Source organism: Stegostoma tigrinum, chromosome 12 (genome assembly GCF_030684315.1).
Source record: "Stegostoma tigrinum isolate sSteTig4 chromosome 12, sSteTig4.hap1, whole genome shotgun sequence".
Taxonomy (NCBI): Eukaryota; Metazoa; Chordata; class Chondrichthyes; order Orectolobiformes; family Stegostomatidae; genus Stegostoma; species Stegostoma tigrinum.
In genome coordinates, this window is record NC_081365.1 from 951,939 (window position 1) to 1,096,117 (window position 144,179).

Here is a 144,179-nt window from a genome sequence, read left to right on the forward strand (position 1 = left end):
AAATTTACGAATCACAGATTACACCTCAGCTCGTGTATTACGTTCATTTACACCACACTTCAGCAAAGGTGTAAAAGCCTCCAAAAGGGAACAGAGTTCTGACTCATCCAGTATTCCTGTCAACTGGGATCATAAGAAGGTGGACAATCCATTCCCTCCAGGAATAACCAGAAGATTTCAAATCATTGCAAAAAGATCTAGAGAGGAGAAAGAACGTTCCTCTCAGAGAGTTGTCAGATTTGGAGCACTAGACCTGAAAAGAGTCACAGAATTATAGAATCGCTACAGTGTGGAAACAGGTCCTTTGGCCCAATAAGTCCACACCTAACCTCAGAGCATCTCACCTAGACCCATCCCCCTATAAACCCACTTAATCTACACATCCCTGAACACTATGGGCAGTTTAGAATGGCCAATCCACCTAACTTGCACATCTCTGGACTGTGGGAGGAAACCGGAGCACCTGGAGGAAGCAGACACAGGGAGAATGTGCAAACTCCACACAGACCGAGGGTCGAATTGAACCTGGGGTCCCTGGCCCTGAGAGGCAGCAGTGCTAGCCGCTGAGCCACCGTGCTGCATGCTGGTAGAAACTGATCTCAAATTCCATAAGGCAGTTGGAGAGCTTTTAGAGGATGATGAACTAACATGGCTAGGGGCAAAGAGCTCTTTCAAAGAACCAGTACTGTCCCAAAGGCAAAATGGCCACATTACGTGCTAATGTAATACTTTCTTCACCTTTCAAATGAACATATGAAGAATAAACAAACCCAGTCCATGGAGAATGGTACTAGCCACTGCCTGACAGTAACTCAATGTGGTGATGTTACTGCAGTGTTCATCCAGAGGCCCAAACAAAACAAATGGTCTACCTTATGTGAAGGGAATCTTCTGCCCTTACCTGGTCTGGCCTAGAAGTGACTCCAAACTCACAGCAAAGTGTTTGATTCTGAAGTGTCCCTTAAGTAGCCCAGCAAGCCATTTAGCTGTATTAAACTGTGGGGAAGTTGAAGGTGAAAGTTTAAGGAAGATGTGAGAAGCCAAGCTTTTTGTTGATGCCCCACATCCCACAAAAAAAGTCTCCATTTGTAAAATTGAAAGTAGATCAACATCCAAAGTATAATCTGTATTTCCAGGCCGCTAATCAGTAACAATTAACCTGAACCAATAGCTCCATGTCACTAACCTGTAACTAATAAGCCCCGGACCTGTAACCAGGCAAACGGTCTGGATTTCACATAGGTGTCCGTACAAAAAAATACTCATACATCTATGTGTCTCTTATTTTTAACTCTTGAAGTAGGCAATGCTGTTAATATTCTGCATGGTGTGTTGGCAGAGAAGGCAAAGCAAGTTTATTTTTGGTCTTTATTTATAATACCAAATGTTTTCTTGTTGGGTCTCTCAAGTGCCCAGTATGAGGCTACAATTCCTAGTTATGGACAACATTCACATTCCTTACCCTTAACTTTCTTCTTCTTTTGTGGAGCTGTAGCCTTGGTAGTGAGAGTCACTGCTTGAAACCCCGACCTCACCATCAATACCTGAAATTCCAAAATCATCAAATATTCTATTGATAAGACAATATACAATAAATCGAGGCATGTTTTAACTCTTCACTTTACAGACATGAGGACGAAGGCATGAATGCCAAATTTCAATCATAAAATTTACACGACATGGAAAAGAAACTGTTGACTGGATGTAAGTTGACTCTGGTGAAAGGTTTGCCACAGAGAAGTGAATGGCAAATGTTCGGTCCTGTTCTCTGCAAGCAAAACGAAAATGTTCAAACATTGCACCAATTTTAAATTCCCTGAGAGTGTGGAAATCTATAGTATTACATTGGCTGAGATGTTGCAATGGAGAAGGGAATCAGAATTGATTTGACCACAAATAGTCATTTTTCTCCTGAAAGTTGCTGCAACTGCTTTAATTTGCTATTCTTACATTTAATTTTGATGGGTCCAACGAAAAAAGCTGTGAAAATGCAACTCTCTGTTCAACTTCTGCACTACAAATTGAATGTTTGAAAACTTGGACATCTACATTTACATAGCACTTTTCAGGACCAGTGGACTTTTCAAACGGTCTTACAGCCAATTAAGGACATTCTGAATTGCTATCTCTGTTGTAATGTGGAATTGTCAGGGTGTCCAACTCTGATGAGGCTGGCTTTTGTGGGACGTGACCGTGATCGGCAACACCAGCAACTATGACTGCAGGGTGAGCTGGGGAGAGCGGGTTTGCTGGTGATGAGGGAGGTGAGGCGGGTGGGGGCTCTGGTGAGGGGGGTGGCTCTCACAGTGAACAACATTCCCAGTCTCCGTTTCCCAACGGCTGAGCTGAAAGAATAAAACAATCCACACCTTAAGGAGAACCGCCAGAGAATGAGGCAATCCCCGCGAAAGTCAGGCAGTTGGCCATTCTGAGAGCACAGCAAGATCCCACTAACTTCACATGACGTACTCCCTTCAGCGGAGACTGGGGACAGGCGACAAAAACCAGGAACGGCCCCATCCCCTGGAGTCACCCTCGGCGGGGGGCTCACACCGGGCCCGCCCCGGGTATTAACTGTAAACACAGGGCCGTGCCCGGTAAATGTGGGTCTGAGAGAAGCCCGCGGCCTGTCCCGCGCGCGCGCGCACACACACACACACAGGCCGCGACATGCCCCTGACACAGCCAGAGGACAGGCCAAGGCTTCAGGCTCTGTACCTGCCGCAAACCGCCGAGCCTGCATCCCCACAGCGCCGCCGCCATCTTCACATTCAGCACTGACCGAGCCTCGCCGGAAATGACCCGGACCCGACCACCGGGGACGCCGGAAATGACCCGGACCCGAATCCCGGGTACGCCGGAAGCTGGCTGGAAGTGAATAGGTGAAGATGGCGTTGGGTCGTTGCGGTTCCCTCGTGTTTCTCGGCGGCGGCGGCGGCGGCTCATCGCCTCCCCGCATCGCGGGCGTCACGCTCGGGGAGAGCGGGTAAGGAGCCGGGGCCGTGCGCTCCCACCCCTGTCAGCTGTTGTTACCGTCGGCGCTCTGTCACCTCCCGTGTTCACTGGTGTATTTATTTTTTATACTCTTCCCCCTCCCCCTCTCCCACAGGAAACCCTTTGTGTATGACATCCCCCCACAAACAGGAAGGTAAGCTCTGTCAATACAGTATCTAACTCTGCCCCCCACAAACAGGAAGGTAAGCTCTGTCAATACAGTATCTAACTCTGCCCCCCACAAACAGGAAGGTAAGCTCTGTGAATACAGTATCTGACATCCCCCCACAAACAGGAAGGTAAGCTCTGTCAATACAGTGTCTGACTCTGCCCCCCACAAACAGGAAGGTAAGCTCTGTGAATACAGTGTCTGACTGCCCCCCACAAACAGGAAGGTAAGCTCTGTGAATACAGTATCTAACTCTGCCCCCCACAAACAGGAAGGTAAGCTCTGTGAATACAGTATCTAACTCTGCCCCCCACAAACAGGAAGGTAAGCTCTGTGAATACAGTATCTAACTCTGCCCCCCACAAACAGGAAGGTAAGCTCTGTGAATACAGTATCTGACATCCCCCCACAAACAGGAAGGTAAGCTCTGTGAATACAGTGTCTGACTGCCCCCCACAAACAGGAAGGTAAGCTCTGTGAATACAGTATCTAACGCTGCCCCCCACAAACAGGAAGGTAAGCTCTGTGAATACAGTATCTAACTCTGCCCCTCACAAACAGGAAGGTAAGCTCTGTCAATACAGTGTCTGACTGCCCCCCACAAACAGGAAGGTAAGCTCTGTGAATACAGTATCTAACTCTGCCCCCCACAAACAGGTAGGTAAGCTCTGTGAATACAGTATCTATCTGCCCCCCACAAACAGGAAGGTAAGCTCTGTGAATACAGTGTCTGACTGCCCCCCACAAACAGGAAGGTAAGCTCTGTGAATACAGTATCTGACATCCCCCCACAAACAGAAAGGTAAGCTCTGTGAATACAGTATCTGACATCCCCCCACAAACAGGAAGGTAAGCTCTGTGAATACAGTGTCTGACTGCCCCCCACAAACAGGAAGGTAAGCTCTGTGAATACAGTATCTAACTCTGCCCCCCACAAACAGGAAGGTAAGCTCTGCGAATACAGTATCTGACATCCCCCCACAAACAGGAAGGTAAGCTCTGTGAATACAGTGTCTGACTGCCCCCCACAAACAGGAAGGTAAGCTCTGTGAATACAGTATCTAACGCTGCCCCCCACAAACAGGAAGGTAAGCTCTGTGAATACAGTATCTAACTCTGCCCCTCACAAACAGGAAGGTAAGCTCTGTCAATACAGTGTCTGACTGCCCCCCACAAACAGGAAGGTAAGCTCTGTGAATACAGTATCTAACTCTGCCCCCCACAAACAGGAAGGTAAGCTCTGTGAATACAGTATCTGACTGCCCCCCACAAACAGGAAGGTAAGCTCTGTGAATACAGTGTCTGACATCCCCCCACAAACAGGAAGGTAAGCTCTGTGAGTACAGTATCTAACTCTGCCCCCCACAAACAGGAAGGTAAGCTCTGTGAATACAGTATCTAACTCTGCCCCCCACAAACAGGAAGGTAAGCTCTGTGAATACAGTATCTAACTCTGCCCCCCACAAACAGGAAGGTAAGCTCTGTGAATACAGTATCTGACTGCCCCCCACAAACAGGAAGGTAAGCTCTGTGAATACAGTATCTAACTCTGCCCCCCACAAACAGGAAGGTAAGCTCTGTGAATACAGTATCTAACTCTGCCCCCCACAAACAGGAAGGTAAGCTCTGTGAATACAGTATCTGACATCCCCCCACAAACAGGAAGGTAAGCTCTGTGAATACAGTATCTAACTCTGCCCCCCACAAACAGGAAGGTAAGCTCTGTGAATACAGTGTCTGACATCCCCCCACAAACAGGAAGGTAAGCTCTGTGAATACAGTATCTAACTCTGCCCCCCACAAACAGGAAGGTAAGCTCTGTGAATACAGTATCTGACATCCTCCCACAAACAGGAAGGTAAGCTCTGTGAATACAGTATCTATCTGCCCCCCACAAACAGGAAGGTAAGCTCTGTGAATACAGTACCTATCTGCCCCCCACAAACAGGAAGGTAAGCTCTGTCAATACAGTATCTGACTGCCCCTCACAAACAGGAAGGTAAGTTCTGTGAATACAGTATCTGACTGCCCCTCACAAACAGGAAGGTAATTTCTGTGAATACTGTATCTGACTGCCCCCCACAAACAGGAAGGTAAGCTCTGTGAATACAGTATCTGACATCCCCTCACAAACAGGAAGGTAAGCTCTGTGAATACAGTGTCTTTGGAGTGTGGGATAAAACCGGACCATGAGAAGGAAACCGATGCCGACACGAGGATAATGTGCAAACTCCACACAGACAGTCCTGAGGGTAGAATCGAACCTGGGTCTCTGGCGCTGTGAGGCAGCAGTGCGAACCGCTGATCCACAGTGCCTCCATCACAGCCTGTGCCAGAAACTTGCCTTCTCCTGGAGTTTACGAGATCACAAACTGTGGAGCTGGATGAACAGAGCAGGCCAAGCAACATCTTAGTAGCGCAAAAGCTGATGTTTTGGGTTGAGACCCTTCACCAGAAAAGGGGGATGGGGAGCGGGTTCTGAAATGAATAGGGAGAGAGGGGGAGGCGGACCGAAGATGGGTAGAGGAGAAGATAGTTAGGGAGGGGATAGGTCACTTTGGGCTGTCACATCAATGAGTACCACTCACGTTTGAACATCGAGCAGTTTTTCTGCCAACTCTGGTCCGTCCTTCCCGGACTGACCTATCTCCTCCCTACCTCCCCACCTATACTCTCCTCTCCACCTATCTTCTCTATCCATCTTCGGCCTGCCTCTCTCTCCCTATTTATTTCAGAACCCTCTCCCCATTCCCCTCTCTTCTGGTTGCAGCAGCAGCGCGAGCGGGAGCTTGGAGCAGGGGCCTCTCGGGAAGCCGGTGAGTCACGGTTATTGAATCTTTAAAAAGCTTACCTCGTGAATAGGCGGAGGTACGCTGAGCAGGAGCGGACACAGGACTGGTGAGTGAGTGAGGTAATATATTTGTGGTTGCGTTACCCGAAACACTACCCTGGTAGTATCTCCCACCCATCCTCCTCCTCTAACCAAAAAAAAAGTTCTGTGTGCCTGATTGGTAAGTTAACAAGTTTATTTTTTATTCTTTTTTTTTAAGTCATGGGAAGGGAGGTCAGGGCAGTTGAATGTTCCTCCTGCAGAATGTGGGAGGTAAGGGTCACCACTAGTGTCCCTGCTGACTACATCTGCGGGAAGTGCACCCAACTCCAGCTCCTTGAAAACCGCATTAGGGAACTGGAGCTGGATGAACTTCGGATCATTCGGGAGGCAGAGGGGGTTATTGAGAGGAGTTACAGGGAGGTAGTCACTCCTCAAGTACAGGAAAAAGGCAGATGGGTTACGATCAGGGGACAGAAAGGGAACCGGCAGGCAGTGCAGGGATCCCCTGTGGCCATTCCCCTTAACAATAAGTATACCGTTTTGGATACTGTTGGGGGGGACAACTTACCAGGGGAAAGCAGTGGGGCACAGGTCTCTGGAACAGAGTCTGCCCCTACTGCTCAGAAGGGAAGGGGGAAGAGGAGCAGAGCATTAGTCATCGGGGACTCCATAGTTAGGGGGACAGATAGGAGGTTCTGTGGGGACGAGAGAGACTCACAGTTGGTGTGTTGCCTCCCAGGTGCCAGGGTGCGTGATGTCTCTGATCGTGTATTTGGGATCCTTAAGTGGGAGGGGGAGCAGCCCCAAGTCGTGGTCCACATTGGCACCAAAGACACAGGTAGGAAGAGAGATGGGAATTTAAGGCAGAAATTCAGGGAGCTAGGATGGAAGCTGAGAGCTAGGACGAACAGAGTTGTTGTCTCTGGTTTGTTGCCCGTGCCACGTGCTAGTGAGGCGAGGAATAGGGAGACAGAGGAGTTGAACACATGGCTACAAGGATGGTGCAGGAGGGAGGGTTTTGGATTCTTGGATAATTGGGGCTCTTTCTGGGGTAGGTGGGACCTCCACAAGCAAGATGGTCTTCACCTGAACCAGAGGGGTACCGATATCCTGGGGGGGAGATTTGATAAGGCTGTTCGGGTGGGTTTAAACTAATTCAGCAGGGGGATGGGCACCAAAATTATAGTTCGACTATAAAAAAGGTTCAGAGTAGGGTGGTCCAAAATGAAGTTTCAGGGAAGCAAGATGTGTCTGCTTCAATGCCAGGAGCGTCCGAAATTAGGTGGGTGAACTTGCAGCATGGGTTAGAACCTGGGACTTCGATGTTGTGGCCATTTCGGAGACGTGGATAGAGCAGGGACAGGAATGGTTGTTGCAGGTTCCGGGATTTAGATGTTTCAGTAAGAACAGAGAAGATGGTAAAAGGGGCGGAGGTGTGGCATTATTGGTCAAGGACAGAATTACAGTTGCAGAAAGGATGTTTGGGGACTCATCAATTGAGGTAGTTTGGGCTGAGGTTAGAAACAGGAAAGGAGAGGCCACCCTGTTGGGAGTTTTCTATAGGCCTCTGAATAGCTCCAGAGATGTAGAGGAAAGGATAGCAAAGATGATTCTCGATAGGAGTGAGAGAGACAGGGTAGTTATCATGGGGGACTTCAACTTTCCAAATATTGACTGGGAACACAATAGTTCGAGTACTATAGATGGGTCAGTTTTTGTCCAGTGTGTGCAGGAGGGCTTCCTGACACAGTATATGGATGGGCCAACAAGGGCCGAAGCCACATTAGATTTGGTACTGGGCAATGAGCCCGGTCAGGTGTTAGATTTGGAAGTAGGTGAGCACTTTGGTGATAGCGATCACAATTCTGTTATGTTTACTTTAGTGATGGAAAGGGATAGGTGTATACCACTGGGCAAGAGTTATAGCTGGGGGAAAGGCAATTATGATGAGATGAGGCAAGATTTAGGGAGCATAGGATGGGGAAGGAAACTGCAGGGGATGGGCACTTTAGAAATGTGGAGCTTATTCAAGGAAAAGCTCCTGTGTGTCCTAGATAAGTATGTACCTATCATGCAGGGAGGAAGCTGTAGAGTGCAGGAGCTGTGGTTTATCAAGGAGGTGGAATCTCTGGTCAAGAGGAAGAAGGCGGCTTAGGTTAGGATGAGATGTGAAGGCTCAGTTAGGGCACTTGAAGGCTACGAGGTAGCCAGGAAAGACCTAAAGAGAGAGCTCAGAAAAGCCAGGAGGAGACATGAGAAGTTGTTGGCGGATAGGATCAGGGTAAACCCTAAGGATTTCTATGGGTATTTAAGGAATATAAGAATGACGAAAGTAAGATTAGGCCCAATCAAGGATAGTAGTGTGAAGTTGTGTGTGGAGTCAGAGGAGATAAGGGAAGCGCTAAATGAATATTTTTCAACAGTATTCACTCTAGAAAACGACAATGTTGTCGAGGAGATTACTGAGATACAGGCTACTAGACTAAGTGGGATTGAGGTTCACAAGGAAGAGGTATTAGAAATCCTTCAGAGGGTGAAGATAGATAAGTCCCCTGGGCCGGATGAGATCTATCCTCGGATCCTCTGGGAAGCCAGGGAGGAGATTGCCGAGCCTTTGGCATTGATCTTTAACTCGTCATTGTCTGCAGGAATAGTGCCAGATGACTGGACGATAGCAAATGTGGTTCCCCTGTTCAAGAAGGGGAGTAGAGACAACCCCGGTAATTATAGACCAGTGAACCTTACCTCAGTTGTTGGTAAAGTGTTGGAAAAGGTTATAAGGGATAGGATTTATAATCATCAAGAAAAGAATAAATTGATTAGGGATAGTCAGCACGGTTTTGTGAAAGGAAGGTCGTGCCTCACAAACCTTACAGAGTTCTTTGAGAAGGTGACCAAACAGGTGGATGAGAGTAAACCGGTTGATGTGGTGTATATGGATTTCAGCAAGGCGTTCGATAAGGTTCCCCACAATAGGCTATTGTACAAAATGCGGAGGAATGGAATTGTGGGAGATATAGCAGTTTGGATCAGAAATTGGCTTGCTGAAAGAAGACAGAGGACGGTAGTTGATGGGAAATGTTCATCCTGGAGACCAGTTACTAGTGGTGTACCACAAGGGTCGGTGTTGGGTCCACTGCTGTTTGTCATTTTTATAAATGACATGGATGAGGGCGTAGAAGGATGGGTTAGTAAATTTGTAGATGACACTAAGGTCGGTGGAGTTGTGGAGAGTGACGAAGGATGCTGTAAGTTGCAGAGAGACGTAGATAAGCTGCAGAGCTGGGCTGAGAGGTGGCAAATGGAGTTTAATGCAGACAAGTGTGAGGTGATGCACTTTGGTAGGAGTAACCGGAAGGCAAAGTACAGGGCTAATGGTAAGATTCTTAGTGTAGATGAGCAGAGAGATCTCGGTGTCCATGTACACAGATTCTTGAAAGTTGTCACCCAGGTTGACAGGGCTGTTAAGAAGGTATACAGTGTTTTAGCTTTTATTAATAGAGGGATCGCGTTCATGAACCAAGAGGTTATGTTTCATCTGTACAAAACTCTGGTGCGGCCGCACTTGGAGTATTGTGTACAGTTCTGGTCACTGCATTATGAGAAGGATGTGGAAGCTTTGGAAAGGGTGCAGAGGAGATTTACTAGGATGTTGCCTGGTATGGAGGGAAGGTCTTACGAGGAAAGGCTGAGGGACTTGAGGCTGTTTTCATTAGAGAGAAGAAGGTTGAGAGGTGACTTAATTGAAACATATAAAATAACCAGAGGGTTAGATGGGGTGGATAGGGAGAGCCTTTTTCCTAGGACGGTGACGGCGAGCACGAGGGGGCATAGCTTTAAATTGTGGGGTGAAAGATATAGGACAGATGTCAGAGGTAGTTTCTTTACTCAGAGTAGTAAGGGAATGGAACGCTTTGCTTGCAACGGTAGTAGATTCGCCAACTTTAGGTACATTTAAGTCATCATTGGACAAGCATATGGACGTACATGGAATAGTGTAGGTTAGATGGGCTTCAGATCGGTATGACAGGTCGGCACAACATCGAGGGTCGAAGGCCCTGTACTGTGCTGTAATGTTCTATGATGAAGGGTCTAGGCCCGAAACGTCAGTTTTTGTTCTCCTAAAATGCTGCTTGGCCTGCTGTGTTAATCCAGGAACAAAATAAATCAGAAACAAAAACAGAAATTACTGGAAAAGCTTAGCTGGTCTGGCAGCATCTGTGGAGAGAAAATCTGAGTTAATGTTTGGAATCAAATGACCCTTCCCTCAGACCAGAGAGAAGAACGGTTGGATAGAGAAAGGCGTTGATAATGGTTGGCCTAAGAGAATGAATGCCTCCTAATGGGGACTTTTGGTGGCTCACAGTGGGTTATGTATAATAGACCAGCGAATCCGAGCGTGGCTGAGAGTCATCACAGTGGAATTCTGGGAACTGTCGCCACAGTTATCTCAACTGGATAGGAAATTTCTGCAGGACACCCTCCCTGAGATAGTAAAGAAGGGCAGCAAATCAGAAAGTAGCTGAGAGTCAATACAGTGGAATCCTGGGAGACATTGCCACAGTAATGTCGACTGTACAGCAGGTCAGAAAGAACCTGGTGTCAAGGTGTGATTAAACTTGAAACACTACATTGGTGTTTCCTATTGTCTCCTCTTCTGTGACCAAAAAAATGTCTGAGAACTGGCATGGTAAAGGCGAACGAGGGAGCAGCCATTAAGAGAGAGGTCTCGTGTTAAATTGGAAACGCTGAGGCCTTTGCTTGAGAGGTTTTGAGCAGAGGTGCAGGTAAGGGTTCTTTAGCTCTACTTTTTTTCTGTCTAGGCCAAAGCAGTAGGCATGGCCATTTGGGCAGTGACATGCTCCTCTTGCGGGATGTGGGAGATCAGGGAGATTTCAGTTTCCCTCGTGGCATCACCTGTGAGATGTGCACCCAACTGCATCGCCTGACAGACCGTGGTGGGGAGCTGGAACTGGATGCGCTCTGGATCATCCAGGATACAGAACTTCTGAATTGCTGTAGTGAAGTGAGTTCCAAGTGAGAGGAGGAAAGTTTAAGGGAGATATGTGTGGAAAGTTCTTTACACAGAGGTTGGAGGGTGCCTGGAACGCGTTGCCAGCAGAGGTGTTAGACGCAGACACGTTAGCGTCTTTTAAGATATATTTGGACAGGTACATGGATGGGCAGGGAGCAAATGGACACAGACCGTTAGAAAATAGATGACAGGCTAGACAAAGGATCTCAATCGGCACAGATTTGGGGGGCCGAAGGGCCTGTTCCTGTGCTGTAATTTTCTTTTTTCTTTGAAGTAGTCACCCCTAAGGTGCAGGTAGCTGGGTGACCACCAGGAGTGGTTGTTGGGGAGGGGGAGAGGCAGATGGTGCAGGGTTCACCTGCGGCCATTCCCCTTGAAAACAGATATATTGCTTTGGACACTGGGTGGGGTGACCTTTTGAAGGTCTAGCAACAGCAGTTGAGTCTCTGACATTGTGACCAGCTGAGGGGGAAAGAGAGCAGTCAAACAGAGCGATACTGATGTGAGGGGTCAGATGGGAGATTGCTTGGAGAAGAGGCACTAGAATGGTGTCGGGGTCAAGGATGTCTGTGAGCAGTTGAAGACTGAAGGGGAAGGGTGAGCAGCCAGAAGTCATTGCGCACATTGGTACAAAAGACATTGGTAAACAAAGGGATGAAATCCTGTGAAATGAGTATCAGGAGTTAGGCCAGAAGTTAAAAAGCAGGACCTTGAGGATAGTGATCTCTGATTACTCCCAGTGCCACGCGCCAGTGAGAATAGAAGTACAAACATAGGCCAGAAGAATGTGCAGCTGAGGAGCTGGTGTAGGGGGCAGAGTTTCCAGTTTTTGAATCTCTTTTGGGGTAGAGGTGATCTGTACAAAAGGGACAGGTTACACCTGAACTGGAGGGTGTCCAATATCCTTATGGGGAGATTTTCTAGTGTTACCTGGGAGGGTTTAAACTAGTTTGGCAGGGTGTGTGTTTACTATTCCATATTGCCAGCGGCACAATAAAGGGAGAAAAAGGCTTCAGCTGTAAAGTGCCTTTATTTCAATGCACGAGGCTTGACTGGTTATGTAGACGAGCTCAGAGCGTGGATTGGCTCTCGGGGCTAAGATATTACAGCCATCACAGAAACATGGCTGAGAAGGGGAAAACTAGCAGCTCAATGTCCCAGGATACAGAAGCTACAGAGTGACAGATGTACAAGTGAGTGAGGAAGGGGGGTTGCCCTTTTGATAAGGGGGCACATAACACCAGTGCTTAGGGAGGATATTCTTCACGGGTCATCAAATGGTGCCATATGGTTAGAACCTAGTAACAAGAAGGGGACGGTCACTCTGCTGTGACTGTATTGTAGACTCCCACATTGCCACCAGGTACTAGAGGAGCAGATGTGTATAGAGATAGAAATAATAGAATAGTATTAGCTGGAGACTTTAATCTCCCCCGTTTTGATGGGGATATCCAGATTGTGAAAAACCCACACGGGGTGGAAGTTGTCAAAGGTGTCCAAGAAAACGTCCTAAATCAATATATAGATGGCCCTACTCAGGAGGGTGCAACACTGGGCTTTCCCTTAGGAAATGAGGTCGGGCAAGTGGCTGAAGTGTCAGACACTTTGGGAAAGCACTTTGGGTCCAGTGACTATACCTCTTTATGGAAAACGATAGGACAGGTGTACAGGTTAAGGTGCTGACCTGGAACAGGGCCAATTTTGGGGCCATTAGGCAGGATCTAACCGAGGTCAATTGGGTGAGTCTGTTTGAAGGAAACAGAATGACTGGCAAATGGGAGCCTTTTTAAAAAGTGTGATATCAAGAGTCCAGGGACTGTATGTCCCACTGAGTGTGAAGGGAAAAGCTGGTAGGTTTAGGGATCCCTGGCTGATGAGGGATACTGAAGCTGTGGCCAGGAAGAAGAAGAAACCATAATTTCAGTTTAAACTATCGGGCTCAAGTGAATCCCGAGATGACTATAAAAAGTATAGGAGCACACTTAAGAAGGAAGTCAGAAAAGCAATAAGAAGATATGAGATGGATCTGGCACATAAGGTTAAAGATAATCCCATGAGGTTCTATAGCTATATTAAGAGTAAGGGGGTGCCTTGGGAGAGGCAAGCTCCCTTTAAAGATCAGCATGGCTGTTTGTTTGTGTAGCCACAGGAGATGGAGATTTTTAATGAATATTTCTCCTCTTTTTACTGAGGAGAGAATCAATGATGCTATGGAAATAAAGGAAACAAGTGTGGATGTTTTGGGCCACATACATATTACCAGACAGGAAGTGTTTGCAGCCTTAAAGTGCATTAAGGTGGATAAATCCCCTGAGCCGGATCAAGTCCATCCTCAGATGTTGTAGGAGGCGAGGGAAGAAATTGCAGAGGCTCTTGCAGAGATTTTTACTTAATGTTTGGCCACTGGGGAAGTTCCAGAAAACCGTACGGTGATTGATAAAGGTAGTAAAGACAAGCCAGTGAGCCTGACATCAGTGGTAGGTAAATTATTGGAGAGGATACTGAGGGACTGGATCAACCAACATTTGGTCAACCACAGTCAAGGTCTGATTGGGGATAGTCAGCGTGGTTTTGTGTGCAAGAAGTCTTGTCTGCCACATCTTTTAGAGTGTTTTGAAGAGGTAACAAAGAGGATGGATAAGGGTAGGGCAGTGGATGTTGTCTATGTGGACTTCCGTAAGGCCTTTGACAAGGTCCCGCATGGCAGGCTAGATTGCAGAGGGTGAAGATTTTCTCGGACTGGAGGCCTGTGACTAGTGGTGTGCTACAGGGGTCAGCCTGAGACCTTTGTTATTCGCTATGTACATTAAATGGTCTAGATGTGAATGTACAGGGTATGATTAGTAAGTTCACGGATGATACAAAATTAGGAGGTATTGTTGATAGCAAAGAAGGTTATCACAAATTACAGAGAGACATCTTGATCAGTTGGGGAAGTGGGCTGAGGATTGGCAAATGCAATTCAATACAGATAAGTGTGAGGTGTTGCAGTTTGGAAAGTCAAACCAAGGTAGGACTGAAACAATAAGTGATAAGGTCCTGAGGAGTGCTGTGGAGCAGAGGGACCTAGCATTACAAGTACATAGTTTGTTGTCAGGGGCATCACAGGCAGACAGGGTGGTGAAGAAGGCATTCGGTTTGCTTGCTTTCATCGATCAAGGCACTGAGTATAGGAGTTGTGATGTTATGTCACAGTTTTATAAGTCATTGGTAAGGCCACACTTGGAGTATTGTGTACAGTTTTGGTCACCCTGTTATAGGAAGGACACGGTTAAACTGGAAAGTGTGCAAAGAAGATTTATGGAGATGTTTCCAGGACTAGTAGGCCTGAGTTGTAGGGAGTGGTTGGCCAGGATAGGACTTTATTCCTTGGAACATAGCAGAATGAAGGGTGATCTTACTAATGTGTATAAATTCATGAAGGGCATATATAGGATGAATGCATACAGTCTTCTTTTTTTCCCAGGGATGGGCAACTGAAAAATAGAGAACATAGATTTAAGGTGAGAGGGGAAAGATTTGAAAAAGACCTGAGGGGCAACTTCTTTCCACAGAGAGTTGTGCGGGGTGAGGTGATGGCCTCGTGGTATTATCACTAGACTGTTAATGCAGAGACCCCGATAACATTTTGGGGACCTGCGTTTGAATCTTGCCACGGCAGGTGGTGGAATTTGAATTCAACAAATATCTGGAATTAATAATCTAATGATGACTGTGAATTTATTGTCAGTTGTCAAGAAAAACCCACCTGGTTCACTAATGTCCTTTAGGGGAGGAAATTGCCATCCTTACCTGGTCTGGCCTATGTGTGATTCCAGACCCACAGCAATGTGGTTGACTCTGAACAATTAGGGATGGGCAATAAATGCTGCCCAGCCAGAGACATCCTCATCTCATGAATGAATCAAAAAGAAAAAATATGGAATGGGCTGCAAGAGAAAGTGGTTGAGGTGGGTCCAATAGCAACATTTGAAAAGCATTTGGATACATATGTGGATGAGAAGGGTTTAGAAGGATATGGACCAAATGCAGGCAATTGGAACTAGCTCAGTGGGCAGCATGGACCAGTTTGGGCTGAAGGGCCTGTTTCCATGCTGTCTTACTCTATGACTGTATGTGATAACAAGGCTTGCGGTTGGGGTAAGAACAAGCCCTAAAATTGTTGAATCGATATTGAATCCAGAAGGCTGTAGAATCCCCAAGCGGAAAATAAGGTATTGGTTGGGAGGGTGCTTCTGGGAATGATGGCACAGTGGACCATGGTTTCTCAGGGAATAGTCCTTGCAGAAGGCTGACAAGAGTGGAGGGGAATATGTGTGAGGTGCCGGAAATGGCAGCTAATGGCCCTCTGGATGTGGACACTGGTGGGATGGCAGGTGAGGGCAAAATAACAAGGTGATAATTGTTAATACAGTGATGGAGCGAGGGTTGGGGTGGATAGGAAATGTTTGGAGGTACTCTTGCTCTGCTGATTGTTCACAGCCTTGCAGCATGAGCTGATGAGAGCTTGTTTATTTCAGTCAGGCTGGACCATCTGATGATGAGGAGAGGAATGGTCTTGTGGCTTTTGCCTTTTCCCCCTCTGGGACCTACGTTGCTGTAACTATGGATAATAAGCAGTTACTGCTGTTCCGTACCAGACCATGGGAGTGCGTCAGTGTCCGGTAAGTGACTGCTCCCCCACAATAGAGAGGGCTCCTGCTTGCTGTCTCTATTATTCCCATCCTCTATCCTTCATGGGCCAGTTCACTTTCCTGTGACTCTATCTCTTTCCCCCTGCTGCCTGTCTGTTTCTCTGTCCCTTGCACTGTTTCCATCTCTTTCGCATGCTCTTGGATTTTCTCCCTAGAGAAGCTGGTGTTTAGATGTGCCAATGTGGTATCAAGGCAAACAAGGCTATAGCCCAGTGCTGGAGAATGGGATTAGTTAGGTGCTTATTTTTGACTGACACAGACTCAATGGACTAAAAGGCCTTTTTCTGGAAACCTCTCTGACTCTTGGTCTCTTGTTGCTACAGCACAGCGCTACGTCGATCCACTTCAGTGACCATCACAGGAGCAGAGGACCGCATCCTGCTGGCTGATAAATCTGGTGACGTGTACAGTTTCTCCATCAGTCAGCCTGATAGTCCAGGGCACCTCCAACTTGGGCACCTTTCCATGCTGCTGGCCGTGGTAAGGATGGGGAGGAGGAGAACGGTGCATTCCCACTGGTATTACTGTTTAGGAAAATGGGTGAATCTGCTCACACATTAGCAGCTGATGCAGTGAGTTACAGAATTCGTGCCTAAGGTGACCATTCAGCCCGTCATATCAGCACTGCCTCTTTGAATGGCACTATGCATGAGGCTCCTTCTCCCACCTTCCCACACATTCATCCCTTTCAAATAACCGTTGCATTCCTTTTTGAAAGCCTCGATTGTACTTGTTTCCATCACACTGTCAGGCAGTGAAATTTAGACCCAAACAACTCAGTATGTGAAGAAGTTGTTCCTTGTATCATTTTGCTGCTCTTACTAATTAGTTTTAATCTGTTCACCTGTATTCCTCATCCTTTTGCAAATGGATGTCCCATCTATCCTACTCAGACCCCTCATGGTTTGGCAGTAAGTTAATGGATTGGGTTAGTAAATCCAGACTCTGTCACAAGAACCCTCTAAGAAAGGGTCTGGCAGCACTATCTTATTGGACCCAACCATCAGCAGAGCTGTTGCCGAACCACTCTTGATGATGTACTTTGAAATTCCCCCACCCAAGAGTACATTTTGTGCCCTGGCCACCGTCAACGCTTTGTCCAAACGTTCTTCAGCATAGAAGAACAGAGTCACCAGCCAAGGGAGGACGGGATATGGTAATCAGCAGGAGGTTTCCTTGCCCATGTTTAACCTGAAATCATGAAACTTCGTGGGGTTTGGAGTCAATGATGAAGACTCCCAGAACAACTACTTCCTGACTGTATACCACAGTGTCACCACCAGCTGTGCTGGGTCAGTTCTGCTGCTGGCCCAGGACATGTCTAGGGATGGTGATGGTGGTGTCTGGGACATTGTAACGTATGAACCCGTGAATATGACTGTGTCAGGCTGTTGCTTAACTAAACTGTGAGACAACTGTCCCAATTTTGGCACTAGGCCCCTGATATTAGTGAGGAGGACTTTGCAGGGTTGTAAACTAATGCCATGTCTTTCACCCAGTTTCATTCCCCTTTAGCTGTTTGATACAACTGAGTAACTTGCTAGCCCTTTAGAACGTAGAACAGTGAAGCACAAGAACTGGCCCATCAGCCCATGGTGTTGTGCCAAATATGACACCAAGTGAAACTAAGATAATAAAATGTGAGGCTGGATGAACACAGCAGGCCAAGCAGCATCTCAGGAGCACAAAAGCTGACGTTTCGGGCCTAGACCCTTTTTCAGAGAGGGGGATGGGGTGAGGGTTCTGGAATAAATAGGGAGAGAGGGGGAGGCGGACTGAAGATGGAGAGAAAAGAAGATAGGTGGAGAGGAGAGTATAGGTGGGCAAGTAGGGAGGGGATAGGTCAAGGAGGTGGGATGAGGTTAGTAGGTAGGAGATGGGGGTGCGGCTTGGGGTGGGAGGAAGGGATGGGTGAGAGGAAGAACAGGTTAGGGAGGCAGAGACAGGCTGGGCTGGTTTTGGGATGCAGTGGGTGGAGGGGAAGAGCTGGGCTGGTTGTGTGGTGCAGTGGGGGGAGGGGACGAACTGGGCTGGTTTAGGGATGCGGTAGGGGAAGGGGAGATTTTGAAGCTGGTGAAGTCCACATTGATACCATTAGGCTGCAGGGTTCCCAAGCGGAATATGAGTTGCTGTTCCTGCAACCTTCGGGTGGCATCATTGTGGCACTGCAGGAGGCCCATGATGGACATGTCATCTAAAGAATGGGAGGGGGAGTGGAAATGGTTTGCGACTGGGAGGTGCAGTTGCTTGTTGCAAACCGAGCGGAGGTGTTCTGCAAAGCGGTCCCCAAGCCTCCGCTTGGTTTCCCCAATGTACAGGAAGCCACACCGGGTACAGTGGATGCAGTATACCACATTGGCAGATGTGCAGGTGAACCTCTGCTTAATGTGGAATGTCATCTTGGGGCCTGGGATAGGGGTGAGGGAGGAGGTGTGGGGGCAAGTGTAGCATTTCCTGCCGTTGCAGGGGAAGGTGCCGGGTGTGGTGGGGTTGGAGGGCAGTGTGGAGCGAACAAGGGAGTCACGGAGAGAGTGGTCTCTCCGGAAAGCAGACAGGGGTGGGGATGGAAAAATGTCTTGGGTGGTGGGGTCTGATTGTAGATGGCGGAAGTGTCGGAGGATGATGCGTTGTATCCGGAGGTTGGTGGGGTGGTGTGTGAGAACAAGGGGGATCCTTTTTGGGCGGTTGTGGCAGGGGCGGGGTGTGAGGGATGTGTTGCGGGAAATGCGGGAGACGCGGTCAAGGGCGTTCTCGATCACTGTGGGGTGAAAGTTGCAGTCCCTGAAGTACTTGGACATCTGGGATGTGCGGGAGTGGAATGTCTTATCGTGGGAGCAGATGCGGCGGAGGCAGAGGAATTGGGAATAGGGGATGGAATTTTTGCAGGAGGGTGGGTGGGAGGAGGTGTATTCTAGGTAGCTGTGGGAGTCGGTGGGCTTGAAATGGACATCAGTTACAAGCTGGTTGCCTGAGATGGAGACTGAGAGATCCAGGAAGGTGAGGCTTGTGCTGGAGATGGCCCAGGTGAACTGAAGGTTGGGGTGGAAGGTGTTGATGAAGTGGATGAACTGTTTGAGCTCCTCTGGGGAGCAAGAGGCGGCGCCGATACAGTCATCAATGTACCGGAGGAAGAGGTGGGGTTTGGGGCCTGTGTAGGTGCGGAAGAGGGACTGTTCCACGTAACCTACAAAGAGGCAGGCATAGCTGGGGCCCATGCGGGTGCCCATGGCCGCCGCCTTAGTCTGTAGGAAGTGGGAGGAGTCGAAAGAGAAGTTGTTGAGGGTGAGGACGAATTCGGCTAGGCAGATGAGGGGGACTGGTCGGGCCTGCGTGACAGGAAGAAGCGGAGGGCCTTGAGGCCATCTCCATGCGGAATGCAGGTGTATAGGGATTGGACGTCCATGGTGAAGATGAGGTGTTGGGGGCCAGGGAATTGGAAGTCCTGGAGGAGTTGGAGGGCGTGGGTGGTGTCACGGACGTACGTAGGGAGTTCCTGGACCAGAGGGGAGAAAATGGAGTCCAGATAGGTGGAGATGAGTTCGGTGGGGCAGGAGCAGGCTGAGACGATGGGTCGACCAGGGCAGGCAGGTTTGTGGATTTTGGGAAGGAGATAGAAACGGGCCGTGCAGGGTTGGGGAACAATGAGGTTGGAGGCTGTGGGTGGGAGGTCCCCTGAGGTGATGAGATCATAAATGGTGTTGGAGATGATGGTTTGGTGCTCGGGTGTGTGGTCATGATCGAGGGGGCGGTAGGAGGTGGTGTCGGAGAGTTGGCGTCTGGCCTCGGCGATGTAGAGGTCAGTGCGCCATACTACCACTGCGCCACCCTTGTCTGCGGGTTTGATGGTGAGGTTGGGGTTGGAGCGGAGGGCAGCCCGTTCTGCAGGGGAGAGGTTGGAGTGGGTGAGAGGGGTGGAGAGGTTGAGGCAATTAATGTCTCGACGGCAGTTGGAGATGAAGAGGTCGAGGGAGGGTAGGAGGCCTGGGGGTGGTGTCCAGGAGGAGGACTTGTGTTGGAAGCGGGTGAAGGGGTCAGTGGAGGGAGGGTTAGGCTCCCGGTTGAAGAAGTAGGCATGGAGGCGAAGGCGGCGGAAAAACTGCTCTGTCCAATCGTGACTGGTATTCGTTGATGTGTGGTTGTAGGGGGACAAAGGTGAGCCCCTTACTAAGGACTGACCATTCGTCCTCAGTTAGTGGGAGGTCTGGGGGGTATGGTGAACATGCGGCAGGGTTCAGTGTGGCTGTCTCCTCTGGGGTTGCTGGCTGTGGAGGTTATGTGGAACAGTCCCTCTTCCGCACCTACACAGGCCCCAAACCCCACCTCTTGCTCCGGTACATTGATGACTGTATCGGCGCCACCTCTTGCTCCCCAGAGGAGCTCAAACAGTTCATCCACTTCATCAACACCTTCCACCCCAACCTTCAGTTCACCTGGGCCATCTCCAGCACATCCCTCACCTTCCTGGATCTCTCAGTCTCCATCTCAGGCAACCAGCTTGTAACTGATGTCCATTTCAAGCCCACCGTCTCCCACAGCTACCTAGAATACACCTCCTCCCACCCACCCTCCTGCAAAAATTCCATCCCCTATTCCCAATTCCTCTGCCTCCGCCGCATCTGCTCCCACGATAAGACATTCCACTCCCGCACATCCCAGATGTCCAAGCTCTTCAAGGACCGCAACTTTCCCCCCACAGTGATCGAGAACGCCCTTGACCGCGTCTCCCGCATTTCCCGCAACACATCCCTCACACCCCGCCCCCGCCACAACCGCCCCAAGAGGATCCACCTCGTTCTCACACACCACCCCACCAACTTCCAGATACAACGCATCATCCTCCGACACTTCCGCCATCTACAATCAGACCCCACCACCCAAGACATTTTTCCATCCCCACCCCTGTCTGCTTTCCGGAGAGACCACACTCTCCGTGACTCCCTTGTTCGCTCCACACTGCCCTCCAACCCCACCACACCCGGCACCTTCCCCTGCAACCGCAGGAAGTGCTACACTTGCCCCCACACCTCCTCCCTCACCCCTACCCCAGGCCCCAAGATGATATTCCACATTAAGCAGAGGTTCACCTGCACATCTGCCAATGTGGTATACTGCATCCACTGTACCCGGTGTGGCTTCCTGTACATTGGGGAAACCAAGCGGAGGCTTGGGGACCGCTTTGCAGAACACCTCCGCTCGGTTTGCAACAAACAACTGCACCTCCCAGTCGCAAACCATTTCCACTCCCCCTCCCATTCTTTAGATGACATGTCCATCATGGGCCTCCTGCAGTGCCACAATGATGCCACCCAAAGGTTGCAGGAACAGCAACTCATATTCCGCTTGGGAACCCTGCAGCCTAATGGTATCAATGTGGACTTCACCAGCTTCAAAATCTTCCCTTCCCCCACCGCATCCCTAAACCAGCCCAGTTCGTCCCCTCCCCCCCCACTGCACCACACAACCAGCCCAACTCTTCCCCTCCACCCACTGCATCCCAAAACCAGTCCAACCTGTCTCTGCCTCCCTAACCTGTTCTTCCTCTCACCCATCCCTTCCTCGCACCCCAAGCCGTACCCCCATCTCCTACCTACCAACCTCATCCCACCTCCTTGACCTGTCCGTCTTCCCTGGACTGACCTATCCCCTCCCTACCTCCCCACCTATACTCTCTCCACCTATCTTCTTTTCTCTCCGTCTTCGGTCCGCCTCCCCCTCTCTCCCTATTTATTCCAGAACCCTCACCCCATCCCCCTCTCTGTTGAAGGGTCTAGGCCCGAAACGTCAGCTTTTGTGCTCCTGAGATGCTGCTGGGCCTGTTGTGTTCTTCCAGCCTCACATTTTATTATCTTGGATTCTCCAGCATCTGCAGTTCCTATTATCTCTGATACCAAGTGAAACTAATCCCTTCTGCCTGCCCTGGGTCCATAACTCACATTCTTTGCTTATTCATGTGATTTTCTAACAGTCCCTTAAACTCCCCTCTTGTATCTGCCTCCACCACCAGCAGCATGTTCCACATTGTTTTTAAAAAAAACTTTCACCCTCGCCCCCTAGTGTTAGACATTTCAACCCAGTGAAAAGATTCTGACCGTCTACCCTATCTGCATTTTTCAGACGGCATCATAGAGTATCCTGCATTGCTTTTATTGAATTCAAATTCTACCATCTGCCATGGTGGGATTCAAACCCAGAGAATTACCGGGGTCTCTGGGTTTCTAGTCCAGCAACATTAGCACAAGACCATTTCCTTCCCCTGCCTACAACACACAGAATGCAGCTATTCAACAAGGTGGCTCACACTGGGGAGCAGTTTTTAAAAAAATCACACCTTCAAGAGTGGCTTGAGCTGAAGCATGGTCAGACAGTGAACTTTGTACTTGCGCTCAGCCAGAGCACGTGTACTAAAGCAAGATACGATAAACCTCTACCCAAAGGCTAAGGATTGAGCATTCTTGTTGTCTTGGCACAGGCCTGAATGTAATCCTGATGCAGTCTTGCTGCTGGCTTGTTAAATGAGTGCATGTGGGATGACAGCTTTCTGGAAAGGATGTTTGCCTTACAATAAAGGTTTGAACTGAAATGGCAGCGAAGGAAAAGCAAGGAATCCAGAAAGTTGTGATGGGGGTAATGGGAAAGGGTGCTGCTTTCAGTAATTGTTGTGTTTCCTTCATCAGGCAGTGAGTCCAGACGATCGATATGTGATTACAGCTGATCGGGATGAGAAGATTCGAGTTAGTTTACTGGAGCAGCCACATATCATTGAGGCATTCTGTCTGGGCCATCGCGAGTATGTTCACTATCACTGTGTGAGTGTGTTCGCTGTCAGTGTGGGGGATGTCGCTAGTGTGTCCACTGTCACTTGGGGCAGGTCCTCAGATATTCTGGAGCTGGCACCCAGAGAGTGTGGAACATTCAGATAATGTCCCAAGCAGACAGAGACATCTCCAAGTTTCAGATTAGTTTAGTAATGGCCCCATTTCTCCGGTTCACCCATGTGACAGGGGTTAATTTATTGCCTGTCCCTAGTTGCACTGAAGAAGATGGTGATGAATTATAGTTGGAGAGATCTACAGCCCACAGATAAAGGCCCTTTGGCCTATCAAGTCTGCATTGGTCACCTAACTGTCTAATCCCATTTCCCAGCATTTGCCCCATAACTTTGTATGCCTTGGCTTTGTAAGTGTAAATTTCTTAAAACTGATGAAGGTTTCTGCCTCTAACACCTATTACAGATAGAGTTCCAGATTGCCACCACCTTCTGGGTGAAAACATTAGTCTTCACATCTCTTCTTAAACTTTCTGCCCTTTAACTTAAAGCTTAAACCTTAACTCAGTGATCCCTCCATCAAGGGGACTAATTCCTTTCAGTACGCCCTCATAATTTTATACATCCCAGCCTTGTTCCCCTCAGTCTCCTCTATTTGTCATGCCAGCCCAGGCCTGATCCCGGTAAATTTCCCTTGTACCCTCTCCGGTGTAATCACATCCCCGTAGTGCGGATGCTGTTCATCAGGTGTTCCGTTGCCTTGTTTGCCCTGGCGAAGTGCCCACGCTTATCAGGATCGAATTCCATTAGCCACAGGTCAGCCCCTGACCAGCCTGTCTCTATCCTCCTATAATCTAAGGCCATCCTCCTCACTACTTACCCACCCCACCAACTTTCACCTCATCATGAATTTGATAATTCTCCTTGTAAGCTGTGGTCCAAGTGCTGTAAGTGATGGAGGATAAGACTGGGGAGTTTATACTGGGAAACACAGAAATGGCAGAGTCACTAAATCATTATTTTGCCTGAGTTTTCACAATGGAGGGTACTAGCACCATCCCATTGGTAACAGGTAATGCAGAGCTTCTAGAAAGGGAAGAACTTGGAACAATTATCACCACTAAGTAAAAGGGACAGAGCAAACTGTTGGTGTTGAAGGCTGAAACATGCCCAGGGTCTGTTGACCTAACTCTTAGAGTCTTAAAAGAAGCAGCAACAGATATAAAGGATCCGCAAGTTATAATATTACAAAATTTCTTGGATGGTGGAAAAGTTCCAGTGGATTGGAAAAATGCTAATGTAGCAGCTTTATTCAAAAAGGGAGGCAAGGAATAAGGCAGGAAACTATAGAGCAGTCCGTTTAACGTGGTCATTGGGAAGTTGTTAGAATCCATTATGTGAACAGTCAGAATATAACCCATCAGAAGTTTTGTGCAGGTTAAATCATATTTGACCAATTTGCTGGAGTTCTACGAATGTATAACAAGCAATACTGATAGTTAGAATCCTGTGAATATTGTATATCTGGATTTCCAGATGGCATTTGATAAGGTGCTGCACAAATGGTTAATACCCAGTGTAAGATCACATGGAGTTGGGGGTAATTTATTGGTTTGGATAGATGATTGGCTAAAGGGCAGAAAGTAGGGATTCAGGATATGTGGGTCTTTTCTGGTTGACAATATGTAAATAGTGGGGTGCTAAATAGTAGCTGCTACTCGTTGTTCTTATGTAGACTCTCAGTGCTGTTAGGGAGGCTTTTGACCCAAAGATACTAAATGAATGATGAGGTTGTTCCAAACAGAAACGCAGTCTTATCGCAGGCAAGTGGGGAGTATTCCATCGCATTCCTGACTTGTACCTTGTCGATGGTGTACAGGCTCTGAGGAGTCAGGAGGTGAGTTACTAGCCTTAGTATTCCCAGCTTCCGACCTGCTCTTGTAGCCACTGTGTGTATGTAATGAGTCCTGCTCAGTTTTGGATAAACAAGGTTGTGATCTGGATTTCCCTGAAGGGCCTCCACAGTGAACACTATGTTGGATTGAAACTACAGTGAGCATTTGAGGTCTCCAGTATTGGAAGCTGCGCACAGAAGGGTGTGGGATGGATGCAGATTGTGAGAGCCAACAGTGATTGGCATCTGCAGAAGGTTTAAGTGAAATTGCAGCGTGATATTTGTAAGGGAATATTATGACAGATTATTCATATTGGTTTTATTTGCACTAACATGTTTGTGCTCACATAATTTAACAATAAAATTAATGCAGCCAGTGTTTTTCTCTCTCTCTTTATGTCTTTCTCTACCCTTCTCTTCCCCCTCCCCTACCCTCCACAGGTTTGTTAGTCAGCTTTCCATTCCTCCGAATCATCCACAGCTTCTGGTGTCTGGCTCTGGGGTAGGTAACATTTACATTTCTGTAGAACACAGTCCTAACTCTCAGTGTCACTGCTCCATACTGCAGTAGCAGCGTCAGTCAGCATCTCTGCAGTGGGATGTGCTCCCAGAACCCTCTGACAGAGGCAGCCATGCATTAGTCCTGAGTCAAGGATATCATCTCCATTTATATTGTGAAAGATTTGTTCTTTGATGTAAAGGGAATGTAACTGTATGGATTTTTACCATGGCAGGCTAATCAGAAGCGAATCAGTAGATCTGCTTTGTCCTCCAAGTGGCTACGAATTGAACACAAAAGCACTTGTATTTAAGCTACTGATCACAAATTACAGTATGGGCTGAGGAGATGACAATGTATGGTGCAGAACTGTGTGGGGAAATAGGAATAAAGAAGTGAGAGCTAGTTTTATAAAAATAGGGCAATGGCTGGTATCTACTGGAGTAACTTGGGGACTCAGATAATGTTCTCAGGTCAAGGGTCATCAAGCCGGTGGTGAAACTTACATTTTACAAAAGTTGAGCTAAAAGTTTGATGATAAAATCATTAAAAAAATCTGGTTAACTTATGTACTTAAGGGTGGCAGATTTTCATCCCTTATGTGGTATGGCCCACATGTGCTTGAAGATTCTCAGCAGTGGGGGCGACTTGACTGCCCTCTCAAGTGGCCAAGTAAATCACTCAGTCGTAACTAACCACAAAAGAAATCTCAAGGGACTGAAACTGGGCCGACTTTATGGCACCAACCTTGGCATTGGAAACAACTACACCCTGCAAAGCCTTCCCTACTAACAATTAGGGGCTGGTGACAACATTGGGAGAGCTTTCTCACAGACTAATCAAGCAAGAGCCTGACATTCTGTAAATGATGACTACCAGGCTAGTTAGTGAATCAGTAACTAGAACACAAATTGAGGATTCTCAGTGATTAGTGAATCACTAACTAGGGAACTGTTTTCATACAGGATGAATGCATTACAGACATCCCCCTTCATTTAAAGAGGGTTGGTGTATGGGAAGGCACTGAGTGGCTCCTGCTACTGTTTGTTCTTTTGTTTTTGGGGGCTAAGTAATGGACTAATGGTATTATCACTAGGATATTAGAGCGTCAAGTAATGTTCTGGGAAACATTGATTTGAATCCTACCATGGCAGATAAAATTTGCAATTAAGTGTCTGAGGATGAGTATGAAAATATTGTTGTTTGTGAGAAAGACCCATCTGGTTGACCAGTATCCTTCTGAGAAGGAAATCTGCTCTGGCCTCCATGTCACTCCAGACCCACATCAGTGTGGTTTACTCTTAACTGCTCTCTGGTCACTCAGGGATGGGCAAGAAATGCTGGCCTCGGCAGACATGCCCACACCTGTGAATTAATACACAAAAGCAGATTCTACTCTCTATGTGGCAGGAGCTGTGGATATTGAGATTCACGTGGATGCTGTACTAAAGTTTCTGTGACCTCTGATCACCAGGATGGGACTATCCGACTGTGGGAGTATGAAAATGGAACTGAGCTGCACTGTCTTGATTTGTGTGAGCTACACCCTTCTGGGTGTGAGAAGGTAAGTTCAGTCTTTCTTCCCCCACTTTCCCAGGCCATCTGTATTAGTCCTCCTCCCCCACCAAACAGGTAACTGTCTCACCTGAATATTACTGCCAGGTATAATCACAGGTCAGTGAACCAGTAACTAGGGCACAGATTGAACAGAAATTTCCTGCAGTGAGACATTAGTAAGACTGAAGCCATTGGTTTTTGGTCTCTGCTTTAAACTGCGTTCCCTTGCTCCTGGGACAGGAGAATGTGCTTCTGATGAAACCCATCTTCCCTAATCTCTCCATTTCTTGTAAATGTTTCATTTCAGTTACAGAAATGGAAATTCTTCCCTGTTTTTACTGCAATCCAGGTTGGAAGAGACTTCCACCTGGCCTCTTCAATGAAATCAGAATCATCCATTATTCTAAAACAATTCTCATTTCTGAAAGCAAATGGTAAATTTAGTGAGCAGCTGAGTTGTAATCCAGAATTAGAACTACATCCCTTTTTAAATCCAAAGGAAATATTCATGCAACCCCCAAAACACAGCTCTGACCCTGGAAAGGTGATATTTAAAAAGAGCAAGAGAAAACCTTACTCTTATTGGCCATTGGTCTGTTTTTAAAAAGAAAAAGCTAGAATTTGTTGAATGCTCAAAGTTCATCAAGTTTCTTGTTGATGAAATTGAATCGCTGACAGCTGTAGTCCAATGGAAGATCTACCAATTAAAACAAATTACTGGTGAAACTCAGCAGATCTGGCAGCATCTGTGTAAGGAGAAACTGAGTTAATATGTCTTAGTTAACTGAGTTAACCGAGACCAGTGACCCTTTGTCAGATCTTCCAGCTGAGGCTGCAGTCCCGTTGCTTATCAGGCTGGCTCCAAGACTTCAGACAGTGATTGTGGTTTAGTTTCTCAGGGTTTACATGGTCATTTAAGTACTGAGAAGTGAAAACTTTCAGGTTTCCAATTACTTGAATCAAGAGAAGAGGGAGACCTGCAGCTTTGAGGATTTTCCTTCCTTCTACGTTTTGAAACTGAAACCAAAGAGGGAACCAGAAGGGATTAGACCATAAATCATTGGCCGTTCAGCCCATTGAGTCTGATCTACCATTCAATGCAATCTCGCTGATCTGATAATCCTCAGCACTATTTTCTTGCCTTTTTTAATTCATTCACGGGATGAGGGTGTCACTGGCCAGGGGACATTTATTGTCTATCCCTAATTGCCCAGAGGGCAGTACACAGTCAACCATATTGCCGTGGGCCTGGAGTTGCATGTAGGCCAGACCAGGTAAGGATGGCAGTTTCCTTCCCTCAAGGACATTAGTGAACCAGATTTTTTTTTTCCCTTGGCAATTGAGCATGAATTCACAGTCATCATTTGACTCTCAATTCCAGATTTTGTTGAATTCAAATTCCACCATCTGACATGGTGGGATTTGAACTCTGGTACCCAGATTATCACCTGGGTCTCTGGATTAACAGTGCAATGATAATACCACTAGGCCATTGTCTCCCATAATTCTTGATTACTAGGTAATCATCAACACAGGGCTCTATAGTCAGTTCCAAATGTTCAGTACTTTAGGGAATTAAACTCAATCCATTACCTCTCTAAAAGCTTTGCTTAGCTGTTTGCGCAGAATCATCACTTTCTGCAAACAGTAAAGTGGTTCACAGGTTAGCTCATTCCTTGGACAAGAAACCTTGTTTAATCCAGAAAGAGTCCAAACTGTTTAATATCTTCCAGTTCTCCACGTAGTCCATAAATAGAGATGTATTCCCAACACTGCTGTGTCCACACATCTCCATAAGTAGAAAAAGTAACCCTTTCTGGATGTTTAGTCAGCCCTGCCATTCAGTGAGATCATTGCTGATATGGTGATCCTCGCCCCACTTTCTTGTCTTTTCCCCATAGCCCTGATTGCCTCAGTGATTAAAAATCAGTCTCTCTCAGGCTCAGTTATACTACATACCCCAGTCTTGATAGCCCTCTGTGGTAAAGAATTCCACAGATTTACGATCCTCTGAGAGGGGAAATTCTCTTTATCTCAGTCTTAAATATACAACCTTTTTATTGTGCAGTCGGGCCATCTGCTCCTATACTATCCCACAAAGGGAAGCAGTAAGGTCGTTTCTCATTCTTCTAAATTCCATTCAACCTCACCACATAAATCAGTCCCTCCTCCTGGTTTCAGCCTAGTGAGCCTTCTCTGGTCTGCCTCCAATGACAGTATATCTTTCCTAAGATAAGTGCCCAAAACTGTTCACAGTATTCCAGCTGTAGTCTGATTAGTGCCTTTAATGGTTTCAGCAAAACTTCCTACTTTTACACTTCATTCCCTTTCAAACAAAAGCCAACATTCCATTTGTCTTCCCTATTACCTGCAGCACATGGATGCTGGTTTATAATGATTCATGAATAACGATTCCCAAATATCTCTGTTCTGCAGTTTTCTGCAGTCTTTCTCTTTAAATAATGTTCAGCTCTTCTGTTTCCCCTGCCAAATTCTATAACCTCACATTTTCCCACATTGTATACCACTTGCCATGTTTTTGCCCACTGACTTAATCTGTTGCGATCCCACTGCCGACTCTTCGTGTCATGCACACCACTTGCCTTCCCAGCTGATTTTGTCATCTGCAAAATTGGCTGCGGCACATTCACTTCCCTCATCCAAGTCATTAATAAATATTATAAATGATTGTGCATTCCCTGGAAACTGGCTGTATTAGTCTTTGGTGTCCTGTTTGTTTCACAGCATTGCTATGAGGGTATATTTCAGCTCTAATATTGACTGACTCAGCTCTTTGGTTGAAAGCTTCACGCATGCTTCTGTTAACTTGTGATGTGACATTTCCACTGTACCCCTGTGTACTTACCTAAAATTGACCCTGTGTAAACTTGGCATCATCCAAAACTCTGCTGCCCTGTGGCTAAACTCTCACCCTGTTTTACCCTGTTTCTAAATCTCCCTTTGGCCTCACTGTTTCCTGTATCTAATCTCCCCCAACTGTACAATTACTGCAGTCCTCCAATTCTGGCCTCTTCCAATGTCCCTGGTTTCACTTGCATCACTGTGGTGGCTGTGCCTTCTGTTGTTGAATAGTTAGGCTCCTCCTGAAATGTCTCCACCTCTCCACCTGACTCTCTTCCTTAATGTCACTGCCTCATGCCTGCTTCTTTGACTAAGCCTTTGGTCATCTGACTGTAGATCTCTCAATGCTCAGAGCCTTGCTTTGATTTAGGACATTCCTGTGAAGCACGTTGGTCAGTTTGTGTTAAAGATGCTATATAAGTTATTGCTGTAAATGGGTGAGGTGACTGCTGCTGACTGTGTTGCTGAACTGTGGTAACCCCAGCACTGGCCCTTTTCTTGCAGAAAAGATGTGCTGTGGTACGTCTCGTTCACTGCAGAGGGATGGATTTCTTTGCAGTTCTGTGTGACAGGTAAGAGTGCCGAATCCTCTGTCGATAGCCTGTCCCCACCCACACCTATGAGACCATGTTGAATGAAACTAAAATGCCCAGGGTTCGAAGCAGCTGCAGCACAGTCCTTGTGCTGCCTTTTCTGAGCTTTGAGTATAGTTGCTCAGGGGACAATCTGACAGTCTTTAAATTGGCACCAGCCGACACAGGACCTGCCTTTTCACTTCGGACATGGGATGGTTTAGTGTGGAAATTGGAGACCTCAGTGCATAATAGTGTCATCAGTCTAATTTACTGTGCATCTAACCCCATACTATTCCTGCTCTGTGAATGTTTAATCGGGATGGTGTAGAAGAAGCTTTACTCTGTACATAACTCTGTACTACCCCTGTCATGGGAGTGTTTGATGGGGACAATGTAGAGGGAGCTTTATGATTCAGTACTCTGTGCTGTTGCCTTGCGTGTGTCTCCTGTATTGAATTACCTGGTTGATCAGTCTCTCCTTAGTGTATGTTCTGGAGTTGGATTTGAAAGCTGAGAGACTCATTCACCAGCAGACGATCACGGCGAAGCAGCGAGCCTGGGATGTGACGTTCGATGACTGTGGTGGGCTCTGGCTGTTGGATGGTGACGTAGCTGTTCTATACCAATTACATGAAGGGCTGTGGCGGGTAAGTGTTTGGGAACTAGGACTGCTGGCCAGTAATGGTCAACAGTAGGTGGGAGCAGTGAAAATGGGACAGTACAGGTTCTCCTCAAATTCATGGGAAATATGATCTTGGTAACAAGTTCCATATATTCAGGAATTCCTATCTGGCAATTGGGGTTTAAAGCTGGAGGCACTCAGAACCCATTGTATTCAGTGGCTGCTGAGACTAGGGAGTTTGTGAAACCTCTTCAGCTCGACTCTCTTGTGATCGCTAATCCCAAACTGACATTGTGAATTCCGTGAAAAATGACTCTGTGTTAATCTCTTTGATAGGAAATTCCAGATCATCCAGATCAAATGAGGATCAAAGAGGTTATCCGTTCCAACTGGCCAGTATTTGGGGGTAAGTAGTTCTAACTCTGAAAGTCCAGTGTCCGATTGTCATGTCCTTAATATTAAATTAGTGTACTTTTTTGGTGAAGGCTGCGAGGTTTGCAGGCTGTAGTTCCTGTTTTCTCGCTCCCTTTTTTCTTACAAAAATGTTTACGACTTTGTAACCTCCACGTACTGTTCTAGAATCTGTTGAATTTTGTAATGTTAACTTTCTACAGCCACCGTCTCTCCCAGCTCTAGCATGGACATCTTGGGGATCGGGTGTTTGTCAATTTGCAGTAATGTTAACTTCTCCGGTACTTTTCTTCAGCTATACCAATTTCTTTCCATTTCTTATTTTCACTTGGCTGTCAATTATTTCTGGGAGGTTGTTTGTAACTTGTTCCCTGAAGACACATTAAAGTATTTGTTCAGTTTTTTTTAGCATTTCCTTACTCGTTATTATAAATTCTCCTGCAATAGCTTGCAAGAACTGTGACAAACTGGCAGAAAGCTAGCCACCAGGATACATGAACATCAACTCGCCACAAAACGACATGACCCACTATCACTCGTATCCTTACGTACAGATAAGGAAGGACACCACTTTGATTGGGACAACACATCCATCCTAGGTCAAGCCAAACAGAGACATGCATGAGAATTCCTAGAAGCATGGCATTCCAACCGGAATTCCATCAGCAAACACATTGATTTGGAGCCCATCTACCATCCTCAGAGAAAAAGAACAGGAAATGACATCACCAACCCAAGGAAACCTAAACACTTAAATAGAAAGCGGGACATAACACCAGCGCTTCGACAGAGGCTCACTGATGATGTTACCTAGAATGGTGACGAAACGTCTGAAAACTAACCTTCCAGCTCAGCGAGCAAACTCACATCCAGAACCTCAACCTGAGCTACAAATCTTCTCAAAACTCGCTATAAATTCCCCTGTCTTGCCCATATGGGCCCATGTTTTTATTTTTCCTTTCACGTCCTTGTAGAAGCGTTTACAGTCTGTTTCTTTGTTTCTTGTCAATTTAGAGTTATATCTTCTCCATTTCTTTATCAGTTTCTTGGTTCTCTTTTGTTGAATTCTGGTATGCACCCAATCTTCAAGCCTGCTGTTTTTTTGGTAACTTTATAAGCTTCCTCCTTTGATAAAATGTAATCTTTAACTTCTCTTGTGAGCTACAGTTGGATCACTTTTCCTGCTGGGTTTTGTGCCTTACGGGAATGTAAATTTATTATGAACCGCATATTAATACTTACATAAATCACCCTGAACCTCTGAATTAGATTCCAGTCTGCAACTCACTCCCAGATATATTGTTCTACACGTAAATTCCACAAAAACCTTCGATTAGATTCTAGCCTTTATCTGTTCTTTCTCTTCTTTCTGACAGGCTCGGGGTCTGCTATTAGCTACAGTAATTTGTACAAAATGAGCATTGATAACATGGCTGAATATCAGTTGAAGAAAGAGCAGAGAATTGATCAAAGACAGAATAAAAGGACATCGGAACTCGTGGCTGAGAGCAGAGACAGCAAAAAACCAAGAATGGGAGGAGTTATGATGTGATGCTGTGTAAATGCTGTACATTGTGACTCCGGACTGCACCATTTGGTTTGGTGGCTGTGGTGCTTCCTGTCAGCACAAGGTGGGAAGGTCAAATGTGGAATGCTGCAGCAGCCCATCAAAAGGGATTCAGGAGGAAGTCAGAGGAGCTGAGGGAAGTGAAAGACTGAGCATTCTGTTGAAAATCCATTCATAAACTCAGCAGATCTTGGCATGGTTCCTGTTCTTTACCAGTTGTGTCCGATCATCTTGACTGCAGAATTTGAAACCAGCAGATGGCATTGAGCCCTAAGCCTATTGCATCGTTCAGTGAGATGATGGTTTGTGTACCTGATGTGTTTCCTCCAGAGCCATATGTACCCTTGGCTTGTAAAAGTCTCAGGTTTCGAGTTCTTCGTTAAGCAAGTGGCTACTGTTAACTGGGACAGCTCTTGGCCACTCGGGTGGGTTTAGCAATGTGAAGTCATGGTCTTGAATTTAGATCAGTCTTTCAATACCTGATCCACAGAGATTTGCTAATGATTGCAACCTGGTTAATTGTATCACTTCCAGACAACCTCAATTCCATTACAGTAACATTCAACCATTCTGGTGTTGAACATTTTTGAAAATAAATCAGTACTGATATGGTGTCTGAGAGTTTCTGCAAGACTTCTTACAACATGGACACAAATATTATGAGTAAAAGTTTTAGGTTCACGGGTGACTTCCTGCTTGCAGCATTCGCTAATGGAGTCATGATTTCACAGGTGAGAAAGGCAGAACTTCAGAAACAGACAGAGTGGACCGGGAATTGAATGTTGTCAAGGAGGAGGAGAATGATCTCTGTTATTTATTAAGGTACATCTGACATTGAAAAAACATGCTACATGCATTGCCCAATCACCCATAGGATGTGGGTGTCAGAGGCAAGACCAGTGTTTGTTCTGAGGTTGACAGCCAGCTACCTTACCCTACAGAACACAACATTTCCATCAGAACAGTCTAGTAGACCCCTAGGCCATTTCAGAGGGCAGTGAAGAATAACAACGTTGCTGAGAGTCTGGAGTCATGTGTAGGCCAGACTAGGTAAGGATGATAGCTTCACTTCCTTTAAAGGGCCCAACTGAGCCAGGTTGGTTTTTCTAACTGTCTTTTCACTTTATGATCCTTATTACCATGGCTAGATTTTTTTATTTTACATTTATTACATTTAAATTGCATGGGCTGCTGTGGTTGGATTTGTGCTGATGACTGCATCATTGAGCACAGCCTCCTGATGGTAGTTTTAAGTCCGATTACATCAATGAGATTCTGCAGTTTCATACTGGTCACTGGTTGTGAAGGGGGTGGGGACTGCAGCAGCAGATATCAGCTGTGATATAATAACCAGCCTGAACCTATCCACAGAGGTATTGCAGAGACCCACTTCAGGACAAATTAGGGCAGGTGACCAAAACATGTCAATTTTAAGTAGAGTCTCAAGGGAACTGAAGGTGATGGTGGAGGAGTTAAAACTGAGACCAGAATTAGAGGAGCAAAGAGATTGATTATTATCTGAGAATGTCAAAGCATTAGGAGGAGGACAGACCATCAATCAGAATTAAATATCATAATTAACTGCTAGGATTTTCTTTAGTCACTAGGGAGACCACACTAAAGGAGTAATGTCACTGTGTTAGTACTGTAATTGTTTTTCATTCATTCACTCGGGTATCACTAGGTGATGATCATTTAATTCCAGTCCCTGAGGACATGGGTGTCATGGCCGGCCAGCAATTATAACCATGTTCCTAGATGCTCTTGAGAATGTGGGGGTGAGCTACCTTCTTGAAATGCTGGAGAGAATGTGCTGTGGGTTGACACAATGCCCTTCGGGTGGGGGGTAGAAATTCCTGAATTTTGACCAAGCGACAGTGAAGAGACAGTGATATATTTCCAAGTCAGGGTAGTGAGTGGCTTGAAATTGCAGGAGGTGGTATTCCTATGTTCCTGCTGCCCTTGTCCTTGTAGATGGAAGTAGTCATGAGTTTGCAAGGTGCTGCCTAAGAAGCTTTGGTGAATTTCTGCAGTGCATCTTGGGAGTCCTTGTACAAGAATCATAAAGAGTTGGTTTGCAGGTGTAGCAGGTAATTAGAAGGTAAATTGTCCTTCATTGCTAGAAGGACAGAGTTTAAAAATAGGTTATGCTAAAACATAAAGGTGGATAAATTCCTGGAGCCTGATCAGGTGTACCTTATAACTTTGTGGGAAGTGATTGCTGGCCCCTTTGCTGAGATATTTCTATCATCGATAGCCACAGTGAGGTGTCAGGAGACTGGAGGGTGGCTAATATTGTGTCACAATTCAATTAAGTTAGTAAGGAAAAGCCAGGGAACAATAGACCGGTGAGCCTGACATCAGTGGTGGCAAGTTGTTGGAGGGGATCCCAAGGGACATATTTACACGTATTTGGAAAGGCAAGGACTGATTAGGGGCAATCAACATAGCTTTCTGCATGGGAAATTGTGTCTCACAAACTTAAGTCTTTTGAAAAAGTAACAAAGAGGATTGATGAAGACAGAATGGTGGATGTGAGCTAGTTGGACTTCAGTAAAGCCTTCCAACAAGGTTCTGCATGGTAGACTGGTTAGCAAGGTTAGATCACATGGAACACAAGAAGAACTAGCTATGTGGATACAGAACTAACTCAAACGTACAAGACAGAGGGATGTGGTAAAGGGTTTATTTTCAGACTGAAGGCCTGTGGCCAGTGGTGTGCCACAAGGATTGGTGTTGAATCACTTTTTTTGTCATTTATATACATTGTCCCATTGGGAACACCCGGCATGGGTTCAAGAAGGGTAGGTCATGTTTACCTAATTTGGTGGAATTCTTTGAGGACATTACTTGCATGGTGGACAATGGGGAACCTGTGGATGTGGTGTATCTGGATATCCAGAAGGCTACTGTAAAAGATATAGTTGCATGGCATTACATGAAATGTATTGGCATGGATAAACGATTGGTTAAGCAGTAGAAAGCAAAGAGAAGGGGTAAATGGGTGTTTTTCTGGTTGGCAATCAGTGGCTAGTGGTGTGCCTCAGGGATCAGAGTTGGGACCGTAATTGTTTACAATGTACATAGATGATTTAGAGTTGGGGATGAAGTGTGATGTGTCAAAATTTGCAGATGACACTCAGGTGAGTTGTAGAGCAAAGTGTGCAGAAGACACTGAAAGTCTGCAGAGGGATATAGATAGTTGAAGTGAGTGGGCAAAGGTCTGGCAGATGGAGTGCAATGTTGATAAGTGCGAGGTCATCCATTTTGTTAGGAATAACTACAAAATGGACCATGTTTTAAATGGTAAAAAATTGCAGCACACCGCTGTGCAAAGGGACTTGCATGTCCTCGTGCATGAATCACTGAGTGTGGGATTGCAGGTGCAGCAGGTGATTATAAAGACAAATGGAATTTTGTCAGCCATTGCTCGAGGGATGGAGTTTAAAAACAGGGAGTCTATGCTGCAGCTGTATAGGATCCTGGTGAGGCCACACCTGGGGTACTGTGTGCAGTTTTGGTCTCCTTACTTGAGAAGAGATATACTAGCACTGGAGAGGGTGCGGAGGAGATTCACTCAGTTGATTCCAGAGTTGGAACGGTTGGATTATGAGGAGAGACTGAGTAGACTGGGATTATACTCATTGGAATTCAGAAGAATGAGGGGAGATCTTATAGAAGCATAAAAGATGATAAAGGGGAGAGATAAGGTGGAGGCAGGGAGGTTGTTTCCGTGAGCAGGTGAAACTAGGACTAGACGGCATCACCTCAAAATAAAGGGAAGCAGATGTAGGACTGAAGTCAGGAGGAACTTCTTCACCCAAAGGGTTGTGAATGTGTGGAATTTCCTGCTCAGTGAAGTGGTTGAAGCTACTTTGCTGAATGTTTTTAAGGCAAGGCTAGATAAACTTTTTGAATAGTAAAGGAATTAAGGGTTATGGTGAGTGGGTGGGTAAGTGGAGCTGAGTCTCAAAAAGATAAGCCATGATCTTATTAAATGGCAGCGCAGGCTCGAGGGGCCGGGTGGCCTACTCCTGCTCCTAGTTCTTATGTTCTTATATAAATGATTTGGATGTGAACATAGGAGCTATGTTTAGTAAGTTTGCAGATGACACCAAAATTGGGGGTGTAGTGGACAGTGAGGAGGATCAGATGCTGGAGAATCTGAGATAACAAGACGTAGAGCTGGATGAACACAGCAGGCCAAGCAGCATCAGAGGAGCGGGAAAGCTGACATTTTGGGCCTAGACCCTTCTTCAGAAATTGGGGAGGGGAAGGGGGTTCTGAAATAAATAGGGAGGGAGCAGGAGGCAGATAGAAGATGGATAGAGGAGAAGATAGGTGGAGAGGAGACAGACAGGTCATTGAGGCCGGGATGGAGCCAGTAAAAGTGAGCGTAGATGGGAAGTTAGGAAGGTGATAGATCAGTCTAGGGAGGATGGGCAGGTCAAGGGGCGGGATGAGGTTAGTAGGTAGGAGATGGGGGTGGGGACGAGCTGGGCTGGTTTTGGGATACGGTAGGGGGAGGGGAGATTTTGAAGCTTGTGAAGTTTAGAAGATTACCTCAGTACAACGGGATATTGATCAGAAGGGACAATGGGGTGAGGAGTGGCAGATGGAGTTTAATTTAGATAAATGTGAACATAGAACATTACAGCACAGTACAGGCCCTTCGGCCCTCGATGTTGTGCCGACCTGTCATACCGATCTGAAGTCCATCTAACCTACAGTATTCCATATACGTCCATATGCTCATCCAATGACGACATAAAAGTACTTAAAGTTGGTGAATCTACAACCGTTGCAGGCAAAGCGTTCCATTCCCTTACTACTCTGAGTAAAGAAACTACCTCTGACATCTGTCCTATATCTTTCACTCCTCAATTTAAAGCTATGTCCCCTCGTGCTTGCCATCACCATCCTAGGAAAAAGGCTCTCCCTATCCAACCCTCTGATTATTTTACATATTTCAATTAAGTCACCTCTCAACCTTCTTCTCTCTAATGAAAACAGCCTCAAGTCTCTCAGCCTTTCCTCTTCAGACCTTCCCTCCATACCAGGCAACATCCTAGTAAATCTCCTCTGCACCCTTTCCAAAGCTTCCACATCCTTCTTATAATGCGGTGACCAGAACTGTACACAATACTCCAAGTGCGGCCGCACCAGAATTTTGTACAGCTTCACCATAACCTCTTGGTTCCGGAACTCGAACCCTCTATTAATAAAAGCTGAAACACTGTATGCCTTCTTAACAGCTCTGTCAACCTGGTTGGCAACTTTCAAGGACTTGTGTACATGGACACTGAGATCTCTCTCTCTGCTCATCTACACTGCTAAGAATCTTACCATTAGCCCTGTACTTTACCTTCCGGTTACACCTACAAAAGTGCATCAAAGCGAGATGCTACATTTTGGAAAGGTAAATCAGGGCAGGACTTAATGGTATGGTCCTGGGGAGCGTTGCCAAACAAAGAGGTCTTAGATTGCAGGTTCACAGTTACTTGAAAGTGGAGTCGCACTTGGACAGGATATTTGGAATAAGTAGATGTTTGTGAATGTAGTGTCAATCAAGTGGCTGCTTTGTTGTGAATGGTATCAAGCTTCTTGAGTGTTGTTGGATCTGCATCCATCCAGGCCAAGTGTTCGATCACAATCCTGACTTGTGCCTTGTAGATGATGGACAGATTACATGAGTTACTTGCTGCAGTATTCCTAGCCTCTAACCTGCTCTTGTAGCCATTGCATCTGTGTGGTGAGTCCAGTTGAGTTTCTGCTTAATGGAAATCTCCAGGATGCTGATAGTGGGGGATTCAGTGATGGTAACACCATTGAATGTTGAGAGGTAGTTATTAGACTCTTACTGGAGATGGTCATTGTGTGGTGCAAATTTTCTTGCCACTTGTCAGCCCAAGCCTAGATATTGTTGCGTTCAATATCTGGTGAGTGGTGAAGATCCACAGGCATCGGCGAACACCCTAATCTCTGACCTTATTATTGAGGAAAGGTCATTGGTGAAGCACTTGAAGATTGTTGGAGCTGAGATGACTGACCTCGACAACCACAACCATCTTCCCGTGTGTCAGGTACAACTCTAACCACCCGAGAGCTCCCCCCCGCCCAGTACTCACTGATTCCTGTTTTACTCTGCCTCCTTGATGTCTAAAGCTGTCACTCTCACCTCACCTCTGCAAATCTCCTGTTTTGTCCATGTTTGAACCAGTGTTCATCCAGCTCCACACCTTGTTATCTCGGATTCTCCAGCATCTACAGTTCCCATGATCTATGGAAACTGTTGCTTTGTCTGTTCTGATAAACCATTCAAATCTTTCTGAAACAAACTTCAGTCACATTGATTTTCAGTAAGTAACATTTTAATATGTAAAAGTGTACAAAACAAATGTCATGACAACAATAGAATTCACCAGCTGATTTTTTTTAAAAAAAGAATCAGTAAAAATTTCACAAAGTCTGGTCCCAGCTTTTTCCAGGCCTGGGCTGGGGAGGACACCTTCAGGGAGCTGCTTGGTGGGATTTCTCAGGCAACAGGCGATTTAAAAAGTAGAATGGCAAATTGATCGCTCACACCCAGCACCCTGTACGTCACCCACCATCTCCATTCCTTTCCCCTAGCCCAGATACCTGAAGGAAATCATTTGCTTTTAGTAATCACCTGTGTAAAAGGGACTGAGCAAATATTTCCTTGAGACCATGTCATTTTGAACCAGTACATTGGAACACAGTATCAGAGAAATGGGAATAGACGAGTCAGCCCCTTGAGCTTGTTCCCATCATTTAGTAAGATCATGGCCCAGGGATGGCCTGTCTCCACATACCTGCCTTGAGCTCATTTCCCTGAATTCTTTCCTTAAGAAAAATATCAGAAGTACATTAGTAATGTTTAATATCAAAATGTAAAATCTCATTCTCACAACATCAGTTTTTGAACAGTTGGACTGTAAAATTGATGATATAAACGGCAATAGCTATCAGCGAGAGAATGTTTATTACCCCTGCCCCCAACACCAAAAAACACAATATTTGGGTTTTGAAAATCAATTATTTACTTCAATTACTGTCCAGGAAAGTTGTGTTGTGATCATTGTAACCATGAAAATTAAAAGGAAAAAGTGAGAAATGTGTAAAAAAAAACATCCTCAAAATAAATTGATAGCAAACTCCTCATTTCAAGAATTTCAACCAAAGAAATAAAATAAAATATCACCAACTGGGACTGTTTGATCTTTATTACAACCAGCTCTTTAACACATAGTGTCAAGGCCCAGTAAAAACTCAAGGCACGACCACCTCATCAGAAGCCAATTTTAAAAAAACACAAGTTAAAACACCTCAGATATTAAACAGACACTAGGAACTTCAAAAATGAAAAGTTCCGCCTGAACAAATATTTTTAAAAACCCGCCAATTTCAGTGAATGAATGAGACTTGGCCTCCTTTCAGGTTCTGTACCAAACATGACTAGAAAAGCTTCCAGAGTCTGTAAACTGTGTCCAGTATTAAACATCAAACAGGAACATGATTTCCGAAAGCTGTGGCTGTGGGACTGTCACTGTCAGTGGGTCGCAGGAGATTGCTCTTGTTCAGAGCTACAGCTCTCACTGCTGGGAGTTCCCAATTCCCTGGTGTGGACGAGGTGATTACTGCCAATGTCCCAGGTTGAGACAGAAACCATATCTCCATAGAATCCTTTAGGAGGATTATATTCTATAAATTAATGACAAGTTCGTCATCCAGAAACATTGAACTCTACAAAATATCAACAAAGAGAAACACAGCCCTACAGAACACATTCAGAGATGGAGAAGCACCCCCCCGCGCCGCATTGAGTCAGACACCAAGACACTCCAGGAACAGAGCTACCCAGCAACTGACCCACTCGTCCAGAGACCAAGGCTCCCACAATCAAACTCCTAACTCCGTTTCCTGCCAACTGTTTGTCCACTCAGTGCTGAGGATGGTGACCCTGATATCAATTATCCTCTAGCAATCTGACCAGACTTCGCCAGAACCTCTCAGCCACTAATGCCACCACACCACCCTGGCACCGTGCCCCCCCCCCAAAAAAAATCCTCCTGAACACATACACAACCACCAGGCCCAGACCCCCAGCCCTGCCAGAGAACCCCAGAAGAGCCCTGTCCCATCAAACCGTAGAGGTACAATAATTCAATCCATCAAAACTATCCCTACAGAGATTCCAGGAATGATCTGCTCACCTCAAGCACGCACCAGGACAGTTTCACTTCTTTTTGCCACCGATGGATAAAGATTCATTTTTGTTTTTGTGAATCTGAAAATGTAAACATTCCGAAATTGTAAAATCCCACGTAACTGAGCTGATCTGAGGCAGCTTATTGGCTGACTCACCACCAGACCCTGTCACAGAAATCAACCAGTTTAACAGGAAAGTGAGACATGGCAGTGACATTAAACGACACAAAATAGGAACAGGAATAGACCATTCAAACTGCTCCACCATTTAACAGTGATAATGGGAACTGCAGATGCTGGAGAGTCCAAGATAACAAAGTGTGGAGCTGGATGAACACAGCAGGACAAGCAGCATCTCAGGAGCACAAAAGCTGATGTTTCAGGCCTAGACCCTTCATCAGAGAGGGGAATGGGGAGAGGGAACTGGAATAAATAGGGAGAGGGGGGAGGTGGACCGAAGATGGAGAGAAAACAAGATAGGTAGAGAGGACAGTATAGGTGAGGAGGTAGGGAGGGGATAGGTCAGTCCAATGAAGATGGACAGGTCAAGGAGGTGGGATGAGGTAGTAGGTAGGAAATGAAGTGCGACTTGGGGTGGGAGGAAGGGATGGGTGAGAAAAAGAACAGGTTAGGGAAGCAGAGACAGGCTGGGCTGGTTTTGGGATGCATTGGGTGGAGGGGAAGAACTGGGCTGGTTATGGGATGCAGTGGGGGGAGGAAGATCACCACCCCTCTCACCCACTCCAACCTCTCCCCCGCAGAACAGGCAGCCCTCCGCTCCCTCCACTCCAACCCCAACCTCACCATCAAACCTGCAGACAAGGGAGGCGCAGTGGTAGTATGGCACACTGACCTCTACATCGCCAAGGCCAAACGCCAACTCTCCAACACCACCTCCAACCTACCGCCTCCTCGATCATGACCCCACACCCGAGCACCAAACCATCATCTCCAACACCATCCATGACCTCATCACCTCAGGGGACCTCCCACCCACAGCCTCCAACCTCATTGTTCCCCAACCCAGCACGGCCCGTTTCTATCTCCTTCCCAAAATCCACAAACCTGCCTGCCCTGGTCGACCCATTGTCTCAGCCTGTTCCTGCCCCACCGAACTCATCTCCACCTATCTGGACTCCATTTTATCCTCTTTGGTCCAGGAACTCCCCACCTACGTCCATGACACCACCCACGCCCTCCACCTCCTCCAGGACTTCCAATTCCCTGGCCCCCAACACCTCATTTTCACCATGGACGTCCAGTCCCTATACACCTGTATTCCTCATGCAGATGGCCTTGAGGCCCTCCACTTCTTCCTGTCTCACAGGCCTGACCAATCCCCCTCCGACACCTTCATCCACCTAGCTGAACTCGTCCTCACCCTCAACAACTTCTATTTCGATTCATCCCACTTCCTACACACAAAGGGGGTGGCCATGGGTACCCGCATGGGTCCAAGCTATGCCTGCTTCTTTGTAGGTTACTTGGAACAGTCCCTCTTCCGCACCTATACAGGCCCCAAACCCCACCTCTTCCTCCGTTACATTGATGACTATTGGCGCTGCCTCCTGCTCCCCAGAGGAGCTCGAACAGTTCATCCACTTCACCTACACCTTCCACCCCAATCTCAAGTTCACCTGGGCCATCTCCAACACATCCCTCACCTTCCTGGATCTCTCTGTCTCCATCTCAGGCAACCAGCTAGAAACTGATGTCCATTTCAAGCCCACCGACTCCCACAGCTACCTAGAATACACCTCCTCCCACCCACCCTCCTGCAAAAATTCTATCCCCTATTCCCAATTCCTCTGCCTCCACTGCATCTGCTCCCAGGATGAGGCATTCCACTCCCGCACATCCCAGATGTCCACGTTCTTCATGGACCGCAACTTGCCCCCGCAGTGGTTGAGAATGCCCTTGACCGCGTCTCCCGCATTTCCCGCAACACATCCCTCACACCCCGCCCCTGCCACAACCACCCCAAGACGATCCACCTCGTTCTCACACACCACCCCACCAACCTCCAGATACAACGCATCATTCTCCGACACTTCCACTACCTACAATCCGGCCCCACCACCAAAGACATTTTTCCACCCCCACCCCTGTCTGCCTTCCGGAGAGACCACTCTCTCCGTGACTCCCTTGTCTGCTCCACACTCCCCTCCAACCCCACCACACCCGGCACCTTTCCCTGCAACCGCAGGAAGTGCTGCACTTGCCCCCACACCTCCTCCCTCACCCCTATCCCAGGCCCCAAGATGACATTCCATATCAAGCAGATGTTCACCTGTACATCTCCCAATGTGGTATATTGTATCCATTGCACCTGGTGTGGCTTCCTCTACATTGGGGAAACCAAGCAGAGGCTTGGGGACCGCTTTGCAGAACACCTCCACTCGGTTCGCAACAAACAACTGCACCTCCCAGTTGCGAACCATTTCAACTCCCCCTCCCAATCCTCAGACGACATGTCCATTATGGGTTCAGAGATAATGGGAACTGCAGATGCTGGAGATTCCAAGATAATAAAATGTGAGGCTGGATGAACACAGCAGGCCAAGCAGCATCTCAGGAGCACAAAAGCTGACGTTTTGGGCCTAGACCCTTCATCTGATGAAGGGTCTAGGCCCGAAACGTCAGCTTTTGTGCTCCTGAGATGCTGCTTGGCCTGCTGTGTTCATCCAGCCTCACATTTTATTATTATGTCCATTATGGGCCTCCTGCAGTGCCACAATGATGCCACCCGAAGGTTGCAGGAACAGCAACTCATTCCGCTTGGGAACCCTGCAGCCTAATGGTATCAATGTGGACTTCACCAGCTTCGAAATCTCCCCCTCCCCCACTGCATCTCAAAATTCAGCCCAGTTCTTCCCCTCCCCCCACTGCATCACAAAACCAGCCCAGCCTATCTCTGCCTCCCTAACCTGTTCTTCGTCTCACCCATCCCTTCCTCCCACCTCAAGCCGCACCTCCATTTCCTACCTACTACCTCATCCCACCTCCTTGACCTGTCCGTTTCCCCTGGACTGACCTATCCCCTCCCTAGCTCCTCACCTATACTGTCCACTCTATCTATCTTGTTTTCTCTCCATCTTCAGTCCACCTCCCCCTCTCTCCCTATTTATTCCAGTTTCCTCTCCCCATCCCCCTCTTTGATGCAGGGTCTAGGCCTGAAACGTCAGCTTTTGTGCTCCTGAGATGCTGCTTGGCCTGCTGTGTTCGTCCAGCTCCGCACTTTGTTATCCACCATTTAACAGAATTGTGGCTAAACCAACAATTCTCCTCTTTCCTGCCCTTTCCCTGTAACCCTGGATTCTTCTGCTGGCTGAATGTGTCTGTTCATCCATAAATCTATCTATCTCAGCCTTAAATATACACAAAGACTCTGCTCCCATAGCTCTTAGTGACAAGGAGTTCCAAAGACTCTTAACCCTCTGAGAAAGGAAATTCCCCCTCATCTCAGTCTTAAATTGGTTCCCTCCTATTACAAGATTATGCCCTCTGACCCTAGACTCTCCCGTGAGGGGAAACACCCTCTCAACATTTACCCTGTCAATCCCCTCAAGAATCCTATATGTTTCAGTGAGATCACCTCTCATTCTTCTAAACTCCAGTGGGGAGTATCCAAATCTGTTTAGTCTTTGCTCATAAGGCAATCCCCTCCCATTCCAGGGACCATCCTGGTGAACTTTCTCTGAACTGCCTCCATCAAAATGATTTATTTCCTTTAATGAGAGTACCAAAACTGTTCACAGTACTCCACAGTACTGTGGTCTCACCAGCACCTTGGGCAGTTGCAATAAGACCTCCCTATCCTTATACTCCAACCTCCTTGAAATAAAGGCCAACATTCCATTTCCCTTCCTGATTACCTGCTATTCCTGTGTGTTAGCTTTCTGTGTTTCGTGTACACATTCCCCCAAGTCCTTTTGTGTTACAGCTTTCTGCATTTTATTTCTATTTAAATAATATTCTGTTCTTTTGTTTTCCCCTTCAAAATGAACAACTACACATTTTCCCACATTATGCTCCATTTTCAACATTTTGCCGACTTACTTACCCTATTACTATCTCTCTGTGAACTGTTTGCATCCCTCTCTCACCCTGCCTTTCCACATATTTTTGTCAACTGTAAATTTGGCTACAATACATTCACTTTATCCCTCCAAGTCATTAATACATATTGTGAACAGTTACAGTCCCGACACCAATTCCTGTGGAATCCCACTGGTCGTGGGTCACCGACCTGAAAAAGAGCCCCTTACTCCCATTCGCTGTTTCCTGTCCATGAGCCAGTTCTCTATCCATCACAATATACTACCTCCAACACCACAAGGCTATTATTTCATGACTTTTTTTCCCTATTCATTTGTACGATGTGGGCATTGCTGGCTGGCCAACATTTCTTGCTCATCCCTAGTTGCCCTTGAGAAGGTGGTGGTGAGCTGCCTTCTTGAACCACTGCAGTCCACCTGCTGTGGGTTGACCCACAATGCCATTGGGAAGGGAATTCTAGGATTTTGACCCACTGACAGTGTAGGAACAGTGACATATTTCCAAGTCAGCATGGTGAGTGGCTTGGAGGTGGTGTTCCCATGTATCTGATGCCCTTGTCTTTCTACATGGAAGTGGTCATGGATTTGGAAGGTGCTGTCTGAGGATCTTTGGTGAATATCTGTGAGGTATCGTGTCAAATACCTTCTGGAAGTCCAAATATAACACTTCTACTGGTTCCCCTCTATCCACTCTGGTGGACACTTCCTTAAAAAACTTTAATAAATCAGTCAGACATGATTTCACTTTCATGAAACCATGCTGACTGTGTTTGATTAGATTTCCAAATGTTCCGCGATTACTTCCTTATAATTGATAACATTACAGTGAGACAGAGTGATGGGGAAAGGAAAGTGAATGGGGTGGGGAGGGGGCAACTGTGAGAACAGATTCATGTTACCTCATTTGTAGCATCATCAATTTGCTTTAGCTCCTCGTAACGGTCCCGTGATTCTCTCAGTGGCTGAACCAATGGTTCCTCAATCTGAGGGAACAGCTGAATTGTAAGACAGCAACTTGTCAATATTTATTAAACAACAGACTGAAACAAGTTCCCAGCATTTCATTGATTAAAGCAGAGAAAAGGGAACAGGAGGAGGCCATTCAGCCCCTCGAGCCAACTCCACCGTTCAATGAGATCATGGCAGTTCATCCACTCAGTCCCCAGTTCCCACTCTCTTCCGCCCCCCCCCCCCCCCAATACCCTTCGATCCCTTTAGCCCCAGGAACTGTATCTCATCCTTAATAAAAACATTCAATACTTTGGCCTGAACCCCTTTCTGTACTATTGAATTCCACAAACTCCCCACCCTCTGGGTGAGGATATTTCTCCTTGTTTACTTTATCTCTAAACTGGGACATCTGGTCTGGTCTCCTCACTGCTCCTCGGGCCGTAGCCTCACTCCCCTCAATGGCCTGTCCTTCAGCCCCCACTCCCTCACTCTCTCCATGACACCTCCCCTCCCTCTCCCTCTCCCCCATGACCCCCTCACACTGTCCCAGTGACAGCCCTCTGCTTTGTGATCCCCACCCCCACCACTTACTCCCCTCACCTCATACTCCCTCACTTCCCCCACTGACCACACCCCTTCCCCCCCAGAGAACCATCACTGCCCTGTCAGGAGGAAGGGTAGCAGTGGGGGGAGGGTGTCTGAGGGAAGGATGTTGGTGGGGGAAGAGTGTCTGGAAGGGAGGTGGGTCTCAGTGGGGGTGTCTGAGGGAAAGGTATCGGTGGGGGAGGGAGATGGGTCTCAGTGGGAGAGGGTGTCTGAGGGAAGGGTGTTGTGGTGCACTGGTGTTGTGGAGTGTGTATGAGGGCCACGGTGTTATGGGAAAGGGTGGGGGATGATTTTGGGGAGAAACTCCATTTCTTACCTTGGCCACCAGCTCGAACATGGGGATGAGAACAAACTTGATGAAGCCAATCTGGGCGGTGACCTTCGTCACTTTGTCCCGGTCCATGAAGGGGGCAGTGGGCAACCCCTCGGCTTTCTCCCGGTCACTCTGCAATAACCAATCAGAACAGAGAGGGAAGGCAGGAAGCAAACGGGGTCCATTGGGGTCACAGGCAGGAGGAGACGGGGGTGTTAGAGGGTAAAGTCATTGTGGGGTGTCACAGAGAGTAAATGTGGGACTTCACAGGGGTCAGGGTAGAGGGGTTGTGCAGTCAGTACCTGCATGAAATATTCCTGCAGCAAACAGTCCACCCAAGGCTCTGCCACCTCCATTGGCCTCACTTCGTTTGAGATGTCGCAGCATTTAATCAGAACCATCTTCAGCTGCACATTGACAGAAAACAGAAATTACTCCAGGCCCAAGGCCCCTCCCCACAGAGCAGGTTGTAGGTCACTACCCTGAGGAATTCCTGCAGAGATGTCCTGGAGCTGAAATGACTGACACCCCAACAATGACAACCATCTATCTTCCTTTGTCTCAAGTGTGATTCTGACTAGCTTTCCCCCAGTTGAAGCTTTGTTATGTATGAACACCTGACCGACAGCTGAGAGTCGTGAATTCAGCCTCTCGATTGTTCAGTGACTTGGAAGAGACCTGATAACTTGCAGTTCTCTTTGAGGAAGTAGCATGGGCTATGAATAAAGGGGGGCTGGTCAATGTACTGTATTTAGATTTCCAGGAGGCATTCGGCAAGGTGCCACACCAAGGGTTATAGTACTAAATAAAAGATCATGGTGTAGGGAGTGATATATTGGTATCCTGTACAGGAAGGTCCTACCTTCTCCCCAGTTATCCTCTTGTTTTTAATGTATGTTTAGAATGCCTTGGAATTCACTCAAGCATAAAGGATGGAACTTGCATTTGGAGGCAGAGAATGTGGGGAGATCCTAAATGAATATTTTGCACAGGTGTTCACCCAGGAGAAGGATATAGAGGATTGTGAGATTTGTGCAGAGTATGCTAATTTGCCAGGGCGTTTGAGAACAAGAAAGATATGGTGTTGGGTCTCTTGAAGAACATTAAGGTGGATAAGCCTTCAGGGTCCAATGATATCTACCCCAGGTTATTCAGAGGGGCAAGAGAGGAGATTGCTGGGGTCCTGCGCAAGATTTTTGTATCCTCATGAGCCACTGGAGAGGTCCCAGGGAATTGATGAGTAGCTAATGTTATCTGTTCAAGAAGGGAAGTAGGGATAATCTAGGAAACAGTAGGTGAATGGTTCGGAAGCTAGGAGAGAATTTTTAGGGATAGAACTTACATGTATTTGGAAAAGCATGACCTAATTAGGGACAGTCAGCATGGCTTTGTGCAGGGCAAGTCATGTCTTACTAACATGACTGAATTTTTTTGAGGAGGTAACAAGGATGATTGATGAGGGTAGACCAGTGGATGTTGTCTACATGGATTTTAATAAGGCTTTCGACAAGGTCCCTCATGTTAGGATCATCCAGAAGATTAAAATGCATGGGATACACAGTGATGACTGTGTGGATTCAGAATTGGTTTGCCACAGAAGGAAGGGGGGAGTGGTGGAAGGGTGTTTTTCAGGTTGGAAATCTATGACCCGTGGTGTTCCACAGGGATCCAACTGCTGTTTGTGATATCTACAAATGACTTTGATGAAAATGTAAAATGTGGATGCCATAAATCTGAACTAAAAACAGAAGTTGCCTGAAAAGCTCAACAGGTTTGGCAGCATGTGTAAAGAAAAATCAGTTAACATTTCTGTTGCTCTGAATTAATGGTAGCTCGGAAATTGTTGGTTTATATGCTGAAGATAGGGTTGGGGGGGAGGGGGATAAGGACAAAATAATGTATGGGTATAGAGCCCAAACAGAGAAAAGTTGGGTGGACAAACTGAAAATGTAGATGGGTGGGTTAGTAAGTTTACAGATGATACAAAGATTGGTGGATTTGTGGATAGTGTTGTCAAAGGATACGATGGGTTATAGATCAATTGTAGATATCAGCAGAGAGATGGCAGATGGATTAAGTCTGAGGTGCTGCACTTTGGGAAGTCAAATGTTAAGGAAAAGTATATAGTTAATGGCAGGACGCTAAACAACACTGATGTGCAGAGGGATCTTGGGGATACAGTCCATAGCTCCCTGAAAGTGGCCACACAAGTAGGTAGGCTGGTAAAGAAGGTGTATGGCATGCTTCCCTTTATTTGTCAGGGAATTGAGTACAAGATTCAGGATGTCTTGTTGCAGTTTTATAAGACTTTGCTTAGGCCGCAATTAGAGAATGACATTCAATATTGATTACCACATTTACAGCAAGGATATGGAGGCTTTGGAGAGGGTGCAGAAGAGTTTTATCAGGATGCTCCCTGGATTGGGGGCATGAATATAAGGAGAGGCTAGGAAAACTAGGTTTGTTTTCTCTGGAGCAGCACTGGCCGTGAGGAAACTTGATAGAAGCCTACAGAATTACGAGATAGGGTTTATGGTCGGAATCCTGTTCCCAGAGTTAAAATGTCTAAAACTAGGGGATATGCATTTAAGGTGAGAGGGGAAAGTTCAAAGGAGATGTGAGGGACACGTTTTTCACACAATGTGATAGGAGCATGAAATGCACTGCCAGGTGTAGTGATGGAAGCAGAAACAAAAGGGGTGTTTAAGAGATTTTTAGATGAGCTCATGAATATGCAAGGAATGGAGATACACGGACCAAGGGCAGGCGGAAAAGATGAGTTTAATTTGGCATCATGTTCAGCACAACATTGTGGGCCGAAGGACCTGTTCCTGCATTGTACTGTTCTATGTAGGACAGGATGTGTCTGAACTAAAAGTACAAAACTATGGGAACACTGATTTTGATATTATCGGGCATAGAACATTGAGCATAGAACAAAACAGCGCAGAACAGGCCCTTCGGCCCTCGATGTTGCGCTGACCTGTGAACTAATCTCAGCCACTCCCCGTACACTAACCCATCATTATCCACATGCTTATCCAAGGACTGTTTAAATGCCCCAATGTGGCTGAGTTAACGACATTGGCAGGCAGGGCGCTCCATGCCCTTATCACTCTCTGAGTAAAGAACCTCCCTCTGACATCTGTCTTAAATCTATCACCCTTCAATTTGTAGCTATGCCCCCTTGTACAAGCTGAAGTCATCATCCTCGGAAAAAGACTCCCACTGTCCACCCTATCTAATCCTCTGATCATCTTGTTTGTCTCTATTAAATCCCCTCATAGCCTCCTTCTCTCCAATGAGAACAGACCCAAGTCCCTCAGCCTTTCTTCATACGGCCTGCGCTCCAGACAGGCAACATCCTGGTAAATCTCCTCTGCACCTTTTCCAATGCTTCCACATCCTTCCTGTAATGGGGCGACCAGAACTACACGCAATATTCCAAATGAGGCCGCACTAGCGTTTTGTACAGTTGCAGCATGACATCACGGCTCCGGAACTCAATTCCTCTACCAATAAAACCTAAAACACCGTAAGCCTTCTTGACAACACTATCAACCTGGGTGGCAACTTTCAGGGATCTATGTACATAGACACCAAGATCCCTCTGCACATCCACACTACCAAGAATCTTTCCATTCTGCCTTCCTATTATTCCTCCCAAAGTGAATCACCTCACATTTATAATGATTTGATCAGAGTAGACCAGGAGCAGACACTTTGAGGCTATTCTCTGTCTGGACTGTGGAATAATTGGTGGGACAAATTCAAGTTGGTAATAGGGAGAGTTCAGGGCCAACACGTCTCAGTAACGATAAAAGGTGGGAACCACAAAACCTGTGATCCCTGGATATCATGGGATAGGCTGGATTGGATAAAGACAAAGGGGGACCCTTATAGCAGATACCGCCAGCTCAAGACAGCAGAAACCCTAGAGGAATACAGAAAGTGCAAGAAAACTTTATAAAGACAATTAGGAGAGCAAAAAGGAGGCATGAAAGAATAATGGCAGAAAAAATAAAAGGAAAACCTTAAGTTACTCCATGTATGTTAAGGATGAAAGGATAACTAGGGAAAGAGAAGGAGCATTAAGGACTATACTGGTAATTGTGTGTGGAGCCAGAGCACATAGGTGGGGCTGTAAATGAATATTTTGTGTCAGTATTCACAGAAAGAGGCACGATGTGGTTATAGGAATCAGGCCAAAAGACTGTGATATACTTTAACACATAAATTAGGTTGAGTAGCCTGGCAGGGTTAATAGTTGAAATATCTATGATCACCCAGCAAAATATCCAGTGTCTCCAACCGTTTCTTGATATCACGTGGAGTGAATCAAATTGGCTGAAGTCTGGTATCTGTGACGCTGGGGACCACTGGAGGAAACCAAGATGGATCATCCACTCAGCACTTCTGGCTGAAGATTGCAGCGAATGCTTCAGCCTTATCTTTTGCACTGATGTGCTGGGCCCTTCCATCACCGAGGATGGAGAACAGTAATCATAGAATCCCTACAGTGTCCCTTCGACCCAATGAGTCCACACTGATCCATCCCCCATAACCCACTTAATCTACACATCCCTACAGGCAATTTAGCATGGCCAATCCACTGAGCCTGCACATCTTTGGACTGTGGGAGGAAACCACAGCACCCGGAGGAAATCCCTGCAGACACGGGCAGAATGTGCAAACTCCACACAGACAGTCGCCCAAGGGTGCATTCGAACACGGCTCCCTGGTGCAGTGCAGCAGCGCTAACCACTGAGCCACCGTGCCATCCATATCTGTGGAGCCTCCTTCTCCAGTGAGTTGTTTAATTGTCCACCACCATTCACCACTGGGTCTGGCAGGACTGCAGAGCATATTTTTAGGTGTGCCTGGTGCTGCTCCTGGCATGTCCTCCTGCATTCTCCATTGAACCAGGATTGATCCCCTGGCTGAAACAAAAACAAAGTTGCTGGAAAAGCTCAGCAGGTCTGGCAGCATCTGTGAAGGAAAAAAGCAAAGTTAGCATCTTGGGTCTGGTGACCCTTCCTCAGTACGGTCCCCCTGGCTTGATGGTAATGGTTGAGTGGGGGATGTGCTGGGCCATGAGGTTACAGATTGTGTTGGAGTACAATCCTGCTGCTGTTGATGGCCCACAGCCCAGTCTTGAGTTGGTAAATCTGTGTGAAGTCTGTCCCATTGAGCACGATGATAGTGTCACACAACACGATGGAGGTTATTCTCAATGTGAAGGTGGGACTTTGTTTCCACAAGGACTGTGTGATGGTCACTCTTACCGATACTGTCATGGACAGATACAACTGCAGCTGGCAGATTAGTAAAGATGAAGTAAGGTACCTCTTGTTGGTTCCCTCACTACCTGCCGCAGACCCAGTGTAGCAGCGATGTCCTTTAGGACCCAACCAGCTCAATCAGTAGTACTGCTGCCGAGCCAGTCTTGGTGGTGGACATTGAAATCCCCCACCCAGAGTACGTTTTGTGCCCGTGCCATCCTCAGTGCTTCCTCTAAGTGTTGTTCAACATGTAGGAGGACTGATTCATCAGCTGAGGGAGGACGGTATATGGTAATCAGCAGGTGGTTTCCTTGCCCATCTTTAACCTGAAGCCATGAGACTTCGTGAGGTCCGGAGTCAATGTTGTGGACCCCTACAGCAACTCCCTCCCGACTGTGTACCACGGTGCCACCCCCTCTGCTGGGTCTGTCCTACCGGTGGGACAGGACATATCCAGGGACAGTGACGGTGGGGTCCAGGACAGTGTCTGTAGGGTATGATTCTGTGAGTACGACTGTGTCAGGCCGTTGCTTGACTAGTCTAAGAGACAGCTCTCCCAGGGTTGGCTCTAACTCCCGATGTTAGTGAGGAGGACTGTGCAGGGTCGACATGGGCTGTTTCTGCCATTGTCTTTTCTGGTGCATGGGTCAATACTCTCCTGACTTGCGAGGCTATTTCAGAGGGTGGTTGAGGGTCAACCATGTTGCTCTGTGTCTGGAACCAGATGTAGGCCAGACCAGGTGAGGGTAGCAGATTTCATTCCCTGAGTAACATCAGCAAGCATCTATAAATTTGGAGATAGTACATTCGGTTCCCTCATTAAGTCATTAACATAGACAGTATAGTGGATAATTGGGTTTCAAGCACTGATCTCTCTGGTACCGCACACAGAAAAAGACCCATTTATTCTTGTTCTCTGTTTCCTATCTGCCAGCCAGTTCTCTCTCCATGTTGTAACACAATCCCCATTACCAAACACTTTGTTTCTACAAGCTAATGTCTTGTGTGGGACCGTTTTGAAAACCTTCTAAAAATCCAAGGAAATCACACCCGTTGAGTTTCCCCTTATCAACTCTACTGGCCCCATCCTTGACAGATTCCAGTTGATATGTAAAACATGATTTTCCTTTATATGAATTTTTGCTAACACTGCCCAATCACTGTCCACAGTTTTCCAAGTGGACATGTAGATGCTGATAATTGACAGCTGTTGTGGTTACAACTTATTCATTTTAGTAAACAGTAATTCTTGTCCAGTCCAGGAAAATTGTCAGTAATTACTATTCATTTGGTGTAAGCAGACAGTTAAATCAGGGACTTGGTGATTCAATAAAGCCATTGGCCGCACGGTGGCTCAGTGGTTAGCACTGCAGCCTCACAGCGCCAGAGACCCGGGTTCGATTCCAGCCTCGGGTGACTGTGTGGACTTTGCACATTCTCCCTGTGTCTGCATGGGTTTCCTTCAGGTGCTCCGGTTTCCTCCCACAGTCCAAAGATGTGCAGGCTAGGTGGATCGGCCATGCTAAATTGCCCATGGTGTTCAGCGATAAATAGATTAGTTGGGTGGGATGCTCTGTGGGTTGGTGTGGACTTGTTAGGCCGAAGGGCCTGTTCCCACACTGTAGGGATTCTATGCTTCTATGTTTTGTGTTGACTGTGGGGGTAGTGCAGCTTGAGAATCACCCGCTTTCCTCAGTGAGTCACAATTCCAGCTGCCCCAGAAACTTAAAGCCCTCTGTCCTGCATCACTTATCCATCATCACTCACTCAATCGTCCTGTTTCGATTCTCACTAGCAGATAGCTCACACAGCAATCTTGAGATGACTTCAAGGTCATGCTTTCAGTTTCATGTCGTGCTCCCTCGAGGCTACTTGCTGGATCTCATTCTCTCTTTCTACCTGTCACTGGTACCATGGCGACCATGACCACTGTTAACCTCCCACCTCCCTGGTGTCCTACAGCTGCTCTGTGACCCTGGCACCAGGGTGATGACACACTATCCTGGAGTCAGGTGAAAGGTCTCAAAGATCTGTGAGCAGTCCTGATCCAGCACCACTGCCTGCCCTCTTACCCTTAAAGGAACTGATCAGCATTCAGGGACATATCATTCAGCCAATTCAGGACCGGTCATAACCTGGTAATAAACCAGAGGTGAGGATACCTGTGATCATGTGCAGGAGCTAGGGGCTAGTGAGGGTGACTCAGGCCTGGGGTCATGTGAGTTCAACACACAGGAGCCAAGACCAAAGAGGAACTTCAGACTAACATCACAACACTCAGTGTTCAACCAGTGTATGGACTGGCTGTAAACCTCATTTCCAATCCATCATTGGTTTAAATTTTCAACTAAAGTTAAAATACAGCCAGGAATCTTAGAACTGCTTTCTGTCACTCTCTTGGTTCAGTTTATTACTTACACAGGTCACATCTTCCTCATTCGAGAAGTCAAAGTTGTCAATTTTCTGTTTGAAACTGTCAAGGATCTCACCGTGCCGAGCCATGTCAGTTGCCAGAATCAGATTGATGATCCCCTGGAATCAGCATCAGACAGGCAGAGGGGACAGGCGGGTGTGGAAGGGAGGAGCGGGGTGGTGGAGAAGGTGGGTGAGAGCGACAGGCAGAGATTGGGGGGGAGAGACAGGTGGATACAGACACAGTCAAGTGGACATAGACAAACAGGCAGGCAGATAGGAACATACACAGACACACAGAGAGATAGCTGACCTTCAGACATAAAGACACATCCCTGAAACAAAGTATCCTTCCTGCCCCCAATCGAGCCAACTCCTTTCTGGAAATGGACCAGCGGAAACACCAACCCTGTCAATACCATCACCCCAAACCCGTTAAAACACCATCACTCTGATTGCATAAACATTATACAGGTTGGGTGGATAGGCCATGGGAAAATCCCCATGGATGTGTAAATGAGGTGGCTTAGCCATGGGAAATGCAGAGTTACAGGGATAGGGTGTGTTGGTGTGGATTTGTTGAGCTGAATGGCCTGTTTGTATACTATAGGGATTCTACGTTTCAGTGGAGTGTTGAGGAAATGAGCTTGATTTGGAGGATTAAAGTTTAGAATTAGGTTTGGCAGAGACACAAAATAGAAAAGGAAATGAACACCCCTGCCCAACAGTAGCCAGAAATGTACTGCAATCAACATGAGGGAATTTAATCTTGTCATATCAATTGGACCAACCAAATTAGCCTGGAAGATAAGCTCATTGAGTATATTTATAACAGTGTCTAGTCCGGAACCAACAAGGGACCAGGCTATTTTCAAGTTGGTAAAGGGCAACAAGACAAGATAAATTAAAGAGCTTATAGCAAAGGATCTTCTGGGAAAGAATGATAATAAAAAGTTCCCCTCCAAGCCACTCACCATTCTGACTTGGAAATATATTGCTATTCCAGGATTCTGACCCAGCAACAGTGAAGGAATTTCTCTCCCCCCACCGCCAAGGGCATTGTGGGTCTATCTACAGCACATGGACTACAGTGGTTCAATCAGGCAGCTCACTCCCACCTTCTCGGCCCAGCCAGCTACACTCACATCTCATAAATTAGTTTTATTCAAAATGTGGAATTTCACTTTTTAATTTCAAAGTAGGAAATGTGGGACAAATGTAGGACAATCAATGGAGTTTGTTTGCAGATCACTCATGATCCCATTGAATGGTGAGCTAGCAGAAAGGGGCTGAACGGTCTCGTGTCGAAAGTTTTTTCTAATATACAGTTAACTGTACAGGAGCAGGAAGCTCTTTCTCTCCTGACCCATGTTGCTCACCTGACGGGCCTGCTTGAAGACTTCAGGGTCCATGTTGTTGAATATGTTACTCTCAGGCTGAGAGGAGATTTGGAATGCGATGGCACAGTGATGATTCTCAAGGGGTGAGATGTCATTGTAACGGACTGCCAGTTCTGTGCGAGCATTGATTTGGTAACTGGATGCAGAGAGAAGCGGGTCAGGCGGTTTTAGTGATACCAGTGACTGAGTATCCAGACCCCTCATAACCAGCTGCTTCAGAGGCTTCTACTGGTCACCCATAGGCCATTCAGCCTCTCCAACCTGTTCTGCTATCCATCAGGTCATGGCTGATTTGCATCCAACTCAATCTACACTTGATTCCAGAACCTCCTTAAACAAACATCCATCAATCATAAGACCAGAAGCTATGGGAACAGAATTAAGCCATTCAGCCCATCGAATTTGCTCCACCATTTGATCATGGCTGATATGTTTCTCAGCCCCATTCTCCTGCCTTCTCCCTATAACCCTTGATCTCTTTACCGAACAAGCACATATTTATTTTGCACCGAAATATACTCAATGAGTTTGCCTCCACAGTTGTCTGAGACAATTAGTTATACAGATTCACCAACCTCTGGCTGAAGAAATTCCTCATCATCTAAGGATCTAAATGGTTAGCCTTTCACTCTGAGGTTGTGCCCTCTGGTCCTAGTCTCTAGTCTCTCCTACTAGTGGAAACATCTTTCCCATTTCCAATCTAGCCAGGCCTGCCAGTATTCTGTAAGTTTCAATCAGGTTCCCCCCTCATCCTTCTCAACTCCATCAAGTACAGACCCAGAGTCCCCAGAATAAATTCAAAGTCTGCAAGAAACAGTTATATTTTGAGAAGTAAGAACTGCTGATTATGGAGTTAAAGTCAACACAGGGTGGAGCTGGAGGAACACAGCAGGCCAGGCAGCATCAGAGAAGCAGGAAAATCAATGTTTCGGGTTGGGACACTTTAAGGACACAATATCCCCCCGTCTCCGTTGAACCAAAATTCCCTCAACTGCATCTCTTGTGTTTCCTGTACTGTTGCCCTCAAACCTCCTCTCCTCAACAAAAATGAAGACAGAGTCTCCCTGGTCCTCACATACCACCCCAACAACCTCCGTATCCAGCGTATCATTCTCTGCCATTTCTGCTACCTACAATCCGACCCCCAATACCAAAAATAGATATTTCCCTCCCCACCCCTATCTGCCTTCCGTGGGGACTGCTCACTCTGCGACTCCCTCATCTGCTCCTGACTTCCCACCAATGCCACCACTCCTGGCACGTATCACTGCAACCACAGGAAGTACTACACCTGCCCCTACACGTACCCCCTCACCCCATCCAATGCACAAATCTAACTTTTCATATCGGACAGAGGCTCATGTGCATCCTCTAACCTGGTCTACTGTATCCATTGCTCCCGATGTGGCGTCCTCTACATCAGTGAGACAACTCGAGCTCCTTGAAAACCGTGTTAGGGAAATGGAGCTGGAGCTGGATGAACTACGGATCATTCGGGAGGCAGAGGGGGTAATTGAGAGGAGTGACCGGGAGTTGGTCACTCCTAAGGCTCAGGACAAGGATAGATGGGTTACAGTTAGGGGGAGGAAAGGGGACAGACAGACAGTGCAGAGATTCCCTGTGGGCATTCCCCTCAGCAATAAGTATACAGTTTTGGATACTGCTGGGGGGGATGACCTACCAGAGGAAAGCCATAGTAGTCAGTTCTCTGGCACTGAGCCTGACACTGTGGCAAAGAAGGGAAGGGGGCAGAATAGAAAAGTACTCGTGGTAGGGGACTCGATAGTTAGGGAAATCGACGGGAGATTTTGTGGTCAGGATCGGGATTCCCGGAAGGTATGTTGCCTCCCTGGTGCCAGGGTCCGGGACGTCTCTGATCGGGTGTATAAGGTTCTAAAAGGGGAGGGCGAACAGCCAGAAATCGTGTTACATATTGGCACTAATGATATAGCCAGAAAAAAGATTGAGGATATAAAAAGTGATTTCAGGGAGTTAGGATGGAAGCTGCAGAGCAGGACAAACAGAGTAGTGTTCTCTCGTTTACTACCGGTGCCACGAGATAGCGAGGCGAGGAACAGGGAGCGGGCGCAGCTGAACACGTGGCTACGCAGCTGGTGTAGGAGGGAGGGCTTCAGTTATGTAGATAATTGGGATGCCTTCTGGGGAAGGTGGGACCTGTACAAGAAGGACGGGTTGCATCTGAACTGGAAGGGGACCAATGTCCTGGGTGGAAGGTTTGCTCGAGTAGTTCGAGAGGGTTTAAACTAGTATGGCAGGGGGGTGGGAACCTGAGCAGTATACCGGAGGTGAGAGTTGATGCAGGTGAGGCAGTAGCAAGAGGTAGACCAGCTAGTGGGAAGGATTTTCCTGGGAAGGAACCAAGGGATCGGTTAAAGTGTGTTTGCTTTAATGCAAGGAGTATCAGGAATAAAAGTGATGAACTTAGAGCATGGATCAGTACCTGGTGCTATGTTGTTGTGGCCATAACAGAGACATGGGTTTCTCAGGGGCAGGAATGGTTGCTGGATGCTCCAGGGTTTAGAACATTTAAAAAGAATAGGGAGGGGGGAGAAAGAGGAGGGAGTGTAGCACTACTAATCAGAGAGGGTATCACAGCTACAGAAGCTTCCATTGTCGAGGAAGATCTGCCTACTGAGTGAGTGTGGGTGGAAATTGGGAACAGCAAGGGAGTAGTCACCTCGTTAGGGGTTTACTACAGGCCCCCCAATAGCAGCAGGGAGATTGAAGAAAGCATAGGTTGGCAGATTTTGGAAAAGTGCGGACGTAGTAGGGTTGTTGTAATGGGTGACTTTAACTTTCCTAATATTGATTGGAACCTCCTTCGAGCAGAAGATTTGAATGGAGCTGCTTTTGTAAGGTGTGTTCAGGAGGGTTTCCTAACTCAGTACGTTGACAGGCCGATGAGGGGAGAGGCCATTCTAGACTTGGTGCTCGGAAACGAGCCGGGGCAGGTATCAGGTCTTGTGGTGGGAGAGCATTTTGGTAATAGTGACCATAACTGCCTCACATTCTACATAGCTATGGAGAAGGAGAGGATTAGGCAAAATGGGGGGATATTTAATTGGGGAAGAGGAAACTATGATGCGATTAGACATGAGTTAGGAAGCATGGACTGGGAGCAATTGTTCCATGGTAAGGGCACTATAGCCATGTGGGGACTGTTTAAGGAACAGTTGTTGCGAGTGATGAGTAAATATGTCCCTCTGAGACAGGCAAAGGGTAAGATAAAGGAACCTTGGATGACGAGAGTGGTGGAGCTTCTCATCAAAAGGAAGAAGGTAGCTTACATAGGTGGAGGAAGCTAGGGTCAAGCTCAGCTCTAGAGGATTACAGGCAGGCGAGGAAAGAGCTCAAAAATGGTCTGAGGAGAGCCTGGAGGGGGCACGAGAAAAGCTTGGCAGAACGGATTAAGGAGAACACAAAGGCATTTTACACTTGTGCGGAATAAGAGAATGGTCAAAGAAAGAGTAGGGCCGATTAGGAATAGCATAGGGAACTTGTGTGTGGAGTCTGAGGAGGTAGGGGAAGCCCTAAATGAGTTTTTTGCTTCTGTCTTTACGAAAGAAACGAACTTTGTAGTGAATGAAACCTTTGAAGAGCAGGTGTGCATGCTGGAATGGATAGAGATAGAGGAAGTTGATGTGCTGAAAATTTTGTCAAACATTAAGATTGACAAGTCACCAGGCCCGGACCAGATTTGTCCTCGGCTGCTTTGTGAAACGAGAAATGCAATTGCTTCGCCACTCGCGAAGATCTTTGCATCCTCACTCTCCACTGGAGTCGTACCTGAGGACTGGAGAGAGGCAAATGTAATTCCTCTCTTCAAGAAAGGAAATAGGGAAATCCCCGGCAATTACAGACCAGTAAGTCTCACGTCTGTCGTCTGCAAGGTGTTAGAAAGGATTCTGAGGGATAGGATTTATGACCATCTGGAACAGCATGGCTTGATTAAATGCAGTCAACACGGCTTTGAGAGGGGCAGGTCATGCCTCACAAACCTTATCGAGTTCTTTGAGGATGTGGCTAGAAAAGTTGATGAGGGTTGAGCTGTGGATGTGGTGTATATGGACTTCAGCAAGGCATTTGATAAGGTTCCCCATGGTAGGCTCATTCAGAAGGTCAGGAGGAATGGGATACACGGGAACTTAGCTGTCTGGATACAGAATTGGCTGGCCAACAGAAGACAGCGAGTGGTAGTAGAAGGAAAATATTCTGCCTGGAAGTCAGTGGTGAGTGGGGTTCCACAGGGCTCTGTCCTTGGGCCTCTACTGTTTGTAATTTTTATTAATGATTTGGATGAGGGGATTGAAGGATGGGTCAGCAAGTTTGCAGATGACACGAAGGTTGGCGGTGTCGTTGACAGTATAGAGGGTTGTTGTAGGCCGCAGCAGGACATTGACAGGATGCAGAGATGGGCTGAGAGGTGGCAGATGGAGTTCAACCTGGATAAATGCGAGGTGATGCATTTTGGAAGGTCGAATTTGAAAGCTGAGTACAGGATTAAGGATAGGATTCTTGGCAGTGTGGAGGAACAGAGGGATCTTGGTGTGCAGATACATAGATCCCTTAAAATGGCCACCCAAGTGGACAGGGTTGTTACGAAAGCATATGGTGTTTTGGCTTTCATTAACAGGGGGATTGAGTTTCAGAGTCGTGAGATCTTGTTGCAGCTCTATAAACTTTGGTTAGACCGCACTTGGAATACTGTGTCTAGTTCTGGTCGCCCTATTATAGGAAAGATGTGGATGCTTTGGAGAGGGTTCAGAGGAGGTTTACCAGGATGCTGCCTGGACTGGAGGGCTTATCTTATGAAGAGAGGTTGACTGAGCTCGGACTCTTTTCATTGGAGAAAAGGAGGAGGAGAGGGGACCTAATTGAGGTATACAAGATAATGAGAGGCATAGATAGAGTTGATAGCCAGAGACTATTTCCCAGGGCAGAAATGGCTAACATGAGGGGTCATAGTTTGAAGCTGGTTGGAGGAAAGTATAGAGGGTATGTCAGAGGCGGGTTCTTTACACAGAGAGTTGTGAGAGCATGGAATGCGTTGCCAGCAGCAGTTGTGGAAGCAAGGTCATTGGGGTCATTTAAGAGACTGCTGGACATGCATATGGTCACTGAAATTTGAGGGTGTATACATGAGGATCAATGGTCGGCACAACATTGTGGGCTGAAGGGCCTGTTCTGTGCTGTACTGTTCTATGCTCTATGTTCTATGTTCTAAAGCGCAGACTCAGGGTCTGATTCGTGGAGCATCTGTGCTCTGCACACTATAAACAACTGCATTTCCTGTTGCCAACCACTTCAACTGACACCCCCCCCCCCCCCCCCTCTCTGGGTGACAGGTCCATCCTCGGCCTCTTCCAGTGTCACAATGATATCACATGCAAACTGGAGGAACAACTCCTCATATTCTGCCTCAGGAGCCTACAGCCCAATGGAATTCACTATTCCTGGCCTCATCCCATGTCCTCTCATCCCCCCCTGTCCATCTTCTCTCCCATCTTCTGCCCCACCCTACCCACTGACCAATCCCCAACACTGCCTACCTGCACACACCTATCACCATCCCACCTTCATTCCCCAGCCCCTCCCCTCTTTATTCCCCAGCTCCTTTCCCCTTCCTCAGTCCTGAAGAAAGGTCCTGACCCAAAACATCAGCCTTCCTGCTCCTCTGATGCTGCCTGGCCTACTGTGTTCCTGCAGCTCCACCCTGTGTTGAGTGAGTTATATTTTGAGTTGGGTCTGACCCTCCATCAGAACCTGGGCAGGGAGATGAATATGAAAATGTTGTCAGAGTAACTGTTGCATTTGAATGTTTACTCTGTACCCACTGACCCTATCCCCTCCATGCTGTAAGAGCTGCAATCTCTCGTTTTATTCATAATTACCCGGATTCCACACAGTTTTATTTTGTGGATTTTTTTAACTGAGAAGCAGTGTATTTGAGGGATGGTGAGGGAGGGAGGGGGATGGTGAGGGAGGGAGGGGGATGGTGAGGGAGGGAGGGGGATGGTGAGGGAGGGAGGGGGATGGTGAGGGAGGGAGGGGGATGGTGAGGGAGGGAGGGGGATGGTGAGATGGGGAGGGGGATGGTGAGATGGGGAGGGGGATGGGGAGGGAGGGAGGGGATGGTGAGGGAGGGAGGGGGATGGTGAGATGGGGAGGGGGATGGTGAGGGGGGGAGGGGGATGGTGAGGGAGGGAGGGGGATGGTGAGGGAGGGAGGGGGATGGTGAGGGAGGGAGGGGGATGGTGAGGGAGGGAGGGAGGGGATGGTGAGATGGGGAGGGGGATGGGGAGGGAGGGAGGGGATGGTGAGGGAGGGAGGGGGATGGTGAGATGGGGAGGGGGATGGTGAGGGAGGGAGGGGATGGTGAGGGAGGGAGGGGGATGGTGAGGGAGGGAGGGGGATGGTGAGGGAGGGAGGGGGATGGTGAGGGAGGGAGGGGATGGTGAGGGAGGGAGGGGGATGGTGAGATGGGGAGGGGGATGGTGAGATGGGGAGGGGGATGGTGAGGGAGGGAGGGGATGGTGAGGGAGGGAGTGGGATGGTGAGATGGGGAGGGGGATGGTGAGGGAGGGAGGGGGATGGTGAGGGAGGGAGGGGGATGGTGAGGGAGGGAGGGGATGGTGAGGGAGGGAGGGGATGGTGAGATGGGGAGGGGGATGGGGAGGGAGGGGGATGGTGAGATGGGGAGGGGGATGGTGAGGGAGGGAGGGGGATGGTGAGGGAGGGAGGGGGATGGTGAGATGGGGAGGGGGATGGTGAGGGACGGAGGGGGATGGTGAGGGAGGGAGGGGATGGTGAGATGGGGAGGGGGATGGGGAGGGAGGGGGATGGTGAGATGAGATTAGATTCCCTAAGGTGTGGAAACAGGCTCTTTGGCCCAACAAGTCCACATCGCCTCTTGAAGCGCCCCACCCAGACCCATTCCCATCCCCCATAACCCACAACCCCCTGAACACTATGGGCAATTTAGTACAGCCAATCCACCTAGCCTGCACATCTTTGGATTTGGGGGGATGGTGAGATGGGGGAGGGGGGGGAATGGTGAAAGTGGGGGGAATTGTTCCAGATTTTCACCGAACTTCAGCTGACAACACACTGGGGTGCAGGTTTTTAAGGTTCTGTCCCTCTCCTTCCACCCCCTGTCCTGCCAGAGTGACCCAGGTCCACTTCAGTGGTTACTAACCCCCACCAATGCCCCCCCCCCCACCCCACACCCTCCCCAACCCCCTGCCCCCTCCAAAACACCAGCTTCTGTAAGGGAATGGAACGCTTTGCCTGCAACGGTAGTAGATTTGCCAACTTTAGGTACATTTAAATCGTCATTGGATAAGCATATGGACGTACATGGAATAGTGTAGGTTAGATGGGCTTCAGATCGGTATGACAGGTCGGCACAACATCGAGGGCCGAAGGGCCTGTACTGTGCTGTAATGTTCTATGTTCTGGCCTCGAGTGAGTCTGACGTCAGTCACAGTCCAGGACAGCGTCTACTCCAGCTCCTAATCCAGCATCCTCATCTTGAACGTCAGCGCCCAGTATCCGCACTCACCCCAACCCAGCACTGTCCACTCACTGACTGCTGTCCACTCCCCCAGCACTGCCCACTCACTGACCGCTGTCCACTCAGCCAGTGCTGTCCACTGTCCACTCACTCACCGCTGTCCACTCACTCACCACTGCCTGCTGAGTTTGCAGGAAGGGATACTGGGGGATGGGGGATGATCAGATGGGATGTGTTGGAGATTGGAGGTTCAAGGGTTGTGGATGGGGGAATGGGGGTCAGGGGGACAGGGGTCGGAGTCGGGCTGCCTTACCTGTTGTTGTAGCCTGGATGGTCCAGGTCATGACAGACAGCGGCACTGATCAAGGTCAGGAGGTCAAGCTGTGAGAATTTCTCCTGAAACAGAGACAGAGACACTCAGAGACTGACCCTCCCCTGGGCCACCACCACTGACCCACCCCAGGACATCTCCCAACCGAGATTTGACCCCCACCCTAAGACCATATCCTGCAATACTGGAACCAGACACCCAAACCTGGGATTATGCCCCCCCAAGACCCCTCCAAACCCCCTCCATCCACATGATATCACCCTCCTCCATCTCCAGGTCTCCCACAGGACCACAGCCCTCGCAGACCCCCACCCTACAGGACATGCCTCCACCACCCCCCAACCCTGGGATAGGGGGTGAATTTCCAAACCTGCAGGTTGCAGATGGAGATGACACTGTACATCATCTGAGTGACACAGAAACAGTGACGGAAGTTATGGAATGGATTGTTCCGGTAATTCTCCTGAACACAGAGCTTTGGGAAAAAAAAATGTCCGAGTCAGAGACAGTCAAACAAACATCTCAGCCCGTGTACCCAACACTGCCCCATGTACCTGCTCCTATACTGGACACTACCCCATGTACCTGCTCCTATACCCGACGCTGCCCCATGTACCCGCTCCTGTATCCAACACTGCCCCATGTACCCGACACTGCCCCATGTACCCGCTTGTATATTTACAGGGAGGTGCTCCAGTGTTGAGGAATGTCACCAGACTAATTCAGTGTGGTGCTCCCTCAGCACTGACCCTCCGACAGTGCGGCTCTCCCTCAGCACTGACCCTCCGACAGTGCGGCTCTCCCTCAGCACTGACCCTCCAACAGTGCGGCGCTCCCTCAGCACTGACCCTCCGACAGTGCGGCGCTCCCTCAGCACTGACCCCCCGACAGTGCGGCGCTCCCTCAGCACTGACCCCCCGACAGTGCGGCGCTCCCTCAGCACTGACCCCCCCGACAGTGCGGCGCTCCCTCAGCACTGACCCTCCGACAGTGCGGCGCTCCCTCACCACTGACCCTCCGACAGTGCGGCGCTCCCTCAGCACTGACCCTCCGACAGTGCGGCGCTCCCTCAGCACTGAGATACAGGCTACTAGACTAGGTGGGATTGAGGTTCACAAGGAAGAGGTATTAGAAATCCTACAGAGTGTGAAGATAGATAAGTCCCCTGGGCCGGGTGGGATTTATCCTAGGATCCTCTGGGAAGCCAGGGAGGAGATTGCCGAGCCTTTGGCATTGATCTTTAACTCGTCATTGTCTACAGGAATAGTGCCGGACGACTGGAGGATAGCAAATGTGGTTCCCCTGTTCAAGAAGGGGAGTAGAGACAACCCTGGTAATTATAGACCAGTGAGCCTTACCTCAGTTGTTGGTAAAGTGTTGGAAAAGGTTATAAGGAATAGGATTTATAATCATCTAGAAAAAAATAAATTGATTAGGGATAGTCAGCACGGTTTTGTGAAGGGAAGGTCGTGCCTCACAAATCTTATTGAATTCTTTGAGAAGGTGACCAAACAGGTAGATGAGAGTAAACCGGTTGATGTGGTGTATATGGATTTCAGCAAGGCGTTGGATAAGGTTCCCCACAATAGGCTATTGTACAAAATGTGGAGGAATGGAATTGTGGGAGATATAGCAGTTTGGATCGGAAATTGGCTTGCTGAAAGAAGACAGAGCGTGGTAGTTGATGGGAAATGTTCATCCTGGAGACCAGTTACTAGTGGTGTACCGCAAGGGTCGGTGTTGGGTCCACTGCTGTTTGTCATTTTTATAAATGACCTGGATGAGGGCGTAGAAGGATGGGTTAGTAAATTTGCAGACGACACTAAGGTTGGTGGAGTTGTGGATCGTAATGAAGGGTGCTGTAGGTTACAGAGAGACACAGATAAGCTGCAGAGCTGGGCTGAGAGGTGGCAAATGGAGTTTAATGCAGACAAGTGTGAGGTGATGCACTTTGGTAGGAGTAACCGGAAGGCAAAGTACAGGGCTAATGGTAAGATTCTTGGTAGTGTAGATGAGCAGAGAGATCTCAGTGTCCATGTACACAGGTCCTTGAAAGTTGCCACCCAGGTTGACAGGGCTGTTAAGAAGGCATTCAGTGTTTTAGCTTTTATTAATAGAGGGATCGGGTTCCGGAACCAAGAGGTTATGGTGAAGCTGTACAAAACTCTGGTGCGGCCGCACTTGGTGTATTGTGTACAGTTCTGGTCACCGCATTATAAGAAGGATGTGGAAGCTTTGGAAAGGGTGCAGAGGAGATTTACTAAGATGTTGCCTGGTATGGAGGGAAGGTCTTACGAGGAAAGGCTGAGGGACTTGAGGCTGTTTTCGTTAGAGAGAAGAAGGTTGAGAGGTGACTTAATTGAAACATATAAAATAATCAGAGGGTTAGATAGGGTGGATAGGGAGAGCCTTTTTCTTAGGATGGTGACGGCGAGCACGAGGGGGCATAGCTTTAAATTGTGGGGTGAAAGATATAGGACAGATGTCAGAGGTAGTTTCTTTACTCAGAGAGGAGTAAGGGAATGGAACGCTTTACCTGCAATGGTAGTAGATTCGCCAACTTTAGGTACATTTAAGTCGTCATTGGACAAGCATATGGACGTACATGGAATAGTGTAGGTTAGGTGGGCTTGAGATCGGTATGACAGGTCGGCACAACATCGAGGGCCGAAGGGCCTGTACTGTGCTGTAATGTTCTATGTTCCATGACCCTCAGCTCATTCTTACCAGCCACCTCATCAGAACGATGGGGTTGATGTTGAAATCTTTGACCAGCCCCAGGCTGTGGTACATGTGTTCCAAACAGCTGAGCATCTGCGGAGCAAAGACAATGTCATTGTGTAGATTCTGTTGCAAAGACACAGAGTGAGGGAGAGTGTTGGGGGGGGGGGGGGGGGGGGGGAGAGTGTTGGGGGGGGGGGGGAGAGTGTTGGGGGGGGGGAAGTGTGTGTGGTGGGGGGAAGCGTGTGTGGTGGGGGGAAGTGCGTGTGGGGTGGGGAGTGTGTGGGGGGGGGGAGTGTGTGGGGGGGGCGAAGTGTGGGGGGGGCGAAGTGTGGGGGGGGGCGAAGTGTGGGGGGGCGAAGTGTGGGGGGGGCGAAGTGTGGGGGGGGCGAAGTGGCGGATTTGGAGGGCAAGTGTATGGTGGGAGGGCGGGAAACAGTGTGGGGGAATGGAAAGAGTGTGGGGGCGAGGGGGAAGAGTGTGGGGGAGATGGGGGAAAGAGTGAGAGTGGGAGAGAGATGCAAGAGTGAGAGTGGAGGAGAGGGGGAAGAGTGAGTGTGCGGGAGAAGAGTGAGAGTGTATGAGAGAGACAGTGTGTGAGACAGAAAGTGAGAGTGTGTCTGTGTGAGAGAGAGAGTAAATGTGTCAGAGTGAGTGAGTGTGTGAGAGAGTGAGAGAGAGTGTGTGTGCAAGAGAAAGAGAGAGAGAGTCTGTGTGAGAGAGTGTGTGCATATGTACATACCCATGAGGTGCGTGTTATGCATGTGTGAGAGAGAGAGTCTGAATGTGAGAGAGTGTATGTGTGTCTGTGCCTGTGGGTGTGAGAATGAGTGAGAGTGTGAGGGTCAGCGTGTCCTGTATTGAATATCTGTGGAATGTTTTAGATGTCTGGATTCTGTTCATGTTAGTTGAGACTGGAAACCACTTTTGTTTTTCAGAAATTGTACAAATGTTGTCAACACTGACATCATGGACCGAAATCTCCTTTTCTGGTTTGTATTAGTTCATCCTTTTCAAACTAATCCCCTCCTGAATAACAACGAAGAGAACCCTGACTGAGAAACAGATTCTGAACTAAAAAGGAGGAAAACATGAAAGAGATAAGTGTGGAGCTGAGGTACCGAGCAGGAAAGCTGACGTTTCGGGTTGGGACCCTTCTTCAGGAATGGGGAAGGGGAAAGGGAGCTCAGAAATAGAGGAGGGGTGGGGCTAGGGAAGGTAGGTGGGATGGTGATAGGTGAGTGCAGGTAGGCAGTGGTGGGGATTGGTCAGTGAGGTGGAAGGAGCAGATAGGTGGGGGGGGGGGGGATGATGGACAGGCTGTGTCAGGTCAAGGAGGCGGGGAACAGAGGAAGGGTTGCTCAGGGCCTGGGATGGAGGTGAGGGGGTAAATGTACAGGTGGGTGTGACACCTCCTGTGGTCGTAGGGAAAGGTGCTATTGGTGGTGGAGCGAGTGGGGAGTATGGAGCAGATGAGGGATTCACAGAGAGAGCAGTCCCTCCGGAAGTCAGATAGGGGTGGGCAGGGAAATCTCTCTTTGGTTGTGGGGTCGGATTGTAAGTGGTGGAAATGGCGGAGGATGATATGCTGGATGCAGAGGTTGGTGGGGTGGGGTGGTGTATGAGGACCAGGGGTAATTCTCTTTATTTTTGTTTGGGGGGTGGGGAGGGTGTTTGAGGGCAGAAATGTGGGAAACGCAAGAGATGCAGTTGAGGGTGTTTTTGATCACTGGAGGGGTGAAGTTATGGTCCTTGAAATATGGGATCTGGGATGTTCGGGAGTGGAACGCCCCATCTTGGGAGCAGATGCAGCGGAGGCAGCGGAATTAGGAATATGGGATGTCATTCTTGCAGGAGAGTGAGTGACAGGAGGATTAGTCTGGGTAGCTGTGGGAGTCGGTGAGTTTTAAATAGATGACGTTGGTGCTGAGACGGTTATGAGATACGGAGATGGAGGCAGAGAGGGGAGAGTGATATCGGAGATGGTCCAGGTGTATTTGAGTTTGGGGTGAAAAGTGCTGGTAAGGTGGATGAACAGTTCGAGCTCCTCGTGGGAGCGCAAGGCAGCGCCGATACAGTCATCAATGTAACGGAGGAAGAGGTGGGGTTTGGAAAGAAGGACTGTTCCACGTAACCAACAAAGAAGCAGGCATAGCTTGGGCCCATGCGGGTACCCATGGCCACCCCCTTTGTCTGTAGGAAGTGGGAGGAATCAAAAGAGAAGTTGTTGAGGGTGAGGACGCGTTCGGCTAGGTGGATGAGGGTGTCGGTGGAGGGGGACTGGTTGGGTCTGCGGGACAGGAAGAAGCAAAGGGCCTTGAGGCCATCTGCATGCGGAATGCAGGCGTATAGGGACTGGACGTCCACGGTGATAATGAGGTGTTGGGGGCCAGGGTATTCAAAGTTTTGGAGGAGGAGGAGGGCGTGGGTGGTGTCACGGAGATAGGTGGGGAGTTCCTGGACCAAAGGGGAGAAAATGGAGTTGTGATAAGTGGAGATAAGATCGGTGGGGCAGGAACAGGCAGAGACAATGTGTCGACCGGGACAGTCGGGTTTATAGATTTTGGGAACGAGGTAGAAACAAGTGGTGTGGGGTTGGGGAACGTTAAGGTCGGAGGCTGTGGGTGGGGGAGTCACCTGAGTTGATAAGGTTATGGATGGTTTGAGAGATGATGCTTTGGTGGTCAGGGTGGGGTCATGATCGAGGGGGTGGTAGGAGAAGGTGTCAGAGAGCTGGTGCCTGGCCTCGATGATGCGGAGGTCAATATGCCATAACACTACTGCACCCCTCCCCTCCTCTCTATACCCCCAACACACTCCCCCACCCACACCCACCACCCCCTCCACTCCCTATCTGTGGGTTTGATGACGAGGTTTGGGTTGGAGTGGAGGGCTGTGTGTAATATTTTCATGAAGTTCCTGTGGGGTTCTGAGGGGGTGTTGAGAAAAACCTTCTATCTCCAACAGGCTGAGGAAATCTCATTGGGAGAATGATTGGGAGTTTGACAGACTGATGTTCAATACAGTGTCACATGACAGGCTGGTTAGCGAATTAGAAATGTTTGTGGGATTGATGGGTCCTTGGTAGCATGGATTAGACATCAGCTGTAGGATAGGAAACAGAGGGTGGGTATAGCTGGGCATTTCTTTGACTGGAGAGGAGTTCCCCAGGGATCAGTGTTGGGATAGATAAGTATGTACCTGTCAGGCAGGGTGGAAGCTGTAGAATGCGGGAGCCATGGTTTTCGAAGAAGGTGGGATCTCTGGTCAAGAGGAAGAAGAAGGCTTATGTTAGGATGAGATGTGAAGGCTCAGTTAGGGCACCTGAGGGCTACGAGGTAGCCAGGAAAGACCTAAAGAGAGAGCTCCCATCATTATCCATATGCTTATCCAAGGACTGTTTAAATGCCCCTAATGTGGCTGAGTTAACTTGTCTCTATATTTCAGGAGCTGTGCGATTTCTCTGCTGGATTCCGACAATGCGATCATCTCTATTGATCCAACAATGCCAACAAATACAGCCAGGCAAGTGTCACCTCTTTCCTGAGCCTTTTGTAATTCCTCATCACTCACTGAATAATCTCACTCTGACTTCCTTGAACCATTCAACCTCAGTTCAGTAAGGTCAGCCTAACAGCCACAAAAACAGAAATTGCTGGAAAAGCTCAGCAGGTCTGGCACCGTCTGCCCTCCAGCTCTCCACAGACATTGTCAGACCTGCTGAGCTTTTCCAGCAATTGCTGTTTTAGTTTCTGATTTACAGCATCCGCACTTCTTTAGGTTTTTATTCAGTTTAACAGTCTAACAGGCTGGGTGTTTGTTTGTAATTCCGCCCAATGGCAGAGTGTAAGAACAGGAGAAACTCCCACTCAGCTGTGGGACGGCTAGAACACCAAATGGTCTACAACTCACACTCTATCACAAGACCATAGCCAGACTCCCTGAGTAATCTGGAACACACCAGCATCACTCTGCTCTGGTCAGGGCAAACGTAAAACATAGAACATTACAGCACAGTCCAGGCCCTTCGGCCCACGATGTGGTGCTGACCTATTATCCTACTAAGATCAATCTACCCTGCCTACCCTACATTTTACTACCCTCCATGTGCCTATCCAAGAGTTGCTTAAAAGTCTCTAAAGTATCTGACCCCACTACCACTGCCGGCAGCGCATTCCACACACACCCACCGCTCTCTGGGTGAACAACCTACCTCTGACATTTCCTATCAACTTGGGTCGCAACTTTGAGGGATCTATGGACGTGGACCCCAAGATCCCTCTGTTCCTCCACACTGCCGAGAATCCTGCTATTAACCCTGTATTCTGAATTCAAATTCAACCTTCCAAAATGAATCACTTCACACTTTTCTGAGTTGAATTCCATCTGCCACTTCTTTCCCGAACTGCATCCTGTCAATATCTCTTTGCAACCTACAACAGCCCTCCACGCTGTCCACAACTCCACCAACCTTCGTGTCAACGGCAAACCTGCTAACCCACCCTTCCACTTTCTCATCCAAGACATTTATAAAAGTCACAAAGAGCAGAGGTCCCAGAACAGATCCCTGCGAACACCACGAGTCTCAGAGCTCCAGGCTGAATACTTTGCATAATTTCTTGCTAAAGTTCCTTATGATACGTGAATGTGTCTCAGTCATGTCCCAATCTGAAGCAGCTGTGTCTCTGTTCTAGCTCTCCGTACAGAGTTGTCGCTCTGACTGGTGCTCAGTTATCTGGTAAGATGATCAGCTTTGTAGCAGTAATTCTCTCTGTAGGTAGGCCCATAACTTACTTCCTGATGGTTGCTGTGTATTCTGAAATGAGTGAGCATGTGTTACTCTGAGAGAGTGTATGTTATTCTGCCTGAGTATTTGTTACTCTGAGTGTGTGCAATCATTGAATCTCAGAATTTTTTGCAGAAGGAGGCTATTTCAGCTTGTCTCGTCTAGACTGGCTATCCAGTGAGCGTAATGACTTAGTGTCACATTCCTGCTTTCACTGTGCCCCCCCCCCTCAATTCCTGCATATTGATTCAATTTTAAATAATCATCCAATACCCTCTTCAATGCCTCAATTGAATCTGCTTCCATCATATTTCCAAGCAGCATGTTCTATTCCCTAACTACTCACTCTGTGAAAAAGATATTTTTCTCATCCCTCTTGCTTCTTATGCATGTCACTTTTTAAACCTGCACTGTCTTGTTGTTGTGCCTTTTACAAACAGGAACAGCTGCTCCCTACCTACTCTGTCCAGTCTGCTTATAATTTTGCAAACTTCAATCAGATCTCCTCTCAACCTTCTCTCCAAGGAGAACAGTCCATGTTGTTCAATTTATCCTCATCGCTGAAGTTTCCCATCCCTGGAACATTCTTGTCCATCAGTTCTGCACTCTCTCCAATGCATTCATATCTTTCCTGTAATGTTGCATCCGCAATTGTACACAATCCTCCAGCTGAGGTCTAACAAGGGTCTTGTACAAGCTCAACAACACCTTCTTGCTCTTGTACTCTATAGCTCTTTATTAAAGCTGAGGACACTGTATTTACTGCTGTCTCCCACTGTCCTGCTACCTTCGATGATATGTGCACATATACACCCAGGGTCCCTCTGCCCCTGCAGCCCCTTTACAATTGTACCACCTGTTTTACATTGTCTTTCAAAGTTCTTCCTACCAAGGTGCACCACCTCACATTTCTCTGCATCGAACATCATCTGGCCCCTATCTGCCTACTCCTCCATTGTCCTCCTCACAGTTCACAATTTTTCCAAGTTCAATGTCATTTGAAACTTTGAAATTATTCCTGCACACCAAGACTCACATTGTTAATTAACCAGGAAAAGCAAATGATTCCTAGGGAAGAGATAATGGGAACTGCAGATGCTGGAGAATCCGAGATAACAAAGTGTGAAGCTGGATTAAGACATCAGGCCAAGTAGCATCTCAGGAGCACAAAAGCTGACATTTCGGGCCTAGACCCTTCATCAGAGAGGGGGATGGGGAGAGGGTTCTGAAAGAAATGGGCAGAGAGGGGGAGGCGGACCAAAGATGGATAGAGGAGAAGGTAGGTGGAGAGGAGAGTCCAGGGAGGACAGACAAGTCAAGGAGGTGGGATGAGATGGTAGGTAGGAAATGGAGGTGCAGCTTGAAGTGGGAGAATGGGATAGGTGAGAGGAAGAACAGGTTAGGGAGGCAGGGACAAGCTGGGCTGGTTTTGGGATGAAGTAGGGGGAGGGGAGATTTTGAAGCTTGTGAAATCCACATTGATACCATTGGGCTGCAGGGTTCCCAAGCGGAATATGAGTTGCTGTTCCTGCAACCTTCGGGTGGCATCATTGTGGCACGGCAGGAGGCCCATGATGGACATGTCGTCTGAGGAATGGGAGGGGGAGTTAAAACGGTTCGTGACTGGGAGGTGCAGTTGTTTGTTGCGGACCGAGCGGAGGTGTTCTGGAAACCGGTCCCCGAGCCTCCGCTTAGTTTCCCTGATGCAGAGGAGGCCTAGGAAATTCCACTACAAACCTTCCTCCAGCTGGAAAAATATCCATTGACCATTACTGTCTGTTTGCAATCTCAGCCAATGATGTATGCACGTTGCCAATGCCCCATTTACACCACGACCTATAACTTTCCTCACAAGTCTGTCGTGTGGCACTATTTCAAAAGCCTCTGTGTAAACCACATCAACAGTGTTACCCTTGTCAACCCTTTCTGTTACCACTTCAAAAAACTCCAGCAAGTTAATTAACTTTGAAGTAACTCTGAATGAGTGTATGTTACTCTTTCTCATTGGAAGTGAATCTTCAGCAAAAAGGGGGGGTCACTATGTTTGGGATCTGTACTTTGGAGGGAGAGGTAACCATAGAGAAGGTTTTAGGTGGAGAGGAGGGTTTTGGAGAATATTTCAGGGTGTCGGTTTGGGGAGTGCCCCATTTAAAGTGAGGACAGAGGAAGTAAACTGTTGACATGATATAATGTTTGAATTTAAGCCAGTCTGGGTTGGTCACCATCATAGCTTTCATTAATAGAGGGATCGAGTTCCGGAACCAAGAGGTTATGGTGAAGCTGTACAAAACTCTGGTGCGGCCGCACTTGGAGTATTGTGTTCAGTTCTGGTCACCGCATTATAAGAAGGATGTGGAAGCTTTGGAAAGGGTGTAGAGGAGATTTACTAGGATGTTGCCTGGTATGGAGGGAAGGTCTTACAAGGAAAGGCTGAGGGACTTGAGGCTGTTTTCATTAGACAGAAGAAAGTTGAGAGGTGACTTAATTGAAACATATAAAATAATCAGAGGGTTAGATTGGGTGGATAAGGAGAGTCTTTTTCCTAGGATGGTGACGGCGAGCACGAGGGGCATAGCTTTAAATTGAGGGGTGAAAGATATAGGACAGATGTCAGAGGTAATTTCTTTACTCAGAGAGTAGTAAGGGAATGGAATGCTTTGCCTGCAACGGTAGTAGATTCGCCAACTTTAGGTACATTTAAGTCGTCATTGAATAAGCATATGGACGTACATGGAATAGTGTAGGTTAGATGGGCTTGAGATCAGTGTGACAGGTCGGCACAACATCGAGGGCCGAAGGGCCTGTACTGTGCTGTAATGTTCTATGTTCAATGACCCTTTGTTTTTCTGATTCTTAGCAACAATTTGGAGATGAGCATTGAAAGCAAAATCTCTAAATTTGCAGATGATACTGCACTAGGGAGAATAGTGACATGGTGCTGTATGATTTCAGAGGGACATTAACAAATTGGCCAATTAGGCAGACACCTGGCAGATGAAATTCAATACAGGGAAATGTGAGGGAAATGCATTTTGTTAGAAGAAACATGGAGAGACAATACAGGCTCAATGCTACAACTTTGAGGGGAGCACAGCACAAATCCTTGGACAGACCACATTAGAACATAGAACATAGAACAGTACAGCACAGAACAGGCCCTTCAGCCCACAATGTTGTGCCGACCATTGATCCTCATGGATGCACCCTCAAATTTCTGTGACCATATGCATGTCCAGCAGTCTCTTAAATGACCCCAATGACCTTGCTTCCACATTGGGAATATTGTTTCAGTTCTGGGAGGATGCTAAAGCAGTGGAGGGAGTTCAAATGAGATCTATTAGAATGATATCAGGAATGAGCGATTTTAGATAAAAGGAAAGATTCGAGGATTGGATTCATTCTCCTTGGAGCAGAGAATATTAAGAAGTGACCTCGTTGAAATGTCCAAACTTATGAACAATTTTGACATGATAAATCAGGATATTCTGTTTCCATTAGCTCGCGTATCAGTAACTAGGGATCACTATTTCAAAATTGTCAGCAAGAGATATAGGGGTGTGATGAGGAGAAACTTCTTTATTCAGTGTTGTTAGGATTTAGAATGTGCTGCCTGGGAGAGTAGTGGTGGTGTGTTCTGGAGGAGGTTTTAAAAGAGAACTGGATATATATTTGAAAGTGAAGAAGATACAGGGCTATGGAGATAGGGCTGGAGAATGAGACTAGCTGGATATCTATTCAGGGGCTAGTATAGATACAATGGGTCGAATGGTCTCCTTTAATGTGAAATTCTATGAATCTATAACCAATCAGTACCTGTGGATTATCCTGACAGAGCAGATTGACAAACAGCACAGACTACAGCAATGCCTTTCCCAAAATTCAATCCCACACGGACACTGTGTTGGACAGCGTGAAACGTAAAATAGACTGGGATCAGGGTCAGGATCACAGTCAGGAACAGGATCAGAAATAAGGTCAGCATCAGGATCAGGAGAAGGATTTAGCATCAATCAACAGTTAGACTAGAATTTAGAGAAAGGGTAAAACTAACCAAAAACACAAATGAAGAACAATCTGGAAGCCATGCGTGAGAAGCAGTGCAGAGAATCTCCCCTCTTCCCACCTCAAGCTGCACCTCGTGAGGGAATGCCAGGCAGGCTCAGCCCAAATTTAATCAAATCCTGAAGTTCTGAGGGTGCCTGCCTGAGAGGCTGTGGAGAAAATCTCCAACAAGTGATCACTGTTTGAAAACAAAAGGGGTCACCCCCATTTCAGGTACAGCTCTGAAGAATCATCCAGATTCAAACAGTTAACTTGCTCTCGCTCTCTCCATGATGCTACCTGACCTGATGTGATTTCCAGCATTTTTTGTTCCAGACAGTGATGAGGGACATGGGCTTATCCCGGAGGATTCAGCATCTTTGGAACTCTCTTCCTGAAAAGCGGAAGGAAGCAGAGCCCGGAATATTTCCAACACTGAAGTGATAGATTCTTGTCAAAGTAAAGGGCTGAAAGGTTATCAGGGATAGGCAGGAAAGTGACTATGTGGTAACAATCAGATCAGTATTTATCTTACAGCATGGCAGAGCAAGCTCAAAGGGTTAAGAGCCCGACTCCTGCTCTGGGTTCCTGTGTTCAGGACCAGGAACTGGATCAAGTTCAAAATCAGGATCAGAAATGGGAACAGGTTCAGAAATAGGACCTGGATCAGGATCAGGGATATGAGAGATAACAAAGGATGGAGCTGGATGAACACAGCAGGCCAAGCAGCATCTTAGGAGCACAAAAGCTGATGTTTCGGGCCTAGACCCTTCATCAGAAAGGGGGATGGGGAGAGGGAACTGGAATAAATAGGGAGAGAGGGGGAGGCGGACCGAAGATGGATAGAGGAGAAGATAGGTGGAGAGAGTGTAGGTGGAGAGGTGGAGAGGGGATAGGTCAGTCTGGGGAGGATGGAGAGATCAAGGGGGCGGGATGAGGTTAGTAGGTAGGAAATGGAGGTGCAGCTTGAGGTGGGAAGAGGGGATAGGTGAGAGGAAGAACAGGTTAGGGAGGCAGGGACGAGCTGGGCTGGTTTTGGGATGCAGTGGGGGAGGGGGAGATTTTGAAGCTTGTAAAGTCCACAGTGAAACCATTGGGCTGCAGGGTTCCCAAGCGGAATATGAGTTACTGTTCCTGCAACCTTCGGGTGGCATCATTGTGGCACTGCAGGAGGCCCATGTTGGACATGTCGTCTGAGGAATGGGAGGGGGAGTTGAAATGGTTCGCGACTGGGAGGTGCAGTTGTTCCACCCAGTCATGAAACAACTGCCCCTCCCCACCCATACTCTCCTCTCCACCTATCTTCTCCTCTATCCATCTTCAATCCGCCTCCCCCTCTCTTCCTATTTATTTCAGAACCCTCCTTGACCTGTCCGTCTTCCCTGGACTGACCTATCCCCTCCCTACCTCCCCACCTATACTCTCCTCTCCACCGAGCTTCTTTTCTCTCCATCTTCGGTCCGCCTCCCCCTCTCTCCCTATTTATTCCAGAACCCTCACCCTATCCCCGTCTCTGATGAAGGGTCTAGGCCCGAAACGTCAGCTTTCGTGCTTCTGAGATGCTGCTGGGCCTGCTGTGTTCATCCAGCTCCACACTTTGTTATCTTGGATTCTCCAGCATCTGCAGTTCCCGTTATCTCGGATCAGGGATATTATCAGGATGAGGGATAGGATCAGGAATAGAATCTGGGTTAGTGTTGGGGCAGGATCTGGGTTAGTGTCAGGGGCAGGAGTGGGACCAGGGGCAGGAGTGGGACCAGGGTCAGGCGAGAAACAGCATCAAGATCAGAACTGGGTTTGCCAGATATTCACAAACTTTCAACCCACCCTTAGGCACCCTCCCCATGCCATCTTGCCCTCTGGACCCCTCTTCCTGGCCCTCCAGCCCCACTTCAACCACCCTCGCCCCCAATCCAAACCCAGGGATGCAGCAAGAGCTGTGAGTGTGCTCTTACTTCGATCCAACAAAATTGTTACATGCTGAATCTAAATGAGAAGGAGCAATCAAGGGGAAACAGACAGTGAGAGATGGCAATGGAGGGGGAACAGAGAGTGAAGGGGCAGATTGGATGGAAGTAGAGCTGAGAGGAGACAAAGGGATGGGTAAGAATGGGAATTTGGAGTTGGACAATTTGGAGATGCACTGACCTCATTGGCCTCCCATTGCCAGACGTCGAAAGTTGGTTGTTTGAGAGCTTCGATGGTCTCCTCGGAGAGCACATACTGAAAATCAAACAGCATCATCTTCACTGAACTCCTGATCCCAGCATCAGCTTCTCATACATCACTACCACTGCTGAAACCCTGAAACACCGCACTCCCTGCTCCCTTTAATATCCCACCCAGTCCAATCCCACCACCCAGTCTAATCCCACTCTCCCCGCTCCCTGATCCCTTTAATATCCAACCCAGTCTAATCCCACTCTCCCCGCTCCCTGATCCCTTTAATATCCCACCCAGTCTAATCCCACCCTCCCCCCTCACTCCCCGCTCCCTTTAATATCCAACTCAGTCTAATCCCACTCTCCCCGCTCACTGCCTGCAATATCCCCACCCAGTCTAATCCCACTCTCCCCCCTCACTCTCACACCCTATAATACCCCATCCTCTCTAATCCCACTCTCCCCGCTCCTTTTAATATCCCAGCCAGTCTAATCCCACTCTCCCTCCTCACTCTCTGCTCCCTTTAATATCGCACCCAGTCTAATCCCACTCTCCCCCCTCACTCTCTGCTCCCTTTAATATCGCACCCAGTCTAATCCCACTCTCCCCCATCACTTCCCGCTCCCTTTAATATCACACCCAGTCTAATCTCACTCTCCCCCCTCGCTCCCTGCTCCCTTTAATATCCCAGCCAGTCTAATTCCACTCTCCCCACTCGCTCCCTGCTCCCTTTAATATCACACCCAGTCTAATCCCACTCTCCCTCCTCGCTCCCCGCTCCATTTAATATCCCCACCCAGTCTAATCCCACTCTCCCTTCTCGCTCCCCGCTCCCTTTAATATCCCAGCCAGTCTAATCCCACTCTCCCTCCTCACTCTCACACCCTACAATACCCCACCCTCTCTAATCCCACTCTCTCCGCTCCCTTTAATACCCCACACAGTCTAATCCCACTCTCCCCCTCACACTCCACACACTTTCATATCCCCACCCAGCCTAATCCCACTCTCCCCCTTGCTCCCCGCTCCCTGTAATATCCCCACCCAGCCTAATCCCACTCTCCCCCCTCGCTCCCCGCTCCCTGTAATATCCCCACCCAGCCTAATCCCACTCTCCCCACTCGCTCCCCGCTCCCTGTAATATCCCCACTCAGTCTAATCCCACTCTCCCCCCTCGCTCCCCGCTCCCCGTAATATCCCCACCCAGTCTAATCCCACTCTCCCCCCTCGCTCCCCGCTTCCCGTAATATCCCCACCCAGTCTAATCCCACTCTCCCACCTCGCTCCCCGCTCCCCGTAATATCCCCACCCAGTCTAATCCCACTCTCCCCCCTCGCTCCCCGCTCCCCGTAATATCCCCACCCAGTCTAATCCCACTCTCCCCACTCGCTCCCCGCAATATCCCCACCCAGCCTAATCCCACTCTCCCCCCTCGCTCCCCGCAATATCCCCACCCAGCCTAATCCCACTCTCCCCCCTCGCTCCCCGCAATATCCCCACCCAGCCTAATCCCACTCTCCCCACTCGCTCCCCGCAATATCCCCACCCAGCCTAATCCCACTCTCCCCCCTCGCTCCCCGCTCCCCGTAATATCCCCACCCAGCCTAATCCCACTCTCCCCACTCGCTCCCCGCAATATCCCCACCCAGTCTAATCCCACTCTCCCCCCTCGCTCTCCGCTCCCCGTAATATCCCCACCCAGCCTAATCCCACTCTCCCCCCTCGCTCCCCGCAATATCCCCACCCAGCCTAATCCCACTCTCCCCCCTCGCTCCCCGCTCCCCGCAATATCCCCACCCAGCCTAATCCCACTCTCCCCCCTCGCTCCCCGCAATATCCCCACCCAGTCTAATCCCACTTCCCCCCTCGCTCCCCGCTCCCCGTAATATCCCCACCCAGTCTAATCCCACTCTCCCCCCTCGCTCCCCGCAATATCCCCACCCAGTCTAATCCCACTCTCCCCCCTCGCTGCCGTCTCCGTCTCCGTCTCCTCCCCACTCCCCATCCCTTTTAATAACCCATCCTCCCCCTCAATCCCCATACTGCCCATCCTTGGAGCTGGTTTCCTCGTTACTGTGAACAAACTGGTTAGTTACCTGGTAATTGTAAACCAACAGTGCTAGTTACCTCGTTACCAAGCTTAAATCCAAATACTGAGAAGAAATTGTGCTTGTTTCGGGAGGCAATGGCCTCGTGGTATTATTGTTGCAGAGATGTGCTCCTGAGATGCTGCTTGGCCTGCTGTGTTCATCCAGCCTCACATTTTATTATAATGTTCTGGGGACCTGGGTTCAAATCCTGCCATGGGAGATGGTGGAATTTGAATTTAATAAAATATTTGGAATTAAGAATCTAATGATGAACATGAATCCACTGTTGATTTTCACTAATGTCTGTTCACTTTAGGGAAGGAAACTGCCATCCTTACCTGGTCTGGCCTACGTGTGACTCCAGACCCACAGCAATGTGATTGGCTCTTAACTGCCCTCGGGGCAATTAGGGATGGACAATAAATGCTGCCTGGACAGCGACACCTTCACCTTGTGAATGAATAAAGGAAAAAATTTACACAGTTACAGTGAGGAACTCAGCTGGTTACTGAGAGCAAATAATGCTCGTTATCTCTTTTAAAGTTAATTTACAGGATGAGGGTGTCAGCATTTATTGTCCATCCTGAATTACCCAGAGGGCAGTTAAGAGTCAACCACATTGTGGGTCTGGAGTCACATGTAGGCCAGACCAGGTAAGGATGAGCTGTTTCCTTCCCTGAAGCACATCAGTGAACCAGGTAGGTTTTTCCCAACAATCGACAATGGTCTCACGGTCATCATTAGATCCTTAATTCTAGATAGTTATTATATTCAAATTCCACCATCTGCTGATGGAGCAGGATTTGAACCAGAGTCTCCAGAACTTTATTTGGGTCTCCGGATTAACAGTCCAGTGATTATACCACTAGGCCATTGCCTCCCCAAACAGTGAGCAGCTTAGAGTGAGTGTGCACAACTAGTTACCTGGTTACTGAGAACAAACTGTGCTACCTAGTTGGTGACATTGAGAACACTGTGCTAGTTACATGGTTACTGTGGACGATCTGTGCTAGTTAGCTGGTTACAATTAATAACCTGTGTTAGTTACCTAGTTACTGTGAATAAACTGGTAGTTAAATGGTTACCAGGAGCAAACTGAGTAAGTTGTCTGGATAGCATGAATAAACTGTGCTAGCCACCTGGGTACAGAGTGTAAAATGTACTAGTTACCTAGTTAAGGTGAGCAAAATGTACTAGTTACCTAGTTAAGGTGAGCAAATATAGCTTGCTAATTAGTTATAGTGAACAACCTGCACTAGTTAAGTGGTTACTCTGAATAAACTGTTTGTCAACTGGTTACTATGAGCAAACTCAGTTGTTACTTAGTAACTGTGAACAGACTATGCTAGTTAGTGATTAAAATGAGCAAAGACAAATAACTATATGGTTAAACTCAACAAACTATGCTTGTTACCAGGTTAAAGTGAGCTAGTTGTCTAGATACAGCGAGCACACTGTACTAGTTACCTTGTTACAATGAACAAATTCAGCTACTTACCTGGTTACTGAGTGGAAACTGTGCTAGTTATTTGGTTACTTTAGGCAAACACAGTTAGAATATAAAACATTACAGCACAGTACAGGCCCTTCAGCCCTCGATGTTGTGCCGACCTGTCATACCGATCTCAAGCCCACCTAACCTACACTATTCCATGTACGTCCATATGCTTATCCAATGACGACTTAAATGTACCTAAAGTTGGTGAATCTACTATCATTACAGGCAATGCGTTCCATTCCCTTACTACTCTGAGTAAAGAAACTACCTCTGACATCTGTCCTATATCTTTCACCCCACAATTTAAAGCTATGCCCCCTCGTGCATAGGAAAAAGGCTCTCCCTATCCACCCTATCTAACCCTCTGATTATTTTATATGTCTCAATTAAGCCACCTCTCAACCTTCTTCTCTCTAATGAGATCAGCCTCAAGTCCCTCAGCCTTTCCTCATAAAGTTAGTTACTTCCCTGTGCTGGTTACCTGTTTACAGGGAACAAATTGTATCAGTGGTGCTGAGGTGGAGATGGTCGTGAGTATCAAGTTTCTGGGAGTGATGATCACTAACAGTCTGTCCTGGTCCACCCATGTCAGCATGATGGTCAAGGGTGCACAACAATGTCTCTCCTTCCTCAGATAGCTAAGGAAATCCAGCACGACCACAAGGACTGTTACCAGTATTTCTAGATGCACCACAGAAAGCATCTGATCTGGATGTATCACTGCGTGGTATGGCAACTGCTGATCCCGATACAGCAGAAACTACAGCGAGTGGTGAACACAGCCTAGTCTATCACACAAACTAGCCTTTCAACTATTAACTCTATCTATACTTTCCACTGCCTCAACGTTATCAACATAATCAAAACCCCTCCCACCCAGTTATTAGATCAGATTAGATTACCTACAGTGTGGAAACAGGCCCTTCACACCACCCCTTGAAGTGCCCCACCCAGACCCACCCCCCTATAACCCACACACCCCTGCACACTATGGGCAATTTAGCATGGCCAACCCACCTAACCTGTACATCTTTGGGACCGTGGGAGGAAGCCGGAGCACCTGGAGGAAACCCACGCAGACACGGGGAGAGTGTGCAAACTGCACAGAGACAGTTGCCCGAGGCTGGAATTGAACCTGGGTCCTTGGTGCTGTGAGGCTGCAGTGCTAACCACTGAGCCACCGTGCCACCCCAGTTATACTCTCTTTCATCAGGCAGAAGATATCGAAGTTTGAATACATACATGAATAGATTCAAGAACAGATTCTCCCTTGCTGCTGTCAAACTTCTGAATGGACCTCTCAAATGTTAATTCTGACTCTGTCTCTACACGTGCCCTGCAGCTGTAACACTGTATTCTGCACCCTGTTCTGGTACCTAACCTTATGTACTTTGTATGGTACACTGTGGCTGTATAGTGTACAAAACAACACTTTTCACTGTATCTGCGTAAACGTGACAACAATCAAATTCAATGAGTTACTTGGTTCTCATGAATAAATGCAATTAGTTACATGGTTACAGTGAGCATACTGCACTAGTTACCGGATTACAATGGGTTAACAAAGCAGGTTACTTGATAGCTCAGAGCATGTCCTGCTGGTTACCTGATAACAGTGAGTGAACTGGGAAGGAAGTGATTAACACCATTACCTTGGGGTATGATGGGACATCCCGGCGAGGAATCAACTTCTTCTCATTGAGGAAACTACAAACCAACAGAATGGGACTCAGAGCATGGCCACAGGATCACAGACCACCGCACCCAGAACCCACTACCAGATCCCACACCCTCACCATCCCCCACATCACACCACAATCACCCCACCCCTACACCCCAACCACCCTCGCCCCCACACCCAATCACCCCACCCCAACCACCCACCACCCCGTACCCCAATCACCCTACCCCAACCACCCCAATCACCCTACCCCACACCCCAACTACCACAAATCCTAGTTCACTCGAGGGGTTAGAATCTGGAATGTACTGTCCGAGAGTGTGGGGGAAGCAGGTTCACTCGAGGGGTTAGGGTCTGGAACGTACTGTCTGAGAGTGTGGGGGAAGCAGGTTCACTTGAGCAGTTAGGGTCTGGAATGTACTGTCTGAGAGTGTGAGGGTGGCAGGTTCACTCGAGGGGTTTAACAGGGAGCAGTTTTCTGGCTTGTAGTTACTGGGGGTAGTGAGGCTCCCATCTCAGAGTGACAGAACCCCTGGCCTACTCTCACCTGTTGCTCCGTTCCTCGATTACATCACGCAGCTTTCGGATATCATTCCGACATTTCTCGATTTCAACCACCTTCAGCCCCTCCACTGCCAAAACACAGAGCACATTAAATCTCTATCTCCATGTCAGTGTCCCAAATCCACACTCAATACTCACCATGCCATTCACATACAACAGTGACAGAGATAGGGAGGGGGTGTAGGAGAAGGAGGGTGTTAGAGATAGGGAGGGGGGTGTAGGGGCTGGGGGAGGTGACAGGGAGAAGGAGGGGTTGGAGGGGGAGATAGAGATAGGGAAGGGGCATAGGGGGCTGGAGCAAGTTAGAGATAGGGAAGGAGTGTAGGGGGTAGAGGAAGTTAGATATAGGGAGCGGGTATAGGGGATAGAGAAAGTTAGAGATAGGGAGGGGGTGTACGAGGCTACGGGATGTTAGAGATAGGGAGGGGGGTGTAGGGGAAGGAGGATGTTAGAGATAGGGAAGGGGTTGTAGGGGGCTGGGGGAGGTGACAGAGATAGAGAGGGGGTGTCAGGGCCGGAGGGGGCTCTGGATACAGGGAACAGATTTGCAGGAAGTAGGAATTAGAACACAGAACATAACAGCACAGTACAGGCCCTTCGGCCCTCAATGTTGCGTCGACCTGTGAAGCCAATCTGAAGCCCATCTAACCTACACTATTCCATTATCATCCATATGTTTATCCAATGACCATTTAAATGCCCTTAAACTTGGCGAGTCTACTACTGTTGCAGGCAGAGCATTCCACGCCCTTACTACTCTCTGAGTAAAGAACTTACCTCTGACATCTGTCCTATATCTATCACCCCTCAATTTAAAGCTATGTCCCCTCGTGCTAGCCATCTCCATCCGAGGAAAAAGACTCTCACTGTCACCCTATCTAATCCTCTGATCATCTTGTATGTCTATTAAATCCCCTCTTAGTCTCCTTCTCTCCAATGAGAACAGACCCAAGTCCCTCAGCCTTTCTTCATAAGGCCTTCGCTCCAGACCAGGCAACATCCTGGTAAATCTACTCTGCACCTTTTCCAATGCTTCCACATCCTTCCTATAATGTGGTGACCAGAACTGAAAGCAATACTCCAAGTGTGGCCAAACCAGAGTTTTGTACAGCTGCAGCATGAACTCATGTCTCCGAAACTCAATCCCTATACCAACAAAACCTAACACACCGTATGCCTTCTTAACAACCCGGTCAACCTGGGTGACAACTTTCTGGGATCTATGCACATGGACACCGAGATCTCTCTGCTCATCCACACTACCATCCACAACCCTAAATGAGTTTTTTGCTTCTGTCTTTACGAAAGAAACGAACTTTGTAGTGAATGAAACCTTTGAAGAGCAGGTGTGCATGCTGGAATGGATAGAGATAGACGAAGCTGATGTGCTGAAAATTTTGTCAAACATTAAGATTGACAAGTCGCCAGGCCCGGATCAGATTTGTCCTCGGCTGCTTTGGGAAGCGAGAAATGCAATTGCTTCGCCACTTGCGAAGATCTTTGCATCCTCGCTCTCCACTGGAGTCGTACCTGAGGACTGGAGAGAGGCAAATGTAATTCCTCTCTTCAAGAAAGGAAATAGGGAAATCCCCGGCAATTATAGACCGGTAAGTCTCACGTCTGTCGTCTGCAAGGTGTTAGAAAGGATTCTGAGGGATAAGATTTATGACCATCTGGAAGAGCATGGCTTGATCAAAAACAGTCAACACGGCTTTGTGAGGGGTAGGTCATGCCTTACGAACCTTATCGAGTTTTTTGAGGATGTGACTAGAAAGGTTGATGAGGGTCGAGCTGTGGATGTGGTGTATATGGACTTCAGTAAGGCATTTGATAAGGTTCCCCATGGTAGGCTCATTCAGAAGGTCAGGAGGAATGGGATACAGGGGAACTTAGCTGCTTGGATACAGAATTGGCTGGCCAACAGAAGACAGCGAGTGGTAGTAGAAGGAAAATATTCTGCCTGGAAGTCAGTGGTGAGTGGAGTTCCACAGGGCTCTGTCCTTGGGCCTCTACTGTTTGTAATTTTTATTAATGACTTGGACGAGGGAATTGAAGGATGGGTCAGCAAGTTTGCAGACGACACAAAGGTCGGAGGTGTCATTGACAGTGTAGAGGGCTGTTGTAGGCTGCAGCGGGACATTGACAGGATGCAGAGATGGGCTGAGAGGTGGCAGATGGAGTTCAACCTGGATAAATGCGAGGTGATGCATTTTGGAAGGTCGAATTTGAAAGCTGAGTACAGGATTAAGGATAGGATTCTTGGCAGCGTGGAGGAACAGAGGGATCTTGGTGTGCAGATACATAGATCCCTTAAAATGGCCACGCAAGTGGACAGGGTTGTTAAGAAAGCATATGGTGTTTTGGCTTTCATTAACAGGGGGATTGAGTTTAAGAGTCGTGAGATCTTATTGCAGCTCTATAAAACTTTGGTTAGACCGCACTTGGAATACTGCGTCCAGTTCTGGTCGCCCTATTATAGGAAAGATGTGGATGCTTTGGAGAGGGTTCAGAGGAGGTTTACCAGGATGCTGCCTGGACTGGAGGGCTTATCTTATGAAGAGAGGTTGACTGAGCTCGGTCTCTTTTCATTGGAGAAAAGGAGGAGGAGAGGGGACCTAATTGAGGTATACAAGATAATGAGAGGCATAGATAGAGTTGATAGCCAGAGACTATTTCCCAGGGCAGAAATGGCTAGCACGAGGGGTCATAGTTTTAAGCTGGTTGGTGGAAAGTATCGAGGGGATGTCAGAGGCAGGTTCTTTACGCAGAGAGTTGAGAGAGCATGGAATGCGTTGCCAGCAGCAGTTGTGGAAGCAAGGTCATTGGGGTCATTTAAGAGACTGCTGGACATGTATATGGTCACAGAAATTTGAGGGTGCATACATGAGGATCAATGGTCGGCACAACATTGTGGGCTGAAGGGCCTGTTCTGTGCTGTACTGTTGTATGTTCTATGTTCTAATCTTACCATTAGCACAGTACTCTGTATTCCTGTTACTCCTTCCAAAGAGAATCACCTCACACCTTTCCACATTAAACTCCATTTGTCACGCCTCAGCCCAGCTCTGTAGTTTATCCATATCCCTCTATAACCTGCAACATCCTTCTCCACTATTCACAAATCCACTGACATTTATGTCATCCACAAATTTACTAACCCATCCTTCTACGCCCTCATCCAGGTCATTTATAAAAATGACAAACAGCAGTGGCCCCAACACCGACCCTTGTGGTACACCACTAGTAACTGAACTCCAGGATGAACATTTCCCATCAACTACCACCCTCTGTTTTCTTACAGCTAGCCAATTTCTGATCCAAACCACTCAATCACCCTCAATCCCATGACTCCGTATTTTCTGCAATAGCCTACCGTGGGGAACCTTATCAAACACTTTACTGATATCCAGATACACCACATCTACCATTTCACCCTCATCCACCTGTTTGGTCGCGTTCTCAAAGAACTCAATAATGTTTGTGAGGCACAACCTACCCTTCACAAAACCGTGTTGACTATCCCTCATCAAATTATTCCTTTCTAGATGATTATAAATCTCTTCTAATCCTTTCCAACACATTCACAGGATGAGGGTGTCACTGGCCAGGCAGCATTCGTTGTCTATCCCTAATTGCCCAGAGGGTATTTAAGAGTCAACCACATTGCTGTGGGTCTGGAGTCACATGTAGGCCAGTCCAGGTAAAGATGGCAGTCTCCTTCCCCAAAGGACATCAGTGAAACAGATGGGTTTTTCCAACAATTGACAATGGAATGGTAGTCACTCTTAGATTAGATTTTCTTTGCAGACATTACTAATTGAGTCTAAATTTGGCCAATCTGCCGTGGGGTTTTGAATCCACGACTCCACATCGTTTACATGGGACTCCAGTAGTCAAGCCCAGAGATAGGCTCACTGCCTACTCCTGGACTGAACACCACTCTACCTGCTCTTCTCTTTCTCTATCTCTCTGCCCCCTCCTGTCTTTGCCCCCCCCCCCCCCGCCATCTGTCTCTCTCTGCCCAATCTGGGACTCTCTGATCCTCTCTCTCCTCTGCCCCCCCACTCTCTGCCCCCAACTCTCCCTCTCTTTTCTATCGCTCTCTCTGCCATCGCTCTCTCTGCCGCCCCTCTCTCTGCCACCCCCCCTGCCAACACCCCCCCTCTGCTCCCCAACGTTCTCTCTCTCTTTCTCTGCACCCCTCTCTCTGCTCTCCCATCTGTCTCTCTCTGCACCCCACTTCATTGCACCCCCTCTCCTTCTCTGCCTCCCGCTTACCCTCTTCTCTCTACCCTCCCCTCTCTGCCCCCTCCCTCTGCCACCCCTCCCTCTTTCTCTCTGACCTCTATCTCTCTCTGCCCCCGCCCTCTACCACACCCTCTCTCTCTCTATCTTTCTCTGTCCCCCCTCTCCCTCTGTCACCCACCCCTCTGCCAACCCCCCTCTATTTCTCTGCCCCCTCTTCCTCTGTCAACCCCTCCTCTCTTTCTGCCCCCCATACCCCCCCCTCTCTCTCTGCCTCTCCCTCTCAGCACCCCCCTCTCTGTCTGTGACCCGCACCCTGACCCCCTCACCACCCTCCCACCCCCAATACGTACATTCCACACGTTTTTCCAAAATGCTGAGACGGTTTGTAACTTCAGATTTGAGTTCGTTGATTTTGAAGGCCCTGGAAGGGAAGGTTCAGTGATTCAGTGATGGTCTCTTATTCACAGTGATGGGGCTGAATGCCCTGAACTGTCAAGAAATTTACCTGGAAAATTGCTCTGCAACTTGAGCTAGAACGTTCTGGAAAACTTCATCTTTCTCTGAAACAGGAAGTTGTAAACAGAGAATGTTTAGAACATAGAACATTACAGCACAGTACAGGCCCTTCGGCCCTCGATGTTGTGCCGAACTGTCATACCGATCTCAAGCCCATCTAACCTACACTATTCCATGTACGTCCATATGCTTATCCAATGACGACTTAAATATACCTAAAGTTGGCGAATCTACTACCGTTGCAGGCAAAGTGTTCCATTTCCTTACTACTCTCTGAGTAAAGAAACTACCTCTGACATAGAACATAGAACATAGAACATAGAACAGTACAGCACAGAACAGGCCCTTCAGTCCACAATGTTGTGCCGACCATTGATCCTCATGTATGCACCCTCAAATTTCTGTGACCATATACATGTCCAGCAGTCTCTTAAATGACCCCAATGACCTTGCTTCCACAACTGCTGCTGGCAACGCATTCCATGCTCTTACAACTCTCTGCGTAAAGAACCTGCCTCTGACATCCCCTCGATACTTTCCACCAACCAGCTTAAAACTATGACCCCTCGTGCTAGCCATTTCTGCCCTGGGAAATAGTCTCTGGCTATCAACTCTATCTATGCCTCTCATTATCTTGTATACCTCAATTAGGTCCCCTCTCCTCCTCCTTTTCTCCAATGAAAAGAGACCGAGCTCAGTCAACCTCTCTTCATAAGATAAGCCCTCCAGTCCAGGCAGCATCCTGGTAAACCTCCTCTGAACCCTCTCCAAAGCATCCACATCTTTCCTATAATAGGGCGACCAGAACTGGACGCAGTATTCCAAGTGCGGTCTAACCAAAGTTTTATAGAGCTGCAATAAGATCTCACGACTCTTAAACTCAATCCCCCTGTTAATGAAAGCCAAAACACCATATGCTTTCTTAACAACCCTGTCCACTTGCGTGGCCATTTTAAGGGATCTATGTATCTGCACACCAAGATCCCTCTGTTCCTCCACGCTGCCAAGAATCCTATCCTTAATCCTGTACTCAGCTTTCAAATTCGACCTTCCAAAATGCATCACCTCGCATTTATCCAGGTTGAACTCCATCTGCCACCTCTCAGCCCATCTCTGCATCCTGTCAATGTCCCGCTGCAGCCTACAACAGCCCTCTACACTGTCAATGACACCTCCGACCTTTGTGTCGTCTGCAAACTTGCTGACCCATCCTTCAATTCCCTCGTCCAAGTCATTAATAAAAATTACAAACAGTAGAGGCCCAAGGACAGAGCCCTGTGGAACTCCACTCACCACTGACTTCCAGGCAGAATATTTTCCTTCTACTACCACTCGCTGTCTTCTGTTGGCCAGCCAATTCTGTATCCAAGCAGCTAAGTTCCCCTGTATCCCATTCCTCCTGACCTTCTGAATGAGCCTACCATGGGGAACCTTATCAAATGCCTTACTGAAGTCCATATACACCACATCCACAGCTCGACCCTCATCAACCTTTCAACAACCTTTCTAGTCACATCTGCCCTATATCTTTCACCCCTCAATTTAAAGCTATGCCCCCTCGTGCTCGCCATCACCATCCTAGGAAAAAGGCTCTCCCTATCCACCCTATCTAACCCTCTGATTGTTTTATATGTTTCAATTAAGTCACCTCTCAACCTTCTTCTCTCTAATGAAAACAGCCTCAAGTCCCTCAGCCTTTCCTTGTAAGACCTTCCCTCCATACCAGGCAACATCCTAGTAAATCTCCTCTACACCCTTTCCAAAGCTTCCACATCCTTCTTATAATGCGGTGACCAGAACTGAACACAATACTCCAAGTGCGGCCGCACCAGAGTTTTGTACAGCTTCACCATAACCTCTTGGTTCCGGAACTCGATCCCTCTATTAATGAAAGCTATGATGGTGATCAACCCAGACTGGCTTAAATTCAAACATTATATCATGTCAACAGTTTACTTCCTCTGTCCTCACTTTAAATGGGGCACTCCCCAAACCGGCACCCTGAAATATTCTCCAAAACCCTCCTCTCCACCTAAAACCTTCTCTATGGTTACCTCTCCCTCCAAAGTACAGATCCCAAACATAGTGACCCCCCCTTTTTGCTGAAGATTCACTTCCAATGAGAAAGAGTAACATACACTCATTCAGAGTTACTTCAAAGTTAATTAACTTGCTGGAGTTTTTTGAAGTGGTAACAGAAAGGGTTGACAAGGGTAACACTGTTGATGTGGTTTACACAGAGGCTTTTGATATAGTGCCACACGACAGACTTGTGAGGAAAGTTATAGGTCGTGGTGTAAATGGGGCATTGGCAACGTGCATACATCATTGGCTGAGATTGCAAACAGACAGTAATGGTCAATGGATATTTTTCCAGCTGGAGGAAGGTTTGTAGTGGAATTCCCTAGGCCTCCTCTGCATCAGGGAAACTAAGCGGAGGCTCGGGGACCGCTTTGCAGAACACCTCCGCTCGGTCCGCAACAAACAACTGCACCTCCCAGTCACGAACCATTTTAACTCCCCCTCCGATTCCTCAGACGACATGTCCATCAAGGGCCTCCTGCAGTGCCACAATGATGCCACCCGAAGGTTGCAGGAACAGCAACTCATATTCCGCTTGGGAACCCTGCAGCCCAATGGTATCAATGTGGATTTCACAAGCTTCAAAATCTCCCCTCCCCCTACTTCATCCCAAAACCAGCCCAGCTTGCCCCTGCCTCCCTAACCTGTTCTTCCTCTCACCTATCCCATTCTCCCACTTCAAGCTGCACCTCCATTTCCTACCTACCATCTCATCCCACCTCCTTGACCTGTCTGTCCTCCCTGGACTCTCCTCTCCACCTACCTTCTCCTCTATCCATCTTTGGTCCGCCTCCCCCTCTCTGCCCATTTCTTTCAGAACCCTCTCCCCCTCCCCCTCTCTGATGAAGGGTCTAGGCCCGAAATGTCAGCTTTTGTGCTCCTGAGATGCTACTTGGCCTGATGTCTTAATCCAGCTTCACACTTTGTTATCTCGGATTCTCCAGCATCTGCAGTTCCCATTATCTCTTCCCTAGGAATCATTTGCTTTTCCTGGTTAATTAACAATGTGAGTCTTGGTGTGCAGGAATAATTTCAAAGTTTCAAATGACATTGAACTTGGAAAAATTGTGAACTGTGAGGAGGACAATGGAGGAGAAGGCAGATAGGGGCCGGATGATGTTCGATGCAGAGAAATGTGAGGTGGTGCACCTTGGTAGGAAGAACTTTGAAAGACAATGTAAAACAGGTGGTACAATTGTAAAGGGGCTGCAGGGGCAGAGGGACCCTGGGTGTATATGTGCACATATCATCGAAGGTAGCAGTACAGTGGGAGACAGCAGTAAATACAGTGTCCTCAGCTTTATTAAATAGCTATAGAGTACAAGAGCAAGAAGGTGTTGTTGAGCTTGTACAAGACCCTTGTTAGACCTCAGCTGGAGGATTGTGTACAATTGTGGATGCAACATTACAGGAAAGATATGAATGCATTGGAGAGAGTGCAGAACTGATGGACAAGAATGTTTCAGGGATGGGAAACTTCAGCGATGAGGATAAATTGAACAACATGGACTGTTCTCCTTGGAGAGAAGGTTGAGAGGAGATCTGATTGAAGTTTGCAAAATTATAAGCAGACTGGACAGAGTAGGTAGGGAGCAGCTGTTCCTGTTTGTAAAAGGCACAACAACAAGACAGTGCAGGTTTAAAAAGTGACATGCATAAGAAGCAAGAGGGATGAGAAAAATATCTTTTTCACAGAGTGAGTAGTTAGGGAATAGAACATGCTGCTTGGAAATATGGTGGAAGCAGATTCAATTGAGGCATTGAAGAGGGTATTGGATGATTATTTAAAATTGAATCAATATGCAGGAATTGAGGGGGGGGCACAGTGAAAGCAGGAGCGTGACACTAAGTCATTACGCTCACTGGATAGCCAGTCTAGACGAGACAAGCTGAAATAGCCTCCTTCTGCAAAAAATTCTGAGATTCAATGATTGCACACACTCAGAGTAACAAATACTCAGGCAGAATAACATACATTCTCTCAGAGTAACACATGCTCACTCATTTCAGAATACACAGCAACCATCAGGAAGTAAGTTATGGGCCTACCTACAGAGAGAATTACTGCTACAAAGCTGATCATCTTACCAGATAACTGAACACCAGTCAGAGCGACAACTCTGTACGGAGAGCTGGAACAGAGACACAGCTGCTTCAGATTGGGACATGACTGAGACACATTCACGTATCATAAGGAACTTTAGCAAGAAATTATGCAAAGTATTCAGCCTGGAGCTCTGAGACTCGTGGTGTTCGCAGGGATCTGTTCTGGGACCTCTGCTCTTTGTGACTTTTATAAATGTCTTGGATGAGAAAGTGGAAGGGTGGGTTAGTAGGTTTGCCGTTGACACGAAGGTTCGTGGAGTTGTGGACAGTGTGGAGGGCTGTTGTAGGTTGCAAAGAGATATTGACAGGATGCAGTTCGGGAAAGAAGTGGCAGATGGAATTCAACTCAGAAAAGTGTGAAGTGATTCATTTTGGAAGGTTGAATTTGAATTCAGAATACAGGGTTAATAGCAGGATTCTCGGCAGTGTGGAGGAACAGAGGGATCTTGGGGTCCACGTCCATAGATCCCTCAAAGTTGCGACCCAAGTTGATAGGAAATGTCAGAGGTAGGTTGTTCACCCAGAGAGCGGTGGGTGTGTGTGGAATGCGCTGCCGGCAGTGGTAGTGGGGTCAGATACTTTAGAGACTTTTAAGCAACTCTTGGATAGGCACATGGAGGGTAGTAAAATGTAGGGTAGGCAGGGTAGATTGATCTTAGTAGGATAATAGGTCAGCACCACATCGTGGGCCGAAGGGCCTGGACTGTGCTGTAATGTTCTATGTTTTACGTTTGCCCTGACCAGAGCAGAGTGATGCTGGTGTGTTCCAGATTACTCAGGGAGTCTGGCTATGGTCTTGTGATAGAGTGTGAGTTGTAGACCATTTGGTGTTCTAGCCGTCCCACAGCTGAGTGGGAGTTTCTCCTGTTCTTACACTCTGCCATTGGGCGGAATTACAAACAAACACCCAGCCTGTTAGACTGTTAAACTGAATAAAAACCTAAAGAAGTGCGGATGCTGTAAATCAGAAACTAAAACAGCAATTGCTGGAAAAGCTCAGCAGGTCTGACAATGTCTGTGGAGAGCTGGAGGGCAGACGGTGCCAGACCTGCTGAGCTTTTCCAGCAATTTCTGTTTTTGTGGCTGTTAGGCTGACCTTACTGAACTGAGGTTGAATGGTTCAAGGAAGTCAGAGTGAGATTATTCAGTGAGTGATGAGGAATTACAAAAGGCTCAGGAGAGAGGTGACACTTGCCTGGCTGTATTTGTTGGCATTGTTGGATCAATAGAGATGATCGCATTGTCGGAATCCAGCAGAGAAATCGCACAGCTCCTGAAATATAGAGACAAGTTAACTCAGCCACATTAGGGGCATTTAAACAGTCCTTGGATAAGCATATGGATAATGATGAGAGAGTGTAGGGGGATGGGCTTAGATTAGTTCACAGGTCGGCGCAACATCGAGGCCTGAAGGGCCTGTTCTGCGCTGTATTGTTCTATGTTCAATGTTCAATGTTCTGTGTTCTGTGTTCTAAGTGATGGAGATTGACAGAAATTGGAGCACAGGCTGATGATAAACTTTTGAGAACAGACATCAATTTAAAACACCAGTTTGCACATGTCAAATTAACCTCAACCCCACACCCACACCCTGCAGTGACCACAAACTGAACCCATATAATAGAAGCATTTGTCACTGACTAACCTACAGAATCTTAAAGTCAAATCAGAAGTTTGTGATGGCATTTGAGTTTGCTTTCCACTCGGGTATAACATAGCCCCAATGCAACCAGCAGCAGACTGCCAATCTGGTCTTCTGGGCAGGAACAAGTGTTTGCCCAGAAATGTAACCATCCCTGAATTCCCCCACTATCAATATCCTGGGGGTTACCAATGACCAGAAATTCAACTGGACTCACCACATAAACTCAGTGGCTACAGAACCGGGTCAGAAGCTGGGAATACCTCAGGAAGGACATACTAGCCCTGGAGCGTGTCCAGCGGAGATTCACACGGATGATCCTTGGAATGGTAGGTTTAACATATGATGAATGGCTAAGGATCCTGGGATTGTACTCATTAGAGTTTAGAAGGTTGAATGGAGATCTAATAGAAACTTACAAGATAATGTATGGTTTAGAAGGGGTGGACGCTGGGAAATTGTTTCCGTTAGGTGGGGAGACTAGGACCTGTGGGCACAGCCTTAAAATTAGAGGGGGTAAATTTAGAACGGAAATGAGGTGACATTTCTTCAGCCAGAGAGTGGTGGGCCTGTGGAATTCATTGGCACAGAGTGCAGTGGAAGCCTGGACATTAGATGCCCTCAAGGCAGAGATCGACAAATTTTTGATCTCACAAGGAATCAAGGGCCTATGGGGAGAGTGCAGGGAAGTGGAGTTGAAATGCCCATCAGCCATGATTTAAATGGCGGAGTGGACTTGATGGGCCAAATGGCCTTACTTCCACTCCTATGTCTTATGGTCTTATTGTCTTATGAATAACTCATCTCGTGGCTCCTCAAAGCCTGTCCACGAGGTACAAGTGAGGAGTGTGATGGAATACTCTCCACTTGCCTGGATGGGTGCAGCGCCAACAACACTAGAGAAGCTTGACACCATCCAGGGCAAAGCAGCCGCTTGATTGGCACCACATCCACAAACATCCCACTCCCTCCACCACCGACACTCAGTCGCAGCAGTGTGTACTATCGACAAGATGCTCTGCAGATATTCACCAAACATCTTCAGACAGCACCTTCCAAACCCACACCCACTTCCATCTGGAAGGACAAGGGCAGCAGATACATGGGAACACCACCACTTCCAAGTTACCCTCGAAGCCACCTCCCTATTTCTGATGAAGGGCCCCAACCTGAAACATCAATTTTCCTGCTTTGATGCTGCCTGACCGGCTATGTTCCTCCAGCTCCACACTGTTATCTCCACAATACTGCCTGTTTTAGTATCATCCACAAATTTACAAATCATGCCTTGTGCATTCTCATCCAAATCATCAAAATAGGTAACAATAAGCAATGGGCCCAGCACCAACCTCTGAGGCACACCACTAGTCACAGTCACCAGTCTGACAAGCATCCTTCCACTATTACTCTCTGTTTCCTACCATCAAGCCAATTGCGTATCCAATTTGCTAACTCTCCGTGGACCCCATGTGATCTAACCTTCCTGAGCAGCCTGCCATGTGGAACCTTATCAAAGGCCTTACTGAAATCCAAGCAGGCTACTTCTACTGCCCTACCCTCATCAACCTTCCTGGTCAATTCATCAAAGAACTCGAAAAAATTTTGAGGCATGATCTCCCATGCATGAAACCATGCTGACTACTCCTAATCAAACCCTGTCTTTCTAAATGCATGTATATCTTATCCCTCAATCTTCTCTAGTAACTTATCTACCGCAGATGTTAAGCTTACTGGTCTATTATTCCCAGGTTTTTCTTTGCAGCCCTTCTTGAACAAGGGAATAACATTTGTTACCCTCCAGTCTTCCAGAACCTCACACGTGGCTAATGATGATGCAAATAAATCAGCCAAGAGGCCCACAATTTCTTTTCTAGCCTCTTGCAGGGTTCTTGGATATATCTGATTAGGACCAGGAGATTTATCCACCTTCAAACATTCTAACACTACCAACACCTCTTCTACTCTGATATGGACAATTACCAAGATATCACCACTAACTTCCCCAAGTTCCCATAAACATGGAGAAATATTCATTGAAGACCTCGCCCATCTCCTTCGGTTCCACACATACATATCCACTTTGGTCCTTGAGGGGTCCCATTCTCTCTCTAGATATTCCTTTTCATATGCTTAAATAAGCTGTTTGGATTCACTCTAATCTTCTCAGCCAAAGTTATCTCATGGCCCCGTTAGCCCTCCTGGTTTCATTCTTCAGTAAACTCGTGTATCACATATACACCTCAACGGATTCCCTTGATCCCAGCTGCCAGTACCTGAGCCATGCCTCATTCTTTTTCCTGATCTAAGCCTTAATATCGCTTGTCATCCAGGGTTCCCTATGCCTGCCAACCTTGCCCTTCAGCCTCATAAGAACATACAACCCTTGAACTCCATCTATCGCACTTTTAAAGGTCTCCCACTTGCCACAGGTTTCTTTGCCTGCAAACCAGCTACTCCAATCAAGCCCTGCAAGATCCTGTCTAATTCCATCAAAATTGGCTTGCCTCTATTTAGAACTCGAACCTCTGGACCGGTTTTGTCCTTTTCCATAACTATTTTAAAATTAATAGAACTAGAGTCACTGGTTCACCTCAGTCACCTGCCCTGCCCTACTTCCCAAGAGTAGGTGGAGTTTTTCCCCCTTCTGAGTAGGACCCTCTATATACTGCTTGAGGAAAGTTTCTAATCCCTTAACACTATGGCAGTCCCAGTCTACGTTAGGGAAACTTAAAATCCCCTACTCTGACAACTTTAATTGTCCTGCAAGTCACTGCAATCTCTGTGCATATTTGTTCCTCTGATTCCTGTTGACTATTTGGGGGCTGATGTACAGCCCCAATAATGTCACCGTCTCCCTATTTTTTAGCTCCACCCACCTAGCCTGACCAGATGATCCCTCAGTTATTTCATCTCTGACTACTGCTGTTATATGCCCCTCAGCCAAAAATAAAGCTCCCCCTCCCCTCTTTCCTCCACCTCTGTCCTGCCTAAAACACCTATACCCTGGCACATTAAGCTGTCCCTCCTTTAGCCATATTTCTGTAATGGCTCTAATATCCCAGCCCCACGTATCTATCCACACCCTGAGTTTATCAGCCTTACCTGTCAGCCCTCTTGCATTGAAATAGATGCAATTTAATCCAACAGGCATTCTTCATTCCCTGCCCTGTTCCAGCCTGACCTGTCTCTTTATTTTATTTCTGATTATTGTATCTCCTTCCACCCTCACACTTGCCTCTCTGCTCGAAGACCAAACCACCCCTCCTGCCAATTTGGTTTAAATCCTCTCTTGCCGCACTAGCAAATCTGCCCACCAGGATATTGGTTCCCCCTCCAGTTCAAGTGGAAACTGTCCTTCTTGAACAGGTCATCTCTGCCTCAGAAAAGATCCCAATGATCCAGGAATCCGAATCCCTGCCCCCTGCACCAATTCGTTAGCCACACATTCATCCGCCATATCTTCCTGTTCTGACCCTCACTAAGCACGTGGCACTGGAAGTAATCCAGAGATTACCACCATTAATGTCCTGGTTTTTAACTTTTTTCCTGCCTCCCTACAATCACTCCACAGGACCTCATCTCTATTTCTATCTATGCCATCTGTGCCAATGTGCAAAATGACTTTTGGCTGCTCACCCTCGCCATTGCGAATGTTCTGCAGCTGCTCCAAGACATCCTGAACCCCGGCGCCTGCAATCAGTGAAGATAGACAACTGCACCTCCTCACGATAACGCTCAATACTGGAGCCCCCCAAGGATTCGTGCTTAGCCCTGTACTATACTCCCTGTATATCCACTACTGTGTTGCCAAACCACCAATAATAGGATGGATATCTAACAACAACGTCAAAACACAGATGGGGGGACAGAAGGCTTGGTGACACAGTGCAATGAGCACAGCCCATTTCTCAATGTTGGCAAAACTAAAGAACTGATCATTGCCTTCATGAAGAAAGGAGGAGAACACGCCCCCATCTGCATCAACGGAACTGAGTTTGAGAGGGTGCAGAGCGTCAAGTTCCTCAGAGTGCCGATAACCAACAAACTGTCCTGGAATTCCCATGTAGATGCAACTGCCAAGAAGGCACAACAATGCTTCTTCTTCCTCAGGCAGCTCAGGAAAATCGGCGTGTCCATAGCGTTCCTCACAAAGTTCTACAGATGTACTGTTGAAAACTAGGGGGAAGCAATGACCTAGTGGTATTATCACTGAACTGTTAATACAGAGACAGATAACCTGGGTTCGAATCCTGCCACAGCAGATGGTGGAACTTGAATTCAATAAAATATCTGGAATTAAGAATCTAACGATGACCATAAATCCATTGTCGATTGTTGGAAAATCCCACCTGGTTCACTGATGTCCTTTAAGGAGGTAAACTGCCATCCTTACCTGGTCTGGCCTACATGTGACTCCAGATCCACAGCCATGTGGTCAATTCTGAGCTGCCCTCTGGATAATTAGGGATGGACAATAAATGCTGCCTGGCCAGAGACGCCCTCATCCCAAGAATGAATAATTTTTAAAATTATCTCGGTGCATAACAGCCTGGTACGGCAACTGCTCTACCCTGGACCATAAGAAACTACAGAAGGTGGTGTGCACAGCCCAGACCATCATGGAAGCCAACCTTCCGTCCATGGGCTCCATTTAGTTCATAAATTTACAAGTTACAGGGGCAGAATTAGGCCATTCGATCATGGCTGATATACTCTTCACTCCCATTTTCCTGCCTTCTCCCCATAACCTTCAACCAATTACCAATTAAAAATCTGTCTAACTCCTCCCTAAATTTACTCACTGTCCCAGAATCTACTGCACTTTGGGGTAGCGAATTCCACAGATTCACAACCCATTGGGAGAACTAGTTTCTCTCCAACTCTATTCTAGATTTGCTACTCCGTATCCTAAGACTAGGGGGTCTCAGTCTGGAATGTCCCGCAAGAGGAGCATCCACTCCATGTCTATTTTATCTAAACCTTTTATCATCTCGAATACCTCTATTTGATCTCCCTCATCCTTCTAAATTGCAGAGAGTATAGGCCTAAACTGTTCAATATCTCTTCATACAACAAACCCCTCAACTGTGGGATCAATCTAGTGAATCTCCTCTGAATTGCCTCAGATGCCACTACATCCTTCCTCAAATAAAGGGACCAAAACTGTGCACAATACTCCAGGTGCGGTCTCACCAATGCCCTGTACAGTTGCAACAATACTTCCTTACCTTTATATTCTATTCCTTTAGCTATAAAAGCAACTTTCCATTCCCTTTCTTTTATTGTCTACTGTATCTGCATGCTAGTTTTGTGACTCATGAATGAGGACACCCAGATCCCTCTGCACCGGAGCACCCCGAAATCTCTTCCCATTTAGAATATAGGTTGCCTTCCCTGTTTTCTGACCAAAATGCATGACCTCACACTTATCCATGTTAATCTCCATCAGCCACATTTTGGCCCACTCTCCGAACCTATCCATATCCATTTGTAAGGTTCTTATTCCCTCATTGCTATTTACCATCCCCCATATTTTTGTGCTGTCTGCAATTTTGGCACTAAGCTTTCTATCCCTGTATCCAAGTTATTCATGTACGTTGTAAATAGCTAGAGTCCAAGGACCCAATCCTGTGGCATCCCACTTGTTTCTTTCTTGCCAACTGGAAAACAAACCATTTACCCCAACTCTCTGTCTTCCGTCCACTGCCAGTTGCCCATCCAAACTAACAAATTACCCCCAATTTGAGATGATCCAACCTTGTGAATTAATCTTTTATGCGGCACTTTATCAAATGCCTTCTGGAAGTCCAGATACATTACTTCTACAGGATTCCCATTATCTACTTTGCTCGTTACATCTTCAAAGAATGCTAGCAAATTAGTCAAACATGATTTGCCCTTCATAAAACCATGCTGACTCTGACAGATAGTGTTCTGACTTTCCAAATGTCCTGATATGGCGTCTTTGATAATTGATTCTAACACTTTGCCAACAGCAGATGTTAAACTAACACAACTATAACTTTCCACATACTGCCTCCCTCTCTTTTTGAATAGGGGCATTACATTCACATTTTTCCAATCCGCATTGTAGAGGAAGCTTTACTCTGTATCTAACCCTGTGCTGTCCCTGTCGCTGGGAGTGTTTGATGGGGAACAGTGTAGAGGGAGCTTTACTCTGTATCTAACCCCATGCTGAGCCTGTCCTGGGAGTGTTTGATGGGGACAGTGTAGAGGAAGCTTTACTCTGTATCTAACCCTGTGCTGTCTCTGTCACTGGGAGTGTTTGATAGGGGACAGTGTAGAGGAAGCTTTACTCTGTATCTAACCCTGTGCTGTCCCTGTCCTGGGAGTGTTTGATGGGGGCGCTGCCAAGGGAGTTTTACCCTGTATCTAACCCCGTGCTGTCCCTGTCCCTGGGAGCGTTTGATGGAGGACAGTGTAGAGGGGAACTTTACTCTATATCTAACCCTGTGCTGTCCCTGTCCTGGGAGTGTTTGATGGGGGCACTGCCAAGGGAGTTTTACCCTGTATCTAACCCCGCGCCTATATCGAAAGTGAATTTGAATTTTTTTTACTCTGTTTCAGTGTGTTCTCTCCTGTCAGAGTCTAATTATGTATTTGAAAAAGGCAAGGACTGATTGGGGGCGATCAACATGGCTTTGTGCATGGGAAATTGTGTCTCACTAACTTAATGGAGTTTTTCGTAGAGGTAACGAAGAGGATTGGTGAAGGCAGAGTGGTGAACATGATCTATGCAGACTTCAGTAAAGCTTTCACTAGGGACCCTTACTATAGACTGGTTAACGAGGTTAGATCACACAGGACAGATGGAGAACGAGCTATTTGGACACAGAACTGGCTGAAAGGTAAAAGACAGAAAGTTATAAGGGAGGGTTACTTTACAGACTGGAGGTCTGTGACGAGCGGTGCACCTCAAGGATCCGTGCTGCGTCTCCTGCTTTTTCTCATTTATATAAATGGTTTGGATGTGAACACGGGGGTATGGTTAAGAAGTTTGCAGATGACACCAGAATTGAAGTGTAGGGGGCACTGAAGAAGGTTACCTCAGTGTACAACAGGACCTTGATCAGATGGGCCAATGGGCTGAGGAGTAGCAGGTGGAGTTTCAATAAATGTGAGGTGCTGCATTTTGGAAAGACAAACCAGAACAGGAATTATACACTTCATGGTAAAGTCCTGGGGAGTGTTACTGAGCAAAGAGACCTCAGAGTACAGGTTTATTGTTCCTTGAAAGTGGAGTTGCAGAAAGAATTTATTTAGGAAGGTATTTAATTAAATTTATTTATTTTGCAGAGAATTTATTTAGGAAGGTATTTAATTAATTTAATTTAATTTATTTATTTTGCAGAGAATTTATTTAGGAAGGTATTTAGTATGCTTGCTGTTATTGGTCAGGGGTGGAGAGTGCATTGATTATAGGAGCTGGGAGGTCATGCTGCAGTTGTACAGGACATCAGTTAGGGCGTTATTTGAATACTGTGTGGGATTCTGATCTCCCTGTTATAGGAAGGATGTTGTGAGGCTTGAAAGGGCTCAGGAAACATTTACAATGATGTGGCCAGGGTTGGAGGGTTTGAGCTACAGCGAGAGGCTATTTTCTCTGGAATGTCAGAGGCTGAGGCTGACCTTATAGAGGTTTATAAAATCATAAGGGACAATGCATAGGTTAAATAGACGAGATATTTTCCCCAGGGTAGGGGAGTCTAAAACTAAACGCATTGGTTTAAGGTGAGAGGGGAAAGATTTAAAAGAGACCCAGGGGCAACATTTTCATGCAGAGGGTGGTCTGTGTATGGAGTGAGCTGCCAGCGGAAGTGGTGGAGGCCGGTACGGTTACAACATTTAAAAGGCATCTGGATGGGTACACGAATAGGAAGGGTTTAGAGGGATATGGGCCAAATGCTGGTAAATGGTTCTGACACGGATTAGTTGGACCAAGGGTCTGTTTCGGTGCTGTACAGCTGTGTGTGTGAGGGAGGGAGTGAGGTCCTTACCGAGCCAGTCCAGAGGTGCTGCACAGTAACTCTCGGACGTCACTGGGGCTGCAGTATTTGCTGAAAATGACCTGTGTCAAAGACAAGCAGTGACAGTAAAAGCTGCCCCATCAATCACCGCAATTAGAGAATCCAAAATCCTCAGCACTGCCTTCACTATCCCACGTGGAACAGGTGGAGGGGGCACAGGGGAGAGAGAGCCTGGGGGGTGGTGTGCGGTTCCATAACGGTGGGAGGGGGATCAGTAACAACAGTCAGAGAGGGGAGCAGCAAGGGTCTGGCCGTGGTCCCAATGAAAAGGAACAGAACCCAGTTCTGATGAGTTGTGATGGATAAGACCAGGAGCTGAGAAATTCCATGTCCCTTGAAGTGAGACAAGGTCAGGTCCCTGCTCTGTGAAAAGTTCTGATTGGAATCTCCCACCCTTTCCATTCTGACTCCCACTCTCCCTCTGATCTCCATCTGAATCTTTTCTCATTGCTGGAGAATCCTTGCAAACCCCACACTATCTCTCACAGTTACACATACATCCCAAACCTCCCGCTCTGCACCAACATCCCAAACCTCCGCACCGACACCCCAAACCTCCCACTCCGCACCGACATCCCAAACCTCCCGCTCCGCACCAACATCCCAAACCTCCGCACCGACACCCCACTCCACACCGACATCCCAAACCTCCCGCTCCGCACCAACATCCCAAACCTCCGCACCGACACCCCAAACCTCCCACTCCGCACCGACATTCCAAACCTCCCGCTCCACACTAACATCCCACTCCGCACCGACACCCTGCTCCGCACCGATGTCCCGTTCCGTACTGACATCCCAAACCTCCGCACCGACATCCCGCTCCGCACCAACATCCCGCTCCGCACCAACATCCCACTCCGCACCAACATCCCAAACCTCCCGCTCCGCACCGACATCCCACTCCGCACCGACACCCCGCTCCGCACTGACATCCCAAACCTCCGCACCGACACCCCGCTCCGCACGGACATCCCAAACCTCCGCACCGACACCCCGCTCCGCACCAACACCCAACTCCGCACCGACACCCCGCTCCGCACCAACACCCAACTCCGCACCGACACCCCGCTCCACACTGACATCCCAAACCTCCATACCGACACCCTGCTCCACACGGACATCCCGGTCCGTACCAACATCACACTCTGCACCAACATCCCACTCCGGCCTGCTCCCCTGGCCATGCCAATTGTCACCACCTCCCCCACTCTGTCCTCAAATCCCCTCATCATTTTCAATCTTACACTGCAGCTCAAATTCGTCCCTCTATTCCACAAGAAGTGGTATCGTTCTCCAAATTATCCCAACATTTCTGCCCAAATTCAAAACCTTCCTTACAATTCCCAGGAGTGCCTTCCCTCGGCTTCGAGCTGCTCTTTGACAAATGGGACTAAAGGGATCTTTATTTACCTGAAGGCAAGGCAGTTGTGAAAGAGTTTCTCCTTGTGCAGGGGCTTCAGGGAAGCAGCACGGGTCCCAGGGTCTCTGACTCTCCCCAGAAGTGGGTAAATCCCACCAGTGTCAGCTCCGACTTTCTCAGGCTCATGCACTGCTTTGCGCTTCCTCTCATGCTTTTGGGAAAAAGCTAATGCGGCAGAGAGTCAATAAGAGCAGCTCCAAAAGGACACTGCCTCAGATTGCTTGCTTCATGATGCTATCACCAAGATAATTAACAGCTCAGCCCGGAAAATGCCCGACCATCCAGAGGCATCCCTGGACAGTGATTGGGAACAGGAACCCTGGCTGATATCTACACCACCTCCCCGCCACCCGCCACCCCCAACCTCTCCCCAACCCAGGGCTTATTGAGTCCTTGAGTTTCTGGATCTGTTGATCGCCAAGTGAAGTCAGATCCTCCTGGTCTGGGAGCTGATGCCTCCTCAGTGTCACCTTGAGCTGAACAGGAAGTTCCATTTTACCAATCCCTGCCTTTGCCCTATTTGGATGAATTGAATGGGATTTCCACCTGGGAATGTCTCAATCTGGAAAACTATGGAGAAATTAGCTGTGCCTGCTCATTGAGTGACGGTACCTTCTGGGTGCGGCTCTCTCCAATGTCCAGGAAAATTGCCTTGGAGCGGTGCGTGGACGATGCTGATCCCATTCCTCTCCTGCTGAGCCTGTGATGGACACGGGCTTGGTGAGGTGGAAATTCCAAACTGAGCTCCTCTGCCGCCCAGCAGTAAACCTGCTTTCTCACCGTTTGAGAACAATTCCAAGGGTGACAGCAAGCCAGCTGGAGCTGACCACACACACACACACACAGGCACGGACAGACACAGAGAGACAGAGACACACAGACACAGCCTGCAATACTGAGCTCTGTCCCCTTGACATTCCGTCTGAATCACACAATATTCTGCTCTTTTCCAGTCTCTAAGCACCTCTGAATCTCCATAGCAACACACTAGAGAGTTGGAAGCCTCCAGAATTAAATGTCCTGATTACTACATCTCAAGAGGCACTTTGAGCAGAAGCTATTGGACAGGTGGAGGTGAACAGGGGAGTCATCTCAACCAATTGATTGGAGTTTAACTGAGTTAGCAGAAAACCAACTTCTCTCCTCAGCATACAATAAACCACAGATTCAGGGGAATTCTGAGGACAGGAAAACAGAGCTCGCTGAAGTGGGGAGGTAAATTAGATTAAAGGAGAAGTCAACAAAGACACAGTGACGGATATTGAACACGAAATCTCGGAATACACAAAACAGATATATTCCAAAGAATAAGAATGGTTTCAAGGCATGAACCCACACTATTGGTGAGCTCAAAAAGGTTTGAGGTAGCATTAAACTAAAAGCAAAAGTATATAGTTGTGCAAAAACTGATGACTCTCACATTCTAAAGAGGTGTTGGACAGGGCTCTACATGTTGACTGTTTTTCTCTCCACAGATGTTGTCAGACTTGCTGAGTTTCTCCAATCGTTCCTGTTTTCATTTCAGATTTCTAATATCCTGCAGGACTGTGCTTTTATTTGTAAATTGGAATTCCTGGCTCTGACATCAGACTTCTGAGAAACCAGTTTAGATTACTAGCAAAACAAAGTGAGTTATCCCTTGCCAATCAGAAAGTCAGTGGTTAAAATAGACACCAAGCTCTGGAGGTCCATTTTTCACAGAGCAGAGGATGACAGTGCTGTAGGGGAAGCTCATCTGAGATCAAATGACCAAAAGGACAGGTTTCTGGAGCACAGCGGAGGTGGAATTGGCAAGGAGTAGCTTTGGGTGGCCAATGTAGCCATGGAAGGCTGTCAGTTGGGGTGGGGTGCAACTCCTGTGTAAATAAAGGGCCTGAAGCTCTATCTGCAGAAGAATAACTTTTGAGGAACATGGTAGCTGAGATTAATGTCACAGACTGAAGGAACTCTTTGTTATGTCAGCTATTTAAAGAATCATTTATAGTCTTTGGCATTGATCTTTACCTCGTCATTGTCTACAGGAATAGTGCCAGATGACTGGAGGATAGCAAATGTGGTTCCCCTGTTCAAGAAGGGGAGTAGAGACAACCCTGGTAATTATAGACCAGTGAGCCTTACCTCAGTTGTTGGTAAAGTGTTGGAAAAGGTTATAAGGCATAGGATTTATAATCATCTAGAAAGAATAAATTGATTAGGGATAGTCAACACGGTTTTGTGAAGGGAAGGTCGTGCCTCACAAACCTTATTGAGTTAAAACGTAGAACATAGAACATAGAACAGTACAGCACAGAACAGGCCCTTCAGCCCACAATGTTGTGCCGACCATTGATCCTCATGTATGCACCCTCAAATTTCTGTGACCATATGCATGTCCAGCAGTCTCTTAAATGACCCCAATGACCTTGATTCCACAACTGCTGCTGGCAACGCATTCCATGCTCTCAACTCTCTGTGTAAAGAACCCGCCCCTGACATGCCTTCTATACTTTCCTCCAACCAGCTAAAAACTATGACCCCTCGTGCTAGCCATTTCTGCCCTGGGAAATAGTCTCTGGCTATCAACTCTATCTATGCCTCTCATTATCTTGTATACCTCAATTAGGTCCCCTCTCCTCCTCCTTTTCTTCAATGAAAAGAGACCGAGCTCAGTCAACCTCTCTTCATAAGATAAGCCCTCCAGTCCAGGCAGCATCCTGGTAAACCTCCTCTGAACCATCTCCGAAGCATCCACATCGTTCCTATAATAGGGCGACCAGAAATGGATGCAGTATTCCAAGTGCGGTCTAACCAAAGTTTTATACAGCTGCAACAAGATCTCACGACTCTTAAACTCAATCCCCCTGCTAATGAAAGCCAAAACACCATATGCTTTCTTAACAACCCTGTCCACTTGGGTGGCCATTTTAAAGGATCTATGTATCTGCACACCAAGATCCCTCTGTTCATCCACACTGCCAAGAATCCTATCCTTAATCCTGTACTCAGCTTTCAAATTCGACCTTCCAAAATGCATCACCTCCCATTTATCCAGGTTGAACTCCATCTGCCACCTCTCAGCCCATCTCTGCATCCTGTCAATGTCCCGCTGCAGCCTACAACAGCCCTCTATACTGTCAACGACACCTCCGACCGTTGTGTCGTCTGCAAACTTGCTGACCCATCCTTCAATTCCCTCATCCAAGTCATTAATAAAAATTACAAACAGTACAGGCCCAAGGACAGAGCCCTGTGGAACACCACTCACCACTGACTTCCAGGCAGAATATTTTCCTTCTACCACCACTTGCTGTCTTCTGTTGGCCAGCCAATTCTGTATCCAGACAGCTAAGTTCCCCTGTATCCCATTCCTCCTGACCTTCTGAATGAGCCTACCATGGGGAACCTTATCAAATGCCTTACTGAAGTCCATATACACCACATCCACAGTTCGACCCTCATCAACTTTTCTAGTCACATCCTCAAAAAACTCGATAAGGTTTGTAAGGCATGACCTACCCCTCACAAAGCCGTGTTGACTGTATTTGATCAAGCCATGCTCTTCCAGATGGTCATAAATCTTATCCCTCAGAATCCTTTCTAACACCTTGCAGACGACAGACGTGAGACTTACTGGTCTGTAATTGTCGGGGATTTCCCTATTTCCTTTCTTGAAGAGAGGAATTACATTTGCCTCTCTCCAGTCCTCAGGTACGACTCCAGTGGAGAGCGAGGATGCAAAGATCTTCGCAAGTGGCGAAGCAATTGCATTTCTCGCTTCCCAAAGCAGCCGAGGACAAATCTGGTCCGGGCCTGGCGACTTGTCAATCTTAATGTTTGACAAAATTTTCAGCACATCAGCTTCGTCTATCTCTATCCATTCCAGCATGCACACCTGCTCTTCAAAGGTTTCATTCACTACAAAGTTCATTTCTTTCGTAAAGACAGAAGCAAAAAACTCATTTAGGGCTTCCCCTACCTCCTCAGACTCCACACACAAGTTCCCTATGCTATCCCTGATCGGCCCTACTCTTTCTTTGACCATTCTCTTATTCCTCATATAAGTGTAAAATGCCTTTGTGTTCTCCCTAATTCGTTCTGCCAAGCCTTTCTCGTGCCCCCTCCTGGCTCTCCTCAGACCATTTTTGAGCTCCTTCCTTGCCTGCGTGTAATCCTCTCCAGCTGAACTTGACCCTAGCTTCCTCCACCTTATGTAAACTACCTTCTTCCTTTTCACAAGAAGCTCCACCGCTCTCGTCATCCAAGGTTCCTTTATCTTACCCCTTCTTGCCTGTCTCAGAGGGACATATTTACTCATCACTCGCAACAACTGTTCCTTAAACAGTCTCCAGTTCTTTGAGAAGGTGACCAAACAGGTAGATGAGAGTAAACCGGTTGATGTGGTGTATATGGATTTCAGCAAGGCGTTCGATAAGGTTCCCCACAGTAGGCTATTGTACAAAATGCGGAGGAATGGAATTGTGGGAGATATAGCAGTTTGGATCGGAAATTGGCTTGCTGAAAGAAGGCAGAGGGTGGTAGTTGATGGGAAATGTTCATCCTGGAGACCAGTTACTAGTGGTGTACCGCAAGGGTCGGTGTTGGGTCCACTGCTGTTTGTCATTTTTATAAATGACCTGGATGAGGGCATAGAAGATAATAAAATGTGAGGCTGGATGAACACAGCAGGCCAAGCAGCATCTCAGGAGCACAAAAGCTGACGTTTCGGGCCTAGACCCTTCATCAGAGAGGGCATAGAAGGATGGGTTAGTAAATTTGCAGACGACACTAAGGTCGGTGGAGTTGTGGATAGTGATGAAAGATGCTGTAGGTTGCAGAGAGACATAGATAAGCTGCCGAGCTGGGCTGAGAGGTGGCAAATGGAGTTTAATGCAGACAAGTGTGAGGTGATGCACTTTGGTAGGAGTAACCGGAAGGCAAAGTACTGGGCTAATGGTAAGATTCTTAACAGTGTAGATGAGCAGAGAGATCTCGGTGTCCATGTACATAGATCCTTGAAAGTTGCCACCCAGGTTGACAGGGCTGTTAAGAAGGCGTATACAGTGTTTTAGCTGTTATTAATAGAGGAATCGAGTTCCGGAACCAAGAGGTTATGCTGCAGCTGTAACAAAACTCTGGTGCGGCTGCACTTGGAGTATTGTGTACAGTTCTGGTCAACGCATTATAAGAAGGATGTGGAAGCTTTGGAAAGGGTGCAGAGGAGATTTACTAGGATGTTGCCTGGTATGGAGGGAAGGTCTTACGAGGAAAGGCTGAGGGACTTGAGGCTGTTTTCATTCGAGAGAAGAAGGTTGAGAGGAGACTTAATTGAAACATATAAAATAATCAGAGGGTTGGATAGGGAGAGCCTTTTTCCTAGGATGGTGACGGTGAGCACGAGGGGGCATAGCTTTAAATTGAGGAGTGAAAGATATAGGACAGATGTCAGAGGAGTTTTTTTACTCAGAGAGTAGTAAGGGAATGGAACGCTTTGCCTGCAACGGTCGTAGATTCGCCAACTTTAGGTACATTTAAGTCGTCATTGGATAAGCATATGGACGTACATGGAATAGTGTAGGTTAGATGGGCTTGAGATCGGTATGACAGGTCGGCACAACATTGAGGGCTGAAGGGCCTGTACTGTGCTGTAATGTTCTATCTATTCTATCTATCTATTCTAGTCTCTACTAAATAAAATTTGGCTGTTAATTGTTACTGTTAAAGAGTTAAATCTTGTCTAATAGTTGTTTTCATGAGGGTCATTTGTAAATTTCATTCATTGTGTAACTGAGTTCTAGAGAACCATGACTCCTCACTGTTAGTTCGGCTGTCAGTCCCTCTTATCCACTACCCCTCGATGACATCACTCTGAAGTCACCTTATAAACTACAAACAGCTCTAACTCACCACCACCCCTCTTATCTCCTCCCTGGTGAAAAATGTTTTCTGAATGAGCAGACATTTCCTCTGTTGGGAAAACTGAAGGCCTTGTTTTCAGTCTCTGCCACTCCCTCCTGCTGATTCTCCCTGGCAACAGCGAGAGGTTAATGAGATTGATTCAGACTGTCTTTAACTTGGTGTCAGATTTGGCTCTGAAATCAACTTGATACTCCCAGGCTGCCGACGTTCACCTCTATAAGCTGTCTGATCCATCTCAGGCTGTCTGTTGTGTCCCTGAAGTTGCTGTTACCTCTGCAATCTCCTCCTGTTGCCTGTCCCACAACAACCTTTGACTCAACCCAACCCTCTGATGTCAATGTCTGATTTCATACCATGTCCCACCCACTCATTAACTCCCTGCTTACTGACTTTCACTGACACTCTGTTCAACAAAATCCAGATTTAAAAGTTGTTTTCATAACTTTACATCTACCTGATCCCTGCAATCTTCTGCAGCTCCAAAGTGAGTGGTTACTCTGGGGTGAGCGAGTCCATAACCAGTGAGGCTCTGCACAAGCACCAAGCCCAGCCACACTCAGAAATACGAGTTTAGAAGGAACAGAGACAATGACCATCTCCAGCAAGAGACAGTCAAACCAGCGTCCATTGACATTCAATGGTGTTATCATTACTCAATCCCCCACAACCCAGAGCTTACCAATGACCAGAAACTCAACTGGACTCGCCACATAAACACAGTGACTAGGAATAGTGTGGCGAGTAATTCACCTCCTGACTCCCTAAAGCCTGCCCACGACCCACAAGGCACAAGTCAGGAGTGCGATGGAATATTCCCCAGTTGTCTAGTTGAGTGCAGGCCCAACAATATCCAAGAAGCTTGACACCATCCAGGACAAAGTTGCCCCCTTGATTAGCACCACATCCACAAGCATCTCACTCCCTCCACCACCGACACTCAGTAGCAGCAGTGAGTACATGATGCAGAAATTCACCAAAGATCCTCAGGCAGCACCTTCCAAACCCATGACCATCTCTAACTAGAAGGACAACGGCAGCAGATACATTGGAACACCACCACTTCAAGTTCCCCTCCAAGTCACTCACTATCTTCACTTGGAAATATAATGGCATTCATTCACTGTAGTTGAGTTAAAATCCTGAAATTCCCTCCCTAAGGGCATTGTGAGTCAACCCACAGCACATGGACTGCAGTGGTTCAAGATGGCAGCTCACCCCCACCTTCTCAAGGGCAACTAGGGACAGGCTGTAAATGCTACCATTTTTGCAATAACATTTCCTAAAGACGAAGCTCCAGGAAATCTTTATGAACCAGCCATGTTCACTAATCCACATTTCTGAGCTTCAGCAGGAGTTCAGTTCAATTTGCAAAGACCCTGGTGAATGGTTCTCTGGAAGCTGGTATTGGATTTAAAGCAAATTTAATTGATGTTTGAGGTTTACATCAACAATAAAAATCTTATATATTTCAGCTTATGATTTCCTAATACTTCGGTTACCAGCCACTGGAGTTGTACGAGACTCATAAAATGTCATTATGATTCTGAGGTGAATCTACTACCTGATGGTACCCTGGCCTCATCGATAGGTATTCGAGGTGTCCTTTCACGTAAAATTACTCACAGTTTCTCCATTATTTCTGTTTGTAGTAGTTTCTCAGTTTTCTATTAATCCATTGCTGATTTGACACTATCTTCCATTTGTGAACACTCTTCAAAAAGAATCCCATTTGCCAATAAGCACTCTGACTTTAAAAAAATCTGTATTAAACCATCTTCAAATATCAAAATTCTGAATCACAACCTATAATCATTTCAGCAGCAGGGACGAAGAGGAGCAGTGGTATCAGATTTTGGAATAGGGTGGAGTGAATGGCTTATAGAATCATAAAATCCCTAAGGTGCAGAAAGAGGCTATTCGGCCCAGAAAGTCTGAAGAGCATCCCATAGCCAATGCACCCCATCTGCACATCTTCGGACAGAGGGAGGAAACCCACAGACACAGGGAGAATGTGTAAAGTCCACACAAACAGTGACCTGAGACTGGAATTGAACCTGGGTCGCTGGCACTGGGAGGACACAGCATTAACCACTGAGCCACCATGATTTTTTACTCTGCTGGTGTTTGGAAACAGAAGCTGAAAATGAGCCAAGAGCTGGTTAGAATCAGACACAAGGGAATGTTCCACTTCTAACAGGTTGTATAAGCTGTACTTGAAAAATAATAACAGCGCTATTACTTAATGGATGACAGTACTTAATGCCACAGACATCTGATCAACAACCTTTATTTAGCATGTAACAAGCAGATGCCAAGTTATTATAGGGCACGGCTAATGGAGAGAAGACTCGGAAATTGACCTGACTGACAGCTAAAAAGAAAAGGAGATCAAAACATTTGCGACAGTGGACAGTGCAAAGGTGTGGGGAGGAGAATCACGGTGATTCAGGGGTTTGTATATGGAGCTTTTGAATAAAAATGTTGCACCTTTCTTCCACATGGAAGCTGGTAAAGGTCACAGGGAAAGAGCAAATTATAGAGATAGTGAATAACCTAAAAACTGATAAAGAGGAAGTAATGGGGTAAACTCTTTGCTGGTTGGAGTCATACCTGGCGCACAGGGAGGTGGTTGTGGGAGGTCAATCATCTCAGCTCCAGAACATCTCTGCAGTGTTCCTCAGGGTACTGTCCTAGGCCCAACCATCTTCAGCTGCTTCATTGATGACCTTCCCTCCATCAGAAGGTCAGAATTGGGGATGTTTGCCAATGATTGCACAATGTTCAGCGTCATTCACCACTCCTCAGATACCGAAGCAGTCCGTGTTCAAATGCAACAAGATCTGGACAATATCCAGGTTTGGGCTAATAAGTGGCAAGTGAGATTCACACCTCACAAAAGCCAGGCAATGACCATCACCAATAAGAAACAATATAACCACAGCCCCTTGAATTTAAATGCTGTTACAATCACTGTATTCCCCAGCATCAACATCCTGGGGTTATCATTGACCAGAAACTCAACTGGCCTCACCACATTAACACAGGGGCTACAAGAGCAGGCCAGAAGCTGGAATACTGCGGTGAGTAACTCACCTCCTGACTCCCCAGAGCCTGTCCACCATCCACAAGGCACAAGTCAGGAGTGTGATGGAATACTCCCCACTTGCCTGGATGGGTGCAGCCTCAACAACACTCAAGAAGCTTGAACCATCCAGGGCAAAGCAGCCGCTTGATTGGCACCACATCCACAAACATCCCACTCCCTCCACCACCAACACTCAGTAGCAGCAGTGTGTACTGTCTACAAGATGCACTGCAGAAATTCACCAAAGATCCTTCCAAACCCATGACACTTCCATCCAGAGGGACAAAAGCAGCTGACATATGGGAACACCACCACCTCCAAGCCAGTCACCATCCTGCCTTGGAAATATACCACCATTCCTTCACAGTCACTGGGTAAAAATCCTGGAATTCCCTCCCTAATAGCATTGTGGGTCAATCTACAGCAGGTGGAATGCAGCGGTTCAAGAAGGCAGCTCACCATCACCTTCTCAAGGGCAACTAGGGGTGGACAAGAAATGTTGGCCAGCCAGTGACGCCTGCATCCCACAAATTAATAGGAAAAAAGGACAACAGGTTGAGCATCCATTGATCAAATTTAGACTTAGATTTGGATTAGATCTGTCCAGGAATAATGTCAGAAGACACACAACACAGGTCATAGTCCAGCAGGTTTATTTGAAATCACAAACTTTCTGAGCACTGCTCCTTCATGAAGTCCTGAAGGACTATAACCTGTTGTTGTGTAACTTCTGACTGTGTCACCTCAGTCCAACCCCAGCACCTCCAGATCATGTCTCCAGCGCGGGTAAGGGCGAATCTGAGAGTAACCCACCCAATAAGACCTAATCTCAACACAATTCTGGAAGGGAGATTTAGCAGTTTGGATTAGAAATTGGCTTTCTGTAAGAAGGTAACCAGTGGTGATTGATGGAAAATATTCCGCCTGGAGTCAGGTCACTAGTGGTGTGCCTCAAGGAACTGTTTTTGGACCACTGCTGTTTGTCATTTTTATAAATGACTTGGACGCAGGCATAGATGGATGGGTTAGTAAGTTTGCAGATGACACTAAAGTCGGTGGAGTGGTGGACAGTGTGGAAGAATGTTGCAGGGAGACTTGGATAAACTGCAGAATTGGGCTGAAAGGTGGCCAATGGAGTTCAATGCAGATAAATGTGAGGTGATTCACTTTGGGAAGAATAATAGGGAGGCAGAATACCGGGTCAATGGAAAGATTCTTGGTAGTGTGGATGTGCAGAGGGATCTTGGTGTCCATGTACATAGATCCCTGAAAGTTGCCACCCAGGTTGATAGTGCTGTTAAGAAGGCTTATGGCGTGTTAGGTTTTATTGGTAGAGGGATTGAGTTCCGGAGCCGTGATGTCATGCTGCAACTGTACAAAACGCTAGTGCGGCCTCATTTGGAATATTGCATACAGTTCTGGTCGCCCCATTACAGGAAGGATGTGGAAGCATTGGAAAAGGTACAGAGGAGATTTACCAGGATGTTGCCTGGTCTGGAGCGCAGGCCCTATGAAGAGAGGCTGAGGGACTTGGGTCTGATCTCATTGGAGAGAAGGAGGCTAAGAGGGGATTTAATAGAGACATACAAGATGATCAGAGGATTAGATAGGGTAGACAGTGAGAGTCTTTTTCCAAGGATGATGATGTCAGCTTGTACAAGGGGGCATAGCTACAAATTGAGGGGTGATAGATTTAAGACAGATGTCAGAGGCGGGTTCTTTACTCAGAGTGTTAAGGGCATGGAACGCCCTGCCTGCCAATGTAGTTAACTCAGCCACATTAGGGGCATTTAAACAGTCCTTGGATAAGCAGATGGATAATGATGGGATAGTGTAGGGGGAGGGGCTTGGATTAGTTCACAGGTCGGCGCAACATCGAGGGCCGAACGGCCTGTTCTGCGCTGTATTGTTCTATGTTCTATGAAGGATGTTCTCCCATTATCTCGATCAATATTCCTCCTTCCATCTATTTCATTCTTTTTATTTTTTGCAACTTATGTCATGTCTGAAATGCAACGTCTTCCGTGTAGTTCTTTTTCAAACATTACGTTTTGTTTTCCAAAAATATCTGACTTCATTTATGTTAATTTTCCCTTGAATATCCATGTCCTCTCTCCCTGTCGATCTATGCATTTATCTACTCACGTCCGGAATCTTACACATCTTCCCAGGTTCAATAAGCATCCCGAGCTGGGGCAATTGCTAATGGAAATTTACTTCACTGAAAGAAAAAGCAGCGATTTCAGAGTAACCTGTTGGTTACTGACTTTGTGTTGGTACTTGATGGAATGTAGAAGGATGAGGGGTAGACAGAGTCCTCAACCATTCCTCATAGGACAAGCCCTTCATCCCTGGAATCATTTTCATAAAGCTCCTCTGAACCTCGCCTCACACCAACGCCGACGCATCCATCCTTAGATGTGGGACCCAAAGCTGTGTTCAGTATTCCAAATGCATTGTGACCAGAGCCTTATACAGCCTCGGCAGTACATCCCTGCTCTTGTATTCTAGCTCTCCTGAAATGAATGCTAACATTGCATTTGCCTTCCTAACTGCTAACTGAACCTGCCTGTTAACATTAACAGGAGCCCAAACTAGACTCACACATCTCTTTGTGCTTCAGATTTCTGAATCCTTTCACTGTTTAGAAAATAGTCTATGCTTCTATTCCTATCAAAGTGCATAATCTTTCCCACGTGATATTCCATCTGCCACTTCTTTACCCACTCTCCTAGCCCTGACCGCAGCCTCCCCATTTCCTCAACACTACATGTCCAGTTGGCTTATCCTCTATCCATACCTGTAGCTTGCCTTAATGTCACAGATTCTTATCTTATTTAGCTGCCTCCTGTGCGCCCCTCTGCCTCCGAAGGAAACAATCCAAGACTATCCAACTTCTCCTTAGAGCTAACACACTCCAATCTGAGCAACATCCTTCTAAACCTCTTCTGCATTATCTCCAGCGTGGGGAGGCACTGGGCCAGAGGTATTTTCGTGAGACTATTAACCTAGAAAAATCAGGTAATGTTCTGTGGGCTGGTTTCGAATTCTGCCAAGGCAGATGGTGGAATGAATTCAATAAAGAAAGCTGGAATTAAGAATCTATTAATAACCATGAAACTCTTGTCGATTGTAAGGAAAAACCTATCCAGTTCACTAATATCCTTGAGGGAAGGAAAGTGCCATCCTTACCTGGTCTGGCCTACATGTGACTTCAGACCCAGATTCTCAGTTGCCTTCTGAAATGACCTTGCAAGCCATTTAGCTGTATCAATCGCTATATCATCTCAACAAGGAAAAGAAACCAGGCTGTGGACAGCATCAGTACAAAGCTCACAATCACCTTCTCAAGGTCAGCTAGGATCAAACAATAAATAATGGCCAGCTAGTGACACACACATCCCATCAGTGAATCCAATAGGAAATCTTTTCTATAGCGCAGTGATCAGAAGGGCATTCAACACTCAAAATGTGGCCTCAAGTTTTATAAAGCTACACGACTCGGCAACTTTAATGTCTAATGCTCCAACTAATGAAGGTGTGCATTCCATACGCCCGCTTTACCACCTTATCCACATTAACATAGAAACGTAGAAAATAGTTGTAGGAGGCGGCCATTTGGCCCTTCAAGCCTGCAATACTATTCAAAACAGACATGGCTGATTGTACAATTGCAGCATCTCATTCCCGCCCTCTCCCCACACCCCTTGATCCCTTTAGATGCAAGGACCACATCCAACTCCCTCTTGAATATAATTAATGAACTGGCCTCAACAGCTTCCTGTGGGAGAGAATTCCACAGGTTCACAACTCTCTGAATGAAGAAATTCTTTCTCATTTCAGTCCTTAATGGCCTACCCCTTAATCTTGGCTGTGACCCCTAGTTCTGGACTTTCACCAACATTGGGAACATTCTTCTTGCATCGAACCTGCCCAGTTCCATCAGGATTTTATATGTTTCTATGAGATCCTCCATCATTCTTCTAAATTCAATACAAGCTCAGTCAATCCGGTCTTTCCTCATATGTTGGTCCTGCCTTCCCGGGAATCAGTCTGGCTAACCTTCCTGGGCTCCCTCAATAGTGAGAATGCCCTTCCCTTGGACAAGGAGACCAAACCTGTACACAGTACTCAAGCTTTGCTTCAGCAAGGCCCTGTATAACGGCAACAACACATCCTTACTCCCGATACTCAAACCCTCTCACTATGAAGGAGAGCACTCCATTTGCTTTCCTCACTGCCCGCTGTACCTACATACTAACCTTCTGCGTGTGTTCCACCATGGCACCCAGGTCTCATTGCACCTCACCTTTTCTTAAACTGTCATCATTTAGATAATAATCTGCCTTCCTGTTTTTGCAAGCAAAGTGGATAACCGCACATTTATCCACATTATACTGCATTTGCCAAGTATTTTCCCACTCAGCCAGTCTGTCCATGTCACCCTGCAGCCTCTTAACATCCTCCTCACAGCACACACTGCCAGTCAGCTTAGTGTTATCTGCAAATCTGGAGATATTGTATTCAATTCCTTCGACTAAATCATTAATATATATTGTGAGCAGCTGAGGCACCCCATCTGTCACTACCTGCCATTCTGAAAAGGACATATTTATTACAACTCTCTGCCAGCCAGTTCTCTATCCATGTCAATGCATTACCTCCAACACCATGAGCTTTAACTTTCTTTCCTAATCTCTTCATTGGGACCTTGTCAAAAGCCTTTTTAAAGTCCAGACACACAACATCCACTGATTCTCTATTGTCACCTCCCATAGCTTCAATAAATTCCAGAAGATTTTTCGAGCAAGGTTTCCCTTTAGTGAATCCATGCTGACTAAAAGCGATTTGGTCAGTGCTTTCCAAATGCTGTGTTATTACATAGAACATACTTAATGATCGATCCCTGCATTTTCCTCACCACTGATGTCAGGCTAGTGCATGTCTCATACCAAAGTTAGCTTTAAGTTCAGAATCCTAGTTTCTGATTTAATTGTGTCACTCTCCATCTTAATTAAGAATTCTATCTTATTATGGTCACTCATCCCCAAAGAATCTTGCACCACAATGTTGCTCATTAATCCTCTCTCGTTACACAATACACAGTCCAGGATGGCTTGATCTCTATTTGGTTCCTTGGCACATCAGCCATGGAAACCATCCCTCATACGTTCCAGGAAATCCTCCTCCATCGCACTGTTGCCGGTTTGGTTAGTCCAATCAATACGTAGGTTGAAGTCACCCATCATAACTGCTGTACCCTTACTGCATGTACATCTAATTTCCTGTTTGCTAACATGGCCAACCTCACTAATACTGTTTGGTAGTCTGTACGCAACTGCCACCAAAGTGTTTTTTCCCTTTGGTGTTCTGCAGCCTCACCCATATGGATTCCACATCATCCAGGCTAATGTGCCCCCTTACGACTGGGTTAATCCTCTCCTTAACCAGCAATATGACCTCATCTCACTTTCCTTTCTGTCCGTCTTTCCTGCAAACTGAATCACCCGGGCTTTGAATTCCTATCTTTGGTCATCCTGGAGCCAGGTCTCAATTATATCATATCCATTAATAACTGTTTGTGCAGTTAATTCATCCACCTTATTACAAATGCTCCTTGCATTGAGAGTCTCAGCCTTCAGTCTCATTTTTTTTTGACCTTCATTGCCCTTTTAGAATCAATGTGAAATGTGGCCTCTTTTGATTTTTGTCTTTGGTCTTCCTTCCCTTCACTGTCCTGTTTCTGTCCCCATTTTACTTCCCTCTGACTTCCTGCATTGGTTCCCATCCCCCTGCCATATTAGTTAAACACTCCCTCCTTCCCCCCCATAGAACATAACAGCACAGTACAGGCCCTTCTTCCCTCGATGTTGTGCCGACCTGTCATACCGATCTCAAGCCCATCTAACCTACACTATTCCATGTACGTCCATATGCTTATCCAATGACGACTTAAATGTACCTAAAGTTGGCGAATCTACTACCGTTGCAGGCAAAGCGTTCCATTCCCTTACTACTCTCTGAGTAAAGAAACTACCTCTGACATCTGTCCTATATCTTTCACTCCTCAATTTAAAGCTATGCCCCCTCGTGCTCGTCATCACCATCCTAGGAAAAAGGCTCTCCCTATCCACCCTATCTAACCCTCTGATTATTTTATATGTTTCAATTAAGTCACCTCTCAACCTTCTTCTCTCTAATGAAAACAGCCTCAAGTCCTCAGCCTTTCCTCGTAAGACCTTCCCTCCATACCAGGCAACATCCTAGTAAATGTCCTCTGCACCCTTTCCAAAGCTTCTACATCCTTCTTATAATGTGGTGACCAGAACTGTACACAATACTCCACGTGCAGCCTTATCAGAGTTTTGTACAGCTGCAGCATAACCTCTTGGTTCTGGAACTTGATCCCTCTATTAATAAAAGCTAAAACACTGTATGCCTTCTTAACAGCCCTGTCAACCTGGGTGGCAACTTTCAAGGATCTGTGTACATGGACACCGAGATCTCTCTGCTCATCTTCACTACTAAGAATCTTACCATTAGCCCTGTACTTTGCCTTCTGGTTACTCCTACCAAAGTGCATCACCTCACACTTGTCTGCATTAAACTCCATTTGCCACCTCTCAGCCCAGCTCGGCAGCTTATCTATGTCTCTCTGCAACCTACAGCATCCTTCATCACTATCCACAACGCCACCGACCTTAGTGTCGTCTGCAAATTTACTAACCAAATCTTCTACGTCCTCATCCAGGTCATTTATAAAAATGACAAACAGCAGTGGACCTAACACCGAACCTTGTGGTACACCACTAGTAACTGGTCTCCAGGATGAACATTTCCCATCAACTACCATCCTCTGTCATCTTTCAGCAAGCCAATTTCCGATCCTGGTCTCCAGGATGAACATTTCCCATCAACTACCATCCTCTGTCATCTTTCAGCAAGCCAATTTCCCATCCAAACTGCTGTATCTCCCACAATTCCATTCCTCTGCAGTTTGTACAATAGCCTACTGTGGGGAACCTTATCGAACGCCTTGCTGAAATCCATATACACCACATCAACAGGTTTACTCTCATCTACCTGTTTGGCCACCTTCTCAAAGAACTCAATAAGGTTTGTGAGGCATGACCTTCCCTTCACAAAACCGTGCTGACTATCCCTAATCAAATTATTCTTTTCTAGATGATTATAAATCCTATCCCTTATAACCTTTTCCAACACTTTGCCAACAGCCGAGGTAAGGCTCACTGGTCTATTTTGGAACACTCGGGGAAGTGCCTTTTCCGAGTCTTTACATCGCTTGTCGATGTTGTTGTACTCTCTAGCATCACCACAGACCAAGGGCCCAGGTGATACTGGTGTTATATGAGGCAGGTTGTTATTGTCATTAACGGAGACTAATGTTACGTGCAGCTGTGATGGTCTTTGATGTCTCGGTGAAGGATCTTATCTCACCATTTGAGGTTTTTCCTCACTTGTCACTGAAGAGTTGCAGAAGTTTGAGCGTCAGTGACAGAGTGAGTCTCGAGGTCTTTTGGGCGAATGTGTCATATCTCTTGATGCCGAGGAATGTCATGAGGCGGTTATTCATTTCTGACCACTTGCCTCGTGCGCCCATCACGAAGCCAAAGTAGCTGGGCACCACGCCTCCTGTCGATTCCATGATCTCGGCATTCAGATGTTTATATTTTTCCACTTTTTCGCGCCATGCTGTTTCCAGTGCTTTATTGTCATTTTCATACCGCACTGTGACATCTACGACCGCGATCTTCTTGTCTTTCTTAAATATGAGATCGGGTTTCCATAGGGAGCCGTGTTTGTCGAATAGTCTGGGCTCCACGTACGATGTCCAGCCGTACTTACTGACATGTTTCTGCAACTGGTCAGCGATCTTGTTATGGCGTTTGATCCGAGCGTTTTTAACGAATGGGCAGTATCCTGAGATGTGTGGTAGGGTCTCATTTGCCATCCCACACCTATGGCATAGTTTGTTTCTTTTCGGCCTACCTCTAGATATTGTGGTTCTCGTCGGGTATAGATTACACTGCAAGAGCACGCTGTTAATGAATCTGGAGGATTTTTGTTGTACTCCAGCCTTAGTCCAAGAGTTAGAGATCTTGTCATCTCTAAAGTACTGGATGCCCGTTCCCTGACATTCCAGCTTTTGCCACTTTTCGAATTCCCACTCCCTCCAGCCTGCATAACTATTGGGTGGTTTCGGTCGCCCCGTGTTTGCCTGCTGCAGTACCGGCATCGTGTCCTGGATGTCAGTCATCAGGTCTATTTCCCCCTCACCGTTGCCGTGGCTGTTGGGTTGGAAATTTTCAATTTCCTTCAGGACTTTGAGTTCACGCAGTCCCGCAACTGTCTCTGTGTTGCTCTCTCCTTTATATTGAAAGGAGGCCCGAATGACTACATCACTGGACATGTCTAGTGCTTCGCGTTTGCGGATAATCGCGGATGGTATTTGCACTTCGAGTTTTGGGACGCCTAGACCACCGTTCCTGTTGCTCGAATATAGCATTCCGTCTGCGGTATGAGGTGGTAGGTGTAGGAATTCTTTCGTGGCGTTACGGATGATTTGGTCCAGCTTTACAAGAGTAGTTTGTGATGCTTCTGTTAGGATCAGATGGAAGTACAGTCTGGGGATGACATGTACCTTTAGGATTTCCAACCGTTGCCGTGGTCGGAGAGGTGCTGCCTGTATTCCTTTAACCCAGGACTTAAGCTTCTCCTCCCACTCCCCTTCTGCCACACCTGCCCATGGATCGATGCGGGCACCCAGGTATTTCTCAGTGTCGCCTGGGGGTATGTAGGCTATGGATTCATCCCGTAGCTTCCGGTTTGCAAAATGGTTGTACATGAAGGTCTTCCTTTTAAAGGTGAAGTGGAATCCCTTCGTTTTCGCTATGTTAATACTGAGGCCCGTATGGTCACAGTATGCCTGGAGCAGCTTCAGGTTCCTAGCCATACCAGTGTGTGAGTCACTTAGAAGGGCAATGTCATCCGCGAAGGCCAAAGTCCAGCAGTTGACTCTTCTGCCGCCCAGGGGCATGGAGACCCCTGAAGTGGCCTTCTCCAGAGAGCACACCAACGGATCCACAGCAATGTTAAACAGAATTGGTGAGAGTGGGTCACCCTGCTTCACGCCCCTCTCTATGGTTATTGGGGTGGTCAAGTTACCGTTCCCTTCCACCACTGTTGTGTTGCCAGTGTATAGGTCTTGAAGAGCAGGTGTGCATGCTGGAATGGATAGAGATAGACGAAGCTGATGTGCTGAAAATTTTGTCAAACATTAAGATTGACAAGTCGCCAGGCCCGGACCAGATTTGTCCTCGGCTGCTTTGGGAAGCGAGAAATGCAATTGCTTCGCCACTTGCGAAGATCTTTGCATCCTCGCTCTCCACTGGAGTCGTACCTGAGGACTGGAGAGAGGCAAATGTAATTCCTCTCTTCAAGAAAGGAAATAGGGAAATCCCCGGCAATTATAGACCGGTAAGTCTCACGTCTGTCGTCTGCAAGGTGTTAGAAAGGATTCTGAGGGATAAGATTTATGACCATCTGGAAGAGCATGGCTTGATCAAAAACAGTCAACACGGCTTTGTGAGGGGTAGGTCATGCCTTACAAACCTTATCGAGTTTTTTGAGGATGTGACTAGAAAGGTTGATGAGGGTCGAGCTGTGGATGTGGTGTATATGGACTTCAGTAAGGCATTTGATAAGGTTCCCCATGGTAGGCTCATTCAGAAGGTCAGGAGGAATGGGATACAGGGGAACTTAGCTGCTTGGATACAGAATTGGCTGGCCAACAGAAGACAGCGAGTGGTAGTAGAAGGAAAATATTCTGCCTGGAAGTCAGTGGTGAGTGGAGTTCCACAGGGCTCTGTCCTTGGGCCTCTACTGTTTGTAATTTTTATTAATGACTTGGACGAGGGGATTGAAGGATGGGTCAGCAAGTTTGCAGACGACACAAAGGTCGGAGGTGTCGTTGACAGTGTAGAGGGCTGTTGTAGGCTGCAGCGGGACATTGACAGGATGCAGAGATGGGCTGAGAGGTGGCAGATGGAGTTCAACCTGGATAAATGCGAGGTGATGCATTTTGGAAGGTCGAATTTGAAAGCTGAGTACAGGATTAAGGATAGGATTCTTGGCAGCGTGGAGGAACAGAGGGATCTTGGTGTGCAGATACATAGATCCCTTAAAATGGCCACCCAAGTGGACAGGGTTGTTAAGAAAGCATATGGTGTTTTGGCTTTCATTAACAGGGGGATTGAGTTTAAGAGTCGTGAGATCTTGTTGCAGCTCTATAAAACTTTGGTTAGACCGCACTTGGAATATTGCGTCCAGTTCTGGTCGCCCTATTATAGGAAAGATGTGGATGCTTTGGAGAGGGTTCAGAGGAGGTTTACCAGGATACTGCCTGGACTGGAGGGCTTATCTTATGAAGAGAGGTTGACTGAGCTCGGTCTCTTTTCATTGGAGAAAAGGAGGAGGAGAGGGGACCTAATTGAGGTATACAAGATAATGAGAGGCATAGATAGAGTTGATAGCCAGAGACTATTTCCCAGGGCAGAAATGGCTAGCACGAGGGGTCATAGTTTTAAGCTGGTTGGTGGAAAGTATCGAGGGGATGTCAGAGGCAGGTTCTTTACGCAGAGAGTTGTGAGAGCATGGAATGCATTGCCAGCAGCAGTTGTGGAAGCAAGGTCATTGGGGTCATTTAGGAGACTGCTGGACATGTATATGGTCACAGAAATTTGAGGGTGCATACATGAGGATCAATGGTTGGCACAACATTGTGGGCTGAAGGGCCTGTTCTGTGCTGTACTGTTCTATGTTCTATGTTCTAATAAGACTTACAAAGGCTTTCGGTAGTTGCATTAGAGATTTGATTAATAATCTGTGCCCAACCGAGTCGAACGCTTTCGCCAGATCAACAAAGACAACTGCGAGGTCCTTACGGTTGTGTTTTGCTCCCTTGATGATATTTTCGAGGATAACAATGTTCTCATTGCATCCGGGAGTGGCTGCTAGAAACCCTATTTGCCTGGGGTTTATTTCGACTGTTTCACTTAGGCGTTTTGCCATTATTTTCGTGAACAGCCGGAGCAGCATTGGACCGATAGTTATTGGTCGCCAGTTATCAATGTTTTTCAGGCGTTCCTTATCCTCGCACTTAGGAATCAGGACTGTTCGACTCTTTTTTAGTGAATCGGGGATTGTACTTGACTTTAGCCATAGGGAGAAGAGGCGGGGTAGACGAGTTTCCTCCTCCTCATGGAGTGCTCTTATGTCCTGCAATTTCAGGCCGTCTGGCCCGGCGGCACTGTTCTCGTCTATCCCTTTGATGGCTGCTTCGACCTCCTCTACCTCTATGGGTTTCATCAAGGACCCGTCATCAACTGTGCCTGAGTATGGGGCATACTTATTGATGTTGGATTTCTCGTTTGCTTTAGACAGTTTCTCACGGAAACATGTCTCCAATTCCTCTTTTGCGAGAGGACAAGCGGATGACGTCGGCGCCCCCATGATCTCGCGAGCTAGTTGGCACCGATTGGTTTTGTAAAGCAACTGTGTTGTTCTGAACAGCGCTTTGCTTGCTGCCCACCGTTTTTTTGCTCCGGTATTGCTACCGGGATTTTTGTCTTTCCTGGCCCGATCTTTTCGAGGCCTTTTGTTTTTGTCCTGTCTTTTCCTACTGTTTATTAGTAGGTTGGTAATGCTTTCCACTAGTCCGATTCCGAGGGCAAGCGTGTCCGGGTCCTTCCTTGCGCCCAAGAGCTCTTCAGCTTGTGTTAGCTGATCGTCTACGTCCCGACGTTTAGGGATCGAAGCCGGTGTTTTACGGCTGGCTCTTGGGCGTTGGGCTTCGTCATTGGAATTCTCCTGGACACTCTCTGCCTCAGAATCGTGCGAGTCTGCCGCTGACTCGCAGATTGTCTGGACCTCCGTCGGGGTGTTTGCCAGGAGCCTGCGCTTGTCAGAGATTTGCTTGGGTGTTTTCGTTTTAAGGATGCCTGCGATCGATTTGTTAATAAATTTGCATCCTGCAAATCTTGCCTCCAATTCCCTCAGGAGTGCCACCTCCTCCTGTGACCATACGCGGTCGCTTCTCCCAGGTTTGCCCTTGACTTTGGGTGCCGGTTTGAGGCGTTTCTCATTCCGTAGAACCCGGTGCCTGTGCCTCTCGTGTTGACCAAGACCTGACTGTGTTGAAAACCGTTGGTCACACGCGCTGCATGCAAAGTCTCCGGTTGGGGGTTGTATCTTTCCTTTGCATTTGGGATAATAGCAGGCTATTGAATGGTATTCTCCTGCCTTATCGCAGCGTGAACATTTTGTTCGGATGTTCTTTATTCCGTGCACTTTAGTCATATGGATCTTGAACAGGCTCACCGTGGGGAAGAGGGTGTCGCAGTCCTTGCAAAACAGCCCATCGACGGGATAGTGGATGGTTACCTCCGACACGGACATTCTGTCGCATACCGGCTCGATAACAACTCCTTCCATGAAGGCAGTTGCATCGGTTGTTTCGTCACCAGTCTCATTTGTGGTATTTCGGTCTGCGCCCTGCTTCGTTTCTCGATAACTTTTGTTGTAGAAGGTTTGGGTGGTTATGCTTATCTCAACCGGAGGGTGGGCAACCCTTCCGGTGCCTTCTGCAACGTTATCTATGTCATCCATTACAGGGTGAGCCGGCCCTCTGGGAGGGGTAACCGGTCTCAACTCCACGTAAGGCAGGAGGTAACGTCTCAAGGTCGCTGTCTCGGTCTGGACCGAGATGGACCTTGTTGCGGGTTTTGAGCATGTACAACCTAGCGACTTATCACAGCTCGCGGTTGTGGACGAGGCTGCAGGGGGGTTGTTTATCCGGGACGCTCCCCAGCCGGACTGCTCCAGAGATTCTGGAAGACTCATACTGGTTTTTTGGTTTGGTCTACGCAGACCAGGGCTGTAATTACCAGGGTTGTCTCTACTCCCCTACTTGAACAGGGGAACCACATTTGCTGTCCTATCTATTCCCCTTACAATGGAGGCCCCTATCACTAGAGCTCTGCCACTCTTTTTCCTGTCCTCCTGTGCAGCACAACCAGCCATGGTGCCATGAACCTGCCATTTGCCCCTTTCAAGAAGCTGTGGACTTGCACCTCAAGATCCCTTTGTATATCATCGCTTCTAAGGGCTCTGCCATTAACTGTATAGTTTCCCCTTGTATTTGACCTCCCAAAATGTATCACCTCACATTTGTCTGGATTAAACTCCATCTGCTGTTTCTCTGCCAAAATTTCCAACTGATCCAAATCATATTGTATCCTTTGACAAACTTCTTCAGTATCCGTACGCTGCCAATTATTGTGTTATCTGCAAACTCACTAATGAGACTGACATTTTCATCCAAATCATGTACATATGTAACAAACAAGAGGTCCCGTTACTGATCCAGTGTTCACTGGATCACTGCTCACAGACCACCAGTGGGAAAACCACTTCTCCATAATTACCTCAGAGATAATGGGAACCGTAGATGCTAGAGAATCCAAGATAACAAAATGTGAAGCTGGATGAACACAGCAGGCCAAGCAGCATCTCAGGAGCACAAAAGCTGACGTTTTGGGCCTAGACCCTTCATCAGAGAGACCCTCCATCTGATGAAGGGTCTAGGCCTGAAACGTCAGCTTTTGTGCACCTGAGATGCTGCTCGGCCTGCTGTGTTCATCCAGCTTCACACTTTGTTATCTCCATAATGACCTTCTGCCTTCTATGACCAAGGCAAATTTGCATCCAACTTACCACGAATCCCATGTGACCTAATCTTATGGACCAGCTTACCATGAGGAATCTTGTCAAATGCTTTCATAAAGTCCACTCAGGCAACATCTTCTGTACTGATTTCATCAATCATCTTTGTCAAAACATTCAACTAAGTCTGAGAGACACGACCTTCCCCACTCATTAGCGATAGGCAGCATTACTCTGAGTCCATAATTTTCTAAATGTGAGTAAATCCTGTCCCTAAGAATCTTCTCCAGTTATTTTCCAACCACTGATGTTAAACTCATTGGCTTGTAATCTCCTGAACTATCCTTGTTGCCCTGCTTGGACAAAGTAACAACCTGGAATAGATCCCATCGGGCCCTGGGGACTTATCCACCTTAATGCTTTTTAAGGCACCCAACACCACCTCCTCCTTAATATCAACATTCCCTAGAATGCTAACATACTCCTTCCTAACCTTACCATCATCCATGCCCCCCTTCTCGCTGAATACTGATGCAAAATCCTCATGAAGAACCACACTGACTTCCTCTGGCTTCATGCTTAAATTCCCTCATTTGTCCTTGAATGTACCTACACTTTCCCTAGACACCTTCTTGCTCTTAGGATACATATAAAATGCCCTGGGATTCTCTTGAATTCTACTTGCAAAGGGCAATTTATAACCCATTTTAGCCCTCCGAATTCTTGTTTAGGTTCTTTCCTGTTTCCTTTCTATTTAAGGGCCCTGACTGATTTCCTAATCCTTACATATACTTTCTTTTCCATTTTTACTAAACTTCGAATATCTCTTGCCATCTTTGTCTTTCATCCTCAGAAGAACATATTGCCCCTGAACTCTGTTTGACTGGTCCCACCCATCAGATATAGGCTGTATGTTCCAAAGATGGTAGGATTACATCAAACATCCTGTCCCTTTAGAAAAAAGCAAAGTACTGGAAATCTGAAGGAAGCATTGTACTGACCATACCCAACAATACTGCACTTGCAAGACTCACAATGCTGTCTCACATTGGATTCTGCAAATAAACAACATTGGCTGGATAATTCTGCATGCAAAATGAATTATATTGAATTTAAGATTGTGGTACATGTGTGTCCTAGAAACTAGATGCATTAACTTTTGTTATATTCATTCATGGGATGAGGGCATTGCAGGGTGGGTCTTCCCAGAGGGCAGTTAAGAGTCAAACACATTGCTGTGGGTCTGGAGTCACATGTAGGCTACTGCAGGTAAGGATGACAGTTTCCGTCCCTAAAGGGCATTAGTGAATTGGATGGCTTTTTCCAACAATTGACATGGTCATCATTGCATTCTTAATTCCAGCTTTTTATTGCTATGGCAGGGTTTGAACCCGAGTCACCAGAACATTACCTTGCTCCCTGGATTAACAGGGTAACGACAATACCATCATCTCCCCATGATGGAGGGTCCTGATCTTTAGACAGAAAGAAAACATACACTCACTGCATCTGTTGCAACTCAATAACATTCAGAATCATCGGGGGAAGGACAGAGTAGATAGGGAGATGCGGCTCCCACTTGTAAAAATAACAAGACAACACAGATTTAAAGTGATGTGCAAACAAAGTAGAGGTAATGTAGGAAAACTCCTTTTCACACTGCAAGTAGTTAAGGTATGGAATGCTCTGCCTGGAAATGTGGAGGCAGCTCTGATCGAGGCAATGAACAGGCTGATTATTTGGACAAAATAATTTGTGGGCAGCACGGTGGCTCAATGATTAGCACTGTAGCCTCACAGCGTCAGGGACCCAGGTTCAATTCCAGCCTCGGGTGACTGTCTGTGTGGAGTTTGCACATTCTCTGCGTGGGTTTCCTCGGGGTGCTCCAGTTTCCTCCCATAATTCAAAGACGTGCAGGCTAGGTGGATTGACCATGGGAAATTGCCTGTAGTGCTCACAGGTGAGTGGGTTATAGGGGAATGGATCTGGGTGGGATGCTTCAAAAGGGCAGTGTGAACTTGTTGGGCCGAAGGGCCTGTTTCCACATTGTAGGGAATCTTAAATAAAATGTGGTGAAGGAAAAGGCAGGAGATTGATATGAGCTAATGATGTTTGTTTGAAGAGCCAACGCAGACCCAATGGGTGAGCAGTCTCCTTCTGCACTGTAACTCTAATGACTGTGTGCAGGGACAACCACAATGTGGTTCGAAAGATTGCTCCAACATTTTGATCTAGTGACACTGCAGGAACAGCAAAACATCTGAAAGAATCAACAGTTTGAAGGAGAACTGGCAGGGGTGGTGCTGCTGCCCTTGTTCTTCCAGATAGAGATGGTCGTGGGTTTGGAAGATGCTGCCTGAGGATCTTTGGTGAATTTCTGCAGTGCATCTTGTAGATAGTACACACTGCTGCTACTGAGTGTCGGTGGTGGAGGGAGTGGGATGCTTGTGGATGTGGTGCTAATCAAGCGGCTGCTTTGTCCTGGACAGTGTCAAGCTTCTTGAGTGTTGTTGGGGCTGCACCCAACTTGTGCCACATAGGCATTAAAGGTGGAAAAGTCCTCAGGTCCGGATGGGATCTATCCCAGGTTACTAAGGGAAACAAGAGAGGAAATAGCGGGGGCCTTAACAGATATCTTTGCAGCATCCTTAGACATAGGTGAGGTCCCGGAGGACTTAGACATAGGTGAGGTCCCGGAGGACTGGAGAATTGCTAACGTTGTCTCCTTGTTTAAGAAGGGTAGCAAGGATAATCCAGGTAATTATCGACCGGTGACCCTGACATCAGTGGTAGGGAAGCTACTGGAGAAGATACTGAGGGATAAGATCTATTCCCATTTGGAAGAAAATTGGCTTATTAGTGATAGACAACATGGTTTTGTGCAGGGAAGTTCATGTCTTACCAACTGAATAGAATTCTTTGAGGATGTGACAAAGTCGATGGATGAGGGAAGGGGTGTAGATGTCATATACACGGACTTCAGTAAGGCATTTGATAGGGGTCCCCTTGGCAGGCTGATAGAGAAAGTGAAGTCACATGGGGTCCAGGGTGTGCTAGCTAGATGGATAAAAAACTGGCTAGGCAACAGGAGACAGAGTCTAGTGGAAGGGGGTTTCTCAATTTGGAGACCTGTGACCAGTGGTGTTCCACAGGGATCTGTGTTGGGACCACTGTGAGGAAGGTGTAGGTGGTCTGATCAGCAAGTTTGCAGATGACATGAAGATTGGTGGAGTAGCAGATAGTGAAGGGGACTGTCAGAGATTATAGCAGAATATAGATAGACTGGAGAGTTGGGCAGATAAATGGCAGGTGGAGTTCAATCCGGGCAAATGCGAGGTGATGCATTTTGGAAGATCTAATTCAGGAGCGAACTATACAGTAAATGGAAAAGTCCTGGGGAAAATTGATGAACAGAGAGATCTGGGTGTTCAGGTCCACTGTTCCCTGAAGGTGGCGACGCAGGTCAATAAGGTGTACAGCATGCTTTCCTTCATGGTATGGGGTACTGAGTACAAGAGTTGGTAGGTCATGTTACAGTTGTATAAAACTTTGGTTCGGTCACATTTGGAAAACTGTGTACAGTTCTGTTCGCCACATTCCCAAAAGGATGTGGACGCTTTGGAGAGGGTGCAGAGGAGGCTCACCAGGATGTTGCCTGGTATGGAGGGTGCTAACTATGAAGAGAGATTGAGTAGATTAGCATTATCTTCCTTAGAAATACGGAGGTTGAGGGGGACCTGATTGAGGTCTACAAAATCATGAGGGGTATAGACAGGGTGGGTAGCAAAAATCTTTTTCCCAGAGTGGGGGACTCAATTACTAGGGGTCATGAATTCAAAGTGAGAGGAGGAAAGTTTAAGGGAGATATGCATGGAAAGTTCTTTACGCAGAGGGTGGTGGGTGCCTGGAACACACTGCCAGCGGAGGTGATAGACGCAGACATGATAGTGTCTTTTAAGATGTATCTGGACAGGTACATAGATGGGCAGGGAGCAAATGGACACAGACCGTTAGAAAATAGATGACAGGTTAGACAGAGGATCTTGATCGGCGCAGGCGTGGAGGGCCGAAGGGCCTGTTTCTGTGCTGTAATTTTCTTTGCTCTTTGATCTCTTTGTAGATGGTGGACAGGCTTTGGGGAGTCAGGAGCGGAGTTACTCGCCGCCCAGCTTCATGAAGGAAAGCATGCTGTACACCTTATTGACCTGCTCTTGGAGTCACTGTATTTATCTGGCAAGTCCAAACCAGTTTCTAGTCAATTGTAACAGCCAGGATGGTGACAGAATGTCTTCAGAGGGAAGAATTCAGTTCTGTAGATAGAAAAGAGAAGTTGGGAGTGCTTTTCTTGAAGAACATGCGGGAAGATTTTTTTTCCATGTATTCAAAATCAGCAAGTGCACTGGATAGAATAGGAAGGGAGAATCTGTGCTCATTGCTGGTTGGATCAAGAGTGAGAGTGGACAGATTTAAGGTGATTGGTCTGTAAAGAAAAAAAGCAATGGTAACTTGAGGAAAACTGTTTTCACACGACAAGTAGTTGGGGTCTGCAAAGTGCTGCCCGAGTGTCCGGGGGAGGCAGGATCAAGAGAAGCTTTCAAGAGGGAACTGAATAGGCACTGAAAGAAAACCTTGTATTACTGGGCTACATGGTTTGAGAGTATGGGAGCAGGACTAGCTGGAGATGCTTGTGGAAAGAGTAAGAATGGACACAAAGCACTCAATGATCACTTGTTAATTCTGACTGCTGAGAGTTCTGTGGTAAATTGTTGGTGTAAAAATCTCAACTAACCCAAGTGAACGCAACCTTTTACGGTTGCAAACAGGAGACTTGCTTTTACTTCTGTCCATTGAAATCTGTAAGCATTTCAAACAGAGTGTCAGACATTAATCCATTTTCAATACTACAGTGGGCCAAATGTGCTCAGATTCACAACTGGCTTGTTTATTTGGGTGTAACGTAGGCAATTCAATGTGAATTGGGATAGGGGTCAACACTGGTTGCCCCACACATTTTGCCTCTCTGCATCTCTCTCTCTCTCTCCCCCCCACAGCCCACCCCCATGTCATGGTATTCACACCATCAGATGTGGTGGAATTAGGATAAAAAGCTGAAGAGGCAATTTACAATCAGTGTTGAGACCAGTTACTCTTAATTTATGGTGAACAATCTGAAAAGAGCAAGAGGTTAGTCAACAAGAACATGAGTAGCTAATATCACTTTAGGGAAACGCAGTTCACATTGAGGATGAAATACTTGGGAAATGCTTTTTGACATTTTTTATTTCAGATTCCAGAAAATAAACAGAAACGCTTGAGACAATACACCAATGAAAAGAAACAGGAATCAAATCTTAATTCATCCAAAGACAGCTTCAAGTCTGAATTATTTCAAAACCCTTCAATACATAGTACATTTCATTTTTACCAAAGTGCATTAGCTAGAAGCTCATAAGGAAGAGGAACAAGAGTAGGCCATTTGGTCTCTCAAGCCTGCTCCACCATTCAATAGGATCATGACTGATCTGTTATAAATCAGCTTGATAACTCATAAATCGGTAATAAATATGATGATTTATCATCTCCTTAATGCAACTAATAAACAGTTTATCAATGTTCAAAACACTACAAAAAACAAGGGGCTGGGACAGTAGGGTACAGATTGACAAATCTGCAAGATACTGAATACCAGAGGGAAAGATCTCAAGGTCAACAAAGTGCACAACAATGGTGCTTCAGTGCAGTCAGAGTATAATGTTCTCCTATCAGTCTGCCTTTGCAACCGACATCACTGATATTTACTCTTCCCTCTCTATTACAATCTTGCGCCTGCTTATGTCAGCCTAACCTCCTCTGCTATCTGTCAGGCTTGTTCCATGCTCCAGCACTGAATGTGACCATTCAGCCCATCACATCCCTGCCAGATACAGCAGCTCAAGTTGCACAGGTACCTGCGATCACACTTCAAAGCATCTGATGTGCCTGGGTAAATTGAAGGCGCAACCTTGGTACTCTGCTCCTCTTCGAACATACTGTACTCAGTGCCACATACTATGGAGATTAACCCACCTAGTGCCATTTGCCCTGGAATATAACCCACCCAGTGCCATATATTGTGGACATGAGCCCACCCAGTGCCATCAGCACTGGAATATAAGCCCACCCAGTGCTTTCTACATACAATACAATCCATCCAGTACAGTTTATTTGAATAAATTCCCCAAGGCAATACCGGCTAGAATAACTCAGTCAATACAGTGCAGTGATATAGCAGTATGCCTGCAGCTTTAAGTGCAGCAATAACCAGAAAACCTAATTGGTACAATGTCCAATGGAATAATAGCGAGAGCAAATCTGAGAATAATTCGCTTAGTGACAGTGAATCGGAGAACAACATCTCCTGTGAGAAAGTCAGAAGTCACACGACACCAGGTTATAGTCCAACAGGTTTATCTGAAATCACAAGTTTTCGGACCGCTGCTCCTTCAGAACATCACCTGACAAAGGGGCTGCACTCCAAAAGCTCGTGATTTGAAATAAATTTGTTGAACTATTATCTGATGTCATGACTTCTGATAGTGTCCACCTCAGTCTACCACAGTTTAACACTGCACTTCCACATCATGTCTCCAACAAGAGTAAGAGTGAATCCGAGAGTAACCCACCCAATGTGGCCTAATCTCATCACAATTCTGGAAAGAAGGATGTTCTCCCTTTGTCGCAATCAATATTCCTCCTTCAATCAATTTCATTTCTTTTACTTTTTGAAACTTACGTCTGAAATGCAATGTTTATCTTGTAGCACTTTTTCCAAACTTTTTTTCTGCAATATCATCAGACTTACATTATGTTAGTTTTCTCTCAAACATTAATATCCTCCATCCCTGTTGATCTATGCATGTATCTACTCACAACCAGAACCTGACACATCTTTCAGATTCAATAAGCATCCCAAGCTGGGTAATTGCTAATGGAAATTTACTAACATATAATTCTAAACGCTTACAAGTGAGGCACAAAGTCACCTTCAAGACAGCAACTGAGCTGAGAATTGTTTAAATATGTTATAAAACATTCAGAGTTCTGATCTGATTCCAGTGATCTTAGAGATCGTCAAAGGATATGAACTTGTGTGACAACTCTTGTTCACACAGCAAATATAATTTACATTATAAAGTCCACTCAAATAATTATGGATAGCTATTTGATCCTCTCCCCTGCAGCTTTCATTTCAGTAGGTCAATAATTTCTAACTTCCAACCTCTCTCAGAATTTCTTCCATACTCCATATGAAATGCCATTCCCATTACAATAGCGAACCTGTTAACAGCAGATATACACTGGACATCTCAAGATCAAAATGCACAGAAGGCTAAAAGTTCATTGGTGAGAGGGGTTCTAAAGCTGGAAGGAAGATTCAGTGCTTCAGGAAGGTGGGTAAACAGAAGAAAAGAAAACACTAGAACTGCGGTTGCCAGAAACCAGGAAGAGAAACAGAAATTGCTGGAGAAACTCAGCAGGTCTGACAGCATCTGTGTCGAGAAAGTGGATTTGATATTTTGGGTCCAGTGACCGTTCTTCAGAAACTTCACTCAATCCAAAATATTAATTTTGATTTTTCACCGCAGATGCTGCCAGACCCATTGAGATTTTTCAGCAATTTCTGTTTTTGTCATGCATGGGTAACTCAGAGACTGTTCCATTTCATATGTTGAGATTTCCAAAGTTACAGACCCCGTACAAACATTAATGATTTCATTTGGAAAATGGTAGGAAAAAAACACATGAGGTACAAATGTCATCACTATTATTTTCACCTGCTATGTTTTTAAACTTTTTCTGTGAAGTAAAGATGTATTACATTTTGTCAGCTTACTCTATAGCATGAGCTCCTTAACTCACTGGGCTGGCCTCTTGGTATACTTTATTAGGTTACTGATGGTCATTCTGTAAGCTATTAACAAGCAGAGATTTTAAAATTGAGATGTCTACTAAATCCCTCAGAAACCAAAGTGCTCAAAACAAATATGTTTTTACTAAACTTCAGCCACATTAACACCACTCGTATCAGAAATAAGCAAATCACTTTCTAAATAATCAAAAAGGCACCGATTGTCTCCATAAAACATGAACTAAGGCACACTGTATTAGGCTCAGGCAAGATATGGTCCAGGTAGTTGGGTTCAAAAGCACTGAATTTCAAGAGTAGACAGTCCAGAGATTGGAAAATGAGCCATGGATGCTGCAGACTGCAGTCTAGGCACAGGATCCACATTTCCACTCCGTCTCCTGTGTTGTGCAAATATGCTTCTTCCATAGTGCTGTGGGACGTGGATAAGAGAAACCCAGTGGTTGAGAACTGAAGCGTGGTGTTGAGGTGAGATTGTCAGTGCTCCTTCAACCTGTAGATGGGACCAAAGAATCGCGTGGGTTGGAGGGAAGTAAATGAAGACAAACACCAGTTGGTCAAAAACCAAGTTTCAGAACTGCGAGATAAATCCAAACTACACCCAATCCCTACAATACAAATAATTTAGTCTGTATTCTGAGCGGAGAAAACAAAATTCCAAAGAAATGAGACGAGTCCAGTCAGAGAAGCTAAGGCTTTACAGCATCGAACGCAAGTACTAATGGGTACCTCATGAATTTATGCAAGCAAGAGTAGGCCTTTCAGGAATGTCATAGCTAATATAATTGGGAACTGACTTTACTTTCCTGGCTACACTCACCTCTAATAATAACAACTCAAACACCTAAATAACATATTAAGGGGGATAGGTAAGCTGAATCCATATAGTAGTTCAAAGTATGTCAAGTCAAAGATTACATGACAACACAATTACCTCATGTAGCACACAGCACATGATGTTCAATGAACATCAACTAGCCACAAAACGACATGACCCACTATCACTCGTATCCTTACATACAGATAAGGAAGGACACCACTTTGATTGGGACAACACATCCATCCTAGGACAAGCCAAACAGAGACATGCACGAGAATTCCTAGAAGCATGGCATTCCAACCGGAATTCCATCAACAAACACATTGATTTGGAGCCAATCTACTATCCTCAGAGAAAAAGAACAGGAAGTGACATCACCAACCCAAGGAAACCTAAACAGATAAATAGAAAGCGGGACATAACACCAGCGCTTCGTCGGAGGCTCACTGATGATGTTACCTAGTATGGTGACGAAACGTCTGAAAACTAACCTTCCAGCTCAGCGAGCAAACTCACATCCAGAACCTCAACCTGAGCTACAAATCTTCTCAAAACTCGCTAGCAAAAGGAAAGGTCAAAGAGTCACTGAGGTTATGAAGCTTCATTGAACTAGCATCAATGAGGACGAGACAGATAAGGACAGGTATATGGGCTAGAGGAGGTTACAGAGATAGGGAATAGTGTAGGGGGCTGGAGTGGGTGAGAGAGATAGGGAGGGGTGTACAGGTTGGAGGTGGGATGGAGATACAGAGGTGATAGGGGCTGGAGGAGGTGACAGTGATCAGGAGGGGTGTACTGCCTGGAGGAGGCAACTCGAATAGGGAGGGGCATAGTGCCCTGGAGGTGACAGAGATAGGGAGAGATGTAAGGTGTGAGGCACCAGCCTGGAATGCACTGGGATTTTGAGATTTGAGGCGATGAAGCCATGCACAAGGAATGAGAACATTTACTGGCTCAATGAATCAAAAACTGAAGAGAGCTAAACCGAATTGCAGAACTACTCATTTTATAAACTCTGTCTTCTACAGATGTCAGCACACATACTGATTATGTCTTAATCAATCCATTGTAATCTATTCTTATTGTCTTTCTGACTGCTGCTGCTCTTTAAAGCAGACTTCTCTCTAAAACTAGCACTTTCATCTGTCACCTCCGTTTTGCTGGAGTCTTCAGTCTGACAAGCCTAAGCAGTGGAATGAGGTTTAACGGAGATGCCGTGGTGTGGTGCTTTGAGGAGTGACACAACAGAAACTCAGACCTGGGAGACACAGCTGGAAGACTAGTGGCTAAGAAACCAGAGCGGAATGAAGATACTTTACGACATAAGGTGCAAGATTTATAGAAATTTCATTTATTTAAGTTAAGATTTTGAATGTGAACTGATTTCTGTGTGTCTGAAGAGGTTTAATGATTAACTTGCAACTATTTCCGTATTTAAAAAGAACCTAGTGACAGCCGAAGACTTCCTGTAGTGCAATGGATTTTTATTTACTTTAGGAAAATATTACGATCAAACAAGATTGCACATTAGTCAATACAATGTGGAGGTGGAGGAACGCAGCAGGTCAGGCAACATCAGAGGAGCAGGGAAATTGATGTTTCAGGTTTACATCTTTCATTAGTCCTGATGAAAAAAGTGAAAACCTGAAACATCGATGTTCCTGCTCCTCTGATGTTGCCTGACCTATGTGTTCCTCCAGCTCCACACTGCATTGACTTTGTCTCCAGCATATGCAGTTCTTGCTACCTTTAAGATTGCGCATTAGGTCCAAAAAATATTTTTTGTTTCTTTTAACTGTGTGAAACACCCATACTCTGGAAAAAATAATGTTTTCTCCAGTTCCAATTTGGGCAGTTCTGCAACATTCTTGTCTGAAGCTGAACGTGTCAAGCAGTCGCTCCTGAAAAAAGTTTAGAATTGTTAAAAATAAGTTACCTGGGTGTATGGAAGTTAGCAAGATTTCAGACCAGAAATGTTTGGTTGAAACCCTGAACAGATAATTTAAAAAGTGAGAAGGTTTAAGCTCAGTTGTATGAAGGGTTCAGGAAGGGGCGATCAGATTCTCAAGACTGCATGTTGAAGCCATGGTTAAATTAAACACAATAGGTATAGAGGGAGAAGGAGATTCTCCTTGGTGAGTACTGGAAAGAGGTGGTTTTGGGATTAACAGGTTTATACACTTACTGTCCATCTCAAAATCTTAACACTTGTATTATATATACATAGTTCCACACATCTAAAGGCTGAAGGGGTCCTGATAGAGGTGTATAAGATTATGGGGGGCATGGACTTGGAAAACAGAGAGCAGCTGTTCCTCTTAATTGAAACCTCACAACCATTAGAAAGTATTTGGGTGTGCACTTGAAATGTCACTGTATCCTAATGCTAGAAAAACTGGATGGCCTGAAGGTGGATAAATCACCAGAATTCTAAAGGAGATAGCAGAAGAGATAGTGGAGGTATTACTGGTGTGTGAGGGAGGGTCCCAGAGGACTGGAAAACCGCTAACGTGACACCCCTGTTTAAAAAGGAAGTAAGGCAAAAGATGAAAAATTATAGGCTAATCAGCCCAACCTCGGCCGTGGGTAAGATAATGGAGACCACTGTGAAGGATGAGATTTCGGAATACTTGGAAATACTAGCCCTGGAGCACGTCCAGCGGAGATTCACATGGATGATCCCTGGAATGGTAGGTTTAACATATGATGAACGGCTAAGGGTCCTGGGATTGTACTCATTAGAGTTTAGAAGGTCGAAGGGAGATCTTATAGAAACTTACAAGATAATGTATGGTTTAGAAGGGGTGGATGCTAAGTTGTTTCCGTTAGGTGGGGAGACTAGGAGCCGTGGGCACAGCCTTAAAATTAGAGGGGGTAAAGTTAAAACTGAAATGAGATGACATTTCTTCAGCCAGAGTGTGATGGGCTTGTGGAATTCATTGCCACAGAGTGCAGTGGAGGCCGGGACATTGGATGCCTTCAAAGCAGAGATCGACAAATTCTTGATCTCAGAAGGAATCGAGGGCTACAGGGAGAGTGCAGGGAAGTGGCGTTGAAATGCGCAGTCATGATTTAAATGGCAGAGTGGACTTGATGGGCCAAATGGCCTTACCTCCACTCCTATGTCTTATGGTCTTATATGATAATATAGGGCAAAGTCAGCATTGTTTCATCAAGGGGAGGTCATGCCTGACATATCGGTTTGTCTTCTTTGAGGAAGTAATGGGCAAGTTAGGCCAAGGAGAGCCAATGGATGTTCTGGCTTAGTGGTATTATCACTGGACTGTTAATTCAAAGACCCAGATAATGTTCTTGGGACACAGGTTCGAATCCTGCCACGGGAGATGGTGGAATTTGAATTCAATGACCATCTGGAGTTAAGAATCTAATGATGACCGTGAGTCCACTGTTGCTTGTAGAGAAAAACCTATCTGGTTCAGTAATGTCCTTTAGGAAAGAAAACTGCCACCCTTATCTGGTCTGGCCTACATGTGATTCCAGGTCCACAGCAATATCACTGACTCTTAACTGCCCGCTGGGCAATTAGGGATGGGCAATAAATGCTGCCTTCTGGCCAGTGACACCCTCGTCCTGTGAATGAATAAAGAAAAATAACCTATGGGGATTTCAAGAAGGTCTTTGATAAGGTGCCGCACAGGAGGCTGCCGAGTAAGGTAAGGGCCCATGGAGTTAGAGGGAAGCTGCTAGCAGGAATAGAGATCAGCTGTCTGTCAGAAAGCAGAGTTGGGACAAAGGTGTCTTTCTCAGGATGGCAGCCGGTGAGAAAGTGGTGTTTCGCAAGGGTCAGTGCTGAGACCACAACTTTTCATTTTGTACATTAATGATCTCGATGAAGGAACTGTGGGAATTCTGGCTAAGTTTGTAGATGGTACAAAGATAGGTGGAGGGACAGGTAGTATTGAGGAGGTGGGGAGGCTGCAGAAGGATTTGGACAAGTTAGGAGAGTGGGCAAAGAACTGGCAGATGGAGTACAATGTGGGAAAATGTGAGGTCATGCACTTTGGTAAGAAGAATAAAACCATGGACTATTTTCTAAATAGGGAAAAAATTCAGAAGTCTGAAGTGCAAAGAGACTTTGGAGTTCTGGTCCAGGATTCTCTCAGAGTAAACCTGCAGGTTGAGTCAATATTTGGGAAGGCAAATGTAATGGTTGGCATTTATTTTGAGATGTACTTCTGAGGCTCTATAGCCTCTGGTCAGGCCAAATTTTAGAGCACTGTGTGCAGTTTTGGGCCCCATATCTCAGGAAAGATGTACTGGCCGTAGAGTGGGTTCAGAGGAGGTTCACAAGAATGGTTCCAGGAATGAAAAGTTTAACATAGGAGGAAAGTTTGAGAATTCTGGGTCTATACTCGATGGAGTTCAGAAGGATGAAAGTGGCTCTAATTGAAACTTCCAGAATACTGAACAGGTGGACAGAATGGATGTTGAGAAGATCATCATAGAATCCCTACAGTGTGGAAACAGGCCCTTCAGCTCAACTAGTCCACAATGAACCTCAGAGCATCTCACCCAGACCCACCCCCCTCCATAACCCACCTAATTTACAGCTCCTGAACACTACAGGCAATTTAGCATAGCCAATCAACCTAGCCTGCACATCTTTGGACTGTGGGAGGAAACCAGAGCACCCAGAGGAAACCCTTGCAGACACAGGGAGAACGTGCAAACTCCACACAGACAGTCGTCCGAGGCTGGGATTGAACCCAGGTCCCTGGGACTGTGAGGCAGCAGTGCCAACCACTGAGCCACCATGCCACCCTTGTTTCCGTTTATAGGAGAGACCAGTACGCAAGGGCACAGCCTTAGAGTAAAGGGAAGACCTTTTAGAACTGAGGTAAGGAGAAACCTCTTCAGCCAGACAGTGGTGAATCTACTGAACTCTCTGCCTCAGAAGGCTGTTGAGGCCGGGTCACTGAGTTTATTTAAGACAGTTAGACAGATTGTGATTGTCAAGAGGATCAAGGGTTACGGGGAGAAAGTGGCAGAACGGGGTCAAGAAACATATTAGCCATGACTGAATGGCAGAGCAGACTCAAATGGGCTGAATGGCCTAATTTATGCTGCTCTTTGTTATGGTCTTATGGGCCTACTGCAGAAAAAAAAAAAGTGGGACTAGTATAGATCATAGGATCGTTTTGGTGGTACAGCTGAAGGGGCTATTCTAAACTGTATGATTTTATGATTCTGTATTATTGCTGAAAACCAAATCTGCAACATTGACTCCTTATATCTCAGAGAGACTGGGGATTGGTTAGCTCAGTTGGCTGAATGGCTGGCTTGTAAAGTACAGTGATATCAACATGAGAGTTCAATTCCTGCACCAGCTGAGGTCATCATGAAGAGCCTGCCTTTTCAACCTCTCCCCTTATATGAGGCTTGATGACCCTCAAGTTAAACAACCACCAGTTGTCTCTCTAATCCTTATGTCCTACTGAAAGACCACTTTGCTTAAAACAAAACAAAACAAAACATTGATCAAGCCAGATTTCTGTCTGGGATCTGTCTAGTAATAACATCAGCTGAGAACATAAGAGCATGCTGTGATCTGCAAAGTACTGTCTGAACGGGCAATGTGAGCAAAGTCAAGGCAAAGTTTCAAAAGGGATCTGGAGCAATACCTGAACTGAAGTTAGAAGGTCTAAGGGGAACAAGCAGGGGAGTGGGACTTATTAGAAAGCTCTTTTAGAGACTAGCATTTACATGATGCACTGAATGGTCTCCATCAGTTCTTAAAAATAATTTAGTAGCTTGTCCGTGACAGCATAGTGAGATCCAACAGAAATGCTCTACTCTAGAGTCAGAGAGGAATGGACACACTCAGTATTGATGGTCATCCTTCACATCAGCAGTAATCGCATTCCTGCAGTGATGTGCATTATTCCAGACTATAATAATACAAAATCATCAGAATTTTACAGCAAAGTCCATTTGACCCATCATGTCTGTACCAGCTCCCAAAACTACCCAGCTAGACTCATTCTCCAGCCATGCATATTTATCACATTCAAATAATTATCCAGCTGTTTAGAAACCTCTCTCAGAAACCACCTCCACTCCCCTCCCAGGCAGTACTTTCTAAATCCTAACAACACAGTAGTTTCCCCTCATCTCAATCATAGCTCTCTTGCCGATAATGTTGAAACTGTGACCCCCAAGTTACTGACACATCAACTCTGTGGAACCAAAATATCCTTTACCCTGTCAAAATTGTTCATAATTTTGAACACCTCTAAGATTACCTCCCAATCTTCTTTGCTCCAATTTCTCAAATATGTCCTTGTATCTAAAGTCCCTCATTCCTTGATTCATTCTAATAAATCTCCTTTGCACTCTCTCCAGGGCTTCAACATCCTTCTCTCAATAAGGTGCCCAGTGAACTTCAATACTTTAAATGTGATCTGAACAATCATCTCCTTGCTTTTATACTCAATGGCTCTATTTATAAATCCATGGATCTTATAAGGCTTCTCAACAAATGCTTAAATTGCCCAACCACCTTCAGAGAATCATGCAAGTGTCCCTCTGTTCATGTACTCCCCTCAAGGTTGTACCATTAATACTGACCAGCCTTCCATAAGAAGGGGGAAGCCTGGGGACTGGGGAAAGACAGTTGCCTGTTTTGAGAAGGTAACTTACAGCATGGGAAGGTTGGTCTCCATTATTTGGGGGTGGGGTGGTTTTTTGGTGTTTGTTGTTAGGGGGTCTGGTCCCCATTGTGGAGGTAGGAGGGTAGGGCACTGATCCCTATTGTGGGGGGTGTTAGAAAAACTCAAATCAAATGAGAAGCTCATGGAGCAATTGGACTAAGAAATTATTCAAACAAATTGACCATATGGGTTTATAGGGGAAGGTCACGGAGTCATTCATCGCGGAAACAGACTCTTTGGTCCAACCAGTCAATGGTGACCATAATCCCAAACTAATCCCACCTGTCTGTTCCTGGCCCATATCCTTCCAACCCTTTCGTATTCAAGTACTTATTCGAATTCATGTACTTATTCGAATGTCTTTTAAACATTGTAATTGTGCCCACATCCACTAGTTTTCAAAACACCCAATGCCTCATGATTTATTATATTGAAATGCCCAAGAATATCAAAATACCCCAGAATAAGCTAACAATGCATTTCTTTGCTCTTTTGCAGGATGTGGGCATTGCAGGTTGGCATTTGTTGCCCATCCCTAGCCGCCATTAGAATGGGTTATGGAATATTGGAATGTGACATGGTCAAGGATCATACGTCTGTAGGTGATGAAGTTTAGAAGGATGAATGGGGATCTGATTGAAATTTACGGAATGGTGGGAGGCCTGGATAGATTAGATATGGAGAAGATGTTTCCACCAGTAGGACAGACTAGAACCCAAGGGCACACCCTCAGAGTGAACTGATGACCCTTTAGAGCTGAGATGAGGAGGAATTTCTTCAGCGGAAGGTGGTGAATCTGTGGAGCATGTTGCCACAGAAAGCTGTGGAGACCAAGTTGTTGAGTGTATTTAAGACAGAGATCAATAGGTTCTCGATTAGTAATAGGGCCATGGGTTCTGGGGAGAGAGCAGGAGAATGGGGTTGAGAAACATAATCAGCCATGATTGAATGATAGAGTAGACTTGATGGAGCAGGTTGAATGGCCGAATTCTGTTCCAATATTTTATGGTCTCATTAATGGTTTAGAGGCTCAGAAAACATGAGCAGGGGTAGACGATTCATTCACTCCAGTTCCTTCCAGCATTCAACATGAGCATGGCTGATCCTCTATCCTGATGTCACACTCCCACTCACTTGCCACAGACCTTCGACACCTGTAGTTTCTGGAAGTCTGTTCCTTTATTAATTATATTCAGTGACATGGCTCCAGTCTCCTGTGGTAGAGAATTCCACATGTTCACCACGCTCAGTGAAAAAGTATCTCATCTCAGTGTTAAGTGGCCAACTGCATACCCTGACACTGTAGTTTGGGATCCAGCAGAAGAGGCCACATCGCTGCATCCAGATTGTGCAAACCTGTCTGAATTCTGTGTTTCCACATCCCCCTCTTTCTTCCAAACGCCATTGAATACAGGTCCAATTGACCCATACATGACCTCTCCAATCCAGAAGCAGTCCATATCCAAATGCAGCAAGATATGGATACTATCCCGGTTCAGACTGACGAACGATAACTAACATTCGTGGTATACAAATGCCAGGCAACAAGACAGAATTCATTTGCTACCATCACTGAATTCCCCATTATCATTGTCCTGGGAGGTTTACAATTGACCAGAAACTTAACTGGACTAAACACAAACACAGTGGCTATAAGAGCCAGCCAACAGCTAGGAAACCTGCATCAAATAACTAACGTCTCGACTCCCCAAAATCTGTCTACCATTGACAAAGCACAAGTCAGGAGTATGATGGAATACTCCCCACTTGCCTGGGTGAGTGCAGCCCCAACAACACTCAAGGTGCTTGACACCACGCGGGAGAAAACAGCCCACTTGCCATCACATCCATAAATATCCACCCTCTCCACCAACACTCAGTAGCAGCAGTGCGTACTAGCTACAAGATGTACTGCAGGCATTCATCAAATTTCATCTTCCGAAACATCTATGAAAGATTGAACATTTGTGTTCCCCATCTTACTTCAGTATCAGAACAGTTGTTACTCACTCAGTCTGATCTGGCTTTGGCCCTTTAAAATGAAGCTCCCTCAGTATAAGACGCATCAGTAACTGAAATAAAAACAAAACAATTTTGTATTTTACACTGCTACAAATCTAGAGTATTAAAGGTAGAATTCCATAACGTATTTAAGACGAGAGGGATACGGGCTGAATAAAGGCAGAAGGTGTGTGTTTGAATTTAGACAGGGCAGTGATGTTGGCATCTGGGCGATACACACAAATTCATTCCCTGCAGACAATGTCAGGTTGTTGGCCAACTTCAGCATTGGCCCCAGCTGTTATTACGGTCAACTTTGAGGGGTCCACAAGGCTGTTTTGCTGTTGTTGTTTCTGGTGCCTGGGTCAAAGCCAGGTAGTCTGTCCAGTGTCACTTCTTTGTTGAGATTCCGTAGCGATTGATACAACTGAGTGGTTTTCTAGGCCATTTCAGAGGGCATTTAAAATTCAACCATACTGCTAGGTGGGTCTGGAGTCACAAGTAAGGACGGCAGAGATAATAGGAACTGCAGATGCTGGAGAATCCGAGATAACAAGATGTAGAGCTGGATGAACACAGCAGGCCAAGCAGCATCTTAGGAACAGGAAAGCTGACTTTTCAGGCCTAGACCCTTCATCAGACCCTTTTCCGGTCTAGGCCTGAAACATCAGCTTTCCTGTTCCTAAGATGCTGCTTGGCCTGCTGTGTTCATCCAGCTCCATACCTTGTTATCTCAGGTAAGGATGGCTGTTTCCTTCCTGAAAGACATTCAAGGATATGCCATCAGCTATCCTATTAATAACTGCTGGCCTTAATGATTCAGAACACAAATCCATATAGATTCCTGTGTCTGCA

General features: G+C 46.8%; 3 protein-coding genes across 10 annotated transcripts in view; 1 reads left to right on the forward strand and 2 right to left on the reverse strand.

The window, feature by feature from the left end:
* Nucleotides 1–2,698: 2,698 nt before the first annotated feature.
* wdr4 (WD repeat domain 4) lies at nucleotides 2,699–33,073 on the forward strand. Of its 6 annotated transcripts, none has more exons than XM_059650068.1 (11): nucleotides 2,699–2,986; nucleotides 3,110–3,148; nucleotides 15,552–15,695; nucleotides 16,049–16,205; nucleotides 22,400–22,512; nucleotides 24,827–24,887; nucleotides 26,359–26,448; nucleotides 29,808–29,875; nucleotides 30,351–30,525; nucleotides 30,837–30,906; nucleotides 31,359–32,407. In XM_059650068.1, the coding sequence occupies exons 1-11, from the start codon at nucleotides 2,889–2,891 to the stop codon at nucleotides 31,391–31,393; spliced, it is 1,050 nt and encodes a 349-aa protein (XP_059506051.1). In that variant the 5' UTR covers nucleotides 2,699–2,888; the 3' UTR covers nucleotides 31,394–32,407. The 6 variants fall into 6 exon arrangements, with proteins under 6 accessions (XP_059506051.1, XP_048396320.1, XP_048396321.1 ...); XM_048540361.2 differs by having other exon boundaries at nucleotides 2,828–2,986; nucleotides 32,288–33,073; XM_048540365.2 differs by lacking the exon at nucleotides 2,699–2,986 and adding an exon at nucleotides 10,820–11,022 and having other exon boundaries at nucleotides 3,117–3,148; nucleotides 32,288–33,073.
* A 5,830-nt stretch (nucleotides 33,074–38,903) lies between these two features.
* On the reverse strand, nucleotides 38,904–109,386 carry pde9aa (phosphodiesterase 9aa). 2 transcript variants are annotated; one of them, XM_059650014.1, is made up of 20 exons: nucleotides 109,370–109,386; nucleotides 103,816–103,903; nucleotides 101,751–101,821; nucleotides 93,286–93,363; nucleotides 92,073–92,116; nucleotides 87,892–87,946; nucleotides 87,737–87,807; nucleotides 83,122–83,206; nucleotides 82,546–82,600; nucleotides 77,291–77,365; nucleotides 66,322–66,408; nucleotides 63,965–64,069; nucleotides 63,577–63,659; nucleotides 55,709–55,865; nucleotides 54,336–54,449; nucleotides 46,938–47,042; nucleotides 46,639–46,767; nucleotides 45,665–45,760; nucleotides 40,713–40,786; nucleotides 38,904–40,200 (listed from the first exon to the last, which is right to left on the reverse strand). In XM_059650014.1, exons 2-19 carry the CDS (start codon nucleotides 103,885–103,887, stop codon nucleotides 40,736–40,738), a joined length of 1,533 nt encoding a protein of 510 aa, XP_059505997.1. In that variant the 5' UTR covers nucleotides 103,888–103,903; nucleotides 109,370–109,386; the 3' UTR covers nucleotides 38,904–40,200; nucleotides 40,713–40,735. The 2 variants fall into 2 exon arrangements, with proteins under 2 accessions (XP_059505997.1, XP_059505998.1); XM_059650015.1 differs by lacking the exon at nucleotides 109,370–109,386 and having other exon boundaries at nucleotides 38,904–39,342; nucleotides 103,816–104,171.
* A 21,810-nt stretch (nucleotides 109,387–131,196) lies between these two features.
* slc37a1 (solute carrier family 37 member 1) overlaps nucleotides 131,197–144,179 on the reverse strand; it is a 113,218-nt gene continuing 100,235 nt past the window's right edge. For both annotated transcript variants that reach the window (XM_059650070.1, XM_059650069.1), the window contains 2 exons: nucleotides 143,334–143,395; nucleotides 131,197–134,325 (listed from right to left, as the gene is read on the reverse strand). In XM_059650070.1, coding sequence (XP_059506053.1) covers nucleotides 143,358–143,395 — 38 coding nt within the window. In that variant the 3' untranslated portion in view covers nucleotides 131,197–134,325; nucleotides 143,334–143,357. The remainder of the gene's footprint in view (nucleotides 134,326–143,333; nucleotides 143,396–144,179) is intronic.

Excerpts from the sequence above, each read along its gene's own strand:
- pde9aa (XM_059650014.1), bottom strand. The coding sequence starts at position 103,887 with ATGGGATCAGCATCGTCCACGCACCGCTCCAAGGCAATTTTCCTGGAC. Across the intron at positions 92,117-93,285 it reads ATGCCAACAAATACAGCCAG|CTCTCCGTACAGAGTTGTCG; the intron begins GCAAGTGTCACC and ends TCTCTGTTCCAG. Across the intron at positions 63,660-63,964 it reads TCTCCATCTGCAACCTGCAG|GAGAAATTCTCACAGCTTGA; the intron begins GTTTGGAAATTC and ends TCTCTGTTTCAG.
- wdr4 (XM_048540361.2), top strand. The coding sequence starts at position 2,889 with ATGGCGTTGGGTCGTTGCGGTTCCCTCGTGTTTCTCGGCGGCGGCGGC. Across the intron at positions 3,149-15,551 it reads ATCCCCCCACAAACAGGAAG|TCAGGCTGGACCATCTGATG; the intron begins GTAAGCTCTGTC and ends TGTTTATTTCAG. Across the intron at positions 30,907-32,287 it reads CAACTGGCCAGTATTTGGGG|GCTCGGGGTCTGCTATTAGC; the intron begins GTAAGTAGTTCT and ends TCTTTCTGACAG.